This window comes from Panthera onca, chromosome B4 (genome assembly GCF_046562875.1).
Source record: "Panthera onca isolate mPanOnc1 chromosome B4, mPanOnc1 haplotype 2, whole genome shotgun sequence".
Lineage (NCBI taxonomy): Eukaryota > Metazoa > Chordata > Mammalia > Carnivora > Felidae > Panthera > Panthera onca.
Genome location: NC_138345.1, coordinates 82,164,181 through 82,302,584, shown reverse-complemented (window position 1 = coordinate 82,302,584; position 138,404 = coordinate 82,164,181). Strand labels below are relative to the sequence as shown.

General features: G+C 46.5%; 7 protein-coding genes, 2 non-coding genes and 2 pseudogenes across 24 annotated transcripts; 2 read left to right on the top strand and 9 right to left on the bottom strand.

The window, feature by feature from the left end:
* Positions 1-7,033: 7,033 nt before the first annotated feature.
* TRNAS-CGA (transfer RNA serine (anticodon CGA)) lies at positions 7,034-7,115 on the bottom strand. Its single transcript has one exon. It is a non-coding gene; the product is annotated as a tRNA-Ser (tRNA).
* A 725-nt stretch (positions 7,116-7,840) lies between these two features.
* Positions 7,841-28,762, top strand: SMARCC2 (SWI/SNF related BAF chromatin remodeling complex subunit C2). Of its 12 annotated transcripts, none has more exons than XM_078449791.2 (30): positions 7,843-8,077; positions 10,184-10,303; positions 11,409-11,494; positions 11,960-12,041; positions 12,143-12,235; positions 12,819-12,888; positions 13,119-13,188; positions 13,877-13,952; positions 14,524-14,655; positions 14,755-14,870; positions 15,250-15,374; positions 16,417-16,476; positions 16,598-16,635; positions 16,921-17,051; positions 17,320-17,391; positions 19,538-19,651; positions 20,130-20,283; positions 20,969-21,061; positions 21,298-21,414; positions 21,507-21,569; positions 21,911-22,169; positions 22,404-22,565; positions 22,828-22,892; positions 23,096-23,231; positions 23,314-23,480; positions 23,896-24,030; positions 25,663-26,044; positions 26,339-26,422; positions 26,702-26,767; positions 27,319-28,762. In XM_078449791.2, the coding sequence occupies exons 1-30, from the start codon at positions 7,967-7,969 to the stop codon at positions 27,393-27,395; spliced, it is 3,456 nt and encodes a 1,151-aa protein (XP_078305917.2). In that variant the 5' UTR covers positions 7,843-7,966; the 3' UTR covers positions 27,396-28,762. The 12 variants fall into 12 exon arrangements, with proteins under 12 accessions (XP_078305913.2, XP_078305912.2, XP_078305915.2 ...); XM_078449790.2 differs by having other exon boundaries at positions 7,844-8,077; positions 21,295-21,414; XM_078449787.2 differs by having other exon boundaries at positions 7,841-8,077; positions 26,339-26,767.
* Positions 28,763-29,522: 760 nt separating this feature from the next.
* MYL6 (myosin light chain 6) lies at positions 29,523-32,711 on the bottom strand. 2 transcript variants are annotated; one of them, XM_060657300.3, is made up of 7 exons: positions 32,613-32,711; positions 32,333-32,360; positions 31,324-31,467; positions 30,922-31,095; positions 30,756-30,833; positions 30,418-30,462; positions 29,523-29,719 (listed from the first exon to the last, which is right to left on the bottom strand). In XM_060657300.3, exons 1-6 carry the CDS (start codon positions 32,613-32,615, stop codon positions 30,434-30,436), a joined length of 456 nt encoding a protein of 151 aa, XP_060513283.1. In that variant the 5' UTR covers positions 32,616-32,711; the 3' UTR covers positions 29,523-29,719; positions 30,418-30,433. The 2 variants fall into 2 exon arrangements, with proteins under 2 accessions (XP_060513283.1, XP_060513282.1); XM_060657299.3 differs by lacking the exon at positions 30,418-30,462.
* Positions 32,712-32,967: 256 nt separating this feature from the next.
* On the bottom strand, positions 32,968-37,371 carry MYL6B (myosin light chain 6B). The gene is made up of 8 exons (XM_060657298.3): positions 37,153-37,371; positions 35,494-35,734; positions 34,730-34,757; positions 34,350-34,493; positions 33,946-34,119; positions 33,371-33,448; positions 33,188-33,239; positions 32,968-33,078 (listed from the first exon to the last, which is right to left on the bottom strand). The coding sequence occupies exons 2-7, from the start codon at positions 35,686-35,688 to the stop codon at positions 33,211-33,213; spliced, it is 648 nt and encodes a 215-aa protein (XP_060513281.1). The 5' UTR covers positions 35,689-35,734; positions 37,153-37,371; the 3' UTR covers positions 32,968-33,078; positions 33,188-33,210.
* Positions 37,372-50,197: 12,826 nt separating this feature from the next.
* LOC132694225 (syntaxin-7 pseudogene) lies at positions 50,198-54,446 on the bottom strand (annotated as a pseudogene).
* Positions 54,447-54,567: 121 nt separating this feature from the next.
* On the bottom strand, positions 54,568-68,838 carry ESYT1 (extended synaptotagmin 1). Its single transcript, XM_060657302.2, has 31 exons — positions 68,341-68,838; positions 66,653-66,694; positions 66,340-66,474; positions 66,149-66,222; positions 65,955-66,027; positions 65,706-65,795; positions 65,474-65,529; positions 64,918-65,041; positions 64,653-64,829; positions 64,443-64,525; positions 64,015-64,063; positions 63,798-63,884; positions 63,603-63,695; positions 63,302-63,373; positions 63,022-63,108; positions 61,423-61,572; positions 60,952-61,107; positions 60,651-60,827; positions 60,395-60,477; positions 60,220-60,268; positions 60,021-60,110; positions 59,811-59,906; positions 59,456-59,527; positions 59,277-59,363; positions 56,730-56,870; positions 56,480-56,634; positions 56,275-56,373; positions 56,065-56,196; positions 55,885-55,990; positions 55,603-55,652; positions 54,568-55,407 (listed from the first exon to the last, which is right to left on the bottom strand). The coding sequence occupies exons 1-31, from the start codon at positions 68,728-68,730 to the stop codon at positions 55,368-55,370; spliced, it is 3,315 nt and encodes a 1,104-aa protein (XP_060513285.1). The 5' UTR covers positions 68,731-68,838; the 3' UTR covers positions 54,568-55,367.
* A 3,165-nt stretch (positions 68,839-72,003) lies between these two features.
* Positions 72,004-77,807, bottom strand: ZC3H10 (zinc finger CCCH-type containing 10). Of its 2 annotated transcripts, none has more exons than XM_078449800.1 (3): positions 77,727-77,807; positions 76,889-76,952; positions 72,004-75,467 (listed from the first exon to the last, which is right to left on the bottom strand). In XM_078449800.1, exon 3 carries the CDS (start codon positions 75,410-75,412, stop codon positions 74,105-74,107), a length of 1,308 nt encoding a protein of 435 aa, XP_078305926.1. In that variant the 5' UTR covers positions 75,413-75,467; positions 76,889-76,952; positions 77,727-77,807; the 3' UTR covers positions 72,004-74,104. The 2 variants fall into 2 exon arrangements, with proteins under 2 accessions (XP_078305926.1, XP_060513290.1); XM_060657307.2 differs by having other exon boundaries at positions 77,301-77,727.
* A 617-nt stretch (positions 77,808-78,424) lies between these two features.
* LOC132694223 (uncharacterized) lies at positions 78,425-79,518 on the bottom strand. 3 transcript variants are annotated; one of them, XR_013556750.2, is made up of 4 exons: positions 79,461-79,518; positions 79,322-79,346; positions 78,897-78,919; positions 78,425-78,621 (listed from the first exon to the last, which is right to left on the bottom strand). It is a non-coding gene; the product is annotated as an uncharacterized LOC132694223 (transcript). The 3 variants fall into 3 exon arrangements; XR_013556749.2 differs by lacking the exon at positions 79,461-79,518 and having other exon boundaries at positions 79,322-79,443; XR_013556751.2 differs by lacking the exons at positions 79,322-79,346; positions 79,461-79,518 and adding an exon at positions 79,153-79,172.
* A 1,932-nt stretch (positions 79,519-81,450) lies between these two features.
* On the bottom strand, positions 81,451-90,182 carry PA2G4 (proliferation-associated 2G4). Its single transcript, XM_060657308.3, has 13 exons — positions 89,683-90,182; positions 87,686-87,814; positions 87,299-87,404; positions 87,138-87,207; positions 86,845-86,937; positions 84,232-84,295; positions 83,931-84,009; positions 83,701-83,779; positions 83,472-83,605; positions 83,243-83,337; positions 82,997-83,124; positions 82,783-82,836; positions 81,451-82,570 (listed from the first exon to the last, which is right to left on the bottom strand). Exons 1-13 carry the CDS (start codon positions 89,768-89,770, stop codon positions 82,505-82,507), a joined length of 1,185 nt encoding a protein of 394 aa, XP_060513291.1. The 5' UTR covers positions 89,771-90,182; the 3' UTR covers positions 81,451-82,504.
* A 751-nt stretch (positions 90,183-90,933) lies between these two features.
* ERBB3 (erb-b2 receptor tyrosine kinase 3) lies at positions 90,934-108,765 on the bottom strand. Its single transcript, XM_060657301.3, has 28 exons — positions 108,513-108,765; positions 104,906-105,057; positions 104,153-104,339; positions 103,086-103,211; positions 102,382-102,447; positions 101,859-101,977; positions 101,613-101,754; positions 101,145-101,258; positions 100,932-101,052; positions 99,877-99,950; positions 99,625-99,715; positions 99,167-99,372; positions 98,830-98,962; positions 98,534-98,624; positions 98,161-98,315; positions 97,709-97,762; positions 96,930-97,071; positions 96,209-96,328; positions 95,983-96,081; positions 95,604-95,789; positions 95,296-95,451; positions 94,981-95,056; positions 94,653-94,799; positions 94,231-94,328; positions 93,945-94,133; positions 93,711-93,782; positions 92,972-93,266; positions 90,934-92,560 (listed from the first exon to the last, which is right to left on the bottom strand). Exons 1-28 carry the CDS (start codon positions 108,592-108,594, stop codon positions 92,034-92,036), a joined length of 4,020 nt encoding a protein of 1,339 aa, XP_060513284.1. The 5' UTR covers positions 108,595-108,765; the 3' UTR covers positions 90,934-92,033.
* A 21,789-nt stretch (positions 108,766-130,554) lies between these two features.
* Positions 130,555-131,205, top strand: LOC132660300 (INO80 complex subunit C pseudogene; annotated as a pseudogene).
* The last annotated feature ends 7,199 nt before the right edge of the window (positions 131,206-138,404 follow it).

Genomic DNA, 138,404 nt, shown 5'->3' with positions numbered 1-138,404 from the left:
ATTCTGGAAATAGATGCATGATAAAGTTGGCTACTGCTGCAGCTTAAAAAAAGATTTAGAATGATTTTTTTGTATGATAATAGGGTTATAGTGTGTGTGCGTCTTGAGTACAGTTGACAAGTAATGAATCATTTAAATGTGGCTCATAAACTAGCTGTGAAGGAGTTCCAGAACTGTTTTGTGCAACGATGGCACTGCATAGTCACATAAAAGCAATTTTGGATAAGGTCTCCTAATTTGTCGCTGAAAAGTTTAGTAGGGGAAGGCATTAGCTACTCAGTTATAAGAGAGAGAACTTCATGAGAGAAGGTATTAAGTTGTCAATGGAGATGCTCAGCCTGATTAAATTGGGGGTATCTCGCTGGGAAGAATTAAGGATTTTTAAAAAATGGTTGAATTTAGGCAGGGTGTGTTGATCACAGAAGCATGTTTCTCTTTTTGTTTTAAAATACCTTTTTTTTAATGTTTATTTTTGACAGAGAGACAGAGCACGAGTGGGGGAGGGGCAGAGAGAGAGGGAGACACAATCCGAAACAGGCTCCAGGCTCGGAGCTGTCAGCACAGAACCCGATACGGGGCTGGAACTCAAGGACCGTGAGATCATGACCTGAGAAGTTGGATGCTTAACCGACAGAGTCACCCAGTTTCCCCTAAAGTATTTTTTTTAATGTTTATTTTATTTTATTTTTAATTTTTTTTTTTAACGTTTATTTATTTTTGAGACAGAGAGAGACACAGCATGAACGGGGGAGGGGCAGAGAGAGAGGGAGACACAGAATCGGAAGCAGGCTCCAGGCTCTGAGCGGTCAGCACAGAGCCCGACGCGGGGCTCGAACTCCCGGACCGCGAGATCGTGACCTGAGCCGAAGTCGGACGCTTAACCGACTGAGCCACCCAGGCGCTCCAATGGTTATTTTATTTTTGAGGAAGAGCAAGGGAGGGGCAGAGAGGGGGACAGAGTATCTGAGGCAGGCTCCATGCTGACAGCAGAGAGCCCAACACAAGGGCTCCAACCCATGAACTATGAGATTATGTCCTGAGCCAAATTTGGAAGCTTAACCGACTAAACCATCCAGGTGCCCCTAAATAAACATTAAAAAAAAAAATGTATCTCATGATATTTAAATGTGGTTACTGCAGAAAAAAGTATTTACTCTCTGAGCAACACTGCTGATTTATAAAACCTAATATCTTAATTTTTCCAATAAAACTCTTCCCTACCATTTTCTTTGTAAAAACAGTAATTTTAAAATTCAATGTGTAACACTTCCATTCTATACATGTGGGCCGATATTAATCCTTCCCCTTCTACAAATACTTTTTTTTCCCCCACAAATACTAAGTTTTCGTTTCAGGTTCCCCAATGAGCAGAATAAGAAGGGCAAGATGAGATGGAGCAAAAGAAAGCTTAAGAGTTGTCTGGTTAGCCTCCAGATCAAAATATAACCAAGAGTGACATTAAAACAACCCCTTCAGGAGCCCTCAGATTTCCAAATAGCTCTGAGGCTCAGAGTCTTTGATTTGCCTGGAACACTGTAGATCATCCAGATCAACTACCATCATGAAACCAAAATCATGAACAAGATTCTATATCCCCTCTGCTTGTCTCTAAGAAAGTCGACCATCATCTGAGTCCCATGGTAGACACCTTCTATTACTAGATATTGAGTCAAAATCTACCTTCCTGATGCTTCAGCCTATTGAAACCCAATAGTATCTTCTGTTATTCTGTTTCTGTGTGACAACCTTCCAATTAGATGAAAAGTTGGCTGTCATGTCCTTCCTAAGGCTTCTTCATGCTAAACACCCACAGTTCTTTCAGTATCATTTCAAGTTCCTTCTCAATTCTGGCAATTGACCAATGGAAACACTGAGAACCCTCAGGGCAAAATCAATGTGACTCTTATAGTGGTGAAACTGGGGCATCTGGAAGGCCACTGTAACAGATGATGTGATGGAAGAAGAAATGATTGATGAATCATGGGCATAGGAGAAAAGAAAATGTCAGATTAATTCTTAAGATTGGAAACTAGATGGAATTGAGAGAATAGTATTAACAGAAATGGGAAAAGTCGAGAATGTCATCTTGGGAAAGGAGCAGTTTGTGTTTTGGGTGACATTAGGTCAACTATGCAGTCATAGGTAGCTGAAGGTACAGGACCACAGTTTGGCTTGGGATTTTTGTCTTGGAGTAGGAAAAAGAATGGAGCTTTTGGCAGAATTCCACAGAAGGAGGGAGAAAACAAATGAGATGGAGAAACAATGTTCTAAGAGAAGAGAGTACTGTGAGTGTCTCTGAAGTCCAATAAGAAATCAATAGTTTCGGGGGCACCTGGGTTGGCTCAGTCAGTTAAGATATGACTTTGGCTCAGGTCATAATGTGGTTCGTGAGTTTGAGCCCCGTATCGAGCTCTGTGCTGACAGCTCAGAGCTTAAAGCCTGTTTCAGATTGTGTCTCTCTCTGCTCCTCCCCTGTTCGCACTCTGTCTCTCTCTCAAAAATAAACATTTTTAAAAGTTTAAAAAAAAGAAAGGAAGGAAAAAAGAAAGAAAGAAAAAGAGAGGGAGGGAGAGAGAGAAAGAAAGAAAGAAGGAAAGAAAGAGAGAGAGAGAGAAAGAAAAGAAAGAAAGAAAGAAAGAAAGAAAGAAAGAAAGAAAGAAAGAAAGAGAAAAGAAAGAAAGAAAAATGATTTCAGGGCTCCTGGGTGGCTCAGTCGGTTGAGCATCCGAATTCAGGTCAGGTCATGATCTCTTGGTTCGTGAATTCAAGCCCCACATCTGGCTCACTGCTGTCAGCGACAGATTCTCTGTCCCCCTCTCTCCCCTGCCCCCCCCCCACTCTCTCAAAAATAAACATTAAGAAACTGAAGGTTTCAGGGGCACCTGGGTGGCTCAGTTGGTTGAGCATCCAACTTCAGCTCAGATCATGATCTCACAGTCTGTGGGTTCAGGCTCCACGTCAGGCTCTGTGCTGACAGCTCAGCGCCTGGAGCCTGCCTGCTTCGGATTCTGTGTGTGTGTCTCTCTCTACCCCTCCCCTGCTCATGCTGTCTCTCTCAAAAATACATATTTTTTAAAAATTAAAAAAAAAAGAATCCAACTTTAGCTCAGGTCATGATCTCAGTTTATGAGTTCGAGCCCGGCGTTGGGCTCTGCACTGACAGCCCAGAGCCTGGAGCCTGCTTCAGACTCTGTGTCTCCCTCTCTCTCTGCCCCTCCTCCTTTCACACTCTCTCTGTCTTTCTCAAAAATAAACATTAAAAAAAAAAAAAGAAATCGAAGTTTTCAAAGTTAGCAAAGGTTTTCACAACAGAGTATTAAGATAGTAAGAAGCTAGAGGCAGAGAGTATACATTTTATTCAAAAAACAGAAGTAGAGATGCCTGGCTGGCTCAGTTGGTGGAGTATGCAACTCTTGATCTTGGGGTTGTGAGTTCAAGCCCCATGATAGGTGTAGAGATGGGTGGAGGTGTAGAGATGGGTGGCTTAGTTGGTTAAGCATCTGACTTCAGCTCAGGTCATGATCTCACCATTCATGGGTTCGGGCCTGCATCGGGCTCTGTGCTGACAGCTCAGAGCCTGGAGACTGCTTAGGATTCTTTGTCTCCCTGTCTGCCCCTCCCCCCCCCCCCCCCCCCCACACACACACTCTGAGTCTCTCTCAAAGGATAAATAAGCATTATAAAATTTTTATTTTATTTAAACCACTTTTGGGGCGCCTGGGTGGCTCAGTCAGTTGGGCGGCCGACTTTGGCTCAGGTCATGATCTCGCGGTCTGTGAGTTCGAGCCCCGCGTCGGGCTCTGTGCTGACAGCCCAGAGCCTGTTTCGGATTCTGTGTCTCCCTCTCTCTGACCCTCCCCCATTCATGCTCTGTCTCTCTCGTCTCAAAAATAAATAAACGTTAAAAAAAAATTTTTTTTTAAAATAAAAATAAAAAAAATAAAACACTTTTTTGTGTTTATTTTTGAGAGAGAGGGAGAGACAGAGTGTGAGTGGGGGAGGGGCAGAGAGAAAGGGAGACACAGAATTTGAAGCAGGCTCCACACTCTGAGCTATCAGCGCAAAGCTAGACTCGGGTCTTGAACTCAAGAATCGTGAAATCATGACCTAAGTTGAAGTCCAACGCTTAACCAATTGAGCCACCCAGGTGCCCCATTAAAAAATTTTAAATAAGGGGCACCTGGGTGGCTCAGTCGGTTAGGCGTTGGACTTTGGCTCAGGTCATGATCTCGTGGTCAGTGAGTTTGAGCCCCGCATTGAGCTCTGTGCTGCCAGCTCATAGCCTGGAACCTGCTTCAGATTCTGTGTCTCCCTCTCTCTCTGCTCCTCCCCCGCTCCGCTCTCTGTCTCTCAAAAATGAATAAACGTTAAAATTTTTTTTAATTTTTAAATAAAATAAAATAATCTAAAGAAAAAATAGAAGGAAGTAGAAAACAACATGATGATTTGGAACTGTCAAATAAAGGTGTAGTTTTGTTCTGATTTAATGGATTGATCCTGTGCAATTTGAATGTGTTATGGAGGGATGTTTATGTAAGTTTCCTTAGGACTTTGAAATGAGTGGGCTTTACAAGCCTATGTGGAGAAAGTAACTTTAGGGCAAATGAGCAAAGTCAAATACCAAGCCAGAAACTACAGAATGCCTGGGGGGACCTGATCATATAAGTCAAGGAAAGGTATAAGGATAGGGGATTTGTTGGGATAAAAGGGGTAAAGTGAAGGAATTGAGTTCAGGTGGGCGGTGGGGATGGTAGAAATTTATCTGTTGTACATGAAGGTTTGAAACCTTGGCCTCTCACCTATGACAGTTACAGGGAAAATATTTGAGAGCGAAAGGTATGATCTCCAAACACCAAACAACCTCTGCTAGCTTTTCCGTCCAGATCCTCCATTTTGTAAGCCATGGTGCCTTCTTCCCTTCACAATATAGTTGTTGGTTGCCCTCTGCTGGTCAATTTTGGTCTTGACTCTCCAGACATTTAAATCTGAGAGCATGCGCAAAATGGCATTTGGTAGGAAGCTTGAGTACTGAGCCTGTTAGTTTATTAACTCATTCACTACATATTTGCTCACATCTGTGTATAAAAACCTAGTAAAGGAAATACAAAAAAAAAACCAAAATACACAGTCCAAACTCTCAAGAAGCTTACAGTCCAATCTGAATGAAGATTAAAACATGTATACGTAACTACTGTAAAAACACATCGAGGGGCACCTGGGTAGCTCAGTCAGTTGAGTATCCAGCTCTTGATCTTGGCTCACTCAGCTCAGGTCATGATCTTATGGTTGGTAGGACCTAGCCCTGCATTGGGCTCTGTGCTGACAATGTGGAGCCTACTTGGGGTTCTCCCTCTCTGCCCCTTCCCCACTCATGCTCTCCCTCCCTCTCTCTCTCTCTCTCTCTCTCTCAAAATAGACATTAAACACAGACACACAGACACATAGACATAGACACACACACCCACACACACCCACACATCCATTTACTCAACAAAGATTTTTTTTTTTTTTTAATTGAGTGTCTTATATGTGCCAGGAATTTACGTCCTACTGGGGAAGATTGGGGTATTGTAGGTGACAAGTAACTAGAGAAGACTTCTCAGGACAACTGACATTGAAGTAGAGGTTGAGTAGAAGGTGAAGATGAGAAAGATTATTTCAGGCGGAGAACAGAATGAACACAGACAAATACTATACCAGGAATGCCAGTGGATAGAATGTAGTGAATGTGAAAGAATGGTTAGTGAAAAGGGACCAGGTCAGGAAACCCAAAAAGCAGCCATGAAAGGGTTTAAGGTCTCTGGCTACGACTGGATGCTTTAGTGCAGCTTTCCATATATTAACTCATGTGGTCCTCATAACCCTACTTTCCTCATGAAGGCCCCAGCAAGTAGTGGGTCTAGCCTGCCCTCACCCTGAAAAAAATGGACAGACTTAAGACATATTTAGGAAGCAGAATAAATATAACTTTTAATTCTTACAGAAGTGTGTCAAAGGAGATTCCTTGCATGCAACCAGGTGGATGGTGGTGGTAGAATGATGGGTTCCAGCTGGAGGAATCAAGAGCTTCAAGGAGGAAAGATGAAAGGATGTGCAGGATGGGAAGGGATAAATGATGGGGTATGAAGGAGGGAAGGGTACAGTGGTGAGGGTGATCTCGGAGAGAAGAGCATGAAAAAGGGTATGAAGGCAGGAAACTGCAAAGTGTAAGTGTGGGGAAAGCTCTATGAATTACTACTGAAGTCCCTGCACTTGGGGAGATTCATCTTGGAGAAGATGCTGCTGTGCAAGAAATGAAATACAAAAAGAACATCCTCAACAAGTATCCCAGATATTTCCTATGATCAGAAATTGGTGGGGGGGGGGGGGGGGGAGGAAGAACCCCGTAAGGTGAGTACAGGAGGGTTAGAGGTCAGAGAAGGAATTAATTCCCTAACCTGGTTAATACACAGAAAATTTAGAACAGTACTTAGGACATAATCAGCATTCAGTAAAAAGTGTTATCTCCCCACACTCCAGCTCCAGCCATTATGTTTCATAACATAAGCTGTTATGTTTGACAGGCTACTCCCTCCTAGCCCAGTGATTTCTGAGATGCGCCTCCTCAAAGAAATCCAAATGAGAGTATGCTTTTTCCTGGGTCTCAGTGATAATCAGACTTCTGGTCATGAAATCCAGAGATGCCCTCTCTTCCTGGAAATTCTAATTTTAACTATTACAGCACAGGAGGCATTCAGATTTCCAAAAACCTAACCCTTCTTCAGCCAAATCCTTTGCTATTCCCTTCCCCAAGAATGAAACGTGTGTCAAAGCTCTAACAAACCTGAAGCTACAGAACTGCGAAGGTGTCCAGTATCCTAGCAGCCGATACAGTTGTGCAAATTAAGCTTCCCATGATCACCTCCATCCGTCCCAATCCAGGGGTGAGACCTCTCAGCTATTTCTGACACAGAAAGGTAAATGCTGGAAAGACACGTGCGAGGGGAGTTCCTTTTACGTATCCTGAAGGAGAGGGAGAGGGAAAAAAAGCGGCCGTCACGAACAGGATTCGAACCTGTGCGGGGAAACCCCATTGGATTTCGAGTCCAACGCCTTAACCACTCGGCCACCGTGACTTCCAAAACTATGTTTTGCCGCGCGCTTACAGAAGGGGTCCGCACTGCGACCAGGGAGGGAGTGTGGCAATGGGAAGCCGACTCCGACCACATACAGGATGTGTATCCTGGGACCCCCGCCCTTCGCCCCTTACCTCGCTTCTATGCCACTCAAAGAACAGTCGGGTGGACCGGGTGACTCAGGGAGGGAAGAGGGGTCTTAAAGAGCGTATGCTATTAAGAAAACGATGGCGAAGCCTGTGAAGGAAGCAGTTGGAGGGAAGGGACTGGGACCCAGGGTAGCGGCTAGAGGACTCCTCGGGTTAAGGAGTGAGAGGGTTGCTGAGGGAGACTCAGGAAGAGTTGAAAAGGGGAACTTCTGGGGATGGATGAAAGAGAGGAAGTTCTTGGGGAAAGGGGTCTGGGGTTCCTTGGAATTAAGGACTCCATGAGGGGTTGGGAATGTGCTGTGAGCTGGGGGCGTCCCCTTGGGGTAGGAATAGAGAGGTTCCCCATTCCCTGGGCTGAGAGGCAAAGGGGGAGGAAAGGCTTCGCGTCGGGCACAGAACGATCTCAGGGGAGTGGGCGCCCCCTCCAGGAAGCGGCTGCCTCCCCAACGCTCCCGTCGCCTCCGCCGCCACCGCCGCCGCCGCCGGGGAGACCGCCAGAGTGGGTCCCGCGCCCGGCGCTTGGCCGTCGCCGTGCCCGACCGGCCGGCAGGGGGCGCTGCGCCGGCCGGGGCCGGCCCAGGCGGCGGGAGGCGGCGGCCGCGGCGGCGGGAGGCGGCGGGAGGCGGGCGGAGGAGGAGGCGGAGGAGGCGGGAGCTGAGCTGAGCGGGGCGGGCGGCGGCGGCGGGGCCCGAGCCCGAGAAGATGGCGGTGCGGAAGAAGGACGGCGGGCCCAACGTGAAGTACTACGAGGCCGCGGACACCGTGACCCAGTTCGACAACGTGCGGCTCTGGCTCGGCAAGAACTACAAGAAGGTACGCGGGCAGGGCCGCGCGGGGGCCGGGGGCGGGACAAAGGGACCGAGGCCCCGCAGCTCCCCCCGGATCCTGCCCACCCTCGGGCGGCCCGCGGCCCCTCCCCTGCGGCCTCCGGAGCAGCCCCAGTGCGCCCGCCGGCGCCCCGCGCCCCTCCCCCCAGCCTCTTTTGCCGGCCCCCCCCCCCCCCCCCCCCGGCCCTGCAGCCTGGGATTCCAGCCCCCGCCCTCCCTGCTGCGCCCTCTGCCCCTTGTTTTTCTCCACTGCCCCGGCGGGTCCCGGTGCCAGCCGCCCACCCTCTCCTGGGCCAGAGCCTTCCCGGCTTTTCCGGGAGAGGCAGCCGAGGGTGGATGGGGTGTCTGATGTCGCCCCCCCCCCCCCCCCCTCCTACACACACACACGCCCCAGCGTGCCCGCCACGGTGCCCGCCAGAGCTCCCCACGGAGCCAGGTACCGGTAGGCTGAGGCCTCCCTAGTGCTTTGTGTATGTTCGGAGAGATGATGAAAGCAGGACGGTAAACAGCCACAGAGCAGGCCCTTGGCGGCTCATCAGCCCTAAGAAGCACCCCCCGCCCACCTGTCTCTACCGCTTGTCCCCCACTTTCATCCAAGGGGCAAGGAAACCTCTTGGGAGGCAGGGTATAGCAGTTCCTGGGCAGCGACCTCTTAAACCATTCCTCAGCTTCACAATGAAGTCACCGGGCCACCTGGCCTTGCACTGCCTTTGGTTTGGGGTTCAGAGGCTAGAACAGCTTTATATCTCTGGCCCCCCGGCTCGGAACTGGAGATAATAAGGTAGTGAACAAAGGGTTCAAAAAGCCTTACCTGACTTTTCTGTCAAACCTCTTCCTGGTGGTGTCTTTGTCTTTAGGCCTCGTTTAAAGGAACATCTATACATAGGGTTTTTCTGTGGAGATAGTCTGCCTCTTCCTTTTCACTATTCCCAGTTAGAGGTTCTGTTTCTGGTTTTCCTTCAGCTCCTCAGTTCTTCCTGCCCAGCTTTGCAGCCTGTCAGAAGTGTGATGGGTTGTTTAGGAGAACGCCCCTCTGATCCTGCTTATGGCCCTGTCTCAGAGGTCTCTCTGAGTGTCAGAATCCTGACAAACAGCTGCTGGATCTGTGGCTTTTCCTGTACCCCAGCATGAGGCTCTGGTTCCCCAGCCTCTTCCTTTGACCTTTTTGGAAGGGAGATCAGTCTAGGGGCTTAGTCTCTGGCCCTGGGGGGATTGACAGCCTGTGAGCTTTCAAATTCAGCTTTCAAGTTCTTAGCTCTTTGTCAGTTACCTTTTCCTTCAAGGCTCTCTTTACATCTCCCACTGAGAAGAGCACTTTTCTCTGTGATTAGGGTTGCGGAAACAGGGGTCAGAAGGTAAAGAGAAAGTTAGCCTGTTGGCTCAGATTTAAATTAGAACAGAAGGCTAGGATACTAGGTAGCATAATATGGAAATGTGTAAGAAGGCCCAGGGTTGCTTGTCTCGGATACAGTTTCCCCCGAAAGGATAGATGTTTTCTTGCTCTTTCTCACCAGGCTGGGTCTTAGTAGCTGGTCCTTGCCATCTAGGAGAGCCTACAAAGACTTTTGTGCCCAGTTCCTAGTAGAAGCAGAATGCACAAACTCAGCTCTCAGTCTGTTTGCCTTGCCTCACTTCCTTGCACCTTTCGTATTAAGCTGCGTTCTACGGGGGAGTCTTGGCCTTCCACAGAGTTACCCCAAGAAGTACACTGTTGTCTCGCTTAGAGCCTCAAAGGTGTTGCTTCCATTGCCTGAACTTAAGGAACCTTCAGAATTTTACCACCTTCAGTGTTGTTAACTAGAAATCAGGGTCTTTCAACTCCAATTTCAGGGTGTAGCTGAGAAAGAATAGGAAGTCTCCGTGGCCAACAATGCTGGCAGGTTGGTCTGGGGGCAGCAGAATGTCAACTTCTGGTGAGGGGCTTAGAGGGCTTCCCTTCTGCCATTTTCTTTATAGAAAGTAGACATGTGGAGGAAGAAGAGCCTATTTTTTCTACCCCAGATGTTTCTAGAGCTCCCTGGGAAGAAATAAGGGAGATAATGGACAATTCATCTGGAGTCTCCTTTTCTTACCTTTCCCTCTGTCTCCTTAGTATATACAAGCTGAACCACCCACCAACAAGTCCTTGTCTAGCCTGGTTGTACAGCTGCTACAGTTTCAGGAAGAAGTTTTTGGCAAACATGTCAGCAATGCACCACTCACTAAACTGCCGGTGAGTGCAAATGCATGGGGAATCCTCCAAACTGGAGAGAGAGTTGTGGGGGTTTTGTAAGTTTTATACTTTTTGAGATTTGAGTAATTTCCTATCATCCCTATCCCTGGTCAGGGAATTACTGGCTTGCCCTAGTCCCCAGTTTACCGCTCTCTTTGTCTTAGTGATACTTTGTGCAACAAGGCACGCCTGGGTGGCTCAGTCGTTGGAGCGTGTGGGGGTTGTAACTTTAAGCCCCACGTTGGGTGTAGAGATTACTTAAAAATAAAGTCTTGATATTTATGTATGTATGTATGTAGGCTCCACACCTAGCATGGAGCCCAACACAGGGGTTGAACTCATGACCCTGAGATCAAGACCTGAGCTGAGATCAGGAGTCGGACACTTCACCGACTGAGCCACACAGGCACCCCTAAAAATAAAATCTTAAAAAACAAATACTTTGTACAGTAGGTTATCTCAGCATGTCTGAGCTCATACGTGAAACTCTCGTGGCATGGTTAATGTTGATTTATTTTTGAGAGAGAGAGCGCAAGCTGAGGAGGGGCAGAGAGACAGAGAGAGGGAGACACAGAATCCGAAGCAGGCTCCAGGCTCCGAGCTGTCAGCACAGAGCCCGACGTCAGGGCTGAAACTCACAAACTGTGAGATCCTGACCTGAGCTGATGTCGGACGCTTAACCGACTGAGCCACCCAGGTGCCCCCTCTTATGGCATGGTTAAAAGGGATTTGGATGAGATTTGGATTTGCACAGGCTTGTGTTCAAATCCTGGCTCTGCCACTTGGTGCTCTGTGATCTTGGGCAAGTCATTTAAACATTTTGAGTATCTAGCCCTTCATCTCTAGATGGGATTAATATCTCTACCTTGTAGGGGTTCTGTAATGGGTGATGAGGTAACCAGTAAGTACGTGGCACAAGGTGGGGCTTTGTGAATACTGGTTTCTTTCTCCCCCTTCTTCCAGGCCACAAGATACGGTGGCATAAGGGTTAGAAGTCCAGCTTGGAGAGAGAGATTAGTTTTGCATGGGATTTTGTGAAAGGATTGTTAATAAGAGAATCTAGGATGTAACTCTCACATACTTTTTTCCTATTTCAATTTTGTAGATCAAATGTTTCCTAGATTTCAAAGCAGGAGGCTCCCTGTGCCACATACTTGCAGCTGCCTACAAATTTAAGAGTGACCAGGGATGGTGAGATGCCTTCTTCTCTGTGCTTCTTACATTTAGAGGGACTCCCCCTTTATGATTTCCTGGGGTCTTTCTGGGATGGGAGAACGTAGGTAGACCTTCTTGCAAGTCTCTTACTTTGCTAGGTCAGTAGGTGTGACTTGCTAGGTCAGAAAAATGGCTGAGAATCAGAGCCAAATAGTCTAAGAGCAAGTGAGTATGTATGTGTGTATATGTGTGTGCATCAATGTGTGTGTTGTAGAGGAAAGGGGATTCTTAGGTTGGCATCTCAAGCTTTTCTTTGTCCTTTTGGACTAAGTACAAATGATTCATGGAGTCGAGCTTAGTGAACCCCAGATCCCAGGCCATTTTGGCAACTATTGTGAGCAAAACTGCTTTCTGATTTCCCATACTGAGAAGTCATATACCCTAACCTCATCCTCAGACCTGATCTATAACACTCACTATAAGTTATTGCCTCTTTTCAAGGCGGCGTTACGATTTCCAGAATCCATCACGCATGGACCGCAACGTGGAAATGTTCATGACCATTGAGAAATCCTTGGTGCAGGTAATAGTCAAGAACCTCCCTTGTCCATCTCCTTTCCCTCAGTGAAAATCCAAATCGTGCCTTTCCCATGATCCCATCCCATCTCTTTCTTCTCCCCACAGAATAACTGCCTGTCTCGACCTAACATTTTTCTGTGCCCAGAAATCGAACCCAAACTGCTAGGGAAATTAAAGGACATTATCAAGAGACACCAGGTGAGTGGGTGGGTCAGGAGAGCTTTGGAAACTCCATGACTGTCTTCCTGATCGTTTCAATACAATAAGCAGCCCTTCTACTGCAGAGGTGCCTCTGCCTACTTGGGAAAAGACTAGGCTTAAAGCCTTGAGCTGCTTTTTCTCTGCTTCTCCCACCTCCCAGTCTTGACAGGTTTAGATCACTGTTCCTAGCGGCTGCATTGGCCTGGGGGTACGGAAAGCCAGAGATTGCCTGATTTCAGAGGAATGAAACCTTTACTCTGGAACTCTATAATAACAAGCAGATATCACTGCTGGGGACATATAGTCAACTTTACATTTCCCATGTGTAGATTATCTGTTCAGAGGATTATCTGCAGGAACGTTTAGTTCTTTGCTTTTCTTTGTTATTAGCACAATCCCAGCCATTTCCCTCTGCCTCTCAGCTGTTGTGTGCTTAAAAAAGGCAAGCCAACTTTAATACCATTTTGAGCAGAATATGATTAGGAAGGCAGGTCTGTGGTTAAATCTTATTTTGGTTTATTTATACCCATGAGTAATTCGGAGGGCACCATATTTACCTACTTTTCCTTGTGCCATGCAGGGAACAGTCACTGAGGATAAGAGCAATGCCTCCCATGTTGTGTATCCCGTCCCAGGGAACCTGGAAGAAGGTGAGACCTGGGTTTTCTTGGCCACTGCAGTGAATGGCTTAGACTAGCAGTGGGGACACTGCTCAGCCCCCGCACAGTGCCTTGGCACCTCCTCTTTCCTTTCAACTCTGAGCCCTCCTACTGCCTTATATCCCTATTTCCAGGTCCCTGGCTGCAACACAAATTGTGTACTGTTATTTTCTGTATACCCCTTTAGCTTACATCTCTCCTTGTTCTGTTTTTACCCCCAGAGGAATGGGTACGACCAGTCATGAAGAGGGATAAGCAGGTTCTTCTGCACTGGGGCTACTATCCTGACAGGTGAGGACAGGGTCTTAGGGCAGGTTTAAGTATGAGAGCCAGACTGAGAAGCCCTAGAACATCTAGCAAAGCAAGCAGGCTCTCTTTTGGGGTTATTTTTAGGTCTGTTAATTTGTTCTTCTATCTATTATGAGAATTTTGTCTTGGGAGAGGTTTGGACTTATTAAATGAGGCTTAGGCTAAAAAGATTGGGGCTTTATGTGTGAAATGGCTCTTCCAGTATAATTTATGATAAGTAAATGTTAGAAACAATCTAAATGTCTAACAATGGGAAAATGTTTCAGCAATTTGTTTATCTACTCAGTGGACTATTATGCAGCCATTGAACTGATAGAAATAACATGGATAATTTGTAGATAAATATTAAATGCTAAAAAGTAGGATTGTAAAATAACACTAGTGACATTGCAGTTACGTAAAAACAAAATGGTACAGAAAAAATTTACTGGGAAAAATATATACTGAACAGTTGTGTTGAAGGGACTCTTTTCTTTCTTTTTTTATTTCTGAAATTGTTTTTATTATTTTATAATGAAAAGAATCCCAATATCAATTGGAAAAATAATCATACCAAAAAATAACCTAACAATCCAATACTTTTTTTGCAAATGAGAAAGGTAAAAGATTTGCACTTTACTTTTCCACAACTCCATCCCATTGATCTGACTTCACCAATTTCCTATGGCAGTTACGACACTTGGATCCCAGCCAGTGAAATTGAAGCATCTGTGGAAGATGCTCCAACTCCTGAGAAACCTAGGAAGGTGAGCATTTCTTGTCCCCTAAAGTACCCCAAAAAGTATCCCAGGGAGTGCTTGGCTGGCTCAGTTGGTAGACTGTGTGACTCTTGATCTCAGGATTCTAAGTTCAAGCCCCATGTTAGGTGTAGAGACTACTTAAAAATAAATTCTTTTTTTTTTTTTTTTTTTTTAATTAAAAAAAAAATTTTTTTTTAACATTTATTTATTTTTGAGACAGAGAAAGAGCATGAACAAGGGAGGGTCAGAGAAAGAGGGAGACACAGAATCCGAAACAGGCTCCAGGCTCTGAGCTGTCAGCACAGAGCCCGACGCGGGGCGCGAACCCACGGACCACAGGATCATGACCTGAGCCGAAGTCGGACGCTTAACCGACTGAGCCACCCAGGCGCCCCAAAAATAAATTCTTAAAAAAAAAAAAAAAAAAAAAAAAAAAAATGTGGTTCATACCAGGACCAGACCACCATTTGGAGATGAAGCACAGGCTCCTGTACCTTTCAGCTTTTCTATTCGGGGTCCCCAGACAGAGCTGTGGCTTTCAGGCTTCTTTCCAGCACAGTCTGCCTTTGTACTTCAGGTTCATGCGAAGTGGATTCTGGACACAGACACTTTCAATGAATGGATGAATGAGGAAGACTACGAGGTGAATGATGACAAAAGCCCTGTCTCCCGCCGAAAGAAGATTTCAGCCAAGACACTGACAGATGAGGTTAAAATTCCTCTTCTTTTTTCCTTGATCCCTTAATCTTGGAATAAGTCTTCGGTGGGGCTTGTTGGCTGACATTTGCTCCAATTCTGCAACCTGCAGGTGAACAGCCCAGATTCAGACCGACGGGACAAGAAAGGGGGGAACTATAAGAAGAGGAAGCGCTCTCCCTCTCCTTCACCAACCCCAGAAGCTAAGAAGAAAAATGCTAAGAAAGGGTATGGCAGCCCCTACCCTGCCCCCACCTTCACCATTCTCTCCACACCATGTTGAAGGAAGGGAGGACAGATTGCTTCCCATAACCACCTGGCCCTGACCTGGGTAGGCCATATTCCTGTCCATGTCCTGAGAGGGACAATGAGGTCTTCTTTAGCTGCCTGGTTGTTATTCTGGTTGCAGCCACTAGTAGACTCAAAGAGAGCTAAATCTTCAAGTGCAAAGCCTTTGTACTTCCCAGTACTCTATACTGATGGGTTTCTGGGTATGCTCAGTTCCATCTTTGGGATTCTCTCTTGCTTTGCTCCCCTTGAACCTCAACTTCCAGGGACTCTTTGTCCAAAGATGACTGGATTCTCTTTCACTCCCTTCCCTTCCCAGTCCCTCAACACCTTACACCAAGTCAAAGCGTGGCCACAGAGAGGAGGAGCAAGAAGACCTAACAAAGGACATGGATGAGCCTTCACCAGTCCCCAATGTAGAGGAGGTGACATTGCCTAAAACAGGTATGGGCCACAACAAACCCCTGGGACCCACCTTTGGAGAGGGCTGATTTCCCAGGCCCAGCTCCAGGTCTTAAGGAACTCTCCCTTCAGTTTAGCTGGTTATTAAAATTATTTTCATCACCACGGACAGTCCTCTGACATCATATCCATATCTGAGTTGTGGACTGTGCTTTACGCCTGACAGTAGTTGTCTCCAAACTGTTTTTGATCATGTACCCCCACCAGTAAAGTATTCAAGTATAAATTGTACATATCTACTGTTATTCCATTACTTTAGAAACACTATTAAATACATGCAAACATTACCTAAAAATGGGAAAATGTAAAAGATAAGATTAAAAAACAAATGTAAAGAGAAGTTCTACTATTCTTTGCCTGTATTCCAGTGGACCATGTTTTGTATCCTATGTGAGAACCCCACCTTGGAGATCATTGCTCTGTGGTGCTAAAGAGTTGTACAGTTGTAAATGTGGAATATGATCTGTATTCCATAGACAAGCTCAAATAATATCCAGGAGTGTATTTCAGGGGTGGGGGTGGGGGTGGGGGTACTGAGAGAGAGGAGTTCTGGCTTCCACCCCCTCATCAATCACAGCAGCTCTCTTCTGTATTCATGTTTTTTCCTGAGCTATTGGGTATGGATTCAGTTAAAGCAAGTCCTCTGCTTTAAAAAATGTTGAAGATCGTACCATTCCTCTACAGAGTGATTTGGTCAGACTCTGTCCATTAAAGAATTTACAGACACATAGATGGAGATAAGGAGACCTGTCAAAGACAGAAATGATTTATGCACGTCCATAGAGTAAAAGATGCTTCCTTATAGGTAAACAGTTAAGTGAATTTTGGGTGGGGGAAGGAGGGAAAGTGGCGGGTGAGATTCAAGCCCTACAATGACTGTGCCTGGAGGCAGTTACTGCTTTTTGGGATTAGATGGACAGAAGTATTTGGAGAAAGCGAGATCTCTAAGACTTGTTAAAGGTGGAGAGGTAAAGGCTTGATTTGGGCAGAACCTGTCTGGTAAAATGACTCTCTTTCCTGGCAGTAAACACTAAGAAGGATTCCGAGTCAGCCCCAGTCAAAGGAGGCACCATGACTGACCTGGGTAAGAAGGAGAGGGGGCGCAGCTGTCACCTTCCCGTAGCCTGCCGCGGCTTTTCAGAAAGTAGGATTCTCCTGCCCCACAGGAGACTCCAACCTTCTATTTTACTGCCTCTCTCTTTCAGATGAACAGGAGGATGAAAGCATGGAGACCACGGGCAAGGTGCAGCCAGTTTAGAGAAGCCTTCTCTACCTCTCTATGGGATTCTGATTTGTGCTTATAAAGTTCCTGATACTCAGAACTTTCCATCGCCCCAAGTTTTCCCACCTTAGACTAGTTCTAGCTATTGTTCAAAACTCAAAACTCTGACCCTTTCCAAGTTCTGGGCCTATATTCTTCATTCGCATACCCATCCTTAGTGCCCACGTTCCTGGGGTGTGGGAGAAGCAGAGGGTCGCCAGGGGCAAAATGGGAATGCTGTGTGGCTAGCAGCCTCTATACTTGTAGGATGAGGATGAAAACAGTACAGGGAACAAGGGAGAGCAGACGAAGAACCCGGACCTGCATGAGGACAATGTGACTGAACAGACCCACCACATCATTATCCCCAGCTATGCTGCCTGGTTTGACTATAATAGGTATTTTTTCTCCATCTTCTCATGCCTCCCCATTTCCTTGCCTTCTCTTCCTGTCTCCAAATAAGTTATTTCTTCATTAGCCAGACAGACTGGGGTATATTTCAGTTTTAGGGGAGCTCCTGGTGTCTTTGAGTCTTACAGCCCTGTGGGAAGTTCTCCTCAAGGAACGAAGAACTGTGTTCTCCCTCCCTCCCTTCTAGCTTTTACCTCTCTTTGGGGCTCTCATCTCCACCAGTGTCTTCTTAATCGATTCCGTTTTCTCTTACAGTGTTCATGCCATTGAGCGGAGGGCTCTCCCTGAGTTCTTTAACGGCAAGAACAAGTCCAAGACTCCAGAAATGTAAGGGCATCTCAGCTCATGATTCTCTTTCTCCCTCCTGTCCCTGATCACCTTTCCTGATCTAGCACCATCCAGTTTGGCAAATATTTCTTGAGCTTCTTCTATGAGCCAGGCACTATGCTACTTTTACAAAGACACGATCTCCACCCACAGGAAGCCCTAGCCCGGCACTGGGGCCTCAGTAGCATGCTCTCTGGGATTTGCCTGGGGGCAGTATTAAGCATGGTTTTCTGTACAAAATGGGTACCTGCTCTGATTCCTCCATTTCTTTCAACAGAATACAGAGCCTTCCAATCCATAGTTACTAAGATGTCTAAAATGCAAATACTGAGGCGCCTGGGTGGCTCAGTCAGTTGGGCGTCTGACTTCGGCTCAGGTCATGATCTCGTGGTTCACGGGTTCAGGCCCCACATCGGGCTCTGTGCTGACAGCTCAGAGCCTGGAGTCTGCTTTGTGGATTCTGCCTCCCTCTCTCTCTGCCCCTGCCCAGCTCACACTCTGTCTCTCTCTCTCTCAAAAATAAATAAAACATTTCAATAAAATTTAAAAAATAAATAAATAAATAATAAAATGCAAATACTCCTAGCATAAATAATAGCTTTGGCTAAAATGTAAGTGACTATTACCAGGCTGGTCTCGGAGAGTAGGTTTTAACAGAAAAACAAGAGGAAGAGCTCTGAAGTTCCAAGCCTTTGAATTAAGGGATGGAGAGGGCTCTCTGGAGAGAAGTGTTATGTAAAGTGCAGGCTTGGGGCTTGGAAGTCTCTATCTTCTTCAAGGTGTTGCCTCAGGCTAAACCTGTTTGGCTTTGGATGAGTCTTGACAATCTTCTATGGTTAGAGGTGCTCCAGGAGAAATACCACGATGAGAAGGGTGAGAAAGCTTTGATTCCCCTAAGAACTGAACGAGCCTGCTTCTCAGATGTTCCTTAGCTTCCCCTCTTTGGGGCCATCTTGCCTTCCCACTGTGTTTCTTTCCCTGTAGCCTGGTGTGGTTCTCTCCTCTTCCTGGGGAAAGCAGTATAGGACGAAGCCTTGCTTTCTCCAAAGGAAAAGGCGGTGGTGACCCAGTCACATGAGTTCAACATGGTCTGTAGGCAGGGTTGGATTTAGAACTGTTCTACACTTTGCGGTCTTGATGTAAGATAGTAAATAGTGATAATTGCCTGTATCTATTGAAGGTTTATCTCCCACACACTATCCTATGTGTCTTACATGCATTGACTAATCTTCACATTACCTTTAGAGGTAGGTCCTATTATCCTCTCCAGTTAACTGATTAGGAAACTGAGGTACAAAGAGGTTAAGTCACTTGATTAAGATCACACAGCCAGTAAGTAGAAAAACCAGGATCTGAATCCTTTATACTGGCTCATGTTCTCAAACTTTATGGCACACCACATAATAGCTACCATTTACTGAACTCTTGAAATGTGCCAGGCACTGTACTAGATGTCTGTAGATGTTTCTATTCTTAAGCAGATACTCCACTTTACAGATTAGGAGACTGAGGTTCAAAAACCTTAAGTAACTTGCCCAAGGCCAGGTAGAACTGGGATTTGAACTTAGATCTTTCCACCTTCAAAACATATATTCTTTTTTTTCTTTTCTTTTTTTTTTTTTTTTTTAGTGAGCTCTACACCCAATGTGGGGCTTGAGCTCATGACCCCGAGATCAAGAGTCACAGGCTCTATCAACAGCCAGATAGAGCCTGTGACTCTTGATCCCTGGATTGTGAGTTCAATTGAGTGTAGAGCTTAATTAAAAAACAAAAACATACATTCTTTATACCACAGCATGTTGACTAGTTGGAGGCATGGATAGACCTCCCCTTAACACCTGTCTTTTTGGAAATAAAGACACCTTTCTTCTGTTTTTATTACTTGTTCAAAGGCTGGATAAAACTCCCCTAACTACAGACAAGGAGATAATTCATTTCGCTAAAAACCCCCCATCAAGGAAAATGTAGCAGTGTTTGAAGCCCTCGCATCTAGTAAACCCTCAGTGTTTACCGAGGCAAATGATCTGCTCTTTCCTCTTTGTCGCACAGGAGGGATCGTCAGCCCTTTTATCACTTTTCCTACCTTTCAGTCCTCAATGGACTTATTTTTTCTTCCTCTTGTTCATCTTTCTGTCTCTCTCCGAAGCTACCTGGCTTATCGAAACTTCATGATTGACACTTACCGGCTGAACCCCCAAGAGTATCTTACCTCCACTGCCTGCCGCAGGAACCTGGCAGGTGACGTCTGTGCCATCATGAGGTGGGTCTGCAGCTGAGGGGAAGGGGGTACATAAGGATGTCTGCCCACAGATGTCTCTTGGCAGAAGGGGGGCTGCCAGCAAGGAGCGTAGGGGAATAAGAAGGAAAAAAAAAAAAACACACCTCTAGAGAAAGGCAGAGTTCATATTCAGGGCACGTGTGACTTGAGGGAATGGCAGTGGCATTCTCTGGCATGTGGGAAAAAGGAGAAGGAGTACGTCTGTAGTTGAAGGATCCTGCTTCGATTTTACTGGCTATCCAGGAGAAGAGGTCTAGTAGGTGAGTGGATATGGAGAGAGGTCCCCGCTGGATATGTAGGTAGACCTGGGGGTCACCGGCATTTAGGGTGTGGGAGGAGATGGGATCTCCCAGGGAGCAGAATGAGCAGAGAAGAGGGCTGAGGAGAGGGAGTGTTATGCCCCACTTCTGCCCCTTTCTGGCTGTCCCATGTGACCCTGTCTCCACCTCTCTCCTCCCAGGGTCCATGCCTTCCTAGAGCAGTGGGGTCTTATTAACTACCAGGTGGATGCTGAGAGTCGACCAACCCCGATGGGGCCTCCGCCCACCTCTCACTTCCATGTCTTGGCAGACACGCCGTCAGGGCTGGTGCCTCTGCAGCCCAAGACACCGCAGGTAGGGTGAGGGGCTGTGGGGCAGGGTCGGGTTGGGAAAAACTGGGCTTCTTTGGACTTTTCTTTTTCTGGTTTTTTAGGGTAATGGTTCAGGAGTGTTTTGAGGCTTCTTCCTTTTCCATGGGATGCAAAGGGCCACAGGAATCAGCCCGTGTGTTTAGCACCCTCTCTCAGCCTCTGTACCTAAGACTGTGAGGACTTGCTGAGGGAGAAGAGATGCTCCTTGTTCTCGAGGAGCAGACAGGCCAGGGTAGGGCACGGAAGAGATAGAGAAAGATGGCTGAAAATGAAGTTGCATGAAATTTTTTAACTTTGTCATGTTTCCAACATTTTTTTTTCCGTTTTTGCCTCATAATTATGATCACTTCCATTTTTTTCCACTTCCATTTCATACATTACAAAAATTAAGAGAAGACAGAATATGTGGCTTGCCCAAGATCACAGAGTACCAAATCTAGGATTAGAACCTAAATTGTCCAGCTCCTAAGGGAACCTGTAAAGATATTTGTGAATACAAATGGGTATCATGCCAACTACAGATCTAATTAATCATTAAGGGAACATGGAACAGTGGCATGAGTGCCCCCAGAGCTTGCGGGCTGCCCAGCATTTGGTCTTGAGGCCTCCAGGGCCTTGGCCTGGTCATTTCCTGCCCAGCTTCCATGACGCCAAGCTCTGTCTCCCAGGGCCGCCAGGTTGATGCTGATACCAAGGCTGGGCGAAAGGGCAAAGAGCTGGATGACCTGGTGCCAGAGACGGCTAAGGGCAAGCCAGAGCTGGTAGGTGGGGTGTAGACCCCGCTGGGCTTCTTATTTGCCCCTTTATTGGGGGGCCCCTGCTCGGGGAAGAAGAGACATGAGAGCAGAGGAGCTACAGCAGTGAGGGAGGAAGTCCCACTCAGGGGTGTCCCTGGCTTTGGGAAGGAAACTCCTTCTGTCTGTTTTCTCTCTCTGTCTGCCCCTAGCTCCTGCGGTCACTTGTACTCACCTCTTTCTTTTCCCTCCACAAATAGCAGACCTCTGCTTCCCAGCAAATGCTCAACTTCCCTGACAAAGGCAAAGAGAAACCAACAGACATGCAGAACTTTGGGCTGCGCACAGACATGTACACAAAGAAGAACGTCCCCTCCAAGGTACGGGGGTGTGGGCCGACTTCAGGGGTGGAGCACCTTCACTCTCTGGAAGTCATGGCCTCCTCTCTCTGACCTGCGTGTTTCTCCTGCAGAGTAAAGCTGCAGCCAGTGCCACTCGAGAGTGGACAGAACAGGAGACCCTGCTACTCTTAGAGGTAATTTGGGCAAGGAAAGGAGAGTTCTATGAAAACAGAAGTGGCCAGGGTGTCAGCTGCACCTGTGAGTGCAGAGAGCGTGATCTTGTCCCCAGTGTGTCTCCTCCCCGCTGCCTGCTGCACCTGCCCCAGGGAACAGCTCCAGGCCAGGCATTTGGGCCATTTCATTAACTCCATATCCTTTCTTAGTGCTACTTGGAGATTCCCCTGGGACCCAGCAGACTCCACAAACACCACAACACAGAGATCTTTGAAGCCCGCTACCCTTAGTAGGATGGGGGGAGTTGACCTTCAAGGAAAGTGGCTAAGTAAGGAAGTTGTGTCTCCACCACTACCACCAGGCACTGGAAATGTACAAAGATGACTGGAACAAAGTGTCAGAACACGTGGGAAGCCGCACGCAGGATGAGTGCATCTTGCATTTTCTTCGTCTTCCCATTGAAGACCCGTACCTGGAGGACTCAGAGGCCTCCCTGGGCCCCCTGGCCTACCAGCCTATCCCCTTCAGTCAGTCAGGCAACCCTGTTATGAGCACTGTTGCCTTCCTGGCCTCTGTCGTCGATCCTCGAGTCGCCTCTGCTGCTGCGAAGTCGGCCCTAGGTAATGTGGAGGGGTCCTGGCCTCTTTGGTTTGAAGGGCTGGTTACTCAGACCTTGAAAGCCCCTCCAGTTTGGCTGCCTTGCTGGCGTTGTCTGCTGCTGGCGTCAGCTCAGGCACCTGTCTAGCTCCGTGCTGGTCTAGATGAAGAGATGGGTTTGTGAGGCCGCTTTCATAGGGACAGTTAGAACTGCCTGCCTGCCCCCATCCCAGCCTTGTCCTCTCTGGATCTTGCAGAAGAGTTCTCCAAAATGAAGGAAGAAGTACCCACAGCCTTGGTGGAGGCCCACGTTCGGAAAGTGGAGGAAGCCGCCAAAGTGACAGGCAAGGCGGACCCAGCCTTCGGTCTGGAAAGCAGTGGTATCGCCGGAACCACCTCTGATGAGCCTGAGCGGATCGGTAAGACCTGGAAAGTTCCCAGAGTTCTCCCCTGTCACGAAGACCCAGAGCCACCTCATATCCTTGTGCTGTCCCTGCTTCGAGTTGTTGAATGGGGACAATTGGCAGGGTTTTTATTTTCCCCAGGACTCCATCTTAGGGACTGTGGCTCCCTGCCAGTCCTGTCACTAAGATTTTGGGTAGGAGAGGGGGCTTTTGGAAAAGTGTCCCAGAGACGGTCTCTGTATCAGACATTTCCCGTTTCCTCTTCCCATGGGCCTAGAGGAGAGCGGGACTGATGAGGCACGGGCGGAGGGCCAGGCCACAGAGGAGAAGAAGGAGCCCAAGGTATAGTGTCAATGAGCTGGGCTGGGAGGGTGGAGGTGCTGGGGTGGCACGGTGGGGAAGGGGGTGCTGGGCTTAGGTGGGGCTGTTGTCTGGAGTCCAGGTACCTCCAAAGTGCGGGGTAAAAATTCATTTACCAGTCTGGGCCCTTTGTGTGAGTAGCAGCTACCCTGATATTGTCTACTTTTCTTTCACTGGGACTTCAGGAGCCCCGGGAAGGAGTTGGGGCTGTCGAGGAAGAAGCGAAAGAGAAAACCAGCGAGGTTCCCAAGAAGGATGAAGAGAAAGGGAAACAAGGTGACAGCGAGAAGGAGTCAGAGAAGAGCGATGGGGACCCAATAGGTGAGCTTCCCAGCATGGTGGTTGGGGGTCCAGGAAGGAAAAGTGGGGCTACTGGGCTGACCCCACCTTTTTTCTGACACAGTCGACCCCGACAAGGAGAAGGAACCAAAGGAGGGGCAGGAGGAGGTGCTGAAGGAAGTGGTGGAGTCAGAGGGGGAGAGGAAGACGAAAGTGGAGCGGGACATCGGCGAGGGCAATCTCTCCACCGCTGCTGCTGCTGCCCTGGCTGCCGCCGCTGTGAAGGCCAAGGTGAGGGCCAGAGACCCAGAAGACCCCTAGGGACGGAGCTGCCCCCTTCTCTGATCTCCCTTCATCTGGAGGAAATCTTTGTGTGCTCCTCACTTCCATGATCCTGGTCTGTTTTCTTCTCATTTTGATCCTGAGAGGGAGAGTTGGTCATCTCTTTTCTAAGCTTCTTGAAGCTTTTTAGCATTAGGCCTGTTTTTACCCTCTAATTATTTGATTTTGTCTTATCCTTTGCCACTCAGTCTCTTTTTTTTTTCTTTCATATTCTTTTAAGAATATGAATGCTTTGCTACTCTGTGGGTTGTGACCACAGCAAGTTCTTTCTTAAAACTTGCCAGCCTCCACCTTGCCACCCTCTCCCTGGCATGTCTCCTGCGGGGCCCTCCCACTCATGTGCTGCCCTCCCCGCCTTCCCTAGCACCTGGCCGCCGTGGAGGAGAGGAAGATCAAATCGCTGGTGGCCCTGCTGGTGGAGACCCAGATGAAAAAGTTGGAGATCAAACTCCGGCACTTTGAAGAGTTGGAGACGATCATGGACCGGGAGCGAGAGGCAGTGAGTAGCATCCCCTGCTGACCAGTGGAACCCAGGGCCACACCTTGCCTCTGAGCTATACCTTGGTTTAGGATGGGGGTGAGCAACAGTGCAGAAAGCCTGAGAGTAACAGGGCTTCACAGCAGAGGAGCAGGAGGAGTTAACTCCAGGCAGTTAAGGACAAGTGACCCACAGGTGAAGCTTGGAGCCTGAGGTCTCATAGAATGTTAGCATCATGGGGCAGAGATCCTAGTTGTTTTTGTTTTTTGTTTTTGTTTTTTTAAATTTTTTTAATTTTAGAGAGCATGAACAAGGGAGAGGGGCAGATGGAGAGAGAGAGAGAGAGAGAGAGAGAGAGAGTCTTAAGCAGGCTTAAGCATGGAGCCTGACTCAGGGCTTGTTCCCTGGGCACTGGGATCATGACCTGAGCTGAAATTAAGAGTGGGACACCCAGCCAACTGAGCCACCCAGCCCAGGCACCCCCTGGTTTTTTTGTTTTTTAAATTTAGTTATTTATTTATTGGGAGCAAGAAAGAGAGAGCAAGACACAAGCAGGGAAGGGACAGAGGGAAAGGGAGAGAGAATTTTAAGCAGGCTCCATGCCCAGCTCTAACCCCATTGCAGAGCTCATGACCTGAGCCAAAATTAAGAGTTGGACGCTTAACCACCTAGTTATTTTTTTGATTGCCTCATTTCCAGGTCCTCGACCAGTGTTTTACCCATTGTAGAGTGTGAATATCGTTGAGTGAGTGAGCAGGTTTAAGGGATGATGAGGGGGAGGGGGCTTCAGATCCAGGAGGTAAACTTGGAAGGGGGATGGGATAGACAATGTATTAAACCATTTTTTAAAAAATTTTATTTATTTTGAGAGAGAGAGAGCGCGCGCATACAGGCAGGGGAAGGGCAGAGAGAAGCAGAGACAGAATCCCAAGCAGGCTCTGCACCATCAGCGCAGAGCCTGATGTGGGGTTTGAACTCACAAATGTGAGATCATGACCTGAGCTGAGATCAAGAGTCGGATGCTTAACCAACTGTGCCAGTCAGGCACCCCAAACCATTTTGTTTTTGAGACCATATAAAAAGAAATAGAAAACAGGGATCCTAACCTCAGAGAACCTGCAGTTTAATTGGAGATATCCAGTATTCAATACAGAGGCATCAAAAAGTGAATGCTTAAAGTATCTGACAAATTCAAATTAAAAGATTCTAAATCACATATATAAGTCCTGAGATATAACAAAATAAAGGCAAAGCTCAGAGGCTAATGAGTTGATCTGGGATGGCTTCCTAAAAATGGTGAGTGTTTTAGCCAATTTTGGGGGAAGAAAACGCAAGTTGACAAGAGGAACTGGAAGCGTTTTCCAAATGAACATAGTGTCAGATTCAAAGCTTCAAAGCTGAAATGAGTAAGGGTCCCCACTAGATTAACTCCACTGCAGTGAGAAGCCATGTGGGCAGCCAGAAGACATGGTCATGGGAATTCTTAAGGGGAGGACAGGGGAGGGCAGGGCAAGCCCAAGCACAAGATTTACATGTGATGTGGGGAACTGCCAGAATGAGAGGCTGGATTTGTCAGAAGACAAAGCAGGGGGCAAGGTGTTTACCTTTGTGATCTTGTGAACGTGGGTAACGGTACTCAATTGGCACTGGCAGCTGGAGTATCAGAGGCAGCAGCTCCTGGCCGACAGACAAGCCTTCCACATGGAGCAGCTGAAGTACGCAGAGATGAGGGCCCGGCAGCAGCACTTCCAACAAATGCACCAACAGCAGCAGCAGCCACCACCAGCCCTGCCCCCAGGCTCCCAGCCTATCCCACCTGCGGGCACTGCTGGGCCACCCGCAGTTCACAGCTTGGCCATGGCTCCGGCCTCTGTGGCCCCTGCTCCTGCTGGCAGCGGGGCCCCTCCTGGAAGCATGGGCCCCTCTGAACAGATTGGGCCCGCAGGGTCAACGGCAGGGCCGCAGCAGCAGCAGCCAGCTGGAGCCCCCCAGCCTGGGGCGGTTCCGCCAGGGGTACCCCCCCCTGGACCCCATGGTAAGTTCTGGGTTCTGGAACCCTTGCTGACTAGAGGGCTCCCTCAAAAGGGATCTGTGACAGGACTGGAAATTTCTGCAGATGGGTTCTCTCTCACCTCTGTTATATCCTTGAGACAACAGCAATCCTGCCCCAGACCCAGAGCTTTGGAATTTTATTCCAGGGATTTATCACTTATTCTCGTATCAGGAAAAGTGGTGCTGAGGGGTGGCTAGGTTATCCTTGCTGGGACAGTGAGTTAGTAAGGGAGGTTTTATGCCTCTAACCTCCTTGGTCTCTCCTCTGTGTTTCCAGGCCCCTCACCGTTCCCCAACCAACAAACTCCTCCCTCAATGATGCCAGGGGCAGTGCCAGGCAGCGGGCACCCAGGCGTGGCGGGTAATGCTCCTTTGGGTTTGCCTTTTGGCATGCCGCCTCCTCCTCCTCCTCCCGCTCCATCCATCATCCCATTTGGTAGTCTAGCTGACTCCATCAGTATTAACCTGCCCCCTCCTCCTAACCTGCATGGGCATCACCACCATCTCCCGTTTGCCCCGGGCACTCTTCCCCCACCTAACCTGCCTGTGTCCATGGCGAACCCTCTACATCCTAACCTGCCGGCGACCACCACCATGCCATCTTCCTTGCCTCTCGGGCCGGGGCTCGGATCCGCCGCAGCCCAGAGCCCTGCCATTGTGGCAGCTGTTCAGGGCAACCTCCTGCCCAGTGCCAGCCCACTGCCAGGTGAGAAGGGTCCTGGAGGGGAGAAGGGTGAGGGAGAGGGGTTACATGGAGGGATGGGGGGCAGGTAGGGGGAAGGGCTTAGGCACGAGAACTCCACAATCCTTTTTGAACGCTCTGGTAAATTAGAATACAGGGGGAAGGGCCTCTCTGGCTGTCCTCCACCAGTCCCCACCCTGGCAGCTGCCACCTCTGGGATGACGTTGGGGCCTTTCACTGGTGGGTCACGGAGGAGTCCTAAGGCACAGCATCTCAGTTGTAAACTTGAAAAACAGCTACCTGTTTGCATGATGATTGGCATCCCCTTTGCTTGTTCCCATCACGTTCGAATGTCCCATTTAGAGAGTTTCCTTGGGGGCAGGAAGATTTGGGGTATTTCAGTTTTCCCAGTATGAGGTGGGAGAGGGTGTTGGGAAATGAAGTTGTACATTGTGGGTACCTCAGTCACCTACCCACCCATTGCATGCCATGCCCAGTTCTGTTTGTCTGTGGTGGCCTGCGTCTGGATCCCTCTCCTGCTCACCCTAGCTGATTCGTCTTCCTTTTCTCCACAGACCCAGGTACCCCCCTGCCTCCAGACCCCACGGCCCCAAGCCCAGGCACAGTCACCCCTGTGCCACCTCCACAGTGAGGAGCCAGCCAGACATCTCTCTCCCTCACCCCCTATGGAGATCAAGGTTCCAGGAACAGCCCTCTCCCCACCACTGGGACCCTTCCCCAGCCTGGAGAGTTCATCACTACGTAAGGAAAGCTCCTCCTGCCCCTCCAAAGCCCCCGCCATGCCTGTCAGGGGCATGCATTTTTATATTGGATTATTCAAGGACTTCTGTTTAAAAGATGTTTCTAATTTCTGGGAGAGAGGATAGGATGGGGATGCTGCCCTTGAAGAAAGGGCTGGGGAAAAGTGTTTCTACAAGGTTCTAATTAACCACTTCTAAGGGTGCACCCCCTCAAAGCTACTGCATTTTTTATGGATAAAACAAAATTAAGCCCTTTAAAGGAAGTAGAGAGATAAAAAAGCCACATTGCAGCTTCCTCCACCCACTCAAAACAAAACAAAACAAACAAAAAAAACACCCCACCCAACTTTTACATTTTTTGGAGGAGGGAGGTGACAGGAAAGGGGGATTTAAGGTTCTGGGAGAGCTCTGGGGATAGAATAGGGTGCCGAATCTGTCTCTTCCAGCCCCCACCGTTAGTGACCGAATCAATTCCCCACCCCCCTCAGCTGCCCCATCCCCAGTTTATTCCTACTAATCTCTCCTGCTGCTTCCTCAGTGTTGCTGTTCTAGGCCACCCCAGCTCAGCCAATGACCCCTTTCCCTCTGAATGTCAGTTTTGTGTTTTTAAAAGTCACCTGCGTAGTTGATGTCAGCGTATGTGTATTTGGTGGGGAAACATATTTTGGGGATTCCTGTGGTAGGTAATAGAGGAAGAAAGGGCACTGTTCTTCCTCCTCCCTGGGCCCTGTCACTGGGCTCCTAGAAGACATGGAGAAGGGAGCTAGAGAGGATGGGGAGTTGTTAACCTGAATTTTTCAAAAAGCACTTAAGCACCTCCTTATGACTTGGTGGGTCACCCCTCTAACCTCTTCCCTCTTCCCCCAGTACCATCAGAACCTTGACTGGTAGCTAGGGGTTCCCTGGGATTTAGGACAGTGGAGGGGTGCCCGACCTAGGGTAGTGCCTACTGCCAGCTTGCAGCTAGGCTCTGCTCCCTGGATTCCACTGCCTCCCCTACCGTCTCTCCCTTCCACATCCTTGATGTGAAGGCAGATGGGACTCCAGGCTCTCCACCAGTTCCTTCCCAGTCCCTCCCACCAAGCTTTGTTCCTCACGTCCCGTGTTTCTCTTCCTCTGCGTCTTCGCACCTTTCTTCTGTTCAAAAGTTTTCTGTAAATTTTTTTCTTTTCTTTTCTTTTCTTTTTCTTTTTTCTTTCTTTCTTTTTTTTTTTTTTTTTTTTTTTTTTTTTTATAAATTAATTTGCTTTCAGTTCCATCTTGTGAATGCCTTCTGTGTTCTCTTACCTGTGGCTGTCAGGCAGTGGGATTGGGCTGGGGGGGGGGTGGTGGGGGGGAGTCTTCCAGGAGTCCTTCCCAGGGGCTCGCACCTCGGCTGGAGAGGCACTGAGCAAGCCAGGCACAGATACTGGGCCTCTCTCCACAACAGGCTAAAGGCAGCACAGCGGTCAGGACTGTGCACTGGTATGGGAGCTGGGCAGAGGCTCTCACCTGCCCTAAAAATAGCTGTTTGAGACTTGGAAGGACATCCTCACAACCTGGAGATTTTGTATACTTATCCTTTCAGAAGTAATGGCTCCATTCCTTCCCTTATTAGGCGGGAAGAAGGCAGGCATCTCACAGACTTGTTATTATTGGCCCCTAGCCCTGCCAAGGTGACAGACAGGCTCAGGCTGTGCTAATATGGCCTGGCTTTAGCTCCATTCAGACACTCCCTGGGCTTCCTCCACAAAAGGACTTCAGTGCTTGGGAGGGTAAAGGCTGGGTTTAGCCAGCTGGAGGGCTAGGAGAGGACTCAGCTGGATAGGATAGAACGAGGGTTGCCAGTCTTGGTCCTACAGGGATTTATGGCTTCTTTAATCCCCCAAGGGGTAGCCTTTGTAGCATAAATGAACGGGGCCAGCATTTCTTCAATGACAAAGATGGATCCTTCAAGCCCTTTCCCAGCTTTCCCAACCCCTGGTCTATTGACCCTCTCTCCCCCTCCACCCTGCTTGGGAAGGAAAGCAGAACCGCACTTAGGGGCACAGAGCAAGTTTATTTGGTGAATGCTGAACGCAAATAACATCCAAGAGAGACAAGCTAGCAAAAGTGCTTGTGACAAGAGGACCTAGGAGGCCTTTAGAGCTACATGCACAGTATCAACACAGGGGAAGGTATGGGGCTTGGGCACACCAGGAACATCCTCAGCCATTCAGCACCATGCGGACGAGCTCTGTGGATAGAAGAGAGGGGTGAGCCAGGTAGTAGGGCAGGGGGAGGGGTCCACCAGGGGCCAGCAGACCACAAGACCACAAAGGTAGCATAAGAACATGCCCACAGAACCCAACCTTGGGTTTGTAGAGGCCACCTTGGGTCTTCCCAGTTCTCTCAGCCCCCAGCTTCCCTCCCACCAGCTGTTAGCTTCCCCACCGTCTCCCCGAGCAGCAAGAACACAGCAGAGGCAGGAAAGTTCTCAACTACACCTACAGCTACTGTCAGCCATTGGCAGGAGAAGACAGAGGTATGGGTTAGGGTACCTCCAAGCTGCCCAGCAGAAGGAAAAAGAAAAGACTATTGAGCTATAGCAGCACAATGGGGCAGGCAACCAACCCCCCCTATGCCAACCACCTGTGCGCCAGGGCCAAAGGATCACCCTGAAGCAAGACGGAGACAGGCTGGTGTGAGTTCCCAGACACCAGCACCCTGGGCCCTATGAGCAAAACCTCAGAGCCCATTTTAGGAGAAAAGGAGGTACCACACCCCCAGGCTGTCTTCCTCTTTGAGGAACCCCTCCCCAGTCAGCTCCATGCAGAAACATGCTAGGAGGAAGTCAGATGGTAGTAGGGGAAGGGCAGGGGCTAGAGAGCAAAGGTTGGGAAGAAAAACACCAGGGAGGGCAACTAGAGAAGGGGAGGCTGGGAGGAGCCGTACCCGCCCCATGGGCCCGTCACCCCGACAGGATATGCCTCACAAATGCTGCAGGAAGGAAGAGACATTAATGGTGAAGACAAGACACAGACATGGGGTGAAGGGGTCAGGTGGTGGGGGAACAGACATTCCCTTTATTTTACTTCCCATTCTTTCCCCACCCTTCACACATTATCCCTTCCTTTCTTGTCATACCCCTGTGGCCTCCCACTCCTGGGCTGGGCTGGGCCCTGCCCCTTGCCTCGTTCTTTTTGGAGCCCAGGGACAGAGAAAGCCCCAAATACTGGGCGTGACCTGCTTATACAACTGCTTTCTCCACAAGAGCCCCATTCATCCCTCACCTTCATAGTTGATACAACCATTGCTGTCCTCATGTCCTGCCACCAGCATCTCTACTTCTTCCTCTGTCATCTTCTCACCTGCAAAGGGAAAGAAAAACATTTTGGGAACTGGGTAGCAGGTGTGTTATCAGGCGGCACTGCTCAAAGAGCAAGGGCAGAGCCTTACCCAGTGTGACAAGGACATGCCGGATTTCAGCACCCATGACGGTGCCATTCCCTTCCTTGTCAAACACCCGAAGGCCTTCGACATAGTCCTCGTAGGTGCCCTGGTCCTTGTTCTTGGCCACAGTCTGCAGCATGGGCAGGAAGTGTTCAAAGTCCAGCACCTTCACATTCATCTCTGCCATAAAGAAGGTGGAAGGAAAGTCACAAAGGTTCTCAGAACTGAGGAGATTACAGGGATCACAAGTGAGCAGGCAGCTCCCACACAAGGCAGGAGAGATCAGTGGGATTTGCTAGTTGAGACAAACCTGCTTGAGTTCTGGGCCTACGAAGATAAAGGGAAGCTCTCAGCTGAAGAACTGTAGGCCCATTACCACACTGAGAAATTGTTCTTGAAGACCCTCACCATCACTCTTGGGATTCCCCAGGACCTTGAGCACCTCGGCGTTGGTGGGGTTCTGGCCCAGGGCCCTCATTACGTCCCCGCATTGGCTGTACAGGATCTTGCCATCCCCTGTTCGGTCAAACAACTGGAAGGCTTCCTTGAACTCTGAAGATTCAGATACACATCAGCACTGGGCATGTGGGGGTTAACCCAAAACCTCCCTGACATCCCCTTCTGCCCAGTGAACATTGATCATGCTGAGGAAACCAGATATTTATACCACTGTACACTGAAGTCCGCTAAGAGGGATCTAATGTCCCTGTCTCCCAACTCAGGTGTCCCACATAATGACACAGCCTTCTTCCCCCGCCTTGGCAGAGTAGTAACATCCATTTACACGCCCCCTCTGCCTACAGCAAGCCTGCCCAGCCTCCTCACAACTCTACTCAGGGCAGGAATTTGCCACCGCCCTGTCTGGGTCCTGTCCTTATAAGGAAGTGGGAGCAGCAGCCTGGGACAGGGGTCATCCCAGCCTGCCACTTCCCACCCCTACTGTACAGAAAGAGACATTCGGAGGATACAACTATGAAGTATCCTCAGCAAATTCCCCGTCCCCAGTTTCACAAAATTCCAGGTCACTGCTTTTTACAATCTTCACAAATCCAAGCTGGGGGAGGGGAGTTATCACAGGAGGAGAAAAGAGGCAGAAGCTGATTAAGGGACAGAGGAGCGCAGGCAACTTAATACACCCTCCCCAAACTCCACACACAGCAGGCATTAGGTGACCAAGTTGTTTCACACACCCACACCACCTAAAACTCACCCGGGGCTTGGGGCTCGAATCTAGAGTGCAAGGGGAGGGAGGAAGAAAGAGTGAGAAAAGAAAATGGAGGATCCAGAAAGAGAAGGGAATCCAGGAAGTACTTCCCTGCGGGTACTGAAGAGATGACAGGTGGGGTTATGGGATAGGTGCTAGAGGCGGGGGTCCCAATCCCTAAGCATGACCTCAGTAGGGGTCAGAGATACCTACCTGCAGTTTGATCCTCGGTGAAGTCACACTGCTCAGAGAAGAGGGGAGCGGTCAGCATCTGAACTCCAAACCCCCAAGCTTCTATCCCAGTCCCACAAACTGAACCACTAACTCCTGTTCCATGCTGGGGACTCACTCACTTCCCGGCAGGACAGGCCCCCAAACTTTCCAACCCCACCTCCGACCTTCCAAGCCCTCAGGTTCCCTTTGCAAGCCCCTACCCCCGACTTCCCGCCTCTTGCCCCACATCCCGCTCATTCTTCCAGGCCCCGGGCCCCACCATCTTGACTGCTCTGCGGGACCTTTTCCTGCAGTAATGGCTCCGGCTCCCGGCCCAACCCTAGTCTTCGTGCGTTCCAATGACGTCACCCTCAGCTGATCCGGCCAATAAGAATCCTGGTCTGGCCTTATGCAGATAATATTGCTACATTAGTAATGAGGTGGGCGGGGCCCGCTGCTTCTCCTTCCTCTAGAATAGCCCTACCTGAGGGGAAGAAACTGCAGAAGTGGATCGGGTAGGGCACAAGGATTCTGCTCCTCCTTGCAGCAGGAAGATCAGAGGATATCGGATTGGGGAGAGGAGAACCCTCCCTTCCCTCCCCACCTCTGAAGAAAGCAAGAGTCGGACGCCAAAGGAGGGTTGAACTGTGTCTTTATTTTGAAACAATAGGTGGCCTCCCAGTGGCAGGAACGTGCTTCCGCCTGCCGGGGAAGGGGGGGAGGGGCAGTGTCCGGCCCCACTGCATCTGTGGAAAAAGATGAAAGTTGCCAAGGCCTGTCGCGCTCGCGCCCCAGGACATGAAAACGCACTTCCCTACTTTTCTACCCAGACTGAGGGAAGGATAGGAAACTTGCCTCCCCAGTCGGAGTGGGAGGGCTCAGACGCTTAGGATGTGCTTCAGGAAGGCTGCAGAGAGGAAGCAAGAGGGGTTCAGAAGCAGGCCCTTGGATAATCCATCTGATTTTAGATAATCCAGGCCCTTGGTCCCCCCACCCACATACCGCGAGCCTTCTGCCTCCTCTCCCCTGTCCCCTCACCTTCGTAGTTGATGCAGCCATTGCTGTCCTCATGTCCTGCCAGAACAGTCTCCACCTCCTCTTCGGTCATCCTCTCTCCTGAGCCACAGACACAGCATTTTAGTGCCTGCCCTCCCTCCCAAACCAGGCCACTCTCTTCTGGATGATAGCTTCTCTTCTCCCACCCTTGAATACTTGGTTCATAGCAACAGAACCCCGAAGGAATCCTCTCCTTGTAATGCTAACACCTTGAATGTGTTCCTCCATCTTGCTTTCCATTTCACCTGCATGAGCTCTGACAGAGGGAAACTGAATTCCAGAGAGTTAAGGGGCTACCAGATCACAGAGCACAAGCATCTCTTTCACAACAGAAAATCAGCTCATCCCCTTTCCTCTGTCCTTTGGGAGGCATCCGCATCTACCCTCACTTTACCTTCTGCAGGAAGAAGCCCTTTAGATTCTGCCCCCTCTGACCTTCCCAGTCTTCTGCCCATGACCTACAGGACCATTATTCTTCCCTGGCTCTGCCTATTTGGCTAACCTTCTTGGTCCACCCCCTTCTCTCCAACCCACAGGAGTTCTGGTCCTTGCCTCACCCAGGGTAGTGAGGACATGTCTGAGCTCTGCTCCCATGACTTTGCCGTTCCCCTCTTTGTCAAACACCCGAAGGCCCTCCAGGTAGTCCTCATATGTGCCTTGGCCCCGGTTTTTGGCTACCGCCTGGAGCATGGGCAAGAAAGTTTCGAAGTCCACACGCCGGGACTTCAGCTCTGGAAGTTAGAAAGGGGAGGGAGAGGTCACTGTAGAGTCACCTTGGACCCAGCTCCCGTTCCCACCACGAAGGCTTTCATTCTGTTCAACATCCAGGATGTTTTTCTATCTTGTGTTTGACAGTTTTTTAAGTCCAGAGACCCACCCCAGCATCCTTTGCGACCTTGCCAACATTCCTCAGTTCCACCACCACATTGAAAACTCGCACTGTTCCAGGCATCCCCCTCACCATCACTCTTGGGATACCCCAGGACCTTGAGCACCTCGGCGTTGGTGGGGTTCTGGCCCAGGGCCCTCATCACGTCCCCACACTGGCCATACAGGATCTTGCCATCCCCCACTCGATCAAACAGCTCAAAGGCCTCCTTGAACTCTGAAGTATAAAGAGCGGGTCAGTGTTGACCAGAGGTTCCCATCCACCCCCCACCCCCACCCCCCGACAGAAAGTAGGTTCAGAAACTATGTGCTAAAGCTGGGCAGAATAGGAGACACAAAGACGACTAGCATGGAAAGTTTTAAGGTTGGGACCGGAGTTAGGGGAACAGAAAAAGGATCTGACCATGGGCTTGGGACTAGACAGTGGGGCTTAAGGGACCAGCTTCTCCTCACCCTCCAGCTGGTCCTTGTTAAACTCGATCTGTGGAAGAAAAGAGCAGGTGAGGAGGGATGACAGGGCTCATTCAATCTGTTTCCAGCACTCCTCCCAACCAACTGGCAGCCACTTCTGGGGAGGGGCCCAAAGAGACCAGGCTGGGAGCCCAGCCACCTCAGTCCCATTCCCAGCTCTGGACCTTGGGAGAATCCCAAGAGGAGGAATTATGGGGGGAGGGTTTCCTGGGAACAGGGTTAATCCCATGCCACCTGTTCCCCTCCCTCCAGTGCCCTGAGCCCTGCATCCCTCACATAACTGGGGGCTGAACAAAGGCTAAATTTACCCCTGGCCCCCAGCTGTGATTGTCTAACAAGTCTGTCCTTTTCAGCCTTCCCTCCTGGGGTTCAGAGCTGTGGCTTTTAGAATTGAAGAGTCAGTCAGGCACAGGCAGCAGCTCCCTCCCTTCACCTTGAAATTGTCCTCAGAACCCAGATGTTCCCCATGTCACAATCCCTGCCTCCAGCAAGGGGGTCAGAGAGAGAGAGAGTGTGTGTGTATGTGTGTGTGCATGTACCCACACACATTATAGTTTATAGGGAGACAACAACAAAGACAACATCAGAGTCATAAGCCTAATGCTTTCAAATGGGAGACTGAGAGGAATCTCCAATATCATTCCAATGCTGCTGACTCCCTATCTTCCAGATACCCCAATCCCCTAGGCTGTTTCCCACCCTGTACCACCCCTTCCAAATTCCTTCCTCACTTTCCTGGGACTCACCACCACTTTGGAGAGATCGATGGGGGGCTCCTGGGTTTTCTGAGGGGCTGGAGGGACAGCTGGTGCTGGTGCTGGTGCTGGTGCTGGCTCAGCCTTGGTCTTGGCTGGAGGAGCCCCTGCTGCTGGTTTGGCAGCAGGCTTGGAAATAGAGGGTCCTGCTGGTTTCTTCATAGGAACATCCTTCTTGGGAGGCATGATGTCCGGTGGCCAAAGGACAGTGTGCCGATGGGGGCACCCATCTCTGTTTAAATAGCCAGGGAGTCTGGGATGTCAAGGGGCGGGGGCAGGGGCAGGGAGCCAGTTGGCGGTGGGGAGGGTGAGATAGAGGAGAGATATGCTGGCCTGTCCTGGACTCCTATGGTTCAGGACTCCTGCCCCAAGGTCTTCTCTTTTCTGTTCACTCAGCCCCAAATGCTGGCCAGAACAATGGCCCCTTTGGGGGCAGGGGACGGAAGCCAGAAACTTCCCAGAATGGGGGAGTTAACCTCTGGGATAAGGATAGGATGCTTGCCAGTGACAGACATTGATACAGGGGTGAAGCAAAAAAGGGGATCCAGGCATTCCAGGCCTCAACCCCCTGGCACAGAGTAGCCCTTTTTTCTAGTAGCTTTAGACTCTTCAAGGCTGAGGCAGGGAGGGAGGCCTTATGAACTGGAATTGTTAAAGTGGGGTCTGTGATGGGCACCTGGTTGGTTCAGTCCATAGAGCATGTGACTCTTGATCTGGGGGTTGTGAGTTTGAGTCCCACATTAGGTGTAGAGACTACTTAAAAATAAAATCTTAAAAAAAGGGGGGGGGGTCCAAGAGCAGTAAAAGGTGGGAAAAAAGCCTCTCTTACCACAGATGAGGAGTAGGGGTAGTTGACCCCACAGTCTATTAATCCCCAATACCTACAGTCCCTGTCCCCCTCCCTCCCAGCCCAGAACTGGAATTGTGCACAATATAGATAAAGAATAGTAATAGAAAGAGGAGTGTGACACCCCCATTGTCTCCTGTTCCTAGGATTGTCTTAAGGATGAGGGTGGGGGTCAGGATCTGGCTTAACGCCCACCACCCATACCTTTTTCCACAAGCTCATGGTTATGCAAGTCAGACAAAGGCAGGGTGCCTGCTGAACCTACAGGGATTCTGTGGTGCACCTGAAGGGAAGGGTAGGCCCTGAGACCCAAAGGGCCTAAATTCTAAAATCTTTAATCTGAAAGGATGTGGGAGGTCCTATGGGCTCCACGGGTACTCATCTCCCAACCAAAGGGACAATAAAAACCCTGACTCAGGCTAGCTTCCAAACCTTGCTGGGGACACTAGAGTAGGGTCTAAGTCAGAGGCCATAGGTATACAGGAGGTGTTGCTAGCTACTTTTGTTCTAGGGGTAAGGAAGAAAAGGATTTAGTCAGCATTCCGAGGAAGATAGTGATTCCACGTAGATCCTGGGGTTCAGAGAGTTGGCGCCCGGTCTTCCACTTGCAAAAATGCGTCTGAATCTCATTACTGAACATTGTCCCATTTTAGAAAAATCAGAATCATTCCACCCTTCCAGAATACATCACAGTCACACACACACACACACACACACACACACACACACACACACGAACACGCACACCTTCAATAAAGGTTAAATGAAAGGAAAGAATCCCTCCCCAGCTGCCAAAAACTCACCCTGCGGGATCCAGGTAAGGGCGGAGGCGGGGCGCTGGGAGGCTGCGGGTCCCGAAGGGTTAACCCCAGAGGCCTCGGAGCATGCCGGGAGTCGTAGTCCTCGAACGCCCGCGGGCTCACGGGATGCGCTCGCGGGCTCACGGGATATGCCTCTCTCCAGCTGGAGAAACACGCCCAAGCAGTGGCTTCCGGCAGGTGGCAGCGGTTGGTGATTCAAGATCTTTTGGCGCCCTTCTTGTTCCGGACCTAAAAGGCAATGAGCAATTTACAGACCCCTCCCCTGACCCTAAAACCGTGCGACAACGCCCCCCCCCCCCCCCCCCGCCCCTGCCAGGATATCTCCCTTGCTTAGCCGTGAGTTCCCCGCTTAGTGTGGGCTGGGATACTTCCCTTGATCCGCCGGTGGGAGAACGCCGAACCGGGGGGAAGGCTGAAGCCGCTGCCGGCTGGATGGAAGGCACAATGGGAAGCATTGCCGGGAGAGAGGGGTGCGGTCTCCTTCTCTTACTCTTGCGATTTGGTAGAGAGCAGAGGCTACTGAGTTGCTGTGTGTCTTGGAACAGTACCTTCAAAGTTTTTCTTTTCTTCTGTTCCTTCTCTTTCACCTTCTTCTTCCTCTTCCTCCTCCTTTTTTTTTTTTTTTTTTTTTTTTTTTTGAAATGAGCTGGTAGTTGAAGTATAGGTTAAGATTTGGAATTAAGCCTGGTCTCCTGCCTCAGTTTCTCCTGAGGTGAAGTTTCTCCATACAGCGGACGCGTATGCATCCGGCACCCCATCGGGACCTCACGGGTCCGCCAGGAATTGGAGGGCTGAGCCCTCCAGCCCTTCACTCTGTGACACCTCTGCCAGCATTGGACATCTCATTCCCCACACCATTATCAGAGCACCCTCCCCACCCCTCATGCTGGGAAGGAACCAACCCAGTTAGGCCCCGAGTCTGTAAAGGTCGTGGCCGCGCCATTGGTGCTGGAGGCTGGGGCTACGTGGGCGTGCAGACAGAGGATCAGAGTAGAAAGCCCCTAAGAGGTTGGGAGGGTGAGGCCTAAATGAACTTCACCGGCAGTAGTAAGTGGTGTTTGTTGGTTGGGGAAAGCTGCTCCGAAGAGTACTACTCTTCTATGGCTTGTGTAACAGAAACCACAATGATGATGAAGGGGGGATATTAGCAACTATCCCCGGAGGCGTCCAGCAAGCCCTTACTGCTCAATTGAGGGGCTAAATTATCTCCTGTAGCAAAGAGGGAGCTAAGGAAAAATGAGCTCAAGACTACTCCGCTTAGATTGGAATCCAGGTTCTGCCAGGTATTTGCTGATAAACTCCAGCAAGTTTAGTTATATCTGTGTACCTCAATTCCTCCATTTGTAAAATAAGGATAGTAGTACCTACCTTATAGGGCTGTTGGGAGGATTAGATGTGTTAATATCTGTAAAATAGAAGAGCCTGGTACAGAGTAAGTAGCATATAAGCGTTCGTGAAATAAATGTCCTTTTAATCTTCCCAACATATGAAATAGTTGGCATTTCCCCATTTTACACCCGTAAAGGATCATTAGTAGGCATGAAGAGATGGAGCAAGAAGAAATACATTTCTCATAAGTGTTTGGTTACAAGGCTGGGGAAGAACTGTATTACAGATGCCTTTTTGTGTCCTTCAAAATGTCTGCGGTAGTTGATTTGGAGGAGGTAGTTTATCTGATTTTTTTTTTTTTTTCCTCTTCCTCTTGGTCTGTCTGTAGCCTTCTTTGGCATTTTGCCAAGTTAAAGCAGTTATGGCATCATCTGACTTTCTGGCATTTTTGTCTGCTTTATAGAGAAGTAGAGCAAAGAGAAAAGATGAGGACTCTTGGCAAACAGATTGGAGGACTGTCCTTCATTTTTTGTACTATTCTTGTCTTTTAATCATAAATAATGCAAACTGAACTGAACATGATCTTAACTCGGCGTAAGTGATCTATACAGCCTGTATGTGGATTTTCTGTGACAAATCTGTTTTTTCTCGTGTAGCATGTGACTAATATGGGTTTGTTTTTTTTTTTGGATTGCATATTTATTCTAAGATTAGTTTGAACATAATTGGGAAGGGCACATCTTTAAAAGAAAAATGCATATTAAAAAACCTAATAGTACAGGGCTACTGGGTGGCTTAGTGGGTGGAGTGTCTGACTCTTGATTTTGGCTCAGGTCATGATCCCAGCGTCATGGGATTGAGCCCCAGCATGGAGCCTGCTTGAGATTTTCTCTCTCCTCCAACCCTGACCATCTTCCCTGCTCATGCTCTCTAAAAAACAAAACAAAAAAAGCAAAACCCTAATAGAACAACTTTAGGAATCATACAGCACTATAGATCTTCAGTTACTTGAATAATTGTGGTTCACCCTGTAGAGCTTAATTGTAATTATGGGTTCACCCCATAGAGCTTAACTAGCTCTTTAAACACTAGCTAATGTGTTAAGATGCATAATCATTTAGGAAGAGAGAACATTATTTCCTATGTAAATGGGAAAGAATTTGTTAAGAAAAATATCTTCGGTCCTTTGGCATTTTGACCAGGAAGTGGTATTCATGGTAACCCATAATAGAAAGAAGGAGGATAAAAAGAATGTTTTATGGTAGATGGGTAGTTTATAAAGTCTTTTCCAAGACCCGTTTTTATAGGCCCAGACTAGATGCAAGATACAAGCAGAAAAATAAATTTGTATGCTAAGTTTCATTTTTTTAATGTTCTAAGACAGTGGATCTCAGACTTAGCTGTTCTTCAGCATCTCCTGGGAGCTTTGTAAACAGACAGACTTCCAGACTGCCCCCAAAGATTCTGACTCTAGGTCTGTGTTAGGGCCTGGGAATCTATTTGGAATCTTTTTAGCTACTGGGAAGGACAGAGAACAAACTAACATAGGTAAGTACAGCTTTAATAAGAGGAGTGATCTTTCAAAATGTACGTTTGATCATGTCATCTACCTAGAATCCATCCATGTATTCTGATAAAGACTAAATCTTTAGTTGGCGCACAAAACCCAGCAGTGGTGTACCAGCCACACCTACTATCTTTCAGATCTTCAGTGTCATGTTGCCTTTTCTCAGGTTGTTGCCTCTGTCTTTTAAGTCTCTGTCACCTCTCACTACCAACACACATACACTTTCCAGGGCCAAGCAGAGTACAGTGCCTGGCATGTACTGGGCACTCAACTATCTGTAAAATGTATGGCTATCTGACTGAAAGGGAAGAGTCAAGGATGGACACTGATACTACTAAGTTGATAAGGAGATGGATTGGGGATTAGGGATATGGAGAGAGATCCCATGTATTTTTGCCACGTATTAGAATATGAGATGATTAATTTGCTAGAAGAGGAAGTAGGAATAGGGTGCCTGGGTGGCTCAGTCGGTTAAGCGTCGGACTTCGGCTCAGGTCATGATCTCATGGTTTGTGGGTTCGAGCCCCTCATTGGGCGCTGTGCTGACAGCTCAGAACCTGGAGCCTGCTTCAGATTCTGTGTCTCCCTCTCTCTGCCCCTCCCCTGCTTGCACTCTGTCTCTCTCTCAAAAATAAATAAACATTAAAAAAAAAAAAAAGGAAGTAGGAAGAGATAGCTTGAGACAGTAGTAAAGGTTTGAAATAGGTGCTATGAAAAGTGGGAGACAGTTTCCTGGAAACCATTCACAAATACTCATTTGACATTTACTGAGTGCCTAGTCTGTGTTCTTACATAAACTTGCTGAGCAGCATGGAGGGTGGGTGTACTAGGAGATCATGAATTTGTAGCGATACCAATTCATGAGGCAGTTACTTCCTCCTTCCAGCAGTACTCAGCTGCTTGGATGATTGAGCCAGAGCAAAGAGGCAGCTGGCATGATAATGGGTTGGAGTTTTGTGGAGTAGGGATGATGGATGAACACAGAGGCAAGGAAGTTGAGAGTCTGAGTAAAAGAGGGTTTGTGGTCCAGGCCAAATAGAGGAGTGAGTATAAAAGTGGCCTATTAGGGCCTCTTGGCTGGCTCGGTGGGTAGAGCACGTGGCCCTTGATCTCAGGGTTGTGAGTTCAAGCCCCACATTGGGCATAGAGCTTACTTTTTAAATTGTTTTTCTAAGTTTGTTTATTTATTTATTTTGAGAGAGACAGCACAAGCAGGGGAGGAGCAGAGAGAGAGGAAGAGAGAATTCCAAGCAGGCTCCACTCAGCTAGCGCAGAGCCAAACATGGGGCTCAAACTCATGAAACAGACCTGAGCTGAAACCAACAGAAGCTTAAACACCTGAACCACCCAGGTGCCCCATAGTAGAGCTTACAAAAAACAAAACAAAACAAAACAAAACAACTAAGAAAAAAAGGAAAAAAAAATCCTATTAGATTGAGAGAATGTAAAAAGTCACTAACAGGCTTGAGTCTCAATGAGGTTGAAGAAGTAAGATGGTTGGAGATCTCAGAGCTGTAGTTGGAGAAAATAGTGCTTTTGAGATGAAAATTTCAAAGGACATAGAGGAAGACAGGAACTAGGTTGAGTCGCCATGGAGTGAATGATTGAAAGGGTAGGGAGGTGAAGATATTTGGATCTGAGGAGAACGTGCCTTATGGCTTTTTCAATTGCAAGTAGCAAAAAATCTGACTAAAACTAGCTAACCAATAAAGAGGATTTATTGGCTTATGTAACTGAAAAGTCAAGAGGTAGGATGGGTTTCAAGTTCATTTTGATCCAGGGGTACCTGGGTGGCTCAGTTAGTTAAATGTCCAACTTCAGCTCAGGTCACGATCTCATGGTTTGTGAGTTTGAGCCCCACATCAGGCTCTGTGCTGACAACGTGGAGGCTGCTTGGGATTCTCTCTGCCTCTCTCTCTCTCTCTCTCTCTCTCTCTCAAAAATAAAAAGTTCATTTTGATCCAGAATTTAATGACATAACAAAAGGATCCATTTTCTAATTTTCTTGCCACTGTCCCCCCATTTGTTAGCTTCTTACTTGGGTTCCCTCCTGTAGCCATATCTGGCTAGGTTGCACAGGTATCATATCCTTATACCACAAGAGGAAGAAAGCGAGCTTTTTTTTCTTTTTAAGTTTGGAAATATTTATTTATTTATTTATTTATTTATTTATTTTTAAGTAAGCTCTATGCCCATTGTGGGACTCGAACTCAAGTGAGACCAAGTGTTGAACGCATTACTGACTGAGCCAGCCAGGCACCCAATTTTTTAAAACAATCATTCATACATTTATTCACTCATTCAGTATTATTTTTTTATTTTTTAAATTTATTTTTTGAGAGTGAGAGACAGAGTGTGAGCAGGAGAGGGTCAGAGAGAGAGGGAGACCCAGAATCTGAACAAGGTTCCAGGCTTTGAGCTGTCAGCACAGAGCCTGACTGTATTTACTTATCTTTAAGTAGGCTCCACAACCAGTGCAGAGCCCAATGCGGGGCTTGAACTCACAACCCTGAGATCAAGACCTGAGTCAGACACTCAACCCAATGAGCCATTCAGACGCCCCAAGAGTTCCTTTTTTTTTTAATGGCTACGTAATATTTCACTGTATGTATGTACCACATGACCTTAATTTATAAAATATATATTCCTGTAATCATGTTAGCTTTTCCTCCTTGTGTTAGTCAGCTCGTGGTCTTAAAGAAGGCTCTTGCAGCTTCAGGCATCACATCCTTCCAACAGTGACCCAACCAGAAAGGAAGGAGGCAATGAAGGCTTTCTTCTGTTGACACTCCAGTCCCCACATCTTATTGACCAGATCTGGGGTCACACAGAGCCACCCCAAGTTACAGGGGAGGCTGGGAGAGAGTATACAACAAAGAGGATCATGATTAATTCTCTAAGGCTGGCACACTGCCACCAGGAATTCTCTGGGATTCTGTATGTGGGTAAGGGGAAAATGGCTGTTGGGTAGGCAACTGTATTGCCACACCCAGTTAACTACGGCACTTTGGGCCAGTAAAGGCACATTTCAAGAGTAGTATTTGCGAACATCCGTGACAGTGTACCCATATGTAGTTGTATCTGCCTTTCTCTGGAAGAGGCAGGCATCTTGTATGTGTTAGTAACCAAGACCAGCTGTTTGAGAAATAACAGATGTGCATTTATATACTTCTTGTGATTAATGACCCTTAATTTGTTCCATCTTCTTATATATTAAGTACAACAATGTACTGAATTATGTTTCATCTTGCATTTAATATGTAAATCAATACCTCCCTTATATATCCTGAACTAGAAAAGGTTAGGAAAGATTAGGGACCCTTCAGGGATGGGAGAATTTGTGCCATGTCCTCTAGTTTTCTGGAAATGTAATTACTTGAAGTGATGAACTAGGTCAAGAGTGCTTCTTCAAATCACACAGTGCAAGATCCCTGTTTATATTATCTGAAGCCAGCTAGAACAGCGGGCCTTGGGCCATATGCCCAGTATTGAACAACTAGACCAGAGACTTTATTTATTATTATTTTGATGTAATTTATTGTCAAATTGGCTTCCATCCAACACCCAGTGCTCATCCCAACAAGTGCCCTCCTCAATGCCCATCACCCACTTTCCCCTCTCCCCCACCCCCCCCCATCAACCCTCAGTTTGTTCTCTGTATTTAAGAGTCTCTTATGGTTTGCCTCCCTCCTTCTCTGTTTGTAACTTTTTTCCCCCCCTCCCCTTCTGCCATGGTCTTCTGTTAAGTTTCTCAGGACCCACATATGAGTGAAAACATATGATATCTGTCTTTCTCTGACTGACTTATTTCACTTAGCATAATACCTTCCAGTTCCATCTACGTTGCTGCAAATGACAGGATTTCATTCTTTCTCATTGCCAAGTAGTATTCCATTCTATATATAAACCACATCTTCTTTATCCATTCATCAGTTGATGGACATTTAGGCTCTTTCCATAATTTGGCTATTGTTGAAAGCATTGCTATAAACATTGGGGTACATGTGCTCCTGTGCATCAGCACTCCTGTATCCCTTGGGTAAATTCCTAGCAGTGCTATTGTCGGGTCATAGGGTAGTTCTATTTTTAATTTTTTGAGTTACCTCCACACTTTTCCAGAGTGGCTGCACCAGTTTGCATTCCCACCAATAGTGCAAGAGGGTTCCCTTTTCTCCACATCCTCACCAGCATCTATAGTTTCCTGATTTGTTCATTTTAGCCATTCTGACTAGTGTGAGGTGGTATCTCAGTGTGGCTTTGATTTGTATTTCCCTGATGATGAGTGACGTTGAGCATCATTTCATGTTGTCTGTTGGCCGTCTGGATGTCTTCTTTGGAAAAGTGTCTAGTCATGTCTTCTGCCCATTTCTTCACTGGATTATTTGTTTTTCAGGTGTGGAGTTTGGTGAGTTCTTTATAGATTTTGGATAATAGCCCTTTATCCGATATGTCATTTGCAAATATCTTCTCCCATTCCGTTGGTTGCCTTTTAGTTTTGTTGATTATTTCCTTTGCAGTGCAGAAGTTTTTTATCTTGATGAGGTCCCAATAGTTCATTTTTGCTTTTAATTCCCTTGCCTTTGGAGATGTGTTGAGTAAGAAATTGCTGTGGCTGAGATCAAAGTGGTTGTTGCCTGCTTTCTTCTCTAGGGTTTTGATGGTTTCCTGTCTCACATTGAGGTCTTTCATCCATTTTGAGTTTATTTTTGTGTATGGTGCAAGAAAGTGGTCTAGTTTCATTCTTCTGCATGTTGCTGTCCAGTTCTCCCAGCACCATTTGCTAAAGAGACTGTCTTTATTCCATTGGATATTCTTTCCTGCTTAGTCAAAGATTAGTTGGCCATACATTTGTGGGTCCAATTCTGGACCCTCTATTCTATTCCATTAGACTATGTGTCTGTTTTTGTGCTAATACCATACTGTCTTGATGATTATAGGTTTGTAGTAGAGGCTGAAGTCTGGGCTTGTGATGCCTCCCACTTTGGTTTTCTTCTTTAGTATTACTTTGGCTATTCGGGGTTTTTTGTGGTTCCATACAAATTTTAGGATTGTTTGTTCTAGCTTTGAGAAGAATGCTGGTGCAATTTTTTAAAATGTTTTATTTTATTTTTGAGATAGAAACAGAGCATGAGCAGGGGAGGGACAGAGAGAAAGAGACACAGAATCTGAAGCAGGATCCAGGCTCCGAGATCTCAGCACAGAGCCCAACATGGGGCCTGAACTTGTCAACCACGAGATCATGACCTGAGCCGAAGTTGGACACTCAACCAACTGAGCCACCCAGGCACCCCAAGAAGAATGCCGGTACAATTTTGATTGGGATTGAATTGAATGTGTAGATTGCTTCCAATAGTATTGGCATTTTAACAATATTTATGCTTCCAGTCCATGAGCACGGAATGTTTTTCCATTTCTTTGTGTCTTCTTCAATTTCCTTCATAATCTTTCTATAGTTTTCAGTGTACAGATCTTTTACATCTTTGGTTAGGTTTATTCCTAGGTATTTTATGGTTCTTGGTGCAATTGTAAATGGGGTCGGTTTCTTTATTTCTCTTTCTGTTGCTTCATTATTGGTGTATAAAAATGCAACCGATTTCTGTACATTGATTTTGTACCCTGCGATTTTGCTGAATTCATGTATCAGTGCTAGCAGACTTTTGGTAGAATCTGTTGGGTTTTCCATGTAGAGTATCATGTCATCTGCGAAAAGTGAAAGTTTGACTTCTTCTCTGCCAATTTTTATGCCTTTTATTTCGTTTTATTGTCTGATTGCTGATGCTAGGACTTCCAACACTATGTTAAACAACAGTGGTGAGAATGGACATCCCTGTCATGTTCCTGATCTCAGGGGGAAGCTCTCAGTTTTTCCCCATGAAGATGATACTAGCTATGGGCTTTTCATATATGACTTTTATGATGTTTAAGTATGTTCCTTCTATCCTGACTTTCTTGAGGGTTTTTATTAAGAAAGGATGCTGTATTTTGTCAAATGCTTCTTCTGCATCTATTGACAGGATCATATGGTTCTTATTCTTTCTTTTGTTAATGTGATGTATCACATTGATTGATTTGCAAATATTGAACCAGCCCTGCAGCCCAGGAATGAATCCCACTTGATCATGGTGAATAATTCTTTTCATATGCTGTTGAATTCGATTTGCTAGTGTCTTGTTGAGAATTTTTGCATCCACGTTCATCAGGGATATTGGCCTGTAGTTCTCCTTTTTTGTCGGGCCTCTGTCTGGTTTGGGAATCAAAGTAATGCTGGCTTCGTAGAATGAGTCTGGAAGTTTTCCTTCCATTTCTATTTTTTGGAACAGCTTGAGAAGGATAGGTATTAACTCTGCTTTAAATGTCTGGTAGAATTCCCCAGGGAAGTCATCTGGTCCAGGACTCTTATTTGTTGGGAGATTTTTGATAACTGATTCAATTTCTTCACTAGTTATGAGTCTGTTCAAATTTTCTATTTCTTCATGTTTGAGTTTTGGTAGTGTGTGGGTGTTTAGGAATTTGTCCATTTCTTTGAGGGTTGTCCAGTGTGTTGGCATATAATTTTTCATAGTATTCCCTGATAATTGCTTGTATTTCTGAGGGATTGGTTTTAATCCATTTTCATTCATGATTTTTTTCTATTTGGGTCCTCTCTCTTTTCTTTTTGAGAAGCCTGGCTAGAAGTTTATCAATTTTGTTTATATTTTCAAAAACTAACTTTTAGTTTCATTAATCTGTTCTACTGTTTTTTAGATTCTATATTGTTTATTTCTGCTCTGATCTTTATTATTTCTCTTCTGCTGGCTTTGGGGGTTTTTGCTGTTCTGCTTCTAGTTCCTTTAGGTGTGCTGTTAGATTTTGTATTTGGGATTTTTCTTGTTTCTTGAGATAGGCCTGGATTGCAATGTATTTTCCTCTTAGGACTGCCTTTGCTGCATCCCAAAGGGTTTGGATTGTTATACTTTTCATTTGTTTCCATATATTTGTTAATTTCTTCTTTCTTTGTTAATTGCCTGGTTGACCCATTCATTCTTTAGTTGGATGTTCTTTTTTTTTTTTTTTTTTTTTTTTTTTTTTTTTTTTTTAAATCATACCAAGTATTTTTTTTTTTTTTTTTAATTTTTTTTTTTCAATGTTTTTTATTTATTTTTGGGACAGAGAGAGACAGAGCATGAAAGGGGGAGGGGCAGAGAGAGAGGGAGACACAGAATCGGAAACAGGCTCCAGGCTCTGAGCCATCAGCCCAGAGCCCAACGTGGGGCTCGAACTCACGGACCGCGAGATCGTGACCTGGCTGAAGTCGGAGGCTTAACCGACTGCGCCACCCAGGCGCCCCAAGTTGGATGTTCTTTAACCTCCATGTATTTGGAGGTTTTCCATATTTTTCCTGTGGTTGATTTCAAGTTTCATAGCATTGTGGTCTGAAAGTGTGCAAGATATTATCTCAATTCTTTTATATTTATTGAGGGATGCTTTGTGACCCAGTATGTGGTCTGTCTTGGAGAATGTTCCATGTGCACTCGAGAAGAAAGTATATTCTGCTGCTTTAGGAAGAAAAGTTCTAAATGTATCTGTCAAGTCCATCTGTAGACCAGAAACTTTAGACATGTAATTTCCTCTGCCCTGTGTTCTTTGGGTTTCCTTCCTTAAGTTTCTGGGTCGGGGGGAGGGCAACTGAGACCTCTGGCTCATGACCAAGGCTTAAGAATCCTCTTAGGTTGATGGGAAGGAAACAGAGATGGCAGAAGAACCAGCAGCAAGTACAAAAGAGTTATTGAAAAAATAGGAGCTGAGTTAGTAGATGGCATGAAACTTAAATTCAGCTTTTGCTAATAAGGTGAAATTGACAACTCCTTGTGGAACTGAGTTTATAAATGCTTTTTTATTCCCCCCTGAGCCTTTCCTCTCCTCCTAGTGGACAGACAGCCTCCTAAGGTTTATATTCTTCCAGAGAAGATGATAAAGCACCCCCACTCCCAATGCAGTTATGAAATCTCCAAGTTCCTAGTCCACTGACCCTGTTTTCAGTAATTCACTGTTCGTCCACTTCACTCTCCTTTCATGTGGTACTTAGAACAGATGGGAGGCACCTGGGTGGCTTAGTCGGTTAAGCATCTGACTTCGGCTCAGGTCATGATCTCATGGTTTGTGAGTTTGAGCCCTGCATCGGGCTCTGTGTTGACAGCTCAGAGCCTGGAGCCTGCTTCAGATTCTGTGTCTCCCTCTTTCCCTTTCCCTTCCTCACTCTCTCTCTGTCTCTGTCTCTCTCCCTCTCAAAAATAAACATTAAAAAAAATTTTTTTTTGAAACAGATAGGGTACAGCTTCTACAGCTTGCATTCTAGGAAGCGTCCCAAAAGAGGAAGAGTTAAAAGTGAACATATATGAATGGTTGTAAAATATTTCTCATTTTGCTGCCCATCAGGTAGGCCTGAAGCCTTTTTGGATATGGCTAACCCTGCTACTAAGACACACTTTGAGCCCATGCTGTAGCACAGAGCTTCCAGGTTCACTGGCTTTAGGACTCCTTTCCCTGGAGAGCCCATGAGATCATAATGGTCAGCAGACAATAGATGGGTAACAGACTTGATTGGAAACTCAACAGTAGCTACTTCACACAGGTTCCTTGACCACCCTCAACAAAACCAACATTCTTTTTTGTTTTGTTTTAAAATTTTTTAATGTTTATTTTATTTCTGAGGGGAAGAGAGAGCAAGCATGAGCGAGGGAGGAGCAGAGAAAGAGGGAGACACAGAATCCAAAGTAGGCTCTATGCTCCAAGCTGTCAGCACAGAGCCCGACGCGAGGCTCGAATTTACAAACCATAAGATTACGACCTGAGCCAAAGTCGGATACTTAACTGTCTGAGCCACCCACATGCTCCAACAGAACCAGCTTTCTTGGTGGCCACAACCACACTACATTCTGACCACTCCTTAAACTGGCATGGTTCATAAATTGAAAGGCTTTTTAAAAATTTTAACTTTCATTTTTTCCCGTTTTACTTAAAAACATTAACATTGATGTATGACATTAAATTAGTGTCAGGTATACAACATAATGTTTCAATAGTTGTATACATCTCAGAATAATAAAGTAAGTCTTGGGGCCCCTGGGTGGCTCAGTCAATTAAACTTCCAACTTTGGCTCAGGTTGTGATCTTGCATTTCACAAGTTCGAGCTCCACATTGGGCTCTGTGCTGACAGCTCAGAGCCTGGAGCCTGCTTCAGATTCTGCATGTCTCTGTCTCTCTCTCTCTCTCTCTCTCTCTCTGCCCCTCTACCACTCTTTCTCCCTCTCTCAAAAATAAATAAAAACATTTAAAAAATTATAAAGTCTAGTTAACATCCATCACCTTACATTATTACAAAAAAGGTTTTTTCCTTGTGATGAGAACTTTTAAGATCTCTTCTCTTAGCAACTTTCAAATATACGATACAGTATTATTAACTGTCATCACCATGCTCTACATTACATCCCCAGGACTTAGTTTTTTTTTTGTTTGTTTTGTTTTTTAAATATTTTTTAATGTTTACTTATTTTTGACAGAGAGAGAGAGAGAGAGAGACAGGACATGAGCGGGGGAGGGGCAGAGAGAGAGGGTGAGACAGAATCCAAGGCAGGCTCCAGGCTCTGAGCTGTCAGTACAGAACTCACAGACCATGAGATCATGACCTGAGCCAAAGTCGGACGCTCAACCAACTGAGCCACCCAGAAACCCCCCCACCCCGCCCAGGACTTAGTTTTTAACTGAAAGTTTCTTTTGACCACCCTAACCCATTTCTCCCATCCCCCAACCCCCAACCCCCACCTCTGGCAATCACCGATTAGTTTGTTCTCTTTATCTATGAGCTCTTTTTAGTATTATTAGTATACTAGATTCCATATATAAGTATGATCACTTAGTATTTGACTCATTTGACTTAGCATTATGCCCCTGAAGTCTATCCATGTTGATATAAATGGTAAGATTTCCTTCTTTTTATGGCTGAATAATATTCCATAGTGTGTGTATACACACACATGCCATGCACATGTGCTACATTTTTTTATCCATTCATTCTTCAGTGGTCACATAGGTTGTTTTCTTGTCTTGGCTGTTGTCAGTAATGATGCAGGGACTATAGGGGTGCAGGTATCTTTTTTTTTCACTTTTAAAATCATCTTTATTTTGGTTGCAAAGACACGCTTTACTTAATATTTTATTTGTTCCCATTTGGAGTCTCATAGCTTGCCATGTAAAACACTGACTTCACTATCAAACTGCTATATAAGAACATTGTTATAAAATACAAACTATAAAGTAAGACAATCTTCTTTACAGTATTCAGATTAGTGCATCAAAAACAACATTGATTTAAAAAGGCAAGTGGTTAATTGGCAAACATCCACATTGTTTTCTAATGAAGGATGGTACAAAATGGTATGCAGGGTAAACATTAAATTTTAAGTGTTAGTGCTCAAAAACAATAATTCTGGGAAAGTTGCTCCCCAAAAGTAATTCTGACCCAAGGATACACATGTAGCCATAATTCTGAAGGATTTCAGGGAAGGTAATTAGTTTTCCATCCTAATAGCTATGAAAGTACACAGCAGAATAACAAGTTGGATCTCCAGATTTCTAACATAGTATGAACTCATTTTTCATACTCTTCCTCCAAATTACATTAAACATTTATAGTGACTACACATACCCCAGCAAACATCAGACTTAAACAGGTCCTATGCAAAAACAATTATCCTTAGTGTTTTACTAGGCAATCTACAGCAAATGTTTAGTGTATATACATCAGGAGGATGAGATATTCTAGGAAATTACTCACTGATTTCATTTAGACTGAACAAAGGTCTTAAGAGAAAACCAACAATAAAAGTTAAATAGATAATTTGTGCTGTTATGAACCAGAAAACGAAACAAAACAAAACACCACAAACAGGTGGGTTAACTTTAAGTTATTGAGAATATTTCCTCTGCTGGCCCATATCAAAATTAAATTTGAGATTTTTTATTGAAGTCACACAAATCTGGGTGCATGTCACTCTGTGACAAGAGACAGATGCACACAGAACACACACACACACACACACACACACACACACACACACCTACCTTTAAATTTACTGATTCCAAAAGCTAAGTCACCAGGGCAAATAAATTATAAATGAAAAGCATATACATTGTGGACAAAACCTCAGAGTTACTAGATTGAAAAGCATGGGAGTTATGCCAGCAGTGATACTGAGAAAAACTTTCAGTATTAGAAAATATCAGATTGAATCCAAAAGAAACTTCCCCCTGCCAAATAAAAATGACAAAGTATGGGAGCTATCCTTTATGCAATAGCTTTAAAATAATAATAATGTAATAAACCATGATTACAGGAAATTTCGTACATAATTTGAGAATGTAGTGCAACAGTGTGCTCCTTTATAATTCAGCCTTTCACTCTCCATACGATGAGACCGAGAATTACAAGTCAGATGACAATGATAAAAATGATGATGCACAGGGTTTTTCTGGATTTGTGCTGATATTCTGCTGCTCTTGACAGCTGCTGGTTTGCTTGCTGAACGTGCACCTCCGCGTTTTCCACGTTGGCTTCTATGCTATTACATCTCCTTGCTCGTGAATCATCATTCCCAAATCTTTAAATATTTCATTAATATCCATAATATCAGCTTCAAGTTGCCTAATAGAAGGTTCTCTCTCATGAATAAGGCAGAGGTCATCCTCTGTAATTTCTTCATTCTGCACCTGCACCTGAGGTTGAGCTTGCCTTCCCAGGATACAAGATTCCTTTCCTTTGAGCTGTCCTCAGGAAAACCACCAGATACTCTAGAACTGGCTCTTACTCGAGCAACAAACTCTTTCTCTTTCGCAGCAGCTTCCCTCTGGACCTTTTGAAAGTTTGTCAGTGATGTCGTGAATTGAGCCACTAAGCAATCCTTCTGTATTTTCCTTTGACGCTGTTCGCTGGGGGTGGTGGGCAGGGATCCAAACTCTGGTCTCTTTGGCAAGTTGGGTAGTATACTGCTGCTTCTGTTGCAACATTGTGTGATCCTCTGGATATTGGAAGAGATACACTGGGCCAGTAGGGCAGGGTCACCACCAATACCCGGAGTGTAAGACATAGCTGATTTGCTTATTCACTAATTTCATCAGATGTCACCTAAGCAGTCACCCCAACCTCCTCGGCTTCCTCCTCCTCCACTGGCCCCAGGCACCCACCGGCTCCAGAGCCCCCAGCTAGATTCTCAGCTGATAGGTATCTTTTTGAGATAATCATTTGATTTCCTTTAGATATATACCCAGAAGTGAAATTGTTGGATCACATGGCAGTTCTGTTTTTAATTTTTTGAGGATCCTCCATTGCTGTTTTCCCTAGTGGTTGCACCAATCTATATTCTACCAACAGTATACAAGGGTTCCCTTTTCTCACCAACACTTACTACCTCTTTGTCTTTTTGATAATAACCATTCCAACAGGTATAAGGTGATTGTGGTTTAAATTTGCATTTCCCTGGTGATTAGTGATCTTGAACATCTTTTCAGATACTTGTTGGCCATCTGTATGTCATCTTTGGAAAAATGTCTTTTCAGAGCTGCCCATTTTTTAATTGGATTTTTTTGGTTTTTGGTTTGGTTTTTTTGCTATGGAGTTTTGTAAAAGTTTTTTTTTTTATATATTTTTATATTAACCCCTTATCAGATATATGAATTTGCAAATACTTTTGCCATTCAGTAGTTTACCTTTTCATTTTGTTGGTTTCTTTTGCTTTGCAGGAGCTTTTGATGTAGATGATTATTTTTGCTTTTGTTGCCTTTACTTTTGGGTGTCATATTCAAAAACAACGTTGCCAAGATCTATGTCAAGTTGCTTATCGCTTATATTTTTTTCTAGTTTTTATGATTTCAGGTCTTATATCTAAGTGTTTAATCCATTAAATTTTTTTTTTTTTTTTTTTTGAGAGAGAGAGCACGAGCAGGGGAGGGACAGAGAGGGAGAGAATCCCAAGCAGGCTCTGCAGTCAACATAGAGCCTGATATGGCCCTTGAACTCATGAACTGTGAAATCATGACAAATCAAGAGCCAGCTGAGCCACACAGGTGCCCCGGAGAGAATCTTAAGCAGCCTCCACGCTCAGCGAGGATCCCAAAGTGGCGCTCAGTCCCATGACCCTGGAATCATGACCTGACCTGAAATCAAGAGTCAAGGGGCACCTGGATGACTCAGTAGGTTAAGCGTCCCACTCTTGATTTTGGCTCAGGTCACGATCTCACGGTTTGTGAGATTGAGCCCTACATCGGGCTCTGTGTTGACAGTGTGGAACCTGCTTGGAATTCTCTCTCTCCCTCTCACTCTGCCCCTACTGAGGTGTATTTGCTATCTCTTCCTCAAAATAAATAAAAATAAACTTAAAAAAATCAGACGCTCAACCGACTGAGCCATCTAGGCACCTTTAGGCCACTTTAAAGAAATACCTATATTAGTATCTTTCACTAACCGAAAGAATTACAAAGGGGATTTTTGCTTTTATGAAAAAATGAAAAGCAAAAATGGTGTTCAGCTTTTGTTTTGCAGTGAGCTATTATAGGGAGAGCGGGCATCCCAAGCAGGGAGAACCAAGCTTCTTCCCTGGGAACTGTACTCAGCATCAAATGGCCATAGCTTTGAACTATAAGCGTCTGTGCATTATTTCAATTTATTTTGTGCATCTGTTTGCAAGATGTGCCCTCAAGGGTCAGAGAAGCCTAGAAGAGACTATTTTTGGGGTCTGGGAATTCTCAAAGAAATGTCTCCATATAAATTAATGGGAATTAATTTTTCACTTTACATTATTTCAGATTAGGAAAGGTTTCACAGGAATGTTCTACCTTCAGATAGCAGAGGAAACCTGTATGTGTGGGTTTATTTCTGGGCTCTCTGTTGTGTTGACCTGTTTTTTATGTCAATACCTTACTGTTTTCATTACTATATCTTTACAATATACTTTGAGATCAAGGAATGTGGTGCCTCTAGCTTTGTTCTTCCTTCTCAAGATTGCTTTGGCTGTTTGGGGACTTTTGTGGTTCCATACAGATCTTAGGATTATTTCTGTGAAAGATGCCATTGGATTTTTGATAGGGATTACACTGACTCTATGTTGTTTTGGGTAGTGTGGACATTTTAACAATACTTCCAGTCCATGAACATAGAATGTCTTTTATCTGTCTTCAGTTCCTTTCCTAAAGTGTTATAGTTTTCAGCGTACAGGTCTTTCACCTCCTTGGTTAAATTTATTTTTGGGTCTTTCACTCTTTGAAACCACTGTAAATGGGATTGTTTTAATGTACCTGATTAGAAATGCAACAGATTTTTGTATGTTGATTTTGTATCCTACAACTTTACTGAATTTTGAGTTCTAACGGTTTTTTTGGTGGTCTTTAAGGTTTCCTATATAGAATGTCATGTCATCTGCAAATAGTGATAGAAGCTGGATTCCCTGTCCTTAAGGAAAAGAGCCACAGCTGGTTTGAGTATAATGTTTAATGTAAGATACAGTGGATTGGCAGAGTTGGTGCAAAACCAAGAGATTCAGTTCTCATCAGTGAGTTAACAGCCTAGGCACCTGGGCAAAACATTGGCCCTGCTGGCCCGAGTCCTCCGAGTTCCTCTGCACAGCACCAGCTAGAGGTTCCAAGATTGATATCCACTACTTGAAGGCTTGGATAGGATCTAAGTGTTCTCATTCCCAAAGTGAGTGAAGAGACTGCCCTAGTCATCACAGCAGGTGTAGTTTGCAGGACAGACTTGAGGAAAAGTGGGGACAGAACTGGCCCTGTGGGCCTGGGTTGCTGTACATTTACTACATGCAATAGTCCAAGAGACTCTTGAGTGTTTAGCCTGTCCACCTTCCCACCTATGTGTTTACCCTCCCTGACTGTTCATGGTGGGGAAGAAGGTGAGCATCCAATTAAAGAAAAAAAGGTCTTTCCAAAAGCTATATTTGGCATAAGCTGATGCCACTGCAGGTGCTGCCAGTGGCCAGGCACAGGTACAGAAGGCCCTGAGGACTTGGGAGGGAAGGAGAAGAATGTGCAGGCAGAGCAGGAAATAGCCAGCTCAGGTCTCTGCCTGAGGCCATGCAGTAAAGGGTAACCTGTGGTCCTCCTCTTTGGTCAGGCAAAGGCCCTGGCATGGGCCTGGGAGGTGAGAGGGTGAGGGGCACAGGCTCTGCCCTTGGGCCCTAGCTGTAGGCTCATCACATTGAGGTGATGCAGCAAGAGGCAAGGCAAGGAGACAGTAGTCAGGCTGGTAATCCTTGGCTCCTAGGAACTGCCCTTGTCCTTGTCATCCATGAGGTCATACCTGTGGGAACACGCAGAGGAAGCTCAGGTAGAAAGGTGACCTGTGTCCTCTTATAAATGAAACATGACCCAAGCGCTCCTATACTTCAGCGAATCAACAGTTCTCACCTCAGAATGCATTCTTTTCTCCCTTCCTATGATTGGGATTTCTCTTACTTAAATATCCAGGCCCATTCCCCGCCTATCCGATACTCACCATTGGGCCGCTCCCTGGGAAAGGTCTATCTCTGCAAGGTCCAGCTGCACCTGTGTGGATGATGGTAGGAGCAAGGTGTTATTTTGACATCTCCAAAGACCACATCCCATCATCACATATTCCTGGTCCAAACCAGTGCAGTGCGGCGGTCTGGTACTATGCAGACCACCTGTATAGTACTGTCACCTTCAGTGCTTCCTTCCTAAGTCCCTGAGGGACTATAGCCTCATTACCAGCAGCTTCTAAGTCTTACCTTTGCCTTGCTTGTCCTCACCCTCTTACCTTCCCCAGCAGCTCACGCTCTCTTGACATGAAGGAGGAATTAGACTTCACAGAGACATCCAGCTTTCGCCGCAAGGCCTCATCCAGGGGCAGTTCCCACTCAAACCTGGGGAGGGACTGGGTCTTAGGGGCAGGGGTTCCTTCCCAAGCCTGCCATCTCCCCCTGAATGCCTGACTGACCGCTCACTGAATTCGGGATTTAGGGTCCTCTTCTTCTGTGAGGTCTTCCTCTTGGTGCCCCGGTTCTTGTCTGGCAGTAGCAACAGTGACACGTAGGGGTCCGGGGGATCCCGTCCATTTTGTCGAAGGGCCCTGCAACAGGGAGATGAAGGTAGAAGACAGTCCAAGATGGGGGGAGGGAGGGTGGGAACCCGGAGCATAGGGTCTCACCGGCAACTGTGCACAATGCTGACCAGCTTCCGTTCTTCACTATAATACCAGACAGTCAGTTTCACCTGGCCCAGGGGCCCTGCTGGAGCCTCAACGGGACTATGGAGAGATGGAGATAGTGTTGGAAGAAGGTCGTACTTCGGGAGCCTGTGGCTTATCCTTTGTATTCCTGACTGCACCCCATCTTTCTGTCCAAGGCCCTTACCTGTCACCATGTGTTAAGCGCTGCCGGAGCTCTGGGGCTGAGGAAGTGATATGAGGCAGCCCCCCCCAGAGCTCTGGTTCTTCACTCAGAGATGAGGAGCTGTGGCTGTAGCTGTGGCTGTGCGCTTCCACTCCTGAGTGCTGGGACACCAGGATCTAGGTAGGCAAGAAGGCCGTGAGCAGGGCAGACTCGTGCTCAACTCCCTTGCTATGAGGGCGTGGCCCTTGGCCCGTCATCTCCTGGCACTCACCCCCAGCTGTGCTCTCAGCAACACCTGCCCTTGTCCGTTGTTAAGTGTAAACCAACGGTCCAAGCAGAGCTGGTCAGTCACAAGTAGCTCCGAGAGGGGCAGGGAAAGTGAGCCCAGTGCACCAGTCCCCTCGCCCCGAACCTGTGGAGTCAAGAGGTCAATGATTTAACCCTGGTGTTCTAGTTCCAAACGCTTGGACACTTGGGTGGTTTCAGAGAGAGACTCCCCTTTGTGACAGAGAAGCCATGTTGCTGGTCCCGCTTCCCTTCCTTTCCTAACCAGAGTGGACCATGCTATCTGTACTTCCCAGGCATTCACAAATTATGCCCAAGGGCTGTAATAGCTGCATAGGTGGAGAAAAAGAACAGTAAAAATGGAATTAAATGTTTCCTGCCCTTCCAACCCCATTTCCTTATTCCTAAGTAACTACCTGTAAACCCTTTCTGTTTTCTTAGTTCTAGCATAATTCTAACTAATATGCCTATATATCACTTTATTGTGATTTGTCAGCTTTGGTGTCTACTGACCTGCAATGCAAGGTCAAGAATTGAGCTCATTTGCATCTCTTCTCTATCTTTGCTTGTGTTGTTGATAGTTCCATTAAGTTCTATTGGTTTCTGTTCGTATAATTCTCTACTTATTGTTTTATCAATTTTAGAAAGTATCTGACTCTTCACACTTCAGAAGGGGAAGGGCACCCCTATATTACCTCCCTCTCCCCACTCCCATACCTCTTTACTTTTGCTCACCCTTCACTCTTCATGCCATTGAAGTTGCTCCAATAATCAGTGACCTCATTTTCAAAGTCAATCAATAGTTTTTGGTCATCTAATTTTTTATTATATTTATTTTGAGAGAGAGAGAGAGAGTGCAGGAATGCACACAAGCACATGAGTTGGTGGGGCGGGGGGTGCAGAGGGAGAGAGAGAATCCCAAGCAGGCTCTGGGCTGTCAGTATAGAGCCTGATGTGGGGCTCGAACCCATAAAACATGATATCATGACCTGAGCCGAAACCAAGACTGAGCCACCCAGGTGGCCCTAATTTTGTTTTTTAGTAACATTTGGCTACTTCTTATCTTTTCATACATTCTTCTTTTGGTTTCCTTAACCCTTTCTTTCCTGGTGCGCACCCCACTGCCCTGGCCACGCTGCAGGCCCTTTGAAGGGCGCTTCTTCCTCTGCCTGTCCTTTCACTGCTGCCATGCTCAATGTGTCCATCCTTGGTCTTCTTTTCACCCTACATCCCTAAGAATGCTCCTCATACCCACGGCTACAGTTGCTACACGGTGCTTATTCATGATGTTCAAACAAGAGGGAGAGGGAGGAACACCATAGTGGGCCATAGATGCACCTTCTGGATGGCTCTTTCCCCTTGCATGGTCTCAGAGATCTCAAATTCAAAAACTTCTGCTTTGGTGGTGCCCGGGTGACTCAGTTAAGCGTCAGACTCTTGATTTAGGCTCAGGTCATGATCTCAGGGTTTGTGGGATCGAGCCCCCTTGTTGGGCTCTGCACTGACAGCATGGAGCCTGCTTGGTGTTCTCTTCTCTCCGTCCCCTGCCCCCCACTCTCTCTCAAAAATAAATAAATAAACATTTTCAAAAAACTCTTAAACTCCTGCTTTGGGCATTCCCTGTGTTGGCCATGGCACCCTTCTCTGTCCAGCTACCCCATGCTAAGAACCCAGGAGTTAGCATCTCGACTGTTCCTTGTTCCATCTCCCCCCATGTCAAATTAACCACCACCAAATACCATCCAAGCTTGGTCATTTCTTGTTTATTACTCTAATAGACTGTTAACTGATTTCCCTGCCTCCAGCATCATCTTCCTTTAGTCCATTCTTTATCGTGCTATCAGCATGATCTCTGTAAAGTGCAAATCTGGGTGTGTCACCCCTCACTCATTTATTTATTTATATGTTTAATTTTGATAGAGTGCACGAGTAGGGGAGGGGCAGAGAGCGAGGGGGACAGAGGATCTGAAGTGGGCTCTGAGCTGTCAGCAGCAAGCCCGATGTGGGGCCTGGAACTCTCAAACCACTGTGAGATAATGACCTGAGCCGAAGTTAGACGCTCAGCCATCCAGGCTGCCCCACCCCTCCCCTCACTCCCTCAACTGTTTCCCTGTGCCTTTAGATAAATCCAGATTCTTAGCATAATATTCAAGAGCCCCTGTGATCTTGCTTCTGTCTGCCTCTCTTATCTATAATTTGCCTTCTTTCTGCTCCTTCTCTTCTCAGCCTGAAGACTTTTCCTTCTCTTCTTGGTCAGAGTTTGTTTACCCTTAAGCTCAGAGGTCATCTAAGGATGCCTCTCTTATTGCCTTTACCTTTTCCCCTAGTCTGACATGAAAGCCCTCCTTTTTTCCCCACGGTGCCTTTTCGTCAGCAGTTGTCAGTCTGGAAGTTTTCCGTGGTTATTTTTCTCCCAAAAGAGAGTGTGAGCTCCATAAAGATAAGAACTAGATCTTTTATCTCTGAACGCCCTGTGCCTGGTTCAGTGCCCAGCCCGTGATGGCAGAATGTTCACAGAATGAATTTATAGTACCTGCAACTCCAGGCTCTCAGTGTTTGGTTTCCTGATGAGAAAGGAGGCACTCTCATCCCAGACAGGGGCTGAAGTTTGGGAAACAGTCTGGTGGAGATGAAGGGTTACGGTCAGTGGTTGGAACTCTCTCCTCTGCATCTCTCATCCCTCCCAGACAGCCCTGTGGCATTTTCTAATACCTTCGTCTTGTGAGAAGTATCTCCCACAGTGAGAGTAGCGTAAGGACTGGGAGGCTTGGTACCTTTTCGGAGCTAAGAGACAGAATATTGTGTTAAATACGGTCTTAAATTTAGACCTCGTTAGGCAGATCCCCCGCTCCCCTCACAAATTCCATCCACAGCCAGTGACCAGGTCCCCATTATTACTTGACAGCCACCACCCTCCTGGCCTCAAACAGACCATTCTTCCCACCCCAGCGCCACCCTGGGAAAGAGGAATTTGGAATTTACTATTCCAAATACACCAGGGGCATCCAAACCTGAGGGAGGCGGAGCAAGGGCCAGGGAGCTATGGGGCGTGGGGAGCAGATCTCACCGGCAGGTCCTCCGCCCGCTCCAGATAAACGGACAGCAGGGCCGCTGCCAGTTCTGCACTCTTCTGCGTCTGGATCAAACTGTTCACCTGCAGCACCTGTGGGAAGACACACTCGGCTTGGGGAGTGGTGACTGACATACTGGGGCCTGGCCTACACCTCGGAAGCTGACACAAGAGTTCGCCTTGACCCATCTGGAGTCCATTCCCTACCTCCTCTAACTCGGCAGCAGTGGGCCGGGGGGTCAGACGCTCCAGACGCAAGTGCAGGCGGCCAGATGGCACGTCCTCCAGAGTCAGCCACTGAGGAAGTAGGCAGGGTTAAGGCTTGAGGATGTGGGGACAGAGGGACTAGAAGAGTGAGACATGGGTCAAGATCAGGAAGGATTATTGATTCTAATTTCTTGCTCACCTCATCAAGGAAGCCAGTGTTTAGGACTGCAGTGAGACTCACTTTACTCCTGTAGAGGAGAAAGATTTAAACAAGAGGCCAACGGTCAGAGCCATGACTCTGTCTCCCCAGAGCCAGACTTCCGTGGCCTACAGAGGCCCAGCCTGTCTTCGCTGCCAGACTCCCGTCCTCTCACCTGCCCAGAAAGTCATCCTTGTCCAGGTCCTTGTCAAAAACTTCAATGTCTAGCTCTTGGCCTGGAATCGATGTGACAATCACCTAGTGGGAGAGAATAGTGCAAAGGGGATTCTTTCCTTTTTTCTCCCAAATGACTAGGAACCTCCCCCTCAATCACCTGAACCCCGGAGGGCTTTCTGACCCTGGGGCTCTCTCAGAGCTAGAGGGAAGAAGGGGAAGGGACTCAAGAGGAGTCCCAGCTGCTCAATTCTGACCTCAAAAACCTCATTCCAGCGGGGATTGAGATCTTCCCGAACAACACGGCTCCGGAAGCTTCGTCCTGCCAGCTTTAGTTTCACATAGGGGTCTGATTTGCCCTTTACCAATCCCCCCAAGAAACGGTCTTTGGCAATCAGGTCCTGGGCCTCTAATACATGGATCCGAAGCACATTCTGCAAAAGGGACAGACAGAGGCACCAGATGGCTGTGAGAGATAAACCTGACAAAACCAGCCCTGAAAAACAGGCTTTGCACACTTAGGCAACCGACCCTAGTCCTTTCTAGATATAGACTCACCTCAGTCCCGAAGTGACTATCAGGAGTAGTATGACAAGGTCGAGGTGGGGCATCCACACTGCTGCCTGCCTGGGAGCTCTCACTGTCCGGGTCCCAAGCACCAGGTGTTCCAGGCACGGTGGGAAAGTGCACTTCTGATGAATCCAAGTACAAGATCTGGGAAGGGTAGTGTAGTTGTCAAATCAAAGAAGTGCAGCTGACCACCTGCAAGCAAGGTATGTGGGGGTGGGGGGGCAGAGCAGAGGCTCTGACCGAGAAAACAGGTTTCTGCTTTGGCTGGGCTCATCTCTAGAAGGTTCCCTCCACACTCTTCCTACTCACACACTATTTCTTCCCCAGTTAGGTCAACAAACACTTTTGTGTGCCTGATAGGTTCTTCCACACATATTAGAGGATTCCCCTTCCTTACTCTTAATACCAAGGAGTCTACAAGGCCCTTTACCACCCTCAGTGCTTCCTCTGTCTCCATACCCTCATAACCAATTTCATGTAGAGCCTGGAGTTTGGGCCAGAGCTGCTGAGCTGGAACCACTGGTCCAAGGTGAGTTCAGGGGCAGTCAGCAGGCGACCCAGAGGCAGGGTCAGTGCCCCTAAAGTCAAGGCCCTGGAGTCATCCTTCACCTAGAGGCACAGGAAGAGGGGATGTAGTGAAGAGATTAGGAAAAAGACCTATTGGGGAAATTGTAACCTACCGCCAGCTTCATTTGCTCTGTGCCAATCACCTTTTGTCCTACTCTAGCCAACTTAACAGTCCACCTACTCCATCGTTCCTTCTGCCTTTGCTCATCCTGCTCCCATTATCTGAAAAGTTCTCATTCTCCTCCCCCTACCTATTTTTAAAAAATTTTTGTTACTTTTTTTTAGTTTACTCTATTTACTTATTTTCCCTCCCCCTGCCTATTTAAATCCTATTAATCACTCAGGGCCCACCTAAAATTCTTCACAAAATCTCTCTAGTTGCTCAAGCCTCCGTACCTTTCTTTGGCTATCCTTAGCACTACATTATGGGTACTTTATTCCCATTAGTTAATATTTAATAATTTCTGGATGGTTTTATACATATGTGTCTTGTCTGTGAAACTAGCCAGTAAACTTCATGAAGGCAGATACTGTTTCATGTTTTTTTCTGTGAACTTTAAGCTTCTAGATGTCTACATGGCTTCTCTGGCATGTTTAATTGTGATGTTTAACAGACATTCTTGCAGTTTAAGATGACACTTTTAAAATAAAATTCTCTCCTGGGGCACCTGGGTGAGACTCAGTCAGCTAAGCAACCAACTCTTGATTTCAGCTAAGGTCATGATATCACAGTCTGTGCGACGGAGCCCCAAGTCGGGATCTGTGCTGACAGTGTGGAGCCTGCTTCAGATTCTTTCTCTCTGTCCCTTTCCAGCTCATGTAAGAGTACACACTCTCTTGCAAAATAAACATTAAAAAAATAAAATAAAATTCTAATCATGACTTGAGCCCTGCCACTTGATGGGAGAATCGACAGAACCTGTAAGATTTTTTTTTTTTTTTTTTTTTTTTTTAAAGTAGGCTTCACACCCAGTCAGAACTCACAAGCCTGAGATCAAGACCTGAGTTGAGATCAAGAGCTGGATGCTTAACTGACTGAGCCAACCAGGTGCCCTAGAACCTGTAGAATCTTATTTGGAATTGACATTCTCTATTGTAATTTTGCTTCTGTTTATTTTCACATTTTCTTTTTCCACTGAAAAGGAAAGATGATGCTTAGTTTTAAATGTTAGAAGTGTACAAGTTGTTTTGTTACAATTAAACTAAATAAGGAAAAATATAAAAGGCTAAGTACTCAATATGTTCTTTTTTTAAAAATAATTTCACTGAGGCATAACTTGCCATAAAATCACTCATTTTAAGTATACAATTCTCAGTTATAAAGAATGATTCTAGAGAGATAGTTGGGGAAGAATGGAGTGCTTCAAGGAGGTGGAGAGTCTATGTAGATGGACTGAAATAGTGATCAAAAGGCAGATGGAAGAAGGGGATACAGACCTGGGAAGGCAGAATAGGGTATTCAGAAGGAGCTCAGTGGGGTGATCGTCTCACCTGCACATCAAGCTCCTGGCTTCGAGGGTCTTGCAGGAAAAACCGGAAGGCCTCTTCCCACACTGGGCAGTTGTTGCTGTAGACAGCCTGGAGACGCACAGGATGGGATTAAGGTTACGTGCTGCAGTACCCATTCCTGTTTCTCCAGAAAACCTTTGCCTTTACAGGCAGCCTAAAGGGGAGACTTCATCTCAAGAACAATCCTCCCCTACCCCACCAGGCACGCGTGTGTGGGCACACACACACACACCATCTCCCACAATGATATCCTGGCCCTCACCTTGCTCTCCTGGGTCATATCCTGAATTGAAAGTTGTACCATGGGATTGGGTTCCTTGTTCCCTTTCTTTAGCTGTGGGGGAAGAATTAGAAAGTCACCATCTTGGTGTTTTTGGTTTTGTCTCCGTGAGTGAAGTAGGGCTCTCATCAGAATCTTTTCCCTGAGGTGGCTCTGATCCCCTCCTTGGAACCCTTGTGTTACATGCTGCTGCTTCTGAAGCCCAGTTGGCAGGGGCAAGACAGGGTATGGGAATGCTGCATCCAGGGTTTCCTGTTCAGCTGCCCTCAGAAGCCACACTCACAGGAAGATCCTGGGCCCGGTCCAGATAGACAACTAAGATGGCAGCTGATGGTGGCTCTGGTCGGGAGGAGACTCCTCGATTCCACTGCAGAACCTAGAGGGAAGGGGTCGGTAGTCAGACCCTTGCCCTCCAGTTCCCCATATTTCCAGTCATCTGTTTCTCCCCTGCCAGCTTCCTGTTTGCCAGGTTGGTTACCTGCTCCAGTTTTTCTGCAGATGGCAAAAGTGACAGCCATTCTAGCCTTAAGTGAACTTGGCCTTGCCCACCTTGTAGAGGAAACCACTGGAGGGATAGAAGAAAGTGAGGTATAACAGAGATCAGATATTTACCCAACCTCTTCTCTACCAGTGTAGCAACTACTGTCAACCCAATGGGTGAGACCACCCTCCCTCTTCCTCTTCTCTCAACTTACATTATCCAGCACTCCAGCCTGCAATACCTTCCCTACATCCAGCTTCATCCTAGAGGGGGTGGGAAGGGGACAGTGAGAGGGGGAAAAAGGAGAATGTGTTGTAATTAATAGCATGTCACTGGCCCTCCACTCACCCACCCAGAAATAAACGGCAAATCTCAGACTCCCTTCTTGTACTCAGCAGATGTGTGTGTGTGTGTGTGTGTGTGTGTGTGTGTGAGAGAGAGAGAGAGAGAGAAGAGAGAGAAAGAGAGAGAGAAAGAGAGAAAGAGAGAGAGAAAGAGATAGGGAGAAGGCAGGTGAAGGCAGGAAGAGGGTGCTAAGAAGGAAAATGATACACAATTCCCAGGCCTGGAAGGAGATTATAATTGCTTCTGCAACCGTGGTAGCACTGGGGCTTTAGAATCCTAACACAGGCAGAGTCTCACCTGCCCAGAAAGTCATCTTTGTCTGGATCCTTATCAAACACCTCCACCTCAATCTCCTGCCCTGGGACCTCATGGACCATCACCTGAAGAACATTACAGCGTTAAGGGTCTCATGGGCTACACTGTGAGGATCATCCAATCAGGATCTTCTCTCACAGCCTCCCAGGGCCTCCCCCATTTGACACAATTCCCACTCCTCAGCTGTCCCACCTCGTAAGTCTCTCCCCACTGGGGGTTGAGGTCCTCATTGATGACCCGACTGCAGAATGTCTGGGTGCCCACTCGCACAAGTGCATAGGGGTCTGACTTGCCCTCGATCAGGCCCTTCACGTATTTGTCCTTGGAGCCCAGACCTCGGGCAGCCAGCAGGTGAATCCGGATAATGCCCTGGGCATAGGAATCAGATGGTAAAAACCTAAGGACCCAGCATGAGGTTCCTGAAAGAAGGATCTATCTGATGTTGGAGAGGCCATACCCTGGGAAGAGGAGAACGCAACTGCGCCACATCCTGAAGGTCAGGCACAAGGGGCACCAATAATCGGTTGGGCAACACAAGGAAGGCAGCAATGGAATCCATGATCATGGTGTCAGAGAGGGAGCTGGATGGGGGGGTAGAAAAGGAGCTGAACGTGGCCCCAAATTCCAATATCCACCCCCCAACCCCAGCTTTCTTTTCCACAACTGAGAGTGACCTAACGCTAGAGGGACATCCTTTCTTCAAAATCCGTTTTTGCTACTCTTCCACCCTAATTCCCCACCTACTGCTCTGTCTCTTCACTACTGTCCCAGCTCTTCTTTTTCTTTTTCCTCTTGCTGAGCTTTCTGCAGCCCTCTTCCTTCTCTATCCGCAAACATGCTCCCCCACAGGAGAAAAATAACAGCATGGAACTTTTCAGGGGTATCTGTCTTCTCTCTCCAGCTAGGATGATCAAGGCTCCTGGACGATATCAGCTGTATCTTTTACTGCTTGGTATCCCGAAAACCCCCAGCCCAGGGCTGGAACACTTAGGTGCTCAATAAATCCTTGATACCTGAGTCCTGGGATATCCAGCAGGTTGGTCATCCCTGTCCAGTTGATATCTAGGGTCTGGAAGGAAAGAGCAGGGAGATCAGCACAGAGCACAAGCTGGTATGGCCACACCCATCCAACAGTTGCCAGACCCCTCAGCCTTCCCTCCCCCATGCCCCAGAGCTGGCCACTCTCTCCCTCCCAATCCTCTCTGTTTTCCCTGCTTCCCCATTCAGCTCGGTGTTTTCCCTTACCGGGCGTCGGATAAAGAACATCGACACAGCCCCCACAATAGGAAGGTTCCCGATGAGCGGCTCAAGAATCACCCGCAAGACACCATGTAGCTGGGGCCAAAAAAGAAGATCAAAGCATTTCTCTACAAAAGGACTTCTTTCCCTCCCAAACTTCCCCAGCTTTGGTTTTTCCAACTTTCAACTTCCCCACATCCGATGAAATTTAGGGCAAAGTCTCCCTATTATGGGTGCCCCTGACACATGCCCCACCTGCATGCCTTTGACGCCTGCTTTGCAGAAATATTTCTTCACTTCCACATCAATCTGCACATCACCTACATAGCTAGGGGTTGATAAGGAAGCGAACGAAGAGGGTTAGTACTAGGCTGAAATGGGGGGAGGGGAGTGAAGCAGAGTGATCAGGATCCTGCTGAAGGGGAAGCAAGAAGAGTGAGTGGTGTTACCTGATGTTCAAATCTAAGAGGATCTGTTCTTTGCTCTGGCCAGGGTGAACCTTGACTCCTAGGATGCGCAGTGGCTGCAGAGAGATGAATTCTTGAGAGAGAGAAGAGGGAAACGGAGGAGTATCTTCTGGGCCACCCACCTTCCCTGGCTCATCTCCTCCATCCAGTTATTTTCCTTCCTACACACATACCTTTTCACCCAGTTCCACTCGTGTAAATGTAAATGTTTGCAGATGGGGGTTAGAGCCTCGAACAGCCGGGGCCACAGTTTCAGTCAGAAGCTTCTCCATGTACTGGCCCAGGAAAGGCCAGACCTGGGCCACAATCTGGAAGGAGAGGGAACCCGTCACAGGAGAGCCCAATCTTCCTCCTAAATGCAAGTTCCTTCGGAATCCTCCTCGCAGAGAGCACTGGGGCCAGACCTGACGAGTGGCAGGGTCTGGCAAGAGAAACGAACCCCATTCCTTCCTCATGAAAAATAAAAATCAAGACCATCATGCTCACCTTATTTAGCCACTCAGCCTTTTCCACATCTGGGAAGCTGACCTAGAGGTGGGGAAGGGAGAGGTAGGGATGAGCACAGCCTCCACCTGTGGTCTCCTACTAAGATGCTGGGTGGTGTGCCCACAGAGGAAAGGAAACCAAAGTGTGACAGGGCCTCCTCACACCCAGGGGTTGGCCTGGAGGTGCTAGGATGTTCAGAGGATTCACCCCTCCACGGGGTTTCCGGGCTCTGAGGTCTCTCTGACAAGGGGCGCTGACGGCATGTGGGCCAAAGTTGCTCTGTGGATAGCTGGGGATGTGAAATGAAGACAGCTGCTGGAGCAGAGAGGGAGGGAGGAGAAGGGCAACATTCTTTCTGGAGGGGGAGGTCCTGACAAACCAGAGTTTAAGGAGGAAACCCTGGGATTAGAGAAGTCTTGGTTCCGTTTTGCAGCCTTCCCACTTCACCCTGGACTGGGGCTTCTACACCAAGAAGGTGAAGAGGGAAGCAGCTCTTTGAGGGGCCAGAAGTGCTGGCCGTTTTTGTTTTTTTCTTCATCTTCTTTATTTCGTTAGTGTGCCTTTTATGGGAAAGAAGGACACCTGTGGTTTGTATTGGCGGAGGAGGAGGGACAGTCGCCTCAGGAAGAAGACTGCTTTTCCATGATGAGGAGTAGGAGGAATAGCCAGTTGCTGCCTGGGCTACATGTCCCCTGGGACCATTTCTCCCCCTTTCCCCTCTCCAGCCCTGGGCCTGCGCAGCATGGCTGTATCTGTCTAGTGTCAACTTTGATTCCGCTCTTCTGCCATTCTCCCCCGTAGAACCGCACCTCCGCTGGGAGGGGCAGGAAGGCGGGGGCAGGGAGGGGCCGTGTAACGGGCTCTGCCCCGGCGAGGGCTGAGAGCAGGCAGGGGGGTGAGGGGGCGCAGAAATAGGGCCCGGGTCCCAACCGAGCAAGCGCAGCGCGCAGTCCGGAAAAGGGTGGGGCCGGCCAGGGGCGGTGAAGTGTGGGCAGCGGGCACTGCAGCAGTCAGTCGGACTACCCTCCCCCCTCCTCCGCACCCCCGCCCTGAGTCCCGCAGCCGCCTCCGCTGCGCTGCGGCCCAGCTGCCTGGGGCTGCAAGGCGAGGGTCGGGGGTCTGTCCGGGTGCCGTGGCTCCCCCGAGCAGTGCTCCCGGGGTCGAGTCCCGGCGGGTACCCGGAGATAAGAGCGGGAAAAGGGAGAACATTATGGCCTTAAATAGGCAAAAAAAAAAAAAAAAAAAAAAGAGAGAGAGAGAGAAAAAAGTCCCAAGGAAGACTGGAGTGACGAGGGAACCCTCTGAGCCGCAACGGGGATGTCCGGGAGCAGCAAGGCGCGAGTGGCACCAGAAGCGAGGAACGCTCAAGCGTCTTGGCTAGGAGGGAGAGCCACAGCTGCGACAGGCTCCCCAGATGTTATAACTGCTCCTGCCCAAGCGCAGAGGAAGAAGTCCTGATTCTGTGGAAGGATCAGGATCTGGGCACGCGGAAAGGAGGGGGAAAGGGGGAAGAGTGGCTACCGGGTCCCAAGAGTGGCGCGTCCTAGCAGGCAGCCGGCTAGCGGGGCGAGAGGGGAGTCTCCCTCCCATGGCCCCAGGGTGGGAAGCTGACTTTAGGGACAGGGAGGGAGAGCCCTAGAGCCGAGGGGCTATGAGGGGGCTATGCAGCACTGAGGGTGCTCGCTCACCCAGGCAGGTAGCTCTCGATGGCTCATATAAAGTGTTTTCGCCGTGAGCCGCTCCTCATCGTCCAGCAGCTGCCGCGCTGCCCGAAGGCTCCGTTCTTTCTCGTCGCGGACCCGGCGCCAGCCCAGGTAGAGGGCGAGGCCGAAGAGCACGAAACCCACGCTGAGTCCCACTGCCCCAGCCAGGTACACCGGCACGAGCACAAGCAGCCGCCGCCCGAATGAAGTCAGCAGCGCTAGGGCCTCACCCGCCGCGCCTGGGCCGGCAGGTTGGTTCCCAGAACTCAGGTCCCGCTTTGTGTGAGCAGCGGGGGGCTGGTCAGGGGGGTCGGAGGGAGCAGAGGGCTGATCCGCGGGGCTGGGGCTGGAGCCGTCTCCAGGAGAGCGCTCCATGGTGCTACCTCTGGGAGGACCCGCCCGACCCAGAGACCAGGAGAAGGTTGCTTAGCCTAGCGACCAGCTGCCCCCAACAAACCGTAACCCCTGGGCTGGGGGAGGGGAATTTAAGCCACGCCCCTTCTTTCTGAGGGCTCGGGTTGGCCGGCGCTGCATAGACCAAGGCGGAGTCAAAAGACAGAAACCCTGCCCCTCTTCCGCCGGGAGGCGCTAGGGCTCGGGAGAGGCAGGACCTCCCTGATTAGACCGAGTGTCAAGATGGGCAGTCTGGGATGGCGGGAAAAGGAGGAAAGAGGCTAAAAGAGCGGCACTTGATTGGTCAGAAAGAGGAGGCGTGGTGTACCATTTAAAGAGATGAAGCCCCCGCGCTCCCCCAAGTGGAATGGGAGTGCCTGTGGTATGACGTCATGCGGAGCCGCACCGCCAATTACTCCGTTTTAGAGGGACTTGGGGTTGAGGGGTTGTGGAGGATGAGGATTTACTTCCACTCCGTTCGGACGGTTTGGCAGGATTTGTCTGGAATTCCTACATGTTCGTTTGTCAGCTTTCCGTAGTTTTTATATTCTAAGCACGTTTCTTATTCTTCGGGGTTTCCGTGGCTGTCCTTACAAAACACCCCATGTGGAATGAAAGGTTCTGTCTATGCGGTCTTCAGCCCTCTACTTTGTGCAGTGTAACGACAGACGCTACAGAAAAACTGGAGAATACGAGAATTAGAGTTAGGATTCTCCAGCCTTCAGGGAAGAGAGAGACAGAGAGAAAACGGTGTGTATAGGAAGTGAGGCTTTATTTCTTATTAGTAATCTCCAAGATTTAGTTATCTTTATCATAGAGGGCAAATTAAACTGGCTCCCAAACGGTGGGGGCGGGAGTGGGGAGAGGAGATGCCTCGGCTACAGTGGAATTCATTACATTTCCCATGATTTCCCTGACCCTGAAGAACTGAAATGAAGAGTAATGAGACAATTCTGTTTCTTATTTGCCTGAGTTGGAAGGAAAGTTCGGAATACAGTCACATGTAGAACTAATGCAATTCCATGTTGTATAGTGTACGTGTAGGAAGGGAAAAGCGCAGGGTACATTGATGATGACTACTGTTACTAGTTAACTGGACTTAGAAACTAAACTAATTGGAAGCTCAGGAGGGAAGAATTGGTCATAAAATGATTATCTTTTAATGCAGTATGTGTGGAGCTTGTTGTGTTATTGTTTGAAGCAACAGGAAAAGTAGGGTTGATTGGTGGGGAGAGACTAGATCTGCAGCAGATAAATATTATCTGGCTCTGCAGGGCATAGATTCTATCAGACTGTTTCATCAACTCTGTTTAACCCCCTTAATCTTAAATTTTCTGACTTCCCCTTCTCTACTTCCCTGAGGCTAAACAGTATCTAGAGTGCTTCATTCAGTGTGCAGAACTGTAAGGAACAACTTTCTGCCTTTTACATCTTCCGTGTTCTCAGAGGTAAGGCAGGTAGTAAGGAGCTCATGGAATCTGGAAGAGGTAAGAGTGACCTGCTCACTATGCAGAATACAGCAGGAAAATGGATGAGCCTCCTTGGAGGGAAATCTCTCTGTAAACTGAATTTTGCCAAGCACTAGAGTAGGAGGAGCAGGTCACTTAGGCTGGGGGGTGAGAGGGTGACCTATGGAGTTTCTTTCCAAGCTTCTCTGCTTTCTCACCCCATCTAGATCATCAGACCCTTCTACCAAAGACAGTCTATGGAAGATGAAAGCTAATCCTCAGGAAGGTCTCTTCCCAGCTGAGGCCCAGGAGGCATAGGAGCTGCAGCTGCAATGCAGGCACCAGAACAAGTAAACAGGGTGGGTCCCTGCCAGTAGACAATTCTGCAGCCCAGGTGCCACCTGGTGGTGATAAGCAGTAACTCTGTAACAGGAGAAAGCATGGCCATTTGTTCGAGGAAGTGTCTAAGTGAGAATACCCAAACTTCCTGGATTTGCAATCTGCATTTAATATGTAAACTTCATTAACATCCTCAGGGAGGGAGAGGATTAGATGTGGTAACCTAGTCCTTGCCCTCTCTCCAAGATGGAAGGGGCAACAGGATTTGAGGTAATTTCCTCTATTATTCCTCAAAAGTTACTGCAAAGTCGGTCTATCATTAGAACTTTTTTATGCCAAGTCTGGAGTCTGCCTGAATGCCTGGCTCCATTCCTTAGTAGTTGCAGAACAACCCTGGGCAGCATACTCTCATTAAGCCTTTCTCCTCTGCAAACTGGGTTGTATAACTACCCATTGTGTCAAAGAGAAATTGCATGTAAAGTGCCTAGCACAGTGCCTTGGCTTATATTATTAAGTACTCAGTAAATGTTAGCTATTATTCTAGAACTCCCTATTTATTTCCTATGCGGCAAGACAGGACCTTTTCTCCTTTGGAGAGCCTTCAAATATTTGAAGACATCTATTAGGTTTCCCCTCAGTCTCGTCAGGTTTTTTTTTCTGCTATCCCCACTGATTTATCAATGGGCCTCTTTGAAAATTACACTTAGAACACACAATCCTTTAAGAGTGGTTTCACTCAAAAAGACGTGGTAGAACTGTTATATTTACAATGTATTACTATGGTTCTCTTACCCTTTTGGAGCTCCTCAGAAGGTGCTTAGAACATAGCAGGCTCTTAGTATTTATGGATTGACATACTATAGGACTGAGAGTTTAATTTTTTTGTAACCAATTGAAGTCCTGTGTTGTTTTCATGTGAATTATTGCTAATGTAGTTCTCTGCAGTTCTTTCTCAGATAGGCTCAAGCAATTTTTTAGGGAGAGGGTCAATCGAAATTGATCCAAACTGACTTCTTGGGTTAATTCAGTCAATCCAAGTTACAGCACTTTCAGGTTTACTTGGTATTTCCGTGTGTTAATGTTGGTAACAGGGCTTTTCATATTTTTATATAAATTTTTTAAATAAAACATAGCCCTTGAGTGTATCACTAGAGACCAGAAGTTTCTCTAACAAAATGTGCTAATCAACATTTACTACACAAAGATGTTGAGTTTTGACTCCGCCAAACTCTACCATTAACTGACCCATAATTATTCTCTTATCTGCAATGACTTAGCAGATGAGGAAGAGCAAAGCAGCCCTGCCATCTGGGGACAGGCCTGGCAGTGCTGGGCTTCGGGTTGTTAAGGGCTGACCTGGGCTCACAGCTAGGAAATGATGTTCTCCTACTGGACACAATCTCATGAAACACCAACATCACACAATGGCACTCAGTGACTGTGATGAAGTGAGGCAAAAAAACCAAGATCACACTTCACAATTTTGTTTCAACACAAAACAAGGTCAGTGTGCAAGTCATGAAATAGCAAACATCCCCTTCTCCCAACTAATGGGTGACTGCTGCTTTATTACCAATTTCAGCTTCACTCTAGTCTGCTCTCTTCCTAGTTAAGATACCCAATCACAGAAGTATCCCTGCTTCCCTGACAGCACCCAGTGGAACCAAGCCCCACTTCCTTGAACCTTCCCCCAAATCACTTAACCATAGTCCCAAGTCCTAAAAGTCCTTTCTAATGTCCCTTTGCTAGGCATGGGTCCCATGGCACACTCTCCATAACTGCAGTGAGCATTAAACCCAATTTGTTTGACTACAGGTGTATTCCTGGCAGTCTTTGGCTGGCATATGTTAATCAAGAAGATACAATGTTTACAGTTTCCCAAATCTACCTCTTTAGAGATACTTGGCAAAAAGAAAATAGTCAGGATTTGGCTGGGATGAACTCATGTTGGTATCTATCATCACATTTGTCTCTAAATACTCATAAACCATCTCTTTTAATAATCCAGAACTGTGCCAGAAAAATCAACATTAAGCTTATCAATGTGTGGTTTCTAGAGTCCACACACAATATTTCCGTATTTGACCACTTCTAGTCTTTAGGCCTTTTCTTTTTTTTTTGTGACCAGCCTTGACTGAGCACACCATCTCCAACCCCAGGTGTAACCTGAGTGATCAACCAGACAAAACAAGAGGTAGCAGCAGATATGATGGGGGAAGCACAACTCAGAACCACGTTCTGTATCCCAAATCCACTGTCTCATCAGACTAGATACCTGAGTTGTTTCCCCTACATCAACTACGAGCTGAGGAGGAACTGAGGTTTGGCTACTGGGGTCCCTGGCCTTATGGACTCTTAATTGGATTTAAAACCTCTGTGGTTCTATATGGAGGCAAAGGGAAGAGATGAACCCTGAGGTTTGTGTCCCCAGGAGAACTTTCCTTTTCCCAGCACCTCCCAAGCCTTGAAGGCTTAAGGCATTGGTAACTGAGGAAGGGATGGGGTAAGAGGGGCATTAACTGTCATCAACCACTCAGAGAGCAACTGCCACCTGCCCTGCTGTTTGAATAAGGGATCTGTCAATACATATCCCATTCCCATTTCCCAGCACATCCACCCCTCCTTAGTACCTGCCCCCCTAAATGACCCCAGGAGCCCTGGTTACTAAGGTATCCTGGGAATAGTATCATGCAGATAGAAACCAGCAACAGATGGGACTATTTTTAAACTAGACTAGGTGGCTCCAATGCTTTTACCCCACAAAGCGCCGTTTAATTTTGCTCTGGGTCCCTACCCTTCACCTGGCCTCTGCCCAACCTTATCCAAGCTGTGTGAGGGTGGGGTCTTTATCCCATTTTGGCATGAGATATATTTACTGCTCTCATCTTCCACACGGTTTATCTAAGCAAGTTTTCACTGCCTCCATTTGTTAAAAATAATTCTTTTTTTATTTCTTTGGAAAGTGGTGGGCCCTGCCCTAATGATTTCCAAGCCAAGCCAAGGTAATGAATGCTCCCCTAGTCTTCGGACTGGAGTACTATGGTCCCCACCTTCCCTTGGGCCCAGGAACAGTTTCCTGTATTCTCCAACTCAACTAGACCCCCAATTGTCTGAAGGCTCCTATTAGGCCTTCTCTCCTGGCCACCCACTTCCCAATCTCTCCTGGCTTTCCCTCTGGGCAGGGTTTTTTTTTTTTTTTTTCCTTCCAAAGCCAGTGCTGGAACCTGTGCTATGCAGAAGAGAGGACAAGACAAGGGATGTCCCCATCTTCCCATCAGGGTACATACGGCCCCTCAGTCAGTCCTTCCTCTCTGCTGGCTTCAGTCTGCACTCCTATGAAAGCCCCCTCTGTGAGGCTTGAAGGAAGATGGACAAGAGGACCCTCATAAAAGGGAGGTGAGAGAAAACAGACCAGCCCAACCCTTTCTCAGAAGCAAACTCCTTGTAGTCTCTTGTCCTAGTTCTTGAGTGAGCCCTTCAGACAGGGCCTGGGAGGGCTAGGCGAGTGGGTAAGGGCCCCTCGACCCCAGCCCTGGGAGGCTATACCAGGGGAGTGTCCATTAGCCCCATCAGTGTGGCATGGCTGTGATACGCATGCTCTGGGAAGCAATGGGGTAAGTCACCATGGGAGTGGTGGTGTGGCTCATTGTGATTCCTGCCAAGGGTTGGGCCATCGATACAGCCACTGGGGCCACAGGAGCCACAGATACAGCCACAGGAGCCATGGAGACAGGTGGGGGTGCCATTCCCTGGGCAATTGTTTGAGCCAGAGCAGCTGACAATGGCGTGATCTCTGGGTTCAAGTGTGGGGGTGGGGGTGGTGGAGCAGCAGGAGGTGCAGCATTAGTTGGGGGAGCAGCTGGAGCTCCAGTGGGGGCCACCAGTTCTTGCTGGGATACAGGGCGAGGCTGTAGAGCCTGGCTGCTGAGAGTAGTGTGAGTCTGGGCAATGCCATGGTTAAAAGTGGCAACAGTGCCCACAGTGGGGGCCAGAGTCTGCTCAGTTGCTGGTGCAGTAGAGCTCAGGGTCATGACCTTGGCCTGATTGCGGAACTGGGCATTTTGTTCCAGCAGTACCTCATTGGTGGCCAGCAGGTTGCTGACCTGCTTCTTAAGCTCCTCCACCCGCTTCCTGAGCATGGCATTCTCCTCCTCCAGCAGTCTGCACTCCACCCCTCGGGGTGGAGCCAAGCTATATTCATAGGATTCAAAATGGGGGCCATCTGGGGGGCAGCATCCACCTCGCCGGCGCTTGGGGCCTGGCTCATGGTCCTCAAAGCCCCTGTCAGGGAGGTCATAGATATCATAGAGGTCGTGACGTCGTCCTGGGGGGACTGGGCCTGTTGCACCACCACCACCAGTGCCTCCTCCACCTCGAGCATCAAACTCAAAATCCCGCTGCAGGTGGCGAAACTTGCACTTGGCTCCTCTCTGGCAGTCACCCTTGAGAAAGTCACGGCAGATAGGGACCTCCTCTTTGCCATTCGGCAAGTCAGCTGGTGAAAGGCCCAGGCCGGCTGCCACTTTCTGCCTCAGCCGAGGGGGAAGCTCTCCTGTCTTCTTATAACCATCTTCATCCTCCTTGGAGCCATGGATGAATCGGCAGTTTGGGCGGCTACACTCCTTGTTCTGGAAGTCATGGCAGAAGATGAACTCATTTTTGCTCACCCCCAAGTTGGATACCTCACTCATGTCTGGATGACGATAGCGGCAACGCTTGCCTCGCTTGCATACATTCCTCAAGAAGTCTCTACAGATGGCATCTGAGCTGGCCCCGCCACTGCCTGCCCCTGCCCCACTGGTCTCCTCGCTGCCACCTCCTCCAGGGCCTCCACCGCTGTTCCCGGTGCCGTTGGCATAGCTGTCCCGGTCAGGCATTCTGGTCCCCCCCAACTCAGGGCTTTGTTCCTCTTCTTGCCACCCTTGGTGACCACTAGGAAAGAGAAGAACTGTGTCAAACAGGTGTCTTCCAGAGAGGCCACACTCTTCTCATCTACAGAGCAGGCAGTCCAGCAAGAGGCAGGCCAGACAGGCAATGGCTTTGGAGATGGAAAATCTAAGGGATGAGAATTCTGGCTGGATTGGCTGGCTTGTCAGAAGTCCCTCCCAGGCCCTCGTGCACCTGGTTGGGTCAGAATGATTCACACTAGCCTGACTAATGGAGGAGGGAGCTGGGGTGAAGCCACTTCATCTCACTAATGATGACAGGCCAAGGAAGGGGCAAGGAGAAAACAGTGTTGGGTTTTATTTCCCCTTCTGAGCTGACCTTATTAAAGTTGAGAAAGTGAAATTAAAACTGCTGTCTCAGTGTCTCAGTAGGTTAGGAGGAGATTGGGAAGTGGCCAAGATGGGCTGGTGAGCTTACTAGGGCTGTGGATAATGGGACACTGCAGACAAAACTTCCCTTAACCCCTCTTCCGTGGGATCTCAGGTGAGGGCACTCTAGACCCCAGGAAATCCTAAGTGAAGAGACTGGTGTCACCAGCTTGATGGCAGTTCCTAAACCTATCATTTTTTAGTATTCTCTCCCAGCTCACCTCTGCTGTCAACACCAGTGTGGTCAGCTCCCTCCACTCCATTTCGGGGAGAGGGGGGAGTTCTACAGCTGGGATCTCCACTTATACACCCCCAAAGGACAAAAACATTTGTAGTAAGGTCAAGGTGGGAGGAAGGAGTTAATTTCACAGGAACAAGTGACCGTTCTTTTCCCATTCTACAGCCCCCTCCTATTCCCCATTAGAAGATACCACTGACATCAAACCACACCATTCCTCACCCCATAAAGATCCTCTTTATTTATAGGCTCTATAAAAGCTTTTTAAGTCTCCTCTTTCCCAAGAGAGCTCTGGAATGTCAGTCCACTGCCCTGGTTCTAGCCCTCCCCTCTCCCCACCCCCAAGAAGACTGGGAGTCCCTGCCACCACGTGTTTGACCTCATAAGCCTTTCCTAAGCAGTGACCAGGCTCCCCCTGCTGTTCATATAGGAAAACTTCATATTGCTTCCCCTGGAGTATAAAGAAATCTTTCCTGGTTTCTTTGGTCTTCATTTCCTCCCAAGCACCTTCCCTACTGGCTTGACTTTGCCTTCAGAGGTCCCTAAAATGAACCAACTAGATGAGAGACCAGAGTTACAGAAGAATCTGTAAAAGGAGAAGGATCCTTTTCCTCCAAAGGCATGTAGTCCCCAAATAGAAACAATCAAGAAAGAAGAGTAGTAAAAAAGAAGATACAAACTTTTACTTAAAGGGAAAAATAAATACCATCTAAGCTTGAACCATGCTGCAACTCCCACCAGAGGCAGATAATCAGCTATGATACTCCTCCCCACCCAATTCTTCTGGGATTGTTCGATACCTGAGGTAGCTCAGGTGAAGTCCGGGGCTCCTGTGGGTCTCCACCTCCACATCACTGCTGGGTTCTGAACAGGAAAAAACAAACAGAGTCTTGGTGGGAGAAGGGTAGGAACAGAGAACTATGTTTGTTACAATAAAGAAGTCTGACAAAATGGCAAGAGCTCTGGGCACTTCCAAGATTCCCTCTGAGTTCAAACTGAATTTCACCTATCAAAGGGAATTGTCGGCAAGAAAAGTAAGAATATAGAACTAATCTGGGAGCCTAGGAGGATGGGTTGGAAAACCAGCCCTGAGTGAACAAAGGGGGAGGGGTACTCTGCCTCAAGATGAAGGAAGATGTGGGGATCAGAGCCCGGCCTAGGGTTGAGGCTAGTTAACTCCGAATGCGGAGTCGTGCAAGAGCAGCGACTGACAGGGCAATGGGATGGCTGATTAGACTTGGGGGCGGTGATTATGACGCTTCTCAACACCCCAGAGTTTGGAAAAGAAGTCCTAAGAGTTTTATGCAGCAAGTCTTCCAGCTTGCTAGGTTCTGTGCAGTGCGACCCGCGCTCAGCCGTGGACCAGGCGAAAAGGACACTAAGGGAGCACAAGTGAAGCGGAAAGGGGGGACTCCAGGTGACATCAAGCTGCGGCGATGGGCAGGGCTGTGACGTCACGGAGCTGGCGTTTGCTCGCGAAGCAGGGTCAGTCAGAAAAAGGGCTCGGCCCTGGGGCATGAGGAAGAACCAACTCGGTCCTGGGGGGCCTTGTGTAGCCCAGCCGAGCCCAGCTGCTGGGCCGGCCCCGACTCCTCCCCTCCGGGCGCGGCCTCCACCTAAGTCTCCCGCCTCCCTCACCTGCCGCCGCCGCCGTAGTTGCTGCTGCCGCCTGCCGGTCCTCTAGCTTCGACAAAGAGCCGCCTACCCTATTGCCCTTCCGCTTCCTGCGGAAGAAATGACGCTCTAGCCACCAGACCCGGAACTACTCTATGGTGTGCGAAGTACTAGTGCGACTAGCCGCAGGAAGTTCCCAGCAAGCTTTGGGTGTCACCATAGCAACCGAACGCAACAGCACAGTAGCGCCTCAAAAGCGGAACTTAGTAAACTAGGCTTAGGTAAGAGTTCGGGCAGCAGTGCCGTTTGCCCCTAACTTGGCCGCGAACCGCCTTCAAACCTATCCCCTCGCTTATACTACACCCTTTCTGGGAAGTTAAGGGCCACCCAGCATCTACCGACTCCAAGGGCTTGGGGACCAAATGTTGGCCAGGAACGGTAGTCACACCCCGGGCTGTAGCCTATGTAGCGCGCTCGACGCTCTACAGCGTGGGTGTTCAAGAGGCCCTACTTACTGCACTGACAGAAAATCCCCAGCCAATAAAAACCACGTAACAGACAAAACCATTTTTTTCTTCAGCTAAGACAGCAGAAGAGAAGATTTATTGTATACGTTGTTACATTCAGCCACACATGAAAACAGAATTAGTCCCGAAAGTCACAGGTCCAGAGCAACGGACCAAAAGGGACTTCTGATATGAACAAGGCGAGTCTCTCAAAGGTGGTCGTTGCGATCAGATGGCGATGGATGTTCTAGATCCACTGAATCAAGCTCTAGAAAGTAGGCATGCAGTCCAACAATTGGTACCAGCGTCCCTGGCCTCTGGCTTTCCTTATTTCTGCTCCTGTGGCTCCATGGGTGCACAAGCTAGCGGTTTACTTGGACCTCTGCCTCATCTTTCTTCTTTTACGCTTCAGCCTGAAAAGCAGACACGGGAATACATCTCCTGCCCACAAACCCGAGTTCAGTCTTTCCCTCCCATCTTAAATGTGCATCTAATTAATACATGGGGTGGCAAAACGGACAAGTACTTCAGTTCTACTATCCTGCGTTCAATCCCCGACTATGCAAGTCAATGCTTATAACATTTTCACCTCAAGTTCTTTCAGATTTCTAAACCAAACGTTCCAAGTTTTGTCCAAGGCACGCTACATTTCCCTCTTCCTGTGTTGGCCGGTCAAGTCTCAACATACCTGCGCATTCGCTTCTTCCTCCACTGCAACCCATCACAGCCAGAGGCAGAGAATAAAACAAGAGATTAGTTTTAATAAGAGATCTGGGCAGAGATGTGAAGGGCATTATTTAGAACCTGGCAGGTTCTTGACCAACTATGTAAGTATAGTCACAGTAAATCCAGCAATAATTTGGACTCCCACCCTCACCCGCCAAAATAGATACGAATCCCGCGTGCGCTTTTCTACTCCCGCCCTTTGTGCCCACAGTACTTACCCGCCTCTTTTGCTTCTCCCCAAATTAGCCTTCCTCTTCCACTAGCTCTTGGGCACCCTTGAGAACCCAGCGGCTCGGGAACCATGGCGGACTTCCCTTGCCTAGTTGTCCCCCGCTCCCCCCCATCACTAATCTCTACTGCCTCAGCTTACTGCCAAGGACTGCTTACCTTAGCTCTCATGGCGGAGAGGTTTCTACAGGTAAAGAGAAAAAAGCTACAGTTAGTTTCGTGTAATGATGGCAAGTGCAGAGATCAGATGTTAATGGATTGAGCACAGAATACAAACACAAACAGCCCCAACACTCACCCAAGAAGATGGCGCTAAGGCGGAGAGAGCGCCAGAGGCCCGCCTACAGCTATTTAACAGGGAGCTGTGTCGTCATTTCCGTTATCTCACTTTTCCCTCCAGGGGCGGGGCTGCCTAAGAAGAGTAACAATGGCATTCAGCTCGTCTCAGGTGGCAGATTGATTGAATTAGGAGTTCTCTGGGAAGACGTTTTGAATTTGAGTTACAAAATCTCCCTTCCCTCAGTTTTATTATGAAGATATTGTGTTGTTTCAGCGTGAGCACATATTTCCAATGTGGGTCCGAGAGGTGCAGACAAGCAAACGATAGCGACTTCCGCTTTCCCTCTCGCTGCTTCATGGGAGTTGCAGTTTCCTGGCTGCACCCTCCATTTTACTATGGTTACCTGCGGTCTATACAAAAATTCCCAATTTGTTTTACTGGTTTATTTTTAAATTGCTGCAGGGAGATTCTATCTCGTAATTTACGAAGGGTTAATATTCCAGAACGTGTAAGTGGGGAGTTGAGAAAGCCGTCATACTACGAAGAGAGCTTTGTTACTTAGATGAACGCTTTTTCTCTCTCAGCTATAGTCTTTCCCCCACGATACATGAGGCTGAATGCCACAAGATTTCTGGCTCAGTACATCTTGTTCAAAAAATACTTCAGGGCGCCTGAGTGGCTCAGTCGGTTAAATGTCCGACTTCGGCTCAAGTCATGATCTCTCAGTCTGTGAGTTCGAGTCCGCGACCGGGTCTGTGCTGACAGCTCAGAGCTTGGAGCCTGCTTTGGATTCCGTGTCCTCCCTCTCTCTGCCCCGGTCCCGCTCATGCTCTGTCTCTCTCTCAAAAATAAATAAATAAACATTAAAAAAAGAAAAATACTTCAGTGATTCTGCCTCTACTTAGGAGTTAAGATCAAACCAATGTACATACAGGAAGCAAGATCAACTGTCTTCTGTAGACTGAGAATATTTGGTGTTAAGATCGATCTTCCCAGTCTCATGGTATGGTCAGGTCAGAAGCACCCAGAAAAGATACTTGTAGATTTGGCTACGGGAAACTTGAGCTAGGAAGGATGAAAAAGAACAGTTTACCATAGACTTCACCTTACTTTAATAAGAGACTGTAAGGCTTTTCGTGACAATCCTTTTTTCATGGTTTTTTTATACAGCAACATTTCACTTTTTTTAACTCTGGAAAAAACGTACTTACGGCCCTCAGGGTGCCTGGATGTCTCAGTCAGTTAGGCATATTACTCTTGATCTAGGCTCAGGTAATGATCTCAAAGTTCACGAGATCAGTACTGCTGAGGGGCTCTGCTCCTACAGTGTGGAGCCTGCTTGGGATTTTCTCTCAGCCCTCCTACTCGCTCTCTCAAAATAAACTTTAAAAGTTAAAACTTCTAGGGCCCTCTTTCCAAGTGTTTAAGTAGTTCTAGTATTATCAGAATATAACAAGCTTTTGAAGTAAACTCCAGCAACATTTTACCAAGTCCACTAGGATCAGGATTTCACCTGTTGATTGCCCCGAACAGTAGACTCTTGAAAAACGCACTTTTGAACTGCATCGGTACTCACACGTGTTTTATTTAAATATACACACAATGCTGTAAATGTATTTCTCTTCCTCAGCATTTTCTTAACATCGTCTTTCTCTTATTGTAATAAGAGTATACAATGCATATAACATGTGAAATGTATTAATCAGCTGTTATCCTAAGGCTTCTGGGCCTAATACTAAAGGCATTCTTCCTGGTTTCCTAAATCAAGACAAACACTTGAATATGGTGTTTTATTTTTTGCAGTACACATTAATTGTCCTGAACAAATTGTCAGCAACAAGGGGTAAGTTTTTACTCAAAAAAACTTTGAAAACTTTCATAAAAAATGTACTGTCCCAACCCACAGTATTTCTTTAGAACAGCAGAATATGGCAACATCGAAAACTAGTTCCAAATGACCATCAACTGACATCTTTATCAAATAAGCACAGCACACAAAGGCACATGATTATGAGCAAATCCAAATTTATTTTAATGCCATGTCATTTTCAACATGTTTAAAAACCTCATAAGTTAGCGGGAGCCCTAGTTCCCTGGGACAGCATGCCAGAGGTACCGAATTTCATCGCCTTCCTCTCCAAACCCCTAGCAATTCATCCAATCCAAGTCCACAGCTTCAGAAAGCCAGGAGTTGTCTCTTCAGTCAGTCTGCTCCTCTGGTTCCTGGTCTTTCTTTCAGGGAGGGAAGTCAAAATATTTCAAACAGGGAACAAAACCACAGTTGAGCTTCCAGCTCAGGTGTCTAAGATGAAACAGGGGAATGCCCCCCCATCGACTCCAAAGAAATGGACAAGGTGGAGATGGATTACTTCTTTACAGCTTTGTGAAGACAAAAAAAAGTCCTGCAGAACAAAAACGACTAAAGAGATTTACAAATGAGGATCCATTTGACAGATGAGAATCTCTTGGTAAATGCAGGCTCCAGCTCCTAAAAATGAGAGGGGCCTGACCAGTCTGGATCAGAAAGGAATCTGCCACACGTGAATAAAAACAATCTGAATATAGCTCCTCTTTATTTTGAGGCCTGATAAAATACCTGGGGAGAATGGGAAAAGAGAGGAACAAGCCCCAACAGATGGGAAAATGCTGACACCAGAGTGATATAAAAAAATTTCAGCTGAGTTTTTAGTGGTGGCGGCTACTTTAGCCTTCTCCCTGTTCTGTTGTAGGGTCATAAACCTTGACCAAAGCAGAGAGTAGTAGAAAAAGGCTAGAAAGAGGGGCTTGAAGACGATGAATTTTGACTCCTGATTTTATTATTCAATTTCTCTTTTCTATTTAAAGTAGTCTTCGGTGGCTGGGAAGCCTGGCCTCCCAAGACCAGAGTCAGTTGGAGCTGGTTGTTGTTGGACAGGGAGTGGGGTAGGGACAGGGATGGGGGCAGGGAGATCCTGCTCTGCTGGCGGTCCTGGGTGGAGAAGACGAACTGCACTTCACAGAGCCTGGGGTGTGGTGGGAAAGGGATGAGGCAGGAGCGGCAAGCTGGGGAGATGGGACCCACCTCAGTCCCCAGCTTCATTCTCTTCTAATGTTTCCCCACTGGTGGCATTTTCTGCAGTCTTGGAGGCCTATATTCGTGGAAAAGAGAGGAAGACTTGTCAGTTTCCAACTACCTGGGGTAGTATCCAGGGCACCAAGGACAAAAATATCCTAATGCTCTAGGTCAAGGCTGAGGAAAGGGAAAGTAAGGATATACAGATACATATATGCCCACCACAACACCCAGGAAGGTGGACTCAAGAGGGATCAAGTTCACCCTGCCAGAGACGGATAATCATACCTTCTTTTTTTTCTTTTTCTGGGTTTTCCGACTTGCAGAACTCTGGAGGAGGGCCTGGAAAATAGGAGGAGGAAGGAAAACAAATTTTGAGGAATGCTGAGGAAACACAAAATGTCTCTCGCAGTATCCCGGCCCTTTGCAGGACTTTGCTGACACCTCCTCCTCACTCCCAGGACACGTGCAATGTGTTCACCCCTTTCCGTCACACACTGACCTTTAGCTCTGCATCCTGGACCTCCATCTCAGACTTGTAAAGGTCAGGCTCAAAGGGACCACTGGTTATCCGCATGGGGCCATTGGGCATGAGCAGGACTGTAAATTTAAACTGGGCAACAAATTCACCTATGGAAGAAAGGAAGTGTTTTGATAAAATGTCCCCTCGTCATACTCCTTTTCTGTAAGCTAGAGCGGAGGACTGTAATCAGGGGCTCCAAAGTGAAACTCTCTTCTTAGGACTCACCCTCCTTCTCATAGAGAACATTAAATGGCTGCAGCAGTTCGTGTTTGGCACATTCCACCACACCCATGCGGGCCTTCTTCTCATCTTCAAATGCTCTGGGTGGTGGAAGACAAATTCAAGCATCCTTAACTCCCTATCAAGTAACATTTTCCTCAAGTTTTTAAATGTGTGTGGTCTAGGGAGTCAGACTGGTTCCAAGCACTGTTCTTGCTAAGTGCAGTAGTAGTACCTTAAAGTAAATGGCATGGCATCAAAACGCCTTTCGACCTCACTGAAGAAGGCACGTGAAGTTTTCATTTTCAGCCCATACTGTTTAGAAGGGTCTCGTTTGTAAATGGTGGTTCTCTGTCCTGCATCCTTGGCCTAAAAGAGTAAAAAGTTAGGTCACATTTGGGCTGGTGCTCTTAGAACACACCCTCAGTCACTCCTCTGTGCTAGCTCTGGTAAACTCTCCTCACCTTGCCCTCTCCTGAGCTGACAAGAACATCCACAGCATATACTTCGTGTACCTCAAATTCAGCCTTTTCATGGTCCTTCCTAAAAGGAATAGAAAGGGAACCATAAAAACAATAAGTAGTTCCTGGAGTCTGAAGTAAAAGAAGACAGACAAGAGTAAGCTGGGAGCATGAAGAAAATGTTCGTGACTAGACTCAGAGGGCGGAAAGCGAAGGGTGGAACTGGCACCTACTTCTGCTGGTCTGTGGGATTCTGGATAATGGTTTTCTCTCCATCGATGACATGCTGCTTCAACTGATGTGACAGCATACCTGAGGACAGGACAAAGCCTTCTAGAATCCCAAAAGGTTCCCAAATCCACCCACCTAAGTAGGTTGATGAGGCAGGCAGTGAGGGAAAAGCACCTATGAAAACTCAGGGGAGAAAAGGTTTTGGCTTACACTGTGCTAGAGTCAGAATGGATCTTCGAAGGAGCAAAATCCTTAATTCTACTAAACCACTCAGACCCTCAACCCTGTTATCTGAGGTCTCACCTTCTATTGGTGTGCAATTAAATGAGTGGGCAACTTTGTTCCAGGCTTCTGTCACTTGTGTGTTCTAGAAGTACAAGATCAAATAACAGGTGAGATATATAAAGGGGCCGATAAGCTCTCCACCATGAGAATGAAAAATATAAAAAACTGATAGTCCCAATACCCTCCATCAAGAGCAACGACTCTCATTGGTTTTTCATTTCAAGTTATTATCCCTACAACTTAAAAACACCTTATGTTTGCATATCATTTTACAAAGTGCTTTCACAAAGATGGTGTAATTAGACAATTCTGAAAGGTGAATACAGCAGATCTATACCCCATATCCCGATTTAAAACATGAAGAAACTGAGGCACAGAAAGGTTAAGATTTTCCCAGGCTTAAGCCAGTTAACTTGAAGAAACTGGGATAAACCCAGGTTTTCTAGTGATGAATCCAGTGTTTATTCCACAATATTTGTTGAGAGGGAACAGCAAACTCTGATTTTCCCCTTCTTACCTTTCAAACGTGATCTGACCCCCACCTAAGCTACAGTTCTTTTTTTCTTTTAATTTTTTTTTTTTTTTTAATCTTTATTTTTGAGAGAGAGACAGAGTGTGAGCAGGGGAGGAGCAGAGACAGAGGGAGACACAGAATCTGAAACAGGCTCCAGGCCCCAAGCTGCCAGCACAGAGCCCAACGCGGGGCTTGAACCCACGAACCATGAGATCATGACCTGAGCCAAAGTCAGACCCTCAACCGACTGAGCCACCCAGGTGCCCCTAAGCTACAGTTCTTAAACAAAATGAAAAATAAGTAATCATAACTAATATTATTAAGCCATATGCTAGGTACTGTACATGGATCATTTCAATTGTTACAACAACCCTATGATAATAAGTGACAATTTCATTTTTCCTATTTTGTGGATTAGGAAATTTGAACTCAAAAAAGTTATTTTTAAACAGTAAGCATTGGCGATAGGGCAAGAATCCAGAAATTCCTGATGTATGTCATAACTATATAATAGCCAGTATACACCACCACCTTCCAGTGAAGATAACACAATTCTAAGTATATAAATAATCAACACACAAAGTAGTAAGAGCCAACACAAGTGCTTACTATGTGCCAGGCACTGTTCAAAATGCTTCATAACAACTGTATGAAGTAGGTATCGTTATAAGCAAACCAAGACAGAGGTTTAAGTTAAAATGACGCAAACGAGTAACAACGGTGAAGTACAAACTAATTAAAAGAAGAATAAGAGAGAACAGAAATGAAAAACAGCAAAAGCAAAAAAAAAAAAAAAAAAAAAAAAAAAAAAAAAAAAAAGGCAAGCTTTAAGTATTGAACAGGGTCCTAGAGACTGAAGTGTGAGAAAAAAATGTCTCCATGCATAGCCTAAGATGTTAAATTATAGTAATTCACGATAGTTTATGATCCCTGGGCTTTCTAATATTGTCTTGCAAAAGCACAAAACTAACTTTTAGCCTCTCTCTGCCACCAGTTTACTGGTACTACTGTGATTTGTTATAAGCTTTTAAAATTGGGTTTTTGGGGGCACTTGCCTGGCTCAATTGGAAGGGCAAGTGACTTTTGATCTTGGGGTTGTGAGTTTGAGCCCTACGTTTGGTGTAGGGATTAATTAAACAAAGAATTAAAAAAAAACAGTTCTTAAAAAAAAGTTGTTTTTTTTTTACATTTGTGTTTTACTCTAAGTGATATCCCTCAAATTATTTTAGGAAAAGATGTACATCCAAAACACGAATAAGAGAGGATCTCTATAGGCTCCATGAGGAAAGGACCATATATCCCCAAACACCTGCATGTGAACTTATCTATGATAGTCTCTCAGAGTTAGTTGTGATCTCATAGCTTATGAGTTCAAGCCCCACAGGGGGCTCACTGCTGTCTGTGCCGAGTCTGCTTTGGCACTTGTGCAGATCCTTTGTCCCCCTTTTTGTCTCCCCCTCCTCCATCCCAACATGCACTCTCTCACTAAATAAATAAACATTTATATAAACAAGTTTATTTATTTTTGAGGGTGGGGGAGGGGAGAGAGAGAGACAGAGGATCTGAAGCAGGTCCTGCACTGTCAGCGTAGAGCCCAAAGCAGGGCTTGAACTGATGAACTGTGAAAATCTGACTGAGCTAAAGTCAGACACTTAATGAACTGAGCCACCCAGGTGCCCCAATACAACGAATTTTAAAGAGCTGTATGTTTTAGGGGCACCTGGCTGCCTCACTTAGTAGAGCATGTAACTCTTGACCTCACGGGCTTTTTTTGAGCCCACTTTGGGGCTTTAAAAAGAAAGGGACGGGGGTGCCCTGGGTGGCTCAGTGGCATCTCACTCTTTGTTTCAGCTCAGGTCATGATCTCATGGTTCATGAGTTTGAGCCCCATGTTGGCCTCCTTGCTCACAGTGCAGTTTGCTTGGAGTTCTCTCTCCTTCTTTCTCTGCCCCTACCCGACTGGTGCTCACTCTCTCTCAAAATAAGTAAAATTAAAAGAAAAAAAGCTATTTTATAAGGGGGCTGTAGGAGAAGGGGACAGTTCAATACAGAATAGCTATAAATGGCTAATGCTTCTTACGTTCTATCAGGGTTTGGAACTGGACTAAACAGCTTACCTGGTTTCCAGGTTTGACCAGGCGCAGGGCAGCTTCAGCACAAAGGTGAGCTGCCTTAATGACATCTGCTTTCCGCCCTGTTACTTGGGTCCCCTGTAGATAAGGAAATGTAATCAGTACTCCCTGGAAAATCACTCTAACTGAGCTGGTCACTATGCAAGGCCAGCCAACACTTTTCTCCTTTTATTTCTCTAGGGACACTCTCAAACTGTATATGGTGGTAAGGGGTGGGAATAAGAAGCAGCAGCGTACCCTCCCCACAAGTGGAAAAAAATTCAAAGCAGACCACCTACCTGAGCTACATCAACCACAAAAGTGTGAGCCACATTAGCGATGAAGCCATCCACATGGACCCCAAGGTCACTAAAAGGCAAGAGGAGAGCACAGCATTAGCAACTAGCACTATGCAAATGCTTAGGAAAAAGACAAGTGCTCTAAAATGGCTTAAGCTTACATTTTTACCAAGTCACCTTCCTTGAGAATATAGTCCTGGTCGCTCTTCAAAGGGGAGAAGTGACATACACAGTTATTTACTGAAATGCTGGTGGGAAAGGCAATACCTGTAAAGAGACAATCATCAGCCTTACTACCCTGCTGTCTCTCTCTCTCAATGTCTCTTTTGGAGCCCTGCTGCCCCTCGGAAAAATGGAAGGATTTTCTTCAGGGTCTTGCCTGTTTAATCAGTTTGGATTGGGTAGGAAACTGCTTGTATCCCACCTGCCATTTCAAATTTCCAAATATCTCAACCAGAGCTTGGGTGGGGGTTACATCATTACAATAAAACAAACAGGACTGAGTAAGGGTCAAACTTGGGAAATTAGTGGGGGGATTGATTTTTTACCTTTCTTCATTTCTTTTTCTTTCTTGAAAATTTTCCCTGTCTCTTCCATAATCATGGCATCACCTTTCTCACACAGGCTCAGTACGGACACACCTGAGCAGGATGCTTCCACCAAAGACCGAAGTACCCCTGGGGACAGAATCCCACCATGTCAGCCCTGTATGTGTTGTCTAAGTTACCACCCAAACAATACCTAGAAGTTAGCGTTTGTAATATTCCTTAGTGCCATTGCCCAAGGCTGAAAGAGGGAACAAGTTTGTCTCTTGGAATATACCTACTTATAATCACTAAATTTTTACCTTCCTTTTCCTAAAATAAAAAAGCCACACACCCTTCTCTCCCTATAGAATGTGACAACTGGGTAAACACCATCTGTCTCCCTAGTGAAGGGAGACTTTCCAAAGATATCAGTGGCGTGGTAGGACAGTTACAAACTTCAAGGGGGTTCTCACCTCAGCAAGGTGACCAACATACATGCAAAGCAGACTGGAAATTTATAGGCGTCAGGAACAACAGGAAGATAGACACAGAATTGCTGACTCGAAGCTGATGCATTGTTAAATGCTACCTTCTTCCCTTCTCAGACACCCCAATTAGATGTTAGTAATCTCAATCTGTGTAAAAGTATTTCCTCATCAACCGGTGTATAAACCAAAGGGGCTTAATCTAAAGTTCCTGAGCTTCAAAGGCTCATGTCTTACAGCTTGTAGCACATCTCAAAGAGGTGTAAGACCTGAGTTTCAAACTAGTATCTGGGATCACAAGTGCCTCAGAAGTTATAAGTTGCAAGGGAAAAAAATTTTTTGATTCAAACCACTAATACTAAAAAGCACTCCAAATAAGGCACTATATTAAATGTTCATTATGTTATAAAGCATTGTTCTGTTCACTGGATGCCCTCACCATGGCCTATCCTGAACTTCAGATTTGATTTTTGTGATCCAAGTCTTTGGAAGCATGAAAAACTCAGGTTTTCAGCCATAGGAGCAAAGGGATCCTAAATACCTATCTTTATTGTCAAAACCATTTAAAAGCCCAAACACAAGCATTTTCTGTTCCCCTAATTGGGTTTTAAAGTGAAAAGGTAAATTGCAAACAGAGAAAAAGGAAAGTGTGACATCTGCCAAGCTTGGCAGGCAGCTGCTGAGAAAGTCCCAGCACAGTGGTAATAAGGATGACTTCTGAGATCCTAAAATCAGCCCCCACCCTCTTTTCAGTACCATTCACAAGACTGCCTAGCTGGGGTGAGAACCTCAAAACACTCCTAGCGTTATCAAGTCCCTGAGATCAAATCTGACGGCTAAGGCTATCTGCACAGATTGTTGGTAGCAATAACTTCAAGAAAAGCCAGATATTATCTCCAAGAGTTGTGTTAGGAGCTCCAGGGGTGTCCTCCAACGATCCCTGAGCTGGCCCAAGAGAAGGGGGCCCCACCAGCGAAGGAGTTGAAGTAAAAAACGAAAGACTCCAGCAAAGCACGTGGTAGGGAAGCTGGTGTCAGGGACTGTAGCAGAGGAAGGGAGCCGGCGATCCGCATGGGAACCCGGCAACACGTGCCGGCTGGGCTCTTGATGCCGGGGAGCCAAAACAAAATAGAGGGGCGCTTCCGTCGCCAACAGCTGGGCGCTTCCTTTTCGAGGTGGCCTCGCCGCTGGCAGAATAAGAGGCAGGGATCCGGACCGAAGGGTGAGGGGCAGAAGATGCGCCTTGCCTCTTGACTAACGGCCTAAGGTCGGAGCCGGCTGGGGGCCCTGCTCTGCGCTCTTCCCGGTCAGGGACCCACACCTCCACAGACTCCAGCCCAGGCCCAGCGGCTCAGGTCCCAGGCGCGACACGGAGTCTTCCCACCACGCCACCCACGGTGGACCGGCGCGGGGCCTTCAGCTGCTCACTCCGCATGACCCCACCGCTCCAACCCCTCCGGGGCCAGCCCAGCACCGTCCCCTTTGCCTCCCCCTCTCAGCCTCTATCTCCGGACCCCCAAGGCCCGCACTCACGGTTGGCGATGTCGCCCCCCATCTTATACTTGGTCACGACCAGGTCCTCGGCGATAGTTTGCTCCTGCTGCTCGTCCTCGCCCGACATCTTCCCACTACCACCACCACCACTGCAGCCTCGTTCCTCCTGAGCCGCCGCCTCTGTCTTCCTTCCCAGCCGCAGGCTGTGCCTACAGCCCCTTCGATCCGCGAGGAAAGCGCGAGCGAAAGCGCGAGCTAGCCAGGGAGCGGGCGGGCGAGCGAGAGCGAGAAGCTGCGAGCGCGCGGGCTGAAGCGCAAGGCACGCTGGGACAACGAGTCCTTTCTACAGGCCGCCTCTAGTCGACTTTGTGGACTCTTGAACTACAATTCCCAGTTCGCCTTTCGCGCTCTTAAGCCAGGCCCTGGGGCCTTGCCCTCCAAGGGCCTCGCACGCCGGAATCGCCAAGCACTCTGGGAAGGGTCAGGCTCCGGCGGGAAGGCGGAGCAGTTGGTGAGCTTCATGGGAAGCGTGGTCTCTCCCGGAAAAACCACTTCCACCAGGAGCACGGAGCGAGAACCCGTAATAGAGAGGGGCGGGCTAAGGGAGAAGGGGCGGAGCTACAGCGGGGCTGGGTGGAGCAGGGTGGAACCCAGGCGAGGAGGGAGTGGCTACATTAAGGGCAGGGAGGCTGGGTGCGCCCTTCCTCGGATCCCTGGAGCGGCTGGCGGGACCGGCTCAGCCGGTCCAATCATCTTCCGGTGCTGGGAGAACGGGGAGGGGCAAGAACTATGGAACTCCTATGGAAGGAGACCAAGAGTACAAGGAGTAGGGGCTAACTGGGCAGCTATAGTCCGGAGGCCAGACTCCCACTGAAGATGGCACCATTGCTCCAACAGTAGGCTTTGATGGCAACACTTTGAGGGAAGTGTTGATACAGACTTTTTCAAGAGAATGAGAGTTCTGAAACATATGGGAGTTTTAGTGTTCCATCTCTTGAGGGACCACATCTATCGGGCTTTCTTATTTTCCCAAACGTGGGTTTTCTTGTTTTTGTTATTCCCAAGTGGCTGCCCTGTAGAGATTTCTAGTAAAAGTCTTAAATGAAAAGGACTGTGTGTTATACTTGTCTTCAGAAAAGTAGGGCTGGAGAAAGCTGCAAGGGACAGAGTAGTAGGACTGTCAGAAGACACAAGGCGGCATGCTGTGGTTGGTAGCTATACATTGCTGAAGAGCAAAGGGATGATCTATCCCACACACTAAATGTCTTCTTCATTTGACAGTCGGGAAGCTGAAAAACTTTGGTATTTTTATTCAAGCATGTATAAAAACAAAACAAAAAACTTCACGGATACAAAAGATACCCCGTTTCCCATCCAAGGGGACAGAGGCCTGAAGCTGGGTCCTCTTTCTATTCCAACTGGAAACTTCCCACTACTGGATGAGAATAGACCCTAAAAGTGGCTCTTGGGACCGTTATGATCTGTCCCTTGGGTGAGAAGTGATCATTTACAGCACATGTAGGTTATGGTTTACACAAAAATGTCCAGTTATTTTTCCTTCTGACCACCCCATTACCCCCACTTCCTGAGATGAGAAGCCTGGGTGTAGGAGGAGGCTGTGGTTGTTGGGCTTGATTCAGTGCAAAAATAAGACAACGCCCCTTACAAGGACTCTGACTTATATCAGTTTTCCTTGATATCTTACAGTAAGAAAACCTGCATTGGACGATTCCGAATCCTGAACCTGCCACTTACTTAATCTCTTTAAGGCTCAGTTTCCTTTTTTTGTGAAATGGGATAATCCCTAGCTCACAGAACTGTTGTAAGGATCAGGTGAGATAATGTAGGTAAACTTTAGGATGATGGCTGGCATTGTAAATGCTCAATTAATAGTAATATCTATGCCCAATCTCTTTCTTCACTCAAGATTTGAAGCTTTCCATTCTTTCCAGGGGACTGAGTCATAAATTATACTTTCCCCTGCCCGGGTACCCCTGTTTCCTCGTCCTGAGGAGTCTGATGGGAAACACAAGCACACTTTAAAGCCTAATCTCAACAAGTCAGAGTCTGAAAAAAAGGGACATGGGAGTAATCCTTCATATCTCCAGGGAGTCCCCCTGAGGAAGCTGAGGAATGGGATTAGGAAAGCACACAAAATAGGGAAAACCTCCTTTCCCAGGAATGGGAAAGAGAAGAAAAGTGCACAGCTGGCTACATACCACAAGAATTTTGTGTCAAAGTGTTTAAAAGCCTCCAAGGGTTGAATGGAATTGTCTGGGACTGGGGAAATGGGGCTGAGACCTGTGAGGGAGGGACTAGGGAGAAGACGAGTACCCTCTAGAGGCACTAGCTGCCATGAAATGCTCCCTGAGTACTTTAGGAAGCAGGGGTTATGTTCTCTGAGCATTAGCCTTGGGGAAAAGCCTGCTGTGCCAGTAATCAGGGTTATCAAAAGCAGAGTCAGTGGCTTCTAAACTACGTAGAGTTTTGAGGCGGGCACAGTGGACATGGGGGGCATGGTGTCCAGGCCCCTGGAAAGCTCTCATCTCTTCATACCCTTGTTCAGCTGCTGGGCAGGCCCCCATAGCTGCATAATCTCCCCCAGGAGCTCCCCCACCATGTCGCCGATTCATATATTCATAGTCCTCATCCGGGGTTGTGCCAGCAGTGGCCATGATTGGCACAGGGTTGAGTGGGCAACTCTGTGTGCTGCCCAGGGAAGCGCTGAGGTCTGATCCCACATCCATGTACTCATAACCCAGCTCCTCAAGAGAGCTAGGCCTAGGGGGACGAGGCGGACTGTGCCTTCTTCTCCGGTTCATGTATTCATATTCCTCATCTTCATCTTCTTCTTCAGTACCCAGGACAGAACTGAGGCCCACTGAAGAAAGGGTGCCCTCCCGGGAGGAGGGAGTACCTGGAGATTGAGAAAAGAGGCTAGGTATGTGGAGAACATGGTAGTAGGCAGTGGGAAGTGGGGGAAAGTTAGGAAAAAATGAAAAGGGAGGGATAGGATCAGAGAAGACAAGGGGCGCCTGGGTGGCTCAGTGAGTTAAGCATCCAACTCTTGATTTCGGCTCAGGTCATGATCTCCAGGTTCATGGGATCCAGCCCCACATCGGGCTCTGCTGACAGTGTGGAGCCTGTCTGGGACTGTCTGTCTCTCTCTCTCTCTGCCCCTCCCCTGCTTGCAAGAGCAGTGCTCTCTCTCCCTCGCTCTCTCTCAAAAATAAAGTTAAAAAAGATCAGAGAAGATAAAAGGATTAGGATAAGCCTGGGGAAAAGATTAGAGAAAGATCTGAGGAAAACCCTAGGAAGAGTCAGGCACCTTTGAGGTGTGCATCTGGCATGACATATCCATTGACATCCTCTTCCTCTAATCCTGGTGGGGAGAGTGGGGTGACAGGAGTGAGCAGGCTGTGGCGCTGGGAATGGTAGGCACTGTCTCCACGTGGCCGTGGGCTCCGGCTCCGGCTCCTACACATTGACACCTTCTCCTGGAGCTCAGCCTCAGAGCCTGTCACATGGCCTTCTGAAGACTCTGATGCCAGGCGTCCCCGTGGCAGTGGGTGCAGGGAGACTGGACGGGGACACCGCTCACCACCCCCACAGACTGAAGACTCCTAAGGAGGAAAGTAAAACAGAGATTTACACAGAGACAAGGAAAGAGATATTTGTTTAGGAGACTGAGTTGTTCATAGCCTTCTTTTTTTGTAGGACACTGATTGAACCTCAAAGGTTTTGGGGTGCCTAGGTGGCCCAGTCAGTTAAGCATCCCACTTCAGCTCAGGTCATGATCCCACAGTTCATAGGTTTGAGCCCTGCATTGGGCTCTGTGCAGACACCTTGGAGCCTGGAGCCTGCTTCAAATTCTGTGTCTCCCTCTCTCCCATTCCCCCTCCCCTGCTCGCACCCTGTCTCTCTCTCAAAAATAAATACTTAAAAAAACCCACAAAAAACAAAACAAAAAACCCTAAAATGTTTCTAAAGTGTCCCACACTGCCCCTATGGGTCCTAAGACACTGCCACCTAGCCTCGCAGTAGCCCCTCAAAGAGACAGACCTTACCTGGCAGGCCTCCCCAAGATTACCCTGGTTCATAGGCATATAGCCAGATGATGGGCTTAAAAGGCTCTGGCTCTAGGATGAAAAAAAGTGAAGAAGAGGTTTGATTAAGGGAGAAATCTACTCACCATGGGGGCCTTTGAGTAGTTAATCTAGGTATCAGTGGGGTTCATGAGGGTGCAGGTACGTAGAGGGCTCAGGGTGCAGAAAGTCTTGAAGCGCTGGGAAGTTCCTTACCCCACGGGGCCGATTAAGTGTTCCAACTGGCAGGCTGAGAGCAGAGCCTAGTGTGGCTGCCAGGCCATCCTCCTCTGATTCCAAGTCCAGGTCCAGCTCAAGTTCTGGCTCCAGCTCCACTTCCTCCAGTTCCTTGTTTGTCAGAGCAGGGGGTTCTGCCCCAGGGGGTATTCCAGGCCCACTTTCTCTCTGTAGGGACAGGTGATTGTTAAGGTGGATCCTCGTTCCTGCCCTGCCAAGTCTGCTTTCCTCTAGATCTCCTTGACAACAACTAGTTCCTTCTCACCTTTATGACCAGATACCGTGGTGGGTCTCGGGCCATCCTGGTAAACTCATTGGCTAGTTCTTTAAAGGTTGGGCGAATATTCTCATCAATCATCCAACCTAGGGGTAAGATGTAGAAGTAGAGCCATAAGAGGGAAGTAGAGTAGGGAGGGAAGTCAGTTAGAAAATGGCTGGGGGGTCAGGGGTGCGTGGATGGCTCAGGAGGTTGAACATCCAACTTTTGATTTTGGCTCAGGTCATGGTCTCACGGTTCGTGAGACTGAGCCCTGAGTCGGGCTCTATGCTGCCAGCACAGAGCCTGCTTGGGATTCTCTCTTTCCCTCTCTCTCTGCCCCTCCCCTGCTCGTACTCCCACTCTTTCTCAAAATAAAGAAATAAACATGTAAAAAAAAAAAAAAAGGCTAGGATCAGCAGGTAACTCACACTTGACCATGACCATGTACACATCAATGGTACAGATCTGAGGCTGCGCCAATCGCTCCCCCTTCTCTAGCAGGTCAGGTACTTCAGCCAGTCGTAGCCCAGCATAGGGCTCTGCCCCAAAGGTCATCAGCTCCCAAACTGTCACTCCTGGTATAGGAAGACATGACTAGTTGATGGCAAAATAGTAGACATGGCATGAAGACTAAGGGGAGGCAGAATTTAATCTAACACAAGGATCCGAAGGGCCTAGAAATTCTAAGGGGTCTCTCAAAAGGCAACTATGGGATTTGGGCCAGTGATGATATGGAGGGTATCCAGATGGACTGACCATAGCTCCAGACGTCACTCTGGTGTGTGTATTTCCCAAAATGGATACTCTCGAGGGCCATCCACTTAATTGGAGTCTGGGGAATTGAAGGCAAAAGTTGATTTCTAAAAATTTTCTTAGCACTTCTAAACCCCAAGTTCTCTATCACTCTTTTCTCTGTTGCTTTCTGAACTCGTACTTCTGGCATCTCCAAGTTCCTCTCCTTGAACTTACCATGAAGCATTTCTTTGCCTCTGAAGGAGACCACTGACTGCTTCCTGTCCCCATGCTTCACTCCACCCCCACCTCCTTACCCAGCCCTTTGTGTCACCTCACCTTGGCCTCACTGTGTAGTAGCTGCTTATCGTCAGGGGGCAGCAGGTCCGCCACCCCAAAATCTGCCACCTGAACCTGACTGGGTGACTTCAGTAGCACATTTCGGGCAGCCAAGTTCCTATGCACCATACCATGCTCCTCAAGGTAGTACATACCCTACAGAGGAAGGAAGTATTCTCAAGGTTGGGGGAGTTGCTCCTTGAGATCCAGAATCATCCCAAACCCTAAAGGCACCTCTCCGAATTTCAACTCCCTGCCAGCCATCAGTCAGGCAGTTCAGTCATAGGACTCCTCCGGGTTCCTCTCACCTTGGCAATCTGTACTCCCCAGTTGAGCAGCAGCTGGGGCCCCAGTGCTCCACGGTGTTGTCTCACGTGATCCAGCAGGGAGCCCAGAGGCAAGTACTGAGTGACAAGCTGCAGAGATGACCCTGGGCACAGTCCCAGCAGCCGTACAATGTGGGCATGGTCTAGGCTACCAATGGCCAGCATGTGCTAAGAGACACAAGAGGGGTTATCCAGGGATCAAACAGGTCTACATACGTACACCCAGATCAGGGCTATCCCAACATTCAAGGACATCAGTATGGTTAACAGTACTTACTGACACAGGACCATGCCTTTACATAAGCGTATCTAATATTGACCTCTTTTCCAGTGGCATACAGAACACCCTTCCCTCACTTACGTCTGTCACATCTTGAAAACTTTGCCGTCCACTCTTATCCTCAATGACTTTAATGCAGACTGGAATCTTGATTGATTCACCCTCAGGAATCCACACTCCCTAAGAAGTTTTGGACAGGAGTCAGCCAAAGGTCATTCTCCCCAGGCTAGCCCTTTCCCTCAATCTTTCTCTCCTTCACCCTAGATCTTTCCCCTCCTCCTCCACAGACTTTCTGCAGGCCACTCACTTTGTGCACAGTTCCAAAGACGCCCGAGCCAAGCACTTTAAGCTTCCTCAGCTCTGTTTCTTTGAAGATTCTGGCCAAGACTTTGTTAGCCTTCTCACTGGGATCCAGAGGTTCTATGCTCTGAGGAGCAGAAGGGAAGAAAATACTCAAGCCCATTGCCATGCCCCACTCCCAACTCTCTCCCTATAGGTGGATGCTCAGAGCCACAAAGCCCAAAGGGGTGGGAGCAAGAAGAGGAATTGTCTTTAGTCTTAAGAAGCGTTGCAAGCTTATTGGGGAGTAACAGACCCTAAGGACTGAGGAAGTTTTTTGTGTTCATGAGACCAGCAATTAAGAGGGTTGGGTTTCCCCTTTGATGGAGGGAAGGGGGAAGAGTTGCTAATGCTGTCACCTTGAATACTTCTTTACAGTTCCCTATGCTTTCCAAAGCATTTCCACATACATCAGCCCCTTTCACCCTTACAGCCATTCTGTAAGGATGAATGTTATTTCTCGTGTACATGTGCATAAAATGAGGCACAGAGAAGGAAAGTAACTTCAAAATCATGTGGCAAATTAATGGCAAAATCAGGACTAGGATGCATCTCTCCCATTTCTCTGGCCAGAGTTCTTTTTAATGGGCCATACTACCTCCTTGAAGAAAAGGATCAAATCTCTGGGAAAGGAGGCTCTTAAAGAGTGGTGGTATGGGGTACCTTTCAAGATTAGGCTAGGCACTTACCTCACCCCGTTCCAAGTAGCGCCTCATAGCTCTCTTATTCTGAATCCGGCGCCCACGCAAATAGAGAAAAGTGCCTCCCAGGATCAGGAAAACCACTGCCAATCCTACTACCACTGTTAAACCCATTGCCAGATGGGTTTTGCTGTGGGATAGAGAAGCCCAGCATTATCCTAGGCCTACACCTCCCTTACAAATATCACCTGTGCCGGGGTGCCTGGGTGGTTCAATCAATTAAATGTCAGACTCTTGATTCTGGCTCAGGTCATGATCTCACAGTTAGGGAATTCAAGCCCCGTGTCAGGCTCCACACTGATAGTGTGGAGCCTGCTTGGATTCTCTCTCTCTCTCTCTCTCTCTCTCTCTCTCTCTCTCTCTCTGCCCTACCCCTGCTTGCACTCTCTCTCTCCCTTTCTCTAAATAAATAAATAAATAAATAAATAAATAAACATCCTTTAAAACAACAATAACCAAAATAAAACAAAACAAAAAAACAAATGTCATTTATGGTACAGATCTGGGACAAGAAATTAACATTCACACATACACATGTCCTTGAGCACTGAAAGGGTTAGCCTAAATCTGGACCTCCTGAGGCTACTACAAGCTAATTTTCGGAAGGGAAGGCCAGAAGCCTGGATTCTTGCGTCTCTGAGTCCAGTGATAGTGGTGTATATAGAAGGTCAAAATGAATAGAGTCATCTCTTCCCAGCAGGTAACTGCCGCCTCCCTAGCTTCTCTCCCAAATATCCCCAGCTTCCTAATCTCCAAGCCCATCATACCTGATCAGTGCTGGTGTTTGGCCTAAACAGTCTTGCAGCTCTGGTCCATTACACCTGGAGAACAAAGTCACCTCCTTAAATGGGAGCTTGGGAGACTCCCATAGGAAGCTCAATTCTGACAGTCTCAACATACAACACTGTTTCAGATCCTACCATAGTGTCCCATCCTGGAGCCCAAATCATATCCCAAGACATGGCCCCCATCTCTAGCTTACCAACCCTTCCTGAGTCCCTCTCTTGAATGAAACTCCCCTGAGCTGGGGTTATTCCAGGTTCTCAAAACTGTGGTATAATTGTATGCTGTTACTGAGATTCCCTTTCTCCAATCCTTCATTATGCAGCTGAGAGTGATTCTTAAGTCATAGTTCCTTTCTTCTTTCGGCTCCCTTTACCCTCTACTTTCCCCCTAGTTTTATGTTCTCCCCTTCCCCCCACATCAGCCCATCACTGACCCCTGGGTGCAGTTCTCATGGCAGGGCCGACATTCATTCTGAGAATCTGGGTACTTGTAGATGGGGCCCTTGGCACCAAGGACTCCATAGGGGCAGCTGCTCACACAGTGAGGCCCATCTCGAAAATGGGCACACTGAGCACATGCATCAGAGCCCTGGGTGGAAGAGAGAAGGGCGGGAAGGATGGGATGCCAATGTCAATTTCATACCTCCCAGCAAGGACCAACCCAGCCATTCAAGAGGCTTCACCCATAGACCCTAGTGTTATCTGGCCTCCCTGTGTTGGCCTTGGGATTTGGCCATATCATTCCCAGGACCTTCAAGTGTTGTCCTTGCCCTCTCTCCCTTAGAGATCCTGGTGTTGCTACCGTACCGAGCCATTGCATGTGGCACTACCCTCCATGGGTTGGCACTCCGGGTGACAGGAGAAGCATTCAGCCTCATGGGAAAACTCACGAGGCTCCCTGCAATGGAGGGTTAAAGGAGGGGGTCACTTCTAAGTCCTGACCTTTACTTCCTGACCCCCCAACCACAGGGTCCCCTTCTTCATTCCCACCAAAGCATATGCAGAGTCATCTAATGGCTTTCAGGTGCCACCTGAACAGCTCCATCCCGGGGTCCCAACCGCCCCCCCCATCCCTTCTTGACTCTCTCGCCCCTCACTATTACCCATTCAGAAAGTTGCAGTGGGTCACACAGACACCGCCTCGGCTGTAGTTTCGACAGGATAGGCACTGACCAGGACCTGGGCCCCAGCATCCCCCAGAGGAGCACAGGGGATCACATACTTTGCCCTCTGCCACTGGAAAGGAAAGGGTGAGTTAGGAGGAGTCAGAGCTCTAACATGCCCTCTTTGGAACTCTTCCTCATAATCGCCTCCAGCTTGACATACCCCTCTCCTTGGTTCCACTCCCATCCCTTCTACTTCCGGGGCGGACAGTCCTTACACTGTACTCTCTCCTCCCTGACCTCCTCTTCCCACCACCCTGGGGGTTGTGTCCCTCACCGCAGTCTCTGCGGGGCCGGTTATGCTTGATGTCTAGTCTCTCTTCTGGAGGCCCCCGCAGCAGCCGGGTCCAGTTCAGAGAATGGTGGTAGCACAGCTGCCTATTGGCGCTTATGTAGATACGCCCGGCACTGATTTCTTTCAAAGATCGGAGGCCCAACGATGTTATATTCAAGTTCTTCATGATCAACAAAGAGAAGCCCCGGCTGAGAACAAGGAGACAGGATGAGAAGGGGGAAAAATGACCATGCAGTGGATTCATGTTCATTCAACAAATTTGCTCTGGGCCAGTCAGATCACTGAGACGGACACCCCTTCCTTTTGCCTTTTCTTCTTCAGACTGGCAGATCCTTTGGGACTGCTGTATGACACAACACCTTGTACTTCACGCAAGGATGCCTATGAAACAGGGTTCATTGCCTGGAGATGCTATTACCTCCACACTCTTTACTACTCACTTGTAGAGGCTCCTGCCCCCAATGGTTGTCAGGTTGGAAAAGACACTGAAGTTGTGCATGTGGGGAGGCCAGGATTGGATGTTCAGGTAACCTGGGGGGCCAGAGAGAAGTATGTGAGCAGGGAAATCTTTGCCGCTTGCTTTCTCAGGTTCTATTGGTCCTTCCCCTGTTGCTTGGGACATGATTTTATAAGTGGTTACGTAGCAATTTGTGCCAGTGGTTTACCTATTCCTCTCAGACAAGATCACTCACCTGTGATCTCCCGTACTGTCCGGAAGACATTGAGCTTCTCAGGGTCCAGGGCAGGGATCTTGTGCCAGGGGTCGCTGGAAAGAATAGTAAAAACCAGTTGACAAGGTAGAGGTAGAACCCAGTAGCAACAAGCATGCCTAGGCTCAGAACTTAGTTTCTAAACACCATCCTCCACTGAAAAGGAACAGGGCTCCTTGGAGAAAGGGCTAGGGCAGGAAAAATATAACATGAGTTTACAGCATCTTATGCCAAACGGTATGGAAGTGCCCCCATTGGCCAGTTCAGAGATAACTGAACACCAAAATAATGACTGTAAAAGATTATAAAAAATTGAATGAAATAGGTATTATTGAATAAACAAATAAATGGGAAGGGGAGACTCTTCCTAACACTGAAATGCCAACAAATAAATGTAAAAGGACTAATGGAATTAGAAAACCATCATGTGGCAACTCTCGTTAAATAACTGATTTAGGGGGTTCCTGGGTGGCTCAGTTGGTTAAGTGTAAGACTCTTGATTTTAGCTCAGGTCATGATCTCGAGTTCATGGGTTTGGGCCCAGCGTCGAGTTTCACGCTGAGGGTGCAGAGTCTGTTTGGCATTCTTTGTCTCCCTCTCTCTCTCTCTCAAAAATAAAGAAAGAAACATAAAAAAAAAAAAAAACTGATTCAGGCAGGGGCACCTGGCTGCCTCAGTCGGTGGAACATGAGACTCTTGATCTTAGGGTTGTGAGTTCGAGCCCCACGTTGGTTGTAGAGATTACTTAAAACTAAAATCTTAAAAAAAAAAAAAAAAAAAAAAAAAAAAAAGAGGACACCATGTCCTTGTCTCTTGCCACTCAGCTAAATGGTATCAGATTGCTTAGGGATGTCTCTGAGGGGATTCAAGCCCTGGGTGGGAGACGGAATTACGCATGGTCAGGTACTGTGTGACTTTTAAAATTTTATGACTTATATCCTTAATCAGCTGCATATATGGAGTGCTGAACCAAATGTAGTGAACTGTGAGGGGCTGGATGGGGTGAGGGATTAGAAAAGGAAAGCAGAGTCTCTAACCCATTGAGGCCAGTGATAAGAAAGTCCAGGTTGCCCAGGATCTTGGTGCAGTTCACAAACCCATCAATGTTGCTAGAGTCCACAGTCTGGAAGCGGCTCCCGGAGCCCGTCCCCTCACAGGCTGCAAACACAACAGAGGCTCAGTGGGCGGGGCCTGATTGGTCTCTGGGGAAAGGAGGTCTTTTTGCCAACTCCTCGCCATCTCCTACTCACCTTTAGGGCACAGCCCCCCACAAGGTTCACACATCTTGAGTCCATTTTTATCTACTTCCATCTTGTCAGGAGGACAGGCCCGGACACAAGAAGTTTGATCTACCACAAAGTTATCTAGGAAAGACGAAGGCACCATTAGTGACAAGGGAGGAACACTGCCAACCACCAACTGAATCTTGCTCCCTCCTGCTCTTTGCTGGATCTGCCCCGACTTACCACCGAAGGCTCCTGAAGCACTGTCCTATGGATTAGAAAGGCCCTTTGCTCTTTGTTTCAGAACTAGGAGCAATTACTAGAAATCATGGGGAAGCAGATGGGGGACTAGGGCATAGGGATCATTCACTGGAGGTTGTCAGATGATCACAACCCACATCCTCTATTTACCACCCAACTTGATCCCTTTTACCTCCTCAAATGTTGTCTAAAATCTAGTTTCCACGACCATTGTTCCTCTCCTTAGACACTTACGGGGACAGCTGGCTACACAAACTCCACCATACTGATACTTGGTGTGGGGATTGGGTTCCAGCTGGAAAGTTAGCTTGTTGTAAACAAGAGGCTGTGGACACTGGCGTACACACGCCCCACTGTCATTGAAGAGTCGACAGGCCTAGGAACACAGGAGATTCATAAAACTCACGTTATGTACGTACCCCTACCTCCTCCCAAAGCCCACATCCCCATTTCAGAACGCAGGCAAATGGTGGTACATACAAAGCAGTCTGTATCCTGAGGGCCTGAGCAGCCCCCTGCACACTCATCATGGCAGCACTGGTTGGGGTTGGGCCCAAAGCAGTGACCATTACACTGAGGGGCACAGATAGTCTTGGTCACTATAGAAAGAGAGAAAGCATGGCTGTCAGGGCTCTTAAGACTGTATTCTGAGGGGCACCTGGGTGGCTCAGTCGGTTAAGTGACTGACTTTGGCTCAGGTCATTATCTCACGGTTCATGAGTTCAAGCCCCATGTCAGGCTCTGTGCGGACAGCTCAGAGCCTGGAGCCTGCTTCAGATTCTGTGTCTCCCTCTCTCTCTGCCCCTCCCCCACTCACACTCTGTCTCTCTGTCTCTCTGAAAAATAAATAAATATTAAAAAAAAAAAAAAGACTGTATTCTGAGACCACTGCTCACTCTCTTGCCCTCTAGGCTTGTCCCTACTCCCAGTGTTAACATAGATTGGGGTGGGCAGGGATATGAAAGTGCATGAACTTGAAGTTTTTAGAAGGGAGAAAACCCACATGTCTGGCAGTCTTCCAGTCTAGGACCCCAGCAGCGCCCCTTGCAGGCCTCATGACAGGGGGGACCTGGTTGGGAAGGAAAGCAACACAAAGGGCTGTCAGGGCTAAGAAAGCCTTGCTTGAATCAACAGGGTATGATGTCAGCACACAGACACCCCAGTCCCAGGAAGCAAAGAGCCAGGGCAGTGTCCCTCCTTGCCCTTCCAGAGCAAGGCTGGGCTCAAGTGAACCTGTCAACAACGGGTGGAGCCACACCTCCATACCACCCACAGGGCAGCTGAAGGGGTGAGTCTGGCGCAATTGCCAAGCTCAGCCCCAGTCCAAACCCAGGAACTTGTTTCCTCCTTGGCAAACTGAACCCAGCAGGAGTATGTGTGAGTGGACAGGGACAGCAGATCTTGATCAAGGGTAGGTTCCAGGGAGAATGGAAAATGTTATAATGGAAAAAGATGTGGATATGGAGCCCAAAGATCTGGCTTCCTCACTTAGTAACAGATCTTCTGCTCCTTTTCTTCACATATTGCTTCTAGGGTTTGGATTCTAGGAGACTGACCTCCTCCCTCCTCGCAGGCTCCTTGGGTCTGGAGCCTGAGGTGTTTTTTTCAGTGGAGAGGTGGGTTCGAATTAAGGATATAATGATGATGGGAAAGGGGTCACTCTGGTTTGGTGGGGGCAGGGGAGCAGTCTTGATCATGTTCACTCACAGCTCTTGCCATTGTCCTTCACCACTATCTCGGCATCTCGGTCCCTCACGATGTCCCTCCAGTCGATTGTGTCCATGTGACAAAGTTTATCATTCTTCTCAATATAAACACCCCCTGACAGAATCTCTGAGATAGGGAAGAGAAGTGACAGGCTTAAGGGCTGCAGCAGACCTCCTCTTCCCTACACACCCCACCAACCCAAAAGGCCACCCAAGACTCAGAAAGAGGGGAGAAGGGACAGATGAATATGTCTAATTAAATCCGAACTGCAGAAAAGGCTTGCCTTGTAATGTAGAGGAGGAGCCAGGCCAAAAGAAAACTTCTGCCTCCTCAGACACCTGTCCAAATCCGGTTTAGCCAGTGGGGGAGGGGAAGGGAAAGCAAGAGAGAAGATCCCTGACTCAGCCACCTCCTTCCCCCGCCCTACCTGTGTGTTTTCCAACTGACAGGGACAGGGAGAAGTAGAAGGTAGCCATGCGGCATCTAACTCTCATGTTTCCCCAGCCTGTGGGGAATTATGAGGGGGTAAAGATAGAGGAGTGGGGGCGGGGGACCCCTTGGGTGGCTCAGTCGGTTAAGGTTAAGCATCCAACTTCAGCTCAGGTCATGATCTCGCAGTCCATGAGTTCAAGCCCCGTGTCGGGCTCTGCACTGACAGCTCAGAGCCTGGAGCCTGCTTCAGATTCTGTGTCTCCCTCTCTCTGCCCCTCTCCTGCTCATGCCTCTGTCTTTCTCTCTCACTCTCTCTCTCTTTCTCTCAAAAGTGAATAAACATTAAAAAAATTTGTTTAATAAAAATAAAAGTAAAGATAGAGGAGTGGGTAACAGATCCAGCTCCAACTCCAGACCCATGGGACATAAGGACCTTCCCCCTGGGCCGCAGACGCCTTTGCTCCCTATCAGGGCCCTATATGGTTTAAGGAGTAGTGGACCTTTAGACTACAATGTTCAACATGGTGGGCCCCATGAAAGGGGCACTTAGTGAGCAGTCTCGGGTTACCATCGAGGAGGCACCTGTCTGCAGGTTGGTTGAGGGGCAAGACTAGAAGGAATCATCAGGAACTGACCGGTGAGCTGAGTAAAGCGGAGCTGGCGCAGAGCATGGCTAGAGTTGGTGTTATAGTTCAACATGACAAAGATGGCAAACTTCCCATCGTAGACCTGGGTCCCCCGCACCACCCGGAGGTTGGGTAGTGGCAGTGTAGAGAACTCATTCATGGCCACGAGGACATAGCCGGTCACTTCTCGGATCCACTGTGATGGAACAGAGACCATGTCAGTGGGAGGGACAACAGGACAAAAAGCCTCAATCTCCTCTCCCTCCCCAAAGCATTAAGGAACCCCTAACCCCTCAAATTCTTTCCGATTCCTACTTTGGAGTAGGGGAGGAGCTGGTGTCACACTAGCGTGTCCCTTCTGCAAAGGAAGACAGGCAGCAGAAGTGACTGGGGAATTCTAGTCTCCTACCCTCTCTTTCTTAGAGCTCCTCTTGCCGGGAGGGTCCTTGCTTAGTCCCTTCCTGATCTTTCCAGTGCCTATCGGTCCCAGGGGTCTCTCTACATTAGCCCCTGTTGCAGAACACTATGCCACCCCTGCCCGCTTCTCATTGCCAGCTCCCGTGTATCCCTGGCTACGGAGGCAGACCCTAGGTCCCAGATGCCAGTCGTTGTCCCCATAAACACGCAGGTTTGGATCTTAGGAACTCTGGAGCTTTAGGAATGCTGAACTCCAGCAGAGGATAGCCCTGAGGAAGGGATGAAGGCTTCTGTGGGTGGAGTTAAGGGGGAAACAGGTTGAGATAGGGAGTCAGGCACTCTAACCTGCAGGAAGGAGAGATCAGCATTGTGTCCTGTGAGCACAATCTCAAGGTTCCCCATCACCACCTCACACCTCTCGTAGAGCTTGTGCAACGTCTGGTACTGGTTCTCGGCATCGCCAGTCACGCTCAGCCCATTCAGAGTCCCGGGACAGACTGGCAGAGAGTGGCAGAGAGCTGGACACAAGTTTTTAGCCCGGTCCCCCCAGATGGTCTTTGGTCCCCTCCTTTGGTTGCCCCACTCCAGTAACATTCAACAGGATCAAGAGGCAGATGCCTCCAAGCCCACCCCCCCAACCCCCCCTCCCCAGAGACAGACACAAAGGCCCATGTTGGACGGAGAGCCTGAACTCTCTCCTCTCTCACAATCCCCTCACTATCTCTCTGAACAGGAAGGTGAACAGGTTTCCCCTTTCCACCAGGGCCTCCTCTTGCCTCTTTCAGGTGCTACTTTGGGTACTAAGGAGTTAATGAAAGAGGATGTAGGAGGTTTTTTTTCTCCTCAGAGAGGTTAGAAAATGACCACAACTTCATTACACTTTTTTTCCCTTCCCCCTCTCCAACCAGGGTACTTACTTCTCTACCCTCATCCTGCCTCTCTCTAGGTCCTGGAATAAATATCTCTTTGGGGCTAGCACACAGCCCCTATTGTGTCTACCGAGGGTGGGATGGGGGCAGAGGGTGGGGGCAGTGCCCAGGGCCACAGTCCAGCCCACAATGAGGCAATTCTATCTAGGAGGAGGGGGCTGCTCCACCCTGTCCCGAGACACCCTGTCCTCAGTAGCACCCGCCCCCCTCCACCCTCAAGCCTTGGCCTCAGACAAGTGACCTCACTAGAAGGGGGAGCTCTGGTGGGGAGAGGGGGTCAATGTGAGCTTTGTCTTTAAAGCTGGAAGATAAGGAGCTGGTTGCCTACCCTGCACCCCTTCCCCCTTCCTAAATTCTGGCTTCCCTTCTCCCTTCCCCTGTCCCAACACACCCCAGCTCCTCAGCATCACACTTTCTGACAAATACACAGTAGCCTGGAGAGAAACAGCAGAGGCTTCCCCCGATTCTAAGCCTTCCACCCAATTCCATTGTCAAAAGATTCATTAAAAAGTTTTGTAACATGGCAATCCTCACGAGGCATGCCAGTCTTGGGGGTTCATTTGACCTTGTACATATGGAGGACATAGGGGCTATGGAAAATCTTGGACCCTAAGCCCTACCCCTGTCTCCTTCCTCTGGCTCAGTGAAAGACTGTGGGGAGGGTGGGGGGGGGTTAGATTCCACCTGTTCCAACCACCCTTCCCTGAGGCGCTGGCAGTTTAGGAGGCAGCCTAGGAAGCGGGAGTGGGAATGGAGGGAGGGAAATTAGTGAGGTCCCAACCCCTCCTCCTAGATACACCCCTAGTCTGCTCAGTTGACTTTTGAGCGCTCCCATTCCCTATCGCTCCCCACAATGGGAACGGGGTAGGCTAGACCCAGCAGAGGGGTAAACTGGCTGGGAGCTCCCAGAGGATCCTGGGAACTCTAGGGTCCTTGGGCTGAAAGGAAAGAGACTAGGAAGGTTAGTCATTTAGGGAACAGCCCCACCCCAAACCCCTTCCTGGAAGGACAACCCCTCTTACAAGTCAAGGTGCCAACCCTTGTCCCCAGATAAGGGAGGAGTCAAGATTTCTGCACAGAGAAGTGGGGTACGTATGTGATGTGTGTGTGTACGTGCACTTGCGACACACACAAGCATGTACACAGCTCCCCTGCTGGCCCAGAAATCCATACTGGTTCTGTCCTTGGGTTTCTTTATTAGGAAGTATTCAGGTGGCCCTATCCATCACACCTGCCTTTATGTGTTTGTGAAGACTCTATGTGTCTGGAAGGCTACAGTGTTAGAGGTCCCAGTTCCCTGCCACCCTGAGGGTAAAGTCCATATTACACAAACAGGGAACAAAGGGCCTCCTCGGGAAGAGAGCATGAAAAACATCTCTAAGGAGGAACAAGGCAGAGTGGGGAGGAGGGCTGGGGGAAGGGGATAATACCCAGGGACCAGGGGCACAGGGAGGGGTTTGGGCACTCCTTTGGTAGAGAGCACTAGGGTGGGTCAGACCAAGAATCTCCAGCCCTTCCTCAACCAGAGGCCTCCTCTCCAATATCCCCCACCCCCATCACAGCCAGGACAAAGGGGCTATAGAAGGACTGAGACAGGGCCGGATGCCCAGAGGCTGCAGGATCCAGATAAAGGGTAAAGAGACCCAACCATGCCTGCCTCCTGTCTCCCTCAGGGAAGGTGGCCAGGATGTGGGACTCCTGGGTTCCTGATTGAATATTCCAAGGGTCTGGATGGGACAGTGATACAGTCATTCTATTCAGTCCCTCCCACTCCAATCCCCAGACCCCCCCACCCCCGCCCTTCACCAGCTGGGAGTGTTCACATCTCAAGATCCCAGGGTCTAAATTTAGGCCCAGCAACTGTGGGGGAAGCACAGGTGTTTCTCCCACTCCCACTCTGGGGAAGAGGCCCTGGCTGTGCCAAACCCCAAGCTGAGGTCTGGGGGAGGGGAAGAGATCAATAGGATTCCTCCAACGTGAGCAACACCAGCACCCTCAGGTGTCCACGATCCCAGAGATACCCCAAAGGGGTGGGCTCCAGTGGCATGGGAGTGACAGGAGGAACAGAAGAGCAATCTGATTCTTGTTAGACTCTAAGAGAGACAGAGTCAGACAATAAAGAGAATGTAGGTGGGGGAGAAGCTGGGTCTAGGAAGGACTCCCAGGACAGGAAGCTCAGAAGTTAGGAGAGGTGCCCTGTTGGGTCTCAGGTTGGGGAGAAAAAAGACAAACAAGAGGAATACAGATTGGACCTCTTTGACCCTACAGCTCCTGGCCCGGAGCCTTATACATAGTAGTTGCTCAATAAATATTAGTTGAATTGATCTAGGTCTTGACAAAACGAGGTTGGTCAAGTCGGGGACCTGCCACTCTATTATCCTGAGGAAAAGAGGGAGGTCGGCCTCTGCGTGGCCTCTCACCTGATGTCACCTGTACTTAGCTCTTTGGTTATTCTCAGCCCTTCCCAGGGCAGGCCAACTCACGGAAGAGGAGGTGCCTGTCTTGTTTTTCCAACAGTAGAGAACAACAACCCCCTCCAACCCTTCCGTAGCTCCGCCCTGTCGGCAAAACAACGAAACTGGAGGTGCTGAAACCCCGGGACGCGGTTGGGGAACAAACTGAGACATCCCCCCACCCCTTTCTCCAAGACCTAAATCACCCATCATCTCACGTTTACAGAACGAGGTCCCAGCTCCCCTCCCTACAGGGACCCTCAGAAGTGTGATCTGTTTCGGCATCAGCCCCACCGAGAGAGACGAATTAGAGGGTCGGCGACGCGCTGCTGAGCGAGTGTGTGTGTGTGTGTGGGGGGGGGGGGGGGGGTGTGGTTCAGGAATCCCGACCCCGTCGGGACCACGCCGAGAACCCGAGCCTGACGGTCTCCGCCTAGGTGGTCCCAGCGGACCCGGGGTGGGCACCCCCAGCCTCGCCCCGCCCCAGCCGCTGCCCCTACCCTCCAGAATTCGGCGCACTCGGTTCGGGATCCTGGGTTCCGAGGCTGCGGGTGCCCTCGTGCCACTTACCTGCCTGCGAGTTGCCCACCTCGGAGCCCCGGGCCAAGCTGAGAAAGAAGCCCAGCACCTGCAGAGCCCCATTCGCCCTCATGACTCCAGCAGAGGGTGAAGGCAGCCCCGCCGAATCCGGCCCGGGGTGGGGGTGGGGGGGTGCTGGACTAGGACATCGAAGCGGAGCCACCTGAGCCGCCGGCGACTTAGCAGCGGCGGCAGAGGAGGTTGCAAACTGCAATAGGAGCCGGAGCCAGAGTCCGGGGCGGGATAGTAGGGGAGGGGTGTATGTCTGTGAGAGGGCGAAGGAGGGAGCGCAGGGGGAGGGGGTGAGTCACGGCCGCGCCCCCTCCGGCGCGAGGCTGGCGTGGAGCTGGCTGGAGCCTCCGGCTGCCCGCCCCGAGCGCGCCCCACGCCCCAGTGTTTGTCCGCTTGGCCACGCACATCGAGCATGGGTCTCACCCTAATTTTTCTTCGGGAGCTGGACTAAGGGGGGGGGGGGCGAGATTCCAAACGCCCCCAAATGTCTCCAAAGGGGAAAGGTGATGGGGGTGGGGAGAGCGCTCCAAAACCCGCCCCCTGAAAGTTGGCCTCGCCCATTAACCAAATCACTCGACTCCCCCAGCCGGTTGGGTCACTTGCGGGATTTTCTTTCTGAACGTGAATGTTTTTTTCTGTGTGTGTTTTTGAGGAGGGAGGTGTTTGCCTCACGCTCCGGCCACCTCAGTTTCCCCGGAAACCCGTCGAAACCCCATAATTCATCTACCCTGCCGAGGAACCCGAGCCTCAGAGGCCGCGTGAAATTGCACTGTCTCCGGCCGCTTCCTCCTCCAGACCCGGCGCCGGCCCTGCCTCTCCGGGGGATTTGGGGGGGGGGGGGGGCGGGGGTGGTTTCCAGCCTGGGAACAGACCCGAAGCCCGCCTTCTCACTTCCACCCCGGGAGGGGCTCCCGCACCTGTCGCGGTCCCCTCTGCTGCCCCCCACGGCCGCCTGGGAGAACAGCTGCCTCTTCCACACTGGAGTCACCGCGCCGTCGGGGCGGCCGGAGTTCCCGCCACTCTTCGGCGGACCCACACCGGCAACACGGTCCCCACCACAGGCGCTCACGCCTTCCAAGCCCGGACTCGCGCTGGAAAGGAGGGGGGTGTGGCGAAGGTGGACGCAAAGAGGGCACTAGGGACTGTGTCCAAGAATGGCACGGATTCCCGGCACTTCCAGCACCAGCTCCCAGATCCTGGCCATAGTCGGTCAGGCGCACCAGTCAAGGGGCCAGTCTTAGAACGGATCCGATGGGCGCCTCCTGGTACCAAACGGGTGGCAATGAGGCTCCACACAGCGTCGCATTTCAAATCCCTAGGACTGGCGTTCCGGATCTCGCCCAGAGAAGCCTAATTATTTTCTCCAGAGTTTCAAGCCTAAGACTCAGAACGGTGGAGCCTTGATGAAGAAAAATTTCGCCCCCTACCGAGCCAAGACTACCGGCTAAAATTCTTTAAACGTGGTCTGTATTGATATACACCCTAAAGGGCCCATTCTCTGCTGGAGGCTTACCTTTGCCCTCAGGCGTTGGCCTTGTCCTGGACGCTTACGCAACAGTCATAATAGTAATAGTAACAGGGAAACATTAACATATACATACATATATCATTTCATTTGCAAGAGTTTTCTCAAACTGAGATAATGTCTCACTTAACATCCATCATTCCATTTTACAGAACTGGAAATGTGTGACTCCTTCAAGGTCACCCACCTTGTAATAGTGGGTCAGGTGATCAGGAGGGGGAGCTAGGGTTTTGCCTAGGTTTCTTCTATCACAGAGATTGGAGCTTCATCTGCTCAGAATCAAGTTCCCATTAGCTAACTGAGCCAATAGCATTAAAAAAAAAAAAAGGTTTTTAAGTAATTTCTACACCCAACATGGGTCTCAAACTTTCAACCCTGAGATCTAGAGTCGCATCTGAGCTAATAGTATCTTTAAGGGGACTTTCCTTTTGTTACTCACCATTCTAATGTTCAAGACTCTGGTTATGAAGGAGGAAACACTCCTTAGGTTCTTTGTAAAACAGTTGTATTATTTGTAAGGTTGTTGTTAGGGTTTAATGAGAAAAGGTGGGTAGAACTCTTACTTACAGTGTCATGCTGGTCCTTTAAGAAGCATTCAATGAATGCTATTTATTCCTATTATCAACGACCCCACCTTTCTCCTCTCCAGCTAGATCCCAAGGTGTGTTTGCTGGTATACATTCTTATGCTTAGAGAAACATCATGCTAAGCATCAGGGGATATGAATGCTGCATAAAGCTGACACCTTTGGGGCCATCTCTGTTGGGTGCTGCCCTCACTGTATAAATGAAGAAAGGGAGGCTTTATTCACAAAAGCTCTCTGCATCTAGCATCCCTTATTTTTCCTTTCTCTTAGCTTATGATTTGGGTTCTTATTTTCCTGTGAAAATAAAAGTAATCAAAAGAAAACATAGTAGGGCACCTGGATGGCTCAGTCAATTAAGTGTCTGACTCTTGATTTCAGCTCAGGTCATGATCTCCTGGTTGGTGAATTTAAACCTCGAGTTGGGCTCTGCGCTGACAGCTCAGAGCCTGTTTCGGATTATCTGTCTCCCTCTCTCTTTCTGCTCCTCCCCGCTTGGCTTTTCTCTCTCTCAAAAATAAATCAATAAAACATTAAAAAAAAAAAAAAAGAAAACATAGTTATCTTTCTACCACCAAGCTGGTCAATTTACCCCCCCTTCCTCTTTTATATACATAGACTTCCATCTTGTTACAATGAGTCATTCTTGCCACTATTTAAGCCAACTGTCACTCCGCCATTCGCATCCCTCACCCCTACCCCACCCTTCAGTTCTATACTTCAGTCTATTCCTTTTTACCTTTCTTCTGTATTATTCCTTTTCTCTTATATTATCAAATTTTCTGCTAGATCATTCCCATTAGCATACAAATGTGCAGTGATATCTGCCATCTTAAAAAATAAAACAAACTTTTTTTGACCACATGGCCTTCTAGTCCTTTGCTCCTAATACTGGTGCAAGATATTCTATTATGTGGATCCCTGTGCTTTATTTGTTCACTACTCCCATGATTGCCTTCAGCTTCCTGCTACCACAAATGATGGTGCAGGTGGACATTTCTCCTTCAGTTCTGTGATAATTTCTCATGCGTATTGAGCTCCACACTCTGGAATGTCATACCATGGTGGGATTTCTATATCTCAACTTCCTCGCCAACATTTAATGTTACTCAAGTTTCCAATTTTTCAATATGCCATGAATTTAAAATATCTGCTTGCATTTCTTTTTCTTTTTTTTTTAATGTTTATTTATTTTTGAGAGTGAGAGAGACAGAACACAAGCGGGAGAGAGGCAAAGAGACAGAGAGAGGGAGACACAGAATCTGAAGCAGACTACAGGCTCTGGGCGGTCAGCATAGAGCCCGACTTGGGGCTGGAACTCAGGAACTGCAAGATCATGACCTGAGCCGAAGTCAAATGCTCAATCACCCAGGTGCCCCTCCTTGCATTTCTTTAATCATTAATATGTTTGAGGATCTTCTCAATTTTTTTCTTACTTTTGGTTTTTCTTTTTTATGAATTGCCTATTTGTTTTCCTTTGCCAATTTTTCTATAGGGATTCCCATATTTTTCCATTGACTTGCATCACTTTATTGTACAGTTCAGATATCAGTCCTTTGTTAATTTTAAACATTGCAAATATTTCTTCCCAACTTTCATCATTAACTCTGTCAATAATATTGTTTAATGGGGTGCTTGGGTGACTCAGTTCATTAAACATCTCATAAGCTCAGGTCATGATCTCACAGTTTGTGAGCTTGAGCCCCACATCAGGCTCTACCCTGACAGTATGGAACCTGCTTCAGATTCTGTCTCCCTCTCTCTCTGCCCCTCCCCTACCCGCACTCTCCTTCTCTCTCTCTCTCTCTCTCTCTCATAAATAAATAAATAAATAAGCATTAAAAAATAATATTGTTTATTGAACAGACATCTTTAATTTTGGTATAATTTAATCAATATTACTTCTTATGTTTTGTGATCTTGATAATTTTAAAGACTTCTCCACCCACTTATTGAGGTATAATTGAAATATAATCAATTTGCAATAAACTGTGTGTATTTAAAGTCCACAATTTGATGACTTTTGATATATATGTATATAACCATAACCACAATCAAGATAATGAATTTATCCATCACCCAGGAACATTCCTTCATACCTTTTTGTAATCCCTCCTTCCTAATCTCACCCTGCCTTACCACATCTTATGTATATCCAATTGTTTGAGTACTATTTATTTACTGATAGTGGATTTATAATACTAAAAAAAACCAAACTGTACTACATAGTAAAAATGGGCATTTGTTTTTCATTATTTTTAGGGAAGAAAGTTTCAGGTTTTACACACAGACTCCTTTGAACTGGATCTTATGAAATAAATACACAGAAGAGGTAAAAGGTATAGTAAGTTTCATATTACATAAAACCCCTGTGAGAGTGATTAATGCAAAAAATGAACAAACAAAAACACATGTGCAATTAGAACTAATACGTACATTAAAAAAAGATTTCTGGCTACAACCACAATATTACCCAATCAATAGTAGTTATCTTGGTTCTAAAACTAGATAATGAAAATGCATGAAATGAATGTTATTGGTTCCTCTCACTTATGTATATACATACAAATATTGTAAGGAAAAAAAAGCGAATATTCTAAATAAAATACCAGTTAACTTAATTGGTGTGTTATTTACTTTTTTTAAAGCTTTATTTATTTATTTTGAGATAGAGAAAGAGAGAGAGAGAGAGAGAGAGTGAGCTCGTGAGGGGCAGAGAGAGAGAGGGAGAGAAAATCCCAAGCAGGCTCCGCGCTATCAGCCCAGAGCCCTATGTGGGGTTTGATCTCCCCAACCATGAAATCAAGGTTGAGCTGAAACCAAGAGTCAAAGGCTTACCCAACTGAGCCATCCAGGTGCCCCAAGAAATTAGAATATTAATCAAAGAGTTTTCTACCCAAAAGTCTCAACCCAAATGATTTTATAGGCATATTCTACTGACTTCCAAGAATAGTTTCTCACTACTTTATGAGTTTTTCAGGAACCAGAAAAAGAGTGTGCAATAATTATTTATTTAATGTATTTATTTTAAGTAGGTTCCATGCCCAAGGTGAGGCTTAAGCTCATGACCATGAGATCAAGAGTCCCATACTCTACCGACCAAGCCAGCCAGGCACCTGGAGATAATTTTTTATGTTTATTTATTTATTTTGAGAGAGAGAGAGAGAGAGAGAGCAGAGGAGGGGAGAGAGAAAGAGAAAGAGAGAGAGTCTCCCAAGAAGGCTCTGCACTGTCATCAAAGAGCCCAAAACAAGGCTCTGTCCTACAAACTGTGAGATCATGACATGATCCCAAATCAAGAGTTGGATGCTTAACCAACTCAGCCACCCAGGTGGGATTCTCCTCTCTCTCCCTCTCTCCGCCCCTCCCCTGCTCATGAGCACAAGAGGCTCATGTAGGAGTATGTGCACGCTCTCTCTCTCTCAAAAATAAATAAACATTTAAAAATATTTTGTACTTTCTTTAATGTTTGCTGGCATTTTCAAGTTTTGAATTTCTTCCTGACCCATTTGCTCAGATAATTAAAATCTCTTTCTAATAACTAATTCATTCTTTAAAAAAAATTTTTTTTTGTTTTACTTTTTATATTTGAGAGAGACCGTGTGTGAGCAGGGGAGGGGCAGAGAGATGGAGACAGAATCTGAAGCAGGCTCTAGGCTCCAAGCTGTTAGCACAGAGCCGGACATGGGGCTCAAACTCACGAGGAGTGAGATCATGACCTGAGTGGAAGCAGGGCACCTAACTGACTGAGCCACCCAGGCGTCCCACTGATTCATTCTTGAGTTGAATGCTTTTTCATTTGTGCCCAAATTTTTTTTTCTTTCAAATGTATTTAATATTCTACATCTCTAATTAAAGCTTTAGTTGTATCCTACATTAAAATAATAATAATAATAATAATAATAATAATAATAATAATAAAAACGGGTGTGTGGGTGGCTCAGTCAGTTTAGTGTCTGACTTTGGCTCAGGTCATGATCTCAAGGTTCATGAGTTCAAGCCCTCATGGGGCTCACTGCTGTCAGTCCAGAGCCCACTTCCAGTCCTCTGTCTCTGCCTCTCTCTGCCCCTCCCTCACTCTTGCATGTTCTCTCTCAAAAATAAAATGAACATTAAAAATTAAAAATAAATAAATAAAAATAGTTGTATCCTAGAAAATATGACAAACTTTTATTTAAAGTATTTCATAATTTCTCTTACTCCTTTTTTTCCCCTCTTACTCCTTTTTTAATTCAAGATTTACTAACAGTATGTGCTTAGGTTCCAGACATTTGGGGATTTAAAAAGCTATCCATGGGGTGCCTGGGTGGCTTAGTTGCTTAAGCGTCTGCCTTCAGCTCAGGTCATAATGTTGCAGTCTGTGAGTTTGAGCCCCACATGGAGCTCTGTGCTGACAGTTCGGAGCCTGGAGCCTGCTTCAGATTCTGTGTCTCCATCTCTCTCTGCCCCTGCCCTGCTCATGATCTATCTCTCTCTCTCAAAAATAAATAAACATTAAAAAAATTTTTTAAGCTATCCTTTAATTAGTTATTTCCCATGTGATTGTGTTACAGTCATAGAACATAGGCTGTGTTATACTGATGCTTTGAAATGTAGTATTGGAGTGCCTGGCTGGTTCAGTCCATGGAGCATCAAACTCTTGATTTTGTGGTCATGAGTTCAAGCCCCACCTTGGGCACAGAGATTACCTTAAAAAAATAAGAATAAAAATAAATTTAGAAAAAATTAAAATGTAATATTAAGACTTCTTTTGTAAGTTAGTACATAGTCATCTTTTGTAATGTTTCACATGTACTAGAAAAAGCATACTATCTGTTTGTTAGATGTAGAATTCTCCATATACAATACACTGAACTCATTGTATTATTCACATCTTCTGTATCTCTGCTTATTGTGTCTGCTTCATCTATCTGTTTCTAAGAGAGCTCTGTAAACATTTCCAGTTCCAATAGTTGATTTATTTATGTTTGTTCCTAAATTTATTGTTTTTTATAAGTGCAAAAGGGGAGAATAAAAGTACTTTTTCACATGCCTCTAATGAAGAGTATGAATTACCACATGTAAAGCCTATATAGAGCATGCCTGGCTCTATTGAGTAACATAGAAGTTACTCAATACGGTTAACTATTACTATCTATCTATCTATCTATCTATTTATTTATTTATTTTGAGAGAGAGAAAGAGTTGGGGAGGAGCAGAGAGAAAGGGAGAGAGAGAATCCCAAGCAGGCTTCAAGCTGTCAGTGCAAAGCCCAATACTGGGCTCAATCCCACGAACCAGGAAATCATGACCTGAGCTGAAATCAAGAGTTGGATGTTGAACCGAATGAGCCACTCAGGCACCCCTGATTTTATTTTTAAGTAATCTCTACATAAAACTTGAGGCTTGAACTTACAAGCCTGAGATCAATGGGGTGCCTGGGTGGTTCAGTTGATTAAGCCTCTCTGACTCTTGATTTCGGCTCAGGTCATGATCTCATGGTTCATGGGTTCAAGCCCCATGTTGGGCTCTGTGTGATGTTGGGCTCTGTGCGGAGCCTGCTTGGGTTCTGTCTCCCTCTCTCTCTGCCCCTCCCTTGCTCTCTATCTCTCTCAAAACAAATACATGTTAAAAAAGTTAAAAAACAAAACAAACAACCCTAAGATCAAGAGTGCATGCTCTACCAGCTAAGCCAGCCAGGTAACACTTAACTATTACTATTTATATATTTTGAGCCTATATTGCCAAGCACATTTATGTTGGTTATGTTTTCTTGCTTTCTTTATTTTATCATTATGTAATGCTATCTCCTTGGTTCATAATTTTTGCCTTGAATTTTATCGCATAGTAAAACCCCAATTTTGGGGCACCTGGGTGGCTTAGTCAACTGAGTGTCTGACTCTCGATTTCAGCCCAGGTCATGATCTCGCAGTTCTTGGGTTCAAGCCCACATCAGGCTCTGATGCTGGCAGTACAGAGCCTGCTTCGGATTCTCCCTCTCCCTCTCTATCTCTCCCCCTCCCTCCCTCATCTGTTCTCTCTCCCTCTCTCTCAATAATAAATAAAATTAAAAAATTTTTTATCAGTGAAGCTAAAAGGCAATTGACAGAATGGGAGAAGATATTTGCAAGTGACATATCAGGTAAAGGGTTAGTATCCAAAATCTATAAAGAACTTACCAAACTCAACACCCAAAAAACAAATAATCCAGTGAAGAAATGGGCAAAAGACATGAATAGACACTTCTCCAAAGACATCCAGATGGCGAACAGATGCATGAAAAAAATGCTCAACATCACTCATCATCAGGGAAATACAAATCAAAACCACAATGAGACACCACCTCACACTTCCAGAATGGATAAAATGAACAACTCAGACAACGACAAATGTTGGCAAGGATATGGAGAAAGAGGAACACTTTCACCCTGCTGGTGGGAATGCAAACTGGTGCAGCCACTCTGGAAAACAGTATGGAGGTTCCTCAAAACACTAAAATTAGAACTACCCTACAACCCAGCAATTGCACTACTAGATATTTATCCGAAGGATAAATATGTGTGCTGTCTCAAAGGGGCCCATGCACCCCAATGTTAACAGCAGTGCTATCAACAATAGCCAAAGTATGGAAAGAGCCCAAATGTCCATTGACAGATGAATGGATAAAGAAGATGTGGTATATATATTTGTGTATATATATATATATATACACACACACACACACACACACACACACGATGTGAGATATATATATATATATATATATATATATATATATATATATATATATATGGAATATTACTCAGCAATCAAAAAGAATGAATCTTGCCATTTGCAACTACATGGATGGAACTAGAGGGTATTATGCTAAGCGAAATTAGTCAGAGAAAGACAAATATATGACTTCACTCATATGAAGAATTTAAGATACAAAACAGATGAACATAAGGGAAGGGAAGCAAAAATAATATAAAAACAGGGAGGGGGACAAAACACAAAAGACTCTTAAATATAGAGAACAGAGGATGGCTGGAGGGGTTGTGGGAGGGAGGGAAGGTCTAAATGGGTAAGGGGCATTAAGGAATCTACTCTTGAAATCATTGTTGGACCATATGCTAACTAACTTGGATGTAAATTAAACAATAAATAAATTTAAAAAGTAATAAAAAATATAAACAACTATAAAAAATTTTTTAAAGATAAATAAATAAATAAAACCCTAATTTGTTTTATGTTTATTTTTTATCCTGGCAAAGTGTTTCCCTTGATCACACATTCAGTTTTAGGGAAACCATCCCTTTTCTTTTTTTTAAAGTTTATTTATTTTGAGAGAGAGAGAGAGAGTGGAGGAGGGGCAGAGAGACAGGGAGAGAGCGAGAATCCCAAGCAGACTCTGAACTGTCAGCAGCGGAGCCCAATGTGGGGACTCAAACCCACGAACCCGTGACCCAACCTGCAGTTGGATGCCTCACTGACTGAGCCACCCAGGTGCTCCTGGGAAGCCATTTCTAAGATCGAGATTGAAGGACAGGCAGTTTATTAGTGACTGCTCTTGGGATTGGCAACTGCAGGAAAGAAAGGAAGCAAAATTGGCCAGATGGAAAAGTTGATTGCTGAGCAGTCACAGTGCTTCAACTAATTGTGAAGGGAACTCTGAAAAAAGGTTACTATCTGACCCTCTGTAGAGCCAGTGTTTTACCAAGGCATGTGACATACTTGCTACTTCCTGCTCAACCAGTCCATGTTGCATGATGTTATCAACATAGCAGCTCAACATAGAGATGCTCTGAGAGATGCCTAGCTGGTTAGGTCTCTTCAGATCGTTTAATGACAGAGAGCAGAAGAGCAAACATGCCCCTCGGGTAAGACTATAAATGTACATCGTTGCCTTTTCCAAGTGAAGGTGAACTGTTTCTCGAATGTGTACTGTTTCTTTTCTTCTTTCTGATAGGGATGGAAAAGGATGCATTTGCCAATTCAAGGATTGCATACCATGTACTGTTCATCTGCTCTAGCAATGATACCACATCAGGCAAGGCAGCTACAATTAAGGCTACTACTTGGCTGAATTTACAATAGTTCACACACATCCTCCAGTATCTGTCTGGTTTTCACAAGGACCAGAAATTGGTGAATCAAATGAAGATATTATGGAGACTATTACCATTGTTTTGTTTTGTTTTTTTTTAAACAGTCCAGGGGTCTTGTATTCTTTTTACACCTGTCATGAATCCATAACGAATGGGTTCCAGCAGCTCAGGCTCCTTTCTACTGGTTGTCATAAAGTATACTTCTCTGGGTAAACAGGCTGGGGCTTCAATTGAACCCAAGTACCTTTCTCTTTGGGCTTCTTTCTTTTTTATTTATTTTGAGAGAGAGAGAATGTGAGCAGGGAAGGGGCAGAGAGAGAGGGAGAGAATCCCAAGCAGGTTCAGCATTGTCAGTGTAGAGCCTGCTGGGGGGCTCGAACTCATGAACCGTGAGATCATGACTTGGGCGGAAATCAAGAGTCAGACACTTAACTGACTGAGCCACTCAGGTGCCCCTCTTTAGCTTCTTTCTTGATCATTTTCCTTCACACAGTTCAGGAAGCTGTCTCAGCTCTTAGAGTGCTTGTTAAATGCAGTATGTATATTAATTCTCTCGGCAAGAATCTTGCCCTTATTTGTTTACAACAATGCCAAGAGCATGCTGGGTAACACTGTAGACTGCTCCAGTTTTGCCATGGGAACATTTGTGGGGCATTCCTTTTTGAATAGTGCCCATTCTCTTGATGTCTACAATATCACATTTCTTTTAGATTCACACGTTAGTGGTGAAAGGAACAACTCCATGTTTTTTAAAAGGCTTATTTTCTAAAAATAAAATCTTAAAAAAAAATTTTTTTAATTTTTAAGTAATTTCTACACCCAAGGTGTGGCTCTGACAACCAAGATCAGGAGTCACATGCTCTAGAGTTGCCTGGGTGGCTCGGTCTGTTAAGTTGCCGACTCCTGGTTTAGGCTCAGGTCATGATCTCACTGTTGGTGGGACCACTTTGGGATCTGTGCTGGCAGTATGGAGGCTGCTTGGGATTCTCTCTCTCCTTCTCTCTCTCTGCCCTTCCCCACATGGGTGCACTCTCTCTCTCTCAAATAAACTTAAAAAAAATTAGCAAACTAGAAATAGGAGTTTAAAAATTTTTGATAGAGGGGGCTCAGTCGGTTAAGCAGCTGACTCTCCATTTTGGCTCAGGTCATGATCCCAGGGTTCCTGAGTTTGAGCCCCATATCACTCCGCACTGACCATGTGGACCTTACTTAGGATTCTCTCTCTGTAAAATATTGAAAGTTTTCCCTGTTTTAGAAAACGAATTATGGTGGGGCGCCTGGGTGGCTCAGTCGGTTAAGCATCCAATTTCAACTCAGGTCCTGATCTCAAGGTTTGTGAGTCCAAGCCCTGCATCAGGCTGTCTGCTGTCAGCAGGGAGCCTGCTTTGGATCCTCTGTCTCCCTCTCTCTCTGCCCCTCCCCTGCTTACGCACCTGCTCTCATTCTCTCTTTCTCAAAAATAAATATTTAGAAAATGAACTATTGTTACATCCTACAATGTGAATAAACCTTGAAAACATTATATTTAGTGAAAGAAAGCCCAAAATACAAGATCACATATTGTATGATCCCATTTGTATAAATTATTCAGAGGAGCTAAATCCATAAAAATGGAAGATTGGTGGTTGCCAAGAGCTGGGGATAGGGGGAATAAGGAGTGTGACTGCTTAATGGACATGGGGTTTTATTATGGGGTGTGAAAATGATTTAGAGCTAGATAAAGGTGATGGTTGCATAATATTGTGAATGAACTGAATGACACTGAATTGTAATTTTCTTTTCTTGTAATGCATTTTTCTGGCTTTGGTGTCAGGGTAATGCTAGTCTCATGGAATGAGTTAGCACGTTCCTCCTCCTCCTCCTTTCTTTTCTTTTTTAAGAGTTTGAAAAGGATTGGTGTTAATTCTTTAAATGTTTGGTAGAATTCATCAGTAAGCCATCTGGTCCTGACTTTTTTTGTTGGGAGGTTTTGGTTACTGATTCATTATCTTTACCTGTTACAGGCCTGTTCAGATTTTATGATTTCTGCTTGAGTCAGTTTTGGTAATTCCTGTGTTTCTAGGGGTTTTCCCATTTCACATAGGTAATCTAATTTGTTGGTGTACAATTGTTTGTAGTATTCTCTCACACTCCTTTTTATTTCTGTAAGTTTGGTAGTAATGTCTTCACTTTTACTTCTGACTTTAGTTATTTGTGTCTCTGTCTTAGACTAGCTAGCTAAGTTTTGTCAATTTTGTTATTTTCCACGAGGACAACATCAGGTTTCATTTATTCTATTATTTTTCTATTCTCTATCTCTGTTCTAATATTTATTGTTTCCTTCCATCTGCTAGCTTTTCGTTTAGTTTGCTCTTCCTTTGCTGTATCTTCCTCTTCTTTTTAACCTGTAAACAGTGGAAGGTTCTAGAGTTTGTCCTTGAACTGTTTTACTATCTACTCTCACTTTCTAAGTTAGGAAAGGGGGAAGATCCAGCAAAGAGGACAGAGAGCAAATGTTCAGTGAGGTAGGAGGAAAACCAGAAAAGAAGTGTCTCAGAAGACAAGCAAAGAAAGACTTTTAGTTAGCAGGCACTGGGGAGCCTGGGTGGCTCAGTCGGTTAACTGTCCAGCTTCCACTCAGATCATGATCTTGCAGTTCGTGGGTTTGAGCCTCGCTTTGGGCTCTGTGCTGACAGCTCAGAGCCTGGAGCCTACTAGGATTCTGTGTCTCCCTCTCTCTCTGCCCCTCCCCGCCTCACACTCTGTTTCTCCCAAGAATAAATAAACATTAAAAAAAAGTAAAAAATATATAAGCAGGCACACATACTGCTGGGACAGCAAGAAAGATGAAGATGGAGAATGGCCAGGGATTTGGTCACATATGGAGGTTTTTGATGACAAATTTCTCTCACATGGTAGGGATTACACTTGATTTATAGTGTGTATAGTGAAGAGAGAAATGGAGAAACTGTTGAAGACTATTAAGGTTTTATCAAAAGAACTCAAGAGCCAACCTTACAAGGCTTCCAATATAGCCATCCCAATTTAACAAAGATAATAACCACAATGTAACACATTAAATAGATTTAAATTCATGAGTTCATAATGTTACTTAAAAAAAATACTAGTCATTGTAAGATGATAGGGTACCAACCCACTATTTTGAAAACTCTAGATAAAGTATCAAACATTTATCTTGCCTTTTCTTACATCTTATTTATTTTTGAGAGAGAGAGAGAGAGCACAAGTTGGGGAGAGGCAGAGAGAGAGGGAGACACAGAATCCGAAGCAGGCTCCAGGCTCTGAGCTGTCAGCACAGAGCCCGACGCGGGGCTCGAACCCACAAACCGTGAGATCATGACCTGAGCAGAAGTCTGACACCCAACCGACGGAGCCACCCAGGTGCCCCTATCTTGCCTTTTCAGCTACTACTCTGAGGGGAAGTTCTTCATTATAAAAATATGGCAGCTAATAAGTGAAGAAGGAATAATACAATGAGAATATCAGTACTTTGAGCAACAATAGAGAGATAACCAGATAGTATATGCCTCCTGATGTAAGAATTCACCACCATCTATGAAGTAGGCTTACTAAAATAACCAAATCCAGAGGCACCTGGTGGCTCAGTTGGTTAAGCACCTGACTTCGGCTCAGGCCACGATCCCGTGGTTTGAGAGTTCAAGCCCCATGTTGGGTTCTGTGCTGACAGCTCGGAACCTAGAGCCTCCTTCGCATTCTGTGTTTCCCTCTCTCTCTGTGCCCCTTCCCCACTCATACTCTGTCTCTCTCTTTCTCTCTCTTTCAAAAATAAATAAACATAGAGGGCACCTGTTGGGATGAGCACTGGGTGTTGTATGGAAATCAATTTGACAATAAATTTCATATTAAAATAAATAAATAAATAAATAAATAAATAAAATATATACACAGCAATAAAAAAAATGTGACTGCTAGAAAATTATAAATAAATAAACATTAAAAAATTAAAAAAAAATCAAATCTGAATCTTAGCCTCTCAATCCAATACCAATTTGCAAGAAATTCATAAAACAAAGGAAAGACACCACTTGGCAAAATCCAGAACATGGGAAATTCTATAGGATAACAATCTAGTTTCTTCAACAAATAAATTGCAGGAGAAAAATACTCCAGAAAATTAACTGATGATCGTTTATCTATTTCCCCTAAATATCTCCAGGATACAAAATGCCTGAAACAGTCATTACAGACAGGGTTGGGCCATTTATAAGAGTTGGAGGGGCGCCTGGGTGGCTCGGTCGGTTGAGTGTCCGACTTCGGCTCAGGTCATGATCTCACAGTCCGTGAGTTCGAGCCCCGTGTCGGGCTCTGTGCTGACAGCTCAGAGCCTGGAGCCTGTTTCAGATTCTGTGTCTCCCTCTCTCTATGACCCTCCCCCGTTCATGCTCTGTCTCTCTCTGTCTCAAAAATAAATAAAAACGTTTAAAAAAAAATTAAAAAAAAAAAGTTGGAAAAAAAAATTTTTTTTTTTATGGTACGCCTGGGTGGCTCAGTTGGTTGAGCATCCAACTTCAGCTCAGGTCATGATCTCACGGTTCACGAGTTTGAGTCCCACCTCAGGCTCAGAGCCTGGAGCCTGCTTGGAATTCTGTGGCTCTATCTCTCTGCCCCTCTCATGCTCTGTCTCTCACTGCTCTTAAAAATAAGTAAACATAACTAAAAAATTTTAAAAAATTTTTAGTTAGAAATGCTTTTACTCTCTCTAAAAGCATACTAAATTTCTTTTTATAAAATTTAAAAATCTGTTTATATGTTTAAAATATATCTCAAAGGATTTATAAGAAACTGCCTATAAGAAAGGGAACTGAATGCAAGATATCAGTGTGCATCCTTTTGTACTTTTTACGTTTTATTCATGTTTTGTGTAGTCAAACATAAAATAATCGGAAAGGAAAGAAGGAGGGAAGGAGACAGGAAGGAAGAAAGGAAGAAAGAAGGAAGGAAGGGAGGAAAGAAAATCTTCAGACCTATTATGTTGCTCTGAAATATCTACCAAGTGGGCTTAGTTCTACCCTCTGGCTAATCCCCCTTCTATATAACAACTCTTCAGATCTTTGAATATATTTCTTTTCCACTTTATTTTTTTAGTGTTTACTTATTTTTGAGAGGGGGTAGGGGCAGAGAGAGAGAGAGAGGAACAGAAGATCTGAAGCGGGCTTTGCACTGAGAACAGCAAGCCTGATATGGGACTTGAACTCATGAACCACTAGATCACAACCTGAGCCAAAGTCAGATGCTGAAGTGACTAAGCCACCCAGGCATCCCTCTTTTCCACTTTAGTTTTCTTTTCTCCAGCTAAATGTTCCCACATACTCCCCTTATTCTTCAAGTTACTTAGTTAACCATCTCCTCTCTATTGCTCTGGCCTCTCTTAGCTGTACATGGTCCAGTTTGTCAATGTGTATAGCCCAGGACTGAATATCAGATTACAGGTGGGACTATCACTTAGCACATCCTAAAGACTATGTCCATAAATGCAAACAAAGAGTAAATAAAATGACTCAGCAATTCCATTGCTGGATGAAAACATACATCCACACAAAAACTTGTACATGAATGTTTATAGCGGCATGATTCATCATAGCCAAAAGATGGTGAAGAAAACCAGAATACATCACCCCAAAATATGCTCTTTGACATAAAATTATTTTGAGCTAAAGGCAACTAAGAAGGAGCAAACACATAAAAAGCTCTCTCCCTAAAAAGGCAATTAAGAAGGAGCAAACAGGGGCTCCTGGGTGGCTCAGTCGGTTAAGCGTCCGACTTTGGCTCAGGTCATGATCTCACGGTTCGTGGGTTTGAGCCCCGCGTCGGGCTCTGTGCTGACAGCTCAGAGCCTGGAGCCTGCTTCTGATTCTGTCTCTCTCTGTCTCTGCCTCTCCCTTACTCATGCTCTGTCTCTGTCTCTCAAAGATAAATAAATGTAAAAAAAAAAAAAAAAAAAAGGAGCAAACACATAAAAAGCTCGCTCTCTCTCTCTAACCTCCTTTTCTGCCTAAGGGCAGATATAAATTCTTTATTAGAGATGCTCTAGACTCTTATCAGCTCAGAGATGGCACCAGAGAAATCTGCAAACAAACCTTCCTCCCTTAGTTTCCTCCCATATGTTTACCTTCCTAGTTTGCTGTCCTTTGAAGCCTAAAACTCTTCTCCTTCATCCTGTCATTTGTCCATAAATGTATTGCTCTTTGTTGAAGATGCTATAATAGCCAGAGTTCTAAGCTGCTACTTTGAACTACTTTTCACTGAGTTTTCTCTTCTGTGATGTGTGCTGCATATATTAATAAGCTTGTTCGTTTTATCTTGTTAATCTATCTTTTTGTTAAAGAGCCCCAGCTGAGAACCTAAGATGGGTAAAATTTGCCTCCCCTACAATGGAAAAAACCAAAATGTCCATCAACAGAAAAATGCATAAACAAAATGTGGCATATCCAAACAATTAAATATTATTTGCCTATAAAAAGAACAGAGTACTGGGGTACCTGGGTGGCTTAGTCAGTTGAATGTCCACCTTCAGCTCAGGTCATGATTTCACGGTTCCCGAGTTTGAGCCCCGCATCACGCCCAATGCTGTCAGCACAAAGCCTGCTTTGGATCCTCTGTGCCCCCCTCTCTCTGCCCGTCCCCTGCTTGCGCGCTCTGTCTCTCTCTCTCTCTCCCGAAAAATAAATAAAATTAAATAAAATTAAAATAAAATAAAATAAAATAAAATAAAATAAAAAATAAAAAAAAGAACAGAGTACTGACACATGCTTACAACTTGGATGAATGTTGAAAACACTTTGTTAAATAAACGGGGTGCCTGGGTGGCTCAGTCGGTTAAGCATCAGACTCGGTTTCAGCTCAGGTCATGATCTTGCAGTTCGTGGTTGGAGCCCCACATCCAGCTCTATGCTGACAGTGTGGAGCCTGCTTGGGATTATCTCTCTCCCTCTTTCTCTGCCCCTCCCCTGCTCTCTCTCTCTCAAAATAAATAAACTTAAATTAAAAAAAAAAGAAAGAAAACATTATGCTAAATAAAGAAGGCAGTCAGAAAGGTCCATGTATTATGTAATTCCATTATTATTAAAGTCCAAAATGGAGACAGAAAGTAGGTTAGTAGTTGCTTAGGGCTTAGGGAGGGGGGTGATGGGATAGAAGAATGATAGGCAATGGATACAGGGTTTCTTTTTTGAGGTGATGAAAATATTCTAAATTTGACTCCTGGATGGATGCACCACATCTATTAATCTACTAAAAATTATTGAATTGTACACTTTAAATGGGTTAACTATATAATGTGTGAATTATCTCTCAATGTAAATTTTTAAAACAAAAATTTTTAAAGGAATAAACTGGAGTGCCTGGGTAGCTCAGATAGTTAAGCATCCAACTCTTGATTTTGGCTCAGGTCATGATCTCATGGTTCATGGGATCAAGCCCCATGTTGGGCTCTGTGCTGACAGTGGGGAGCCTGCTTGGGAGTCTCTCTCCTTCTCTCGTTGCTCCTCCCCAACCCCCCCTCAAAATAAATAAACTAAAAAAAGAACAAAATAAAAGGAATAAATTAACATCCTTAGTTTCATCACAGTATCACTTCATAATATGTTATTGCTAATTTGTCTTTCTGCAAGCTATTATTAAACCAGCCTATATTTGTTCATCAGTTATGAATTTGGGGCCTGAATGAATGAGCTTTCATTTATCTTGCCTAATTATCATCTTTTTCAGATTAATCATTTTTCTGGCCATTCTATTACCTTTTGGATTCTGATTATATTTTCCACTGTGCAAGTTATCTGAAATCAGATCACTGTAATTCAATGTTTTATTTACCATGTATATTCAAATGCTGGATTATTGCCATTGATTCTAATCCCATCTCTAGTTTTTATGTCCCAGAATCCATTCTCTGTACTGTAGTTTGTGATGTTAATAAAAAAGAAAGAAAGAAATCTCATCAGACCACTCCCTTACTTAAAATCTTTTTTTTTTCCTTAAAAATTTTTTAAAGGGTTTTCATTGCCTTCAGGGTAAATTACAATCTCCTTAAATGCTTTACAAAGCCCTAAACTGACCTGGCCCAATCGTCCAGCTTTATTTCTTACCAACAAGTTCCTTTTTTTTTTTTTTAAAGTAATCTCTACACCCAATGTGGGGTTTGAACTCACAATCCTGAGATCAAGAGTCACATGCCCTTCCAACTGAGCCAGCCCAGTGCCTCCTTTCTTACCAGTTCTTCATCCCACTTCCCGTATCTGCCACAAACTGACTCTTTTCTCTCAGCCTCCAAATATGCTGCTTCTTTTGAAACATTTTTTCCTTAACAAATATTTGTTGAACCCCTACTATATTGCCAGGCACTATTCCTGACCTCTTACATCACTTACAGTCTAGGGAGAAACAGATAATAGACAGTACACATATCATTATAACATGGAAGAAAAATACTAATAAAGCACAAGTAGGGTCCCAGACAAGGGTAATGGTGGGGGCAGGGGGACAGGTATGTGTGGTGGTGGTGGTGGTGGGGAGGGGAAATATCAGTGGAAGTGGCACCCTAGTTTTTGGGTTTCTCAAATCCCCACCAAAACAAAAAATAAAAACAAAGCGGAGCAACCAGTTGGCAAAACCAAAAATTCATGGGCAACATTTGCAACAAAACTAGGTGACCAGATATCACCACAAAACCCAAACTATTGAGCAGTGGGAACAAACTCCCAAAAGCCACAAGACCTGCTTGTTATGGGTGTTTATGCAGGAGAAACAGGAAGACACAGGGTGTCAGAGGGATATGAGAACAGATGGAACAGATGGTCCAAACAACCAAGGGAAGGCATGGCAGGCCACTCTGACAAGAGTTAAAATGGAGAGAGGTTTTGCCCTCTCCAGTAGCAGGTCAATTGCTACATGTCAATATGGCGTAAAGAGGCAGGAACAACCTCACCCCTTTGAGCTCTCCAAACTGACCATCCCAGGCTCCCCCCACCCCCTCATTTTTTTAATGTTTATTTATTTTTGGGAGAGAGAGAGAGAGAGAGAGAGACAAAGCGCAAACAGGGGAGGGGCAGAGAGAGAGGGAGACAGAATCCGAAGCAGGCTCCAGGCTCCGAGCTATCAGCACAGAGGGAGGGGCTAATGTGGGGCTCGAACTCATAAACTGTGAGATCATGACCTGAGCCTAAGTTGGCTGCTTAACTGACTGAGCCACCCGAGGGCCCCTCAGGGCTCACTTTCAGGATAGGTCCCATACTGAAGAGAAACTGCTGAAAGAAAAATCAAACTTGATCAGGATAGGGACAGCAAAGACAAAGGAAGAGAAGGTCCAGATAAAGGCAGGGTAGGGGTATGAAGTCAGGAAACCTGAGAGCAAGCTGTATTTTTTAACATTACCCCCAAACAACAGAAACAGGAGCTCTGTCAAAATAGGAAAGCTACCTGAACAAATCCTTCAGAAAAATTAAATTCAGTTAAAATTAGCAACAGGAAGTGTCAGATTAAATCCTGTACAACAAACAAACAATAAATAAATGCTCTACAAAATTACTATAAGAAAAAAGAGAATGGGGGGCACCTGGGTGGCTCAGTCGGTTAAGCATCCAACTCTTGACTTTGGCTCATCTCATGATCTCACACTTCATGAGTTCAAGCCCCACATCAGGCTGTGCGCTGACAGCCCAGAGCCAGCTTGGGATTCTATCTCCCCCCTTGCTCTCTGCCCCTCCCCCACTTGCTCTCTATCTCTCTCAAAATAAATAAAAAATAAACTAAAAAAAAAAAAGAAAAAAGGATGAAGAACAGAAAAATGTTTTTACAAAAAGAAAGCATGCCAGAGAGATATGCTCAGAAAGTAGAATATTATATTTTATTTCAAAATGAACTAAAAGACATCAAGAAAGTGATATGAGAAATGAAAGAATAACACAAATCAGAATATTAAAAAAACTAAAAAATGTTTGAAATGAGAGAAATCAAGGAAAAATTAGAAGTAAAAGAAAAAAACATTTAGAAATGAAGATGAAACTATAAGGAACACTAGAGCAAATAAACACAATAAATAATGCCTTAAAATTATCAAAGATGTGGGGCACCGTCTGGCTCAGTTGGTAGAGCATGTGACTCAGGTCTTGGGGTCATGAGCTTGAACCCCACTCTGGATGTAGAGTTTACCTAAAAGAAAAAAATATTGAAGAGGAAACAATTTTAAAGTAAAAAAAAAAAAAATGAAGAAAGATGGTTCAAGAGAAAGTGACAAATAGTAAAGACATAGAAGATACAAAATTCTTGGCTCACCTTTTTATCCCCTTAGGCATCTTTCTTTGAGCATCTTCAAGAGCTCCACTAATAGGTTAATAGAAATCTCTGAAAAAGAAAACCAAAGCAAAGGCACACAAAAAAATGCCAAACAAAAGGAACCCAAAAGCTACTCAAGATTTTTCTGAAATTAAAATTTTCAAAACTAGGGGCACCTGGGTGGCTCAATCCATTAGGTGTCTGACTCTTGGTTTCAGCTCCAGTCATGATCTCACGGTGTGTGGGTTTGAACCCCGAGACGGGCTCTATGCTGACAGTGTTGACACTGCAGGGGCTGCTTGGGATTCTCTCTCTCTCCCTCTCTCTCTGCCCCTCCCCGCCTCTCTCTCTTTCTCAAAATAAATAAAATAAAATAAAAATTTAGGGGTGTCTGGGTGGTATAGTCAGTTACGCATCTGACTATTGATCTTGGCTTGGGTCATGGTCTTGTGGTTCGTAGGTTGGAGCCCCACATCAGGCTTTGGGCTGATGGTGCAGAGCCTGCTTGGGATTGTCTCTGCTTCTCTCTACCCCTCCCCCACTTGTGCGCTCTCTCTCTCTCTCTCTCTCTCTCTCAAAATAAACTTAATTTTTAAAAATTTATTTAAAAAATTCAAAAAATTTTCAAAACTAGGAGCACCTGGGTGGCTCAGTCAGTTGAGTATTCAACTTTGGCCCAGGTCATGATCTCGTGATTCACCAGTTCAAGCTCCACGTCAGGCTCTGTGCTGACAGCTCAGAGCCTGGAGCTTGCTTCAGATTCTGTGTTTCCCTCTTTCTCTCTGCCCCTCTCCAGCTCACTGTCTCTCTCCCCCAAAAATAAATAAAAACATTAAAAAAATTTATTTTTTCAAAACTACATATTAAAAGAACATAGAGAGGTGAGAATGCAAGCTGGTGCAGCCACTCTGGAAAACAGTATGGAGGTTCCTCAAAAAACTAAAAATAGAACTACCCTACCACCCAGCAATTGCACCACTAGGTATTTATCCAAGGGATACAAGTGTGCTGTTTTGAAGGGACACATGCACCCCCATGTTTATAGCAGCACTAGCAACAATAGCCAAAGTATGGAAAGAGCCCAAATGTCCATCAATGGATGAATGAATAAAGAAGATGTGGTATATATACACAATGGAGTATTATTCGGCAATCAAAAAGAATGAAATCTTGCCATTTGCAACTATGTGGATGGAACTGGAGGGTATTACGCTAAGTGAAATTAGTCAGTCAGAGAAAGACAAAAATCATATGATTTCACTCATATGAGGACTTTAAGAGACAAAACAGATGAACGTAAGGGAAGGGAAACAAAAATAATATAAAAGCAGGGAGGGGGACAAAACAGAAGAGACTCATAAATATGGAGAACAGACTGAGGGTTACAACAGGAGGGGTTGTGGGAAGGGGGATGGGCTAAATGGGTAAGGGGCACTAAGGAGTCTACTCCTGAAATCATTGTTGCACTATATGCTAGCTAATTTGGATGTAAATTTAAAAAATAAATAAATAAAATTAAAAATAAATAAATAAAAGAACATAGAGAGGGTAAGAATGGAGGCTCAAATTCCAATTGTGGCCACGATTTCCACTCTGGGAATAGCCCAAAACAGCAGGAAGAGGCCAGCCAGTCCTTCCAAGGGCAGCAGCTCGGGGGTTACAATGCCAGGAAGAAGAAAGAAAGTGTCTGCCTCTAGCTTTAGGTGGGGTATTAGCAGGGAAGCTGTGAGTGAAAATAAAGTGGTGCCCTCTGATTTCAGTACAGGATCTATGGAAAAAGCTGCCAAGCTATTGCCATTTAAGGATCCAAACTCTGTGTGCACTCTGGCCATGGCGGCGCGGTAGCTGGCAAGAACAGAACCTGGAAGAACCTGAAACAAATTCTCGCTTCTGAAAGGGCATTGCTGTGGCAACTGAAGGATCCTAACTACTTCAGTATTGATTGATGCTCCTCCATCCTTTAAACCAGCTAAGCTATTCTGATGGTTCAGGTCTTCTTGCCAACTACTCTGACCCCCCAGATAAAGCACCATTGAAGCATTTTCCTATATTTGGAGGCTGCCATCCGATATCATCACTGGTTAAACTAGCCCTGAAGAAGGCCACAAGCATCGTTTCCTGAGCCTTGAAAAATGGAGACGAAGTGGGAAACCGTTTCAAAGGCAAACTTTGCACTCATGGTTTTGTTTCATGGAAATAAATGTATTCTGCTGTCAATCTGGAAATGTCAGTGCTCTGCCTTGGAAAAAATGTTTGGCTTTCAGGTTTTTTTCCCATTTTCCCTCCAAGGGAGGGATTTCCTGTTGAATGAAATTATACTTCAGAGGCATCTGGCTGGCTCAGTTGGTAGAGCGTGCAACTCTTGGTCTCGGGGTTGTGAGTTCGAGCACCACATCTGGTGTAGGGATCACTTAAAAAATAAAATCTTTAGGGGCGCCTGGGTGGCGCAGTCGGTTAAGCGTCCGACTTCAGCCAGGTCACGATCTCGCGGTCCGTGAGTTCGAGCCCCGCGTCGGGCTCTGGGCTGACAGCTCGGAGCCTGGAGCCTGTTTCCGATTCTGTGTCTCCCTCTCTCTCTCTGCCCCTCCCCCGTTCATGCTCTGTCTCTCTCTGTCCCAAAAATAAATAAAAAACGTTGAAAAAAAATTTAAAAAAAAAATAAAAAAAAAATAAATAAAATCTTTAGAGGCGCCTGGTGGCTCAGTCAATTTAGTGTCTGATTTTTTTTTTTTTTTTTTTGAGTGGATTCTTTCTTTCAGAGAGAGAGGGCGCAAGTGAGTGAGGAGAGAGAGAGAATTCCACAAGGGGCAGAGACAGAGAGAGAAGCAAGCTCATTGAAGTGGGGCTCAAGCTCACCCAAAGCAAGTCTGAACTCACGAACCATGAGATCATGACCTGAGCCAAAGTCAGATGCTTAACTGACTGAGCCACCCAGACGCCCAAGTCAGATGCTTAGCAGACTGAGCCACCCAGGCTCCCAAGTGTCTGACTCTTGATATCTGCTCAGATCATTATTTTATGGTCGTGGGATCAAGAGCTGTGTCAGGCTTGTGCTAAGCTTGGAACCTACTTGGGAAACTCTCTCTGCCCCTTACCTGTTCTCTCTCTCAAAATAAATAAGTAAACTTAAAAATAAATAAATAAAATATTTAGGTGCACCTGTGTGACTCAGTCGGTTGGGTGTCCAACTCCTGATTTCAGATCATCGGGCTCTGTGCTCTCAGTGCTTGCTTGGGATTCTCTCTCCCTCTCTGCCCCTCCTGCACGCTCTCTCTCTCTCTCTCATTCTCTCAAAATAAGTAAATAAACAATAAAAACAAAAACAAAAACAAAACAAAAAAATGAAATCTTAAAAAAAATATTTTTTAATTATATTTCAGTTGTTGACTCAAGTATAATCATTTGACAAGAAAAAAAAAAGAATATAGAAGGCACCTAAAAATATTGACCTACAATGACTAACACCAACACATATTCTAGTAAATTTAAAGACTTTAAAGAAAAAAAATCCTTTGACCAGACAAAAAGAGCATAGACTCATAAGGGTCAAATTAGATACTTGTCAGATGTTTTGACAGCAATGTTTTATGCAAGAAGAAAAGGAAGTTAATGTATTTTAAATATTTAAGACACGGACATGTGAGCTAAAGCAAACTAAACTTCAACTATAATGGACACAGACAAATTATTATCAATATGCAGGAACTCAGGGAACATTGTTCCCATGAGTCCTCCCTAAGAAGCCCACTGGAGAACGCACTTCAGACAACCAAACTGTCTGGAGAGAAAACAACATATGGGCTCTAAGTAAACATTATTAATGACTTATTAATTACTTATAGAACTGAGACTAAATGAAGGTTCAAAGAGAAAGTATAGTATATAAAGGCCATATGATCTAACAGTGTAGATATTATAACCATAAAGAAATAGGGGCTCCTGGGTGGCTTAGTTGGTTAAGCGTCCAACTTCAGCTCAGGTCATGATCTCATGGTTGGTGGATTCGAGCCCCACATCAGGCTCTGTGCTGACAGCTTGGAGCCTGGAGCCTGTTTTAGATTCTGTGTCTCCCTCTTTCTCTGCCCCTCCCCCACTCATGCTCTGTCTCACTCTCTCTCCCTCTCAAAAATAAACATTAAAAAAATAAAAACAAAAAGAAATGGGAAGAGAATGGGGACAGTATTTGCAAAAAAAAAGAAAAAAGTATTGGTTTTCAGCAATCATAATTGATGGAGGTAGTATTACTAGTCATTCTGAGACTATTTCATGTGTAATATGGGTTAAAGCAAATGAGTAACTCTGAAATATTCCAATTCTCTCATTTCTGTGCCCTTTAAGAACCATGTTTTTTTTTTGTTTTTTTTTTTTTTTTTAAAGAAGTCCAAGAATGCTGAGCTCCTGGCCTCTGAGTGGAGGTCCACCACCTGGATTGGGAAGTTCTGGAGACTGAATTTATGCCACAAAGCTCTGACTCCACATTCAGCTCTCAGGGGCAGCAGGTTGGAGCTTCAGAGCACAGCCCCCGCCCGTTCTGCCCAGAATCCATGACCACCTGCCAAGATGTGGCCGGATGGTACACACCAGTCCTGGTACATGGGGTCATCATGGTTGGAGACACTTTCCCAAGAAGCTGCCCTGATCCTATAACCAGGCCCTTCTCTCTGACATGAAGAAGCTTACATGAGGCACAGGGTTTGGTTGGCTGGAGACTTGTTATTATTATTATTATTATTAATGTTTATTTTTGAGAGAGAGAGAGCACGCATGCACGCACAAGTGGGGTAAGGGTAGAGAGAGAGGGAAAGAATTCCAAGCAGGCTCTCTGCTGTCAGCACAGAGTCTGCCAAGGGACTTAAACTCACAAACCTGTGAGATCATGACCTGAGCCAAGATCAAGAGTCAGACACTTCACTGACTGAGCCACCCAGGCGCCCTAAGGAGGCTTTTGATACAATAAGTTTGTTTCATTGTTTTTTTTTTTTCAATGCTGGAATCATCTCCAATTTGGTCATTATTTTGGCCAGAGCAAAATACCAGGTGAAATTTTGAAAAGAAAGAAAACTGTCCCATTAGGGATTAAAAGACAGTCAGGGCTCACCATTTCTGTAAATCTTCTATGACTTGAGTTGATGTGGAATTCATATGGAAGATGAACATGCCATTTGCCCTGTAATGCAGGGCTGGCTTTACAGGCTGGCAATCTGTGCAATCATGCAGTCACTTAGCAGGGCCCGTGCTGGGGCGTCTGGCTGTGTCAGTAGGAAGAGCAAGCAACTATTGAACTTGGGGTTCTGAGTTTCAGCTCCACGTTGGGTGCAGATTACTAGAAAAAATAAATAATAATAATAAAGAAGAGAATTCCAAGCAGGCCAGGAATCCCAAGCAGGAGCCAGACATAGGGCTCGATCCTACAATCCTGGGATCATGAGCTGAGCTGAAATCAAGAGTTGGACACTTGGCCCAGACACCCTGGTTCATTATAATATTTAAAAGCTTTATTGAGGTATAACTGACATACAATAAATTGCAAGTGTATAAGTTGATAAGCTCTGACATATGTATTTAAAACTATCATTACAGGGGCGCCTGGGTGGCTCAGTCGGTTAAGCGGCCGACTTTGGCTCAGGTCATGATCTCGCGGTCCGTTTGAGCCCCGCGTCGGGCTCTGTGCTGACCGCTCAGAGCCTGGAGCCTGTTTCAGATTCTGTGTCTCCCTCTCTCTGACCCTCCCCCGTTCATGCTCTGTCTCTCTCTGTCTCAAAAATGAATAAATGGTAAAAAAAATAGAATAAAATAAAAATAAATAAATAACATTAAAAAAAATAAAAAAATAAAACTATCATTACAATCAAGATAATGAACATATCTATGACCCCCAAAGTTTCCTTTGGAGCACTCATTTCTTTTTTTTTTAATAGTTTTTTAATGTTTATTTATTTATTTTGAGAGGGAGAGGGAGGTAGCAAGCATGAGTGGGGGGCGGGCAGAGAGAGAGGGAGAGAGAGAATCTCAATCAGGCTCTGTGTGCCCAACATGGGGCTTGAACTCACGAACTGTGAAATTATGACCTGAGCTGAAATCAAGAGTCCAACGTTTAACCGACTGAGCCATCTCGGTGCCCCTCAGGAGCACTCATTTCTAATGCATCACTTGAGTATGGCTACTTTTGGGGGCAACTGCTCACTGGGGTGGACCATCTGGTGTGGGCGGCCCAATGGTGGCAGTGGTGCTGCCTTAGTGGTGGTTATGGGGGCTGCCACTTACTCTCTCAGATTTCACTTATGGCTAGTTCCTTCTCATTTTGGGCACGAACCAGGATGTTACTCTCAGAAGGCCTCTCTGACACCTCCAAATAAGAGTGGATGCTTCTTCTGTGTTCTCCCATTGCACCTACTCTATCATTGGTCTCCTTTTATGGTTATTGATGGTTTAATTACTTCTCTTTCCAGGGAGATTGCAAGCTCTTTGAGGGCAGAGACCGTGTCTATGCTTGTTTAGCATTATATCCCCAGTACCTTGAGCATACGAGGTCTTCAATAAATATTTTTGGAATGAATCAATTAATTAATCAGGGTTTTAGGTGTTGAAGATGTGAAGATGAACAACATTACATTCTGCCCCAAAAGGCTCATGGCCTAATGAAAGGGCAGGCAGGTACATAGATTCGTTGATCTCTATGAAGTACAGTAAGTGTTGTTTCGGAGTACAGCACCACGCAGGCACAAACGGAGGCCTGGTTATCTGTTTCTGCAGGGGACAGGGTCTGACAAGGTTTCAGGGTGGATGTAGTGCTTGAGTTAGGATAACGAAGATAGATTCCAGGGCAGGGGTTCATGGCTGATGTAGGTGGATTAATGGCTCCTAAGAATGTCCAAATCCTAATCTGTGAAACCTGTGAATATGTTACTTACATGACAAAAGGAACTTTGCAGATGCAAGTAAATTAAGAATCTTGAGAAGGGGAAATTTTCCTGCATTATCTGGGTTGGCCCAGTGAAATTACAACAGTTCTTAGAAGAGGGAGGCATGACTGTCAGGGGGAATTTGAAGGTGTTATGTTGCTGACTTTGAAGATGAAGGAAGAGGCCCCAAGCCAAGGAATGCAGATAGCCTCTAGAGGCTGGAAAAGAGAAGGAAACGGATTCTCTCCTAGAGCCTCCAGAAAGAATTCAGTTCTGCTAGTATCTTGATCTTGGCCTTGCAAGACCCATTTCAGACTTTTGATGTCTAGAAGTGTAAGATAATAAATCTGTGTTGTGTTAAGCCACTGAGTCTGTGGTAATTTGTTACAGCAACCATAGTAAGTAATACAACAGCCCCCCACCCAAGACCTTCCTACGTGACTTCATACATTCATTGATTCATTCATTCAGTACCATGCCCTGTTCTAAATGCTGAGGAAACAGCAGTAAAATGAAAGACAAGGCCTCTACCCTCAAGGAGTCTATATTCTAGGGAGGGTAGACATTTAATGGATAATTCAAGAAATAACTTCAGTAGGAAGTGGCATGATGAAAACAAAACAAGGTATTGGGAAGTGATCACTGGTATGTGTGGGGAGGGGTTCCTTTAGTCAGAATGGTCAGAAGGAGATTCTCTGAGATGATGTTTGCACCAAGCCTTGAATGAGAAGGAGCCAGTTTTTAAAAAATTTAAAGCTTCTTTTTATTTTAGAGAGAGATAGAGCGCCCCGGGGGAGAGGGGCAGAGGGAGAGAGAGAGAAAGAGAGAAAGAGAGAATCTCAAGCAGGCTCCATGCTTAGTGCTCAGCATGGAGTCTGATGGGGGGTTTGATCCTATGACCCTGGGACCATGACCTGAGCTGAAATCAAGAGTCAGATGCTCAACTGACTGAACCACCCAGATGCTCCAAGAAGGAGCAAGTTGTATGTTGATCTGAGGCCCTGAGAAAGGAATGAGCTTGGAATGCCTGAAGAACAGAAAAGAGACCCATGTGACTGGAGCAGAAAAAATAATGGGGAGGAGGTCAGAGAGGAAGGGAAGAGCCAGATCACGCAGAGGCTTGTATCTATAGTAAAGAGCTGGGATTTTATTTTGTATTATTAAAAAAAATTTAAGTTTATTTATTTTTGAGAGAGAGACAGAGCATGAGTGGGGAAGGGGCAGAGAGAGGGAGACACAGAATCCGAAGAAGGATCCAGGCTCTGAGCTGTCAGCACAGAGCCTGACATGGGGCTCAAATCCACAGACCTCAAGATCATGACCTGAGCTGAAGCTGGACACTTAACTGACTGAGCCACACAGGCTCCCTGAAGTTGGGAAGATTTTATTTTAATTGCAGAAGGAGGCCTTTGGAAGGATTTAAGCAGGGAAGTCACAGATTGGATTTTTTTTTTGAATAAAATAAATGTCACTATGCAGTGAATGAACTGTGACAGGTAATAGTCGGGGCAAGAAGACCAGTTATGAGGTCACTGCTGTAATCTAGGTGAGAGGCAATAGTGGCTTGGACCAGAGTCATAGCACTGAAAAAGAAATCTTCCACTTGTCCTTCAGTCACCCAGTTCTTCCCCCTGGAGGCAACCATTGTTACCTCCTAATCCACTGTTTATCTTGGAGATCCTTCTAGAAATGTTCCATGTACAAATACAGTAAATGCATTAAAAAAATTCTTTTTTAATGAGAATTTGGGAAGGTTAGTAGGAATGTAGCCTACTTATAGAGTCATAAGAGGGTATGTTGTAAGTAAGAAATTATCTTACTAGATAAAATTGTCCCTAGAGTAGAAAAGGGCAATTTACCACTTCAGTCCTAATCCTGTACTGATTGAACAACCCTTGGTTTTATTGTTTCATCTCCTGAGTTAACTTAACTGGCAAGGAGAACTGTCCCAGGGAAGTGACTGGTATTAATTGTTTTGCTACAGAGTGGTGCCATTAGAAAAATACAGATTGGCATCTTGGCTTTAGGGGACAGCTACACAAAGAAGACAAAATTTGGAATTAGCTCCAAATCTGGGCTTTGTAATTTATTTGTGTTTAAAACATATATAAATGGGGGAACACAAGTGACCAGAAAACCATGACCTTCATACAGAAGGCAGGGTACATTTGGCCTAGGCAAGAGTTGGGGCATAAAGATACTGGGAGCTGGTGGCACTGCAGATGCATGCCAACGGAACAGAGTGGCCAGGAAGGAAAGTTCTCAGAGGACGTGGGCAGCAGAATGCTATGCCCCTGTCCCCAGGGGCTTTCTGATGAAGAACATAGGGGTCCTCAACTTTTCTATGCTCAGCTCTCCACACCAGTGCTTTCACATATTATATTATTTGCACCTTAACCCCCTTTCTAACATCAGCAGAGGAATTATTCCTATCATATAGTTACATGAAGATGCTTCCTAAAACAGCCAACAGTTTGCTTTCTGCAATGTTATCTTCTTTGC

Coding starts and splice junctions, on each gene's coding strand:
- SMARCC2 (XM_078449786.2), top strand. CDS start 7,967: ATGGCGGTGCGGAAGAAGGACGGCGGGCCCAACGTGAAGTACTACGAG. Junction 12,042..12,142: donor TTGAGAAATCCTTGGTGCAG/GTAATAGTCAAG, acceptor TTCTCCCCACAG/AATAACTGCCTGTCTCGACC. Junction 23,232..23,313: donor GAGCGATGGGGACCCAATAG/GTGAGCTTCCCA, acceptor TTTCTGACACAG/TCGACCCCGACAAGGAGAAG.
- MYL6 (XM_060657300.3), bottom strand. Junction 31,468..32,332: donor CACCGAGGATCAAACTGCAG/GTAGGTATCTCT, acceptor CTGAATCTTCAG/AGTTCAAGGAAGCCTTCCAG. Junction 30,463..30,755: donor TGGTTGTATCAACTATGAAG/GTGAGGGATGAA, acceptor TCCTTCCTGCAG/CATTTGTGAGGCATATCCTG.
- MYL6B (XM_060657298.3), bottom strand. CDS start 35,688: ATGCCTCCCAAGAAGGATGTTCCTATGAAGAAACCAGCAGGACCCTCT. Junction 34,494..34,729: donor TAACAAGGACCAGCTGGAGG/GTGAGGAGAAGC, acceptor TTTATACTTCAG/AGTTCAAGGAGGCCTTTGAG. Junction 33,449..33,945: donor ACATGTCCTCACTACCCTGG/GTGAGGCAAGGA, acceptor TCTGTGGCTCAG/GAGAGAGGATGACCGAAGAG.
- ESYT1 (XM_060657302.2), bottom strand. CDS start 68,730: ATGGAGCGCTCTCCTGGAGACGGCTCCAGCCCCAGCCCCGCGGATCAG. Junction 66,028..66,148: donor CTCTTAGATTTGAACATCAG/GTAACACCACTC, acceptor ATCAACCCCTAG/CTATGTAGGTGATGTGCAGA. Junction 60,269..60,394: donor AAGGATGACTTTCTGGGCAG/GTGAGAGGACGG, acceptor TCTCCTCTACAG/GAGTAAAGTGAGTCTCACTG.
- ZC3H10 (XM_078449800.1), bottom strand. CDS start 75,412: ATGCCTGACCGGGACAGCTATGCCAACGGCACCGGGAACAGCGGTGGA.
- PA2G4 (XM_060657308.3), bottom strand. CDS start 89,770: ATGTCGGGCGAGGACGAGCAGCAGGAGCAAACTATCGCCGAGGACCTG. Junction 87,208..87,298: donor GAAGGTGACTTGGTAAAAAT/GTAAGCTTAAGC, acceptor CTTGCCTTTTAG/TGACCTTGGGGTCCATGTGG. Junction 84,296..86,844: donor TGGTCAAACCTGGAAACCAG/GTAAGCTGTTTA, acceptor TTGTACTTCTAG/AACACACAAGTGACAGAAGC.
- ERBB3 (XM_060657301.3), bottom strand. CDS start 108,594: ATGAGGGCGAATGGGGCTCTGCAGGTGCTGGGCTTCTTTCTCAGCTTG. Junction 93,783..93,944: donor CACTTAATCGGCCCCGTGGG/GTAAGGAACTTC, acceptor TTTTCATCCTAG/AGCCAGAGCCTTTTAAGCCC. Junction 92,561..92,971: donor GCCAGATGCACACCTCAAAG/GTGCCTGACTCT, acceptor CTCAATCTCCAG/GTACTCCCTCCTCCCGGGAG.